The 144,179-nt window shown below is 42.0% G+C and overlaps 2 protein-coding genes and 1 long non-coding RNA gene across 7 annotated transcripts in view; 2 read left to right on the top strand and 1 right to left on the bottom strand.

Moving 5' to 3' along the window:
- Nucleotides 1-435: 435 nt before the first annotated feature.
- znf827 (zinc finger protein 827) lies at nucleotides 436-81,796 on the bottom strand. 5 transcript variants are annotated; one of them, XM_063218214.1, is made up of 15 exons: nucleotides 81,450-81,796; nucleotides 48,463-49,764; nucleotides 44,764-44,936; nucleotides 42,990-43,485; nucleotides 37,620-37,844; nucleotides 29,922-30,158; nucleotides 28,599-28,653; nucleotides 28,360-28,457; nucleotides 18,111-18,248; nucleotides 16,034-16,208; nucleotides 15,595-15,761; nucleotides 13,366-13,551; nucleotides 12,127-12,304; nucleotides 2,329-2,379; nucleotides 1,695-1,781 (listed from the first exon to the last, which is right to left on the bottom strand). In XM_063218214.1, exons 1-14 carry the CDS (start codon nucleotides 81,490-81,492, stop codon nucleotides 2,331-2,333), a joined length of 3,522 nt encoding a protein of 1,173 aa, XP_063074284.1. In that variant the 5' UTR covers nucleotides 81,493-81,796; the 3' UTR covers nucleotides 1,695-1,781; nucleotides 2,329-2,330. The 5 variants fall into 5 exon arrangements, with proteins under 5 accessions (XP_063074281.1, XP_063074280.1, XP_063074282.1 ...); XM_063218211.1 differs by lacking the exon at nucleotides 2,329-2,379 and having other exon boundaries at nucleotides 436-1,781; nucleotides 16,034-16,205; XM_063218210.1 differs by lacking the exon at nucleotides 2,329-2,379 and having other exon boundaries at nucleotides 436-1,781.
- A 26,154-nt stretch (nucleotides 81,797-107,950) lies between these two features.
- Nucleotides 107,951-112,691, top strand: lsm6 (LSM6 homolog, U6 small nuclear RNA and mRNA degradation associated). The gene is made up of 4 exons (XM_063218215.1): nucleotides 107,951-108,073; nucleotides 112,063-112,163; nucleotides 112,257-112,370; nucleotides 112,458-112,691. Exons 2-4 carry the CDS (start codon nucleotides 112,070-112,072, stop codon nucleotides 112,490-112,492), a joined length of 243 nt encoding a protein of 80 aa, XP_063074285.1. The 5' UTR covers nucleotides 107,951-108,073; nucleotides 112,063-112,069; the 3' UTR covers nucleotides 112,493-112,691.
- A 29,841-nt stretch (nucleotides 112,692-142,532) lies between these two features.
- LOC134466198 (uncharacterized) overlaps nucleotides 142,533-144,179 on the top strand; it is a 6,520-nt gene continuing 4,873 nt past the window's right edge. The window contains exons 1-2 of the long non-coding RNA XR_010038235.1: nucleotides 142,533-142,764; nucleotides 143,878-143,946. This is a non-coding gene — a long non-coding RNA (uncharacterized LOC134466198). The remainder of the gene's footprint in view (nucleotides 142,765-143,877; nucleotides 143,947-144,179) is intronic.

Consider the following 144,179-nt stretch of genomic DNA (forward strand, 5'->3'; position numbering starts at 1 on the left):
AAAGAAAAACTTTTCCACTGCACAGGGAAGGAAAGGAAGGGCAACTCCTTAGACAGTTGATTAACGTGTTTGGTTACACCAAACCTACCGATGAAATAATAATAATAATAATAATAATAATAATAATAATAATAATAATAATTATAATTATAATAATCAAACTACCAAAATGAAGCCAAGCCACTGAAAGGAATCCACCCAGCAAAAATGCAAAACTATATACAATCTGATAAATAATCAAGTGTGTGATTTGAGGTGTGGCTTTTGAGAAAAAGACTGATAGAAGGAAGTCTCTTTCGTGAACTGAAAGGGAAGACGGGCTACACCCTGGGAGATTATATTATAGAAAAAAGCATACATGAAGTCAAATAACATCCCATTTTAGCTCATAGACATGCTATCTGATGCGTGTCAATAGACATTAATGCGCAAAAATAGCATTACAGATTCTCTTTTTTTTCATTCCAGTCAAGAAGAAAAGCCATACTAAGGAGTTTTTTTTCCCTGGTGACTGAAAAAAGGAACAATAACTGCATTGATAGAAGCAAGAGGATAAAGCAGCGTTATATAAATGAATTCATGTACATGTAGCCTTTTTCCTTCTCTTTTTCATATATGGTTCATTGTCTCTGCTGTATCTAGCATTCTGGCCAACATTAGATGTGCTGCCCTTGATTGGAAAGAAACCACTTTGTTGGAGGAGCAGATGCCTGTTTTGACTAATAGCTGAGAGAATTGGAGGAAGCAGAAGAACATGACGGGTGGGGGGGAGAAGAGAAAGAATGACAAGAGATCAGACTGTTTTAGCACATTCTGTCAGTCCCAGATAGGCCAGGAAGGAGTGCTTGAGAGAAGTGGGAGAGTGAAGAGAAGAGCTGTGCCCTTGTTTGGCATGGCATGGAGAGGGGAGGGTAGAGAAGGAGGAGCCAGAGAGCGATTCGTGAGGCAAAAAGTGGCGCATGGTGTAGAGTGTAGTGAGTGGGATAAGGTGAGCAAGCTCACAGTTCCTGTACTGCTCATAATAGCTAGATACCAGTGAGACAACTCGTGGCGCCCACGGAGGCGCCAGCACCGGGAGCCTTGGAGTTGAGGATGTCGGTGCTGCCAAGCCGTTAGTGGAGAGGTAGTGCTGAAGAGGCGAACCACCCTGCCGCTGCTGCTGCTTACACCTGATGGACAACGCCACGGACTGGAGGGCATGCGAGGCAGAAAGGCTCATGAGGGGGCTACTACTATTGCTGCCGCCACTCACACTGCTGCTCCCGCCCAAGCCCGCCTCCTCCTCCAGGAGCAGTAGGGCGTCCTTCCCGCTGCCCAGCCCCAGATAAGAGCTGCCTTGCTGGGCGTCGCCTTCCTCTGGACTCCCTTCCCCTCCACCCTGGTGTTTCTTGACGTGTCGGCTGAAGACAAAGGGGTGCGTGGTGTTGAAGGGGCAGAGGCTGCAGCTGTAGCTCTGGCGCGGGGCGTGCTTCAGGCGCTTGTGCAGATTGAGGTTGTCTTTACGCTTGCAGCTGTAGCTGCAACGGTCACAGCGGAAGGGGCGTTCGCCTGTGTGCACACGCACATGCTCGATTAGCTTGTTGGCCGTCTTGGAGAGGTAACCACACTGCTCGCAGCGGTAGTGATTGCCCAGCCTGTGGGCACGTGCATGCCCCTCCAGCTCAGCCTGGTCTGCCCACACGGATTGGCAGATGCGGCAGCGGTACTCCAGCTTGCAGTGTGTCTTCAGATGGCACTCGAGGGCTGCCGGCCTGCTGGTGGAGTACACACAGAATGGGCACCTGAAAGAGACATACACAAAGACACAACCATAGAGTGTTTGTGTAACGGCATGTGTGACAAATTACAGGAATACAGCAGCATTTTGCATACTCTGTAAAGTGTAAAGACTAAATGAGTGGGGGGAGAAGTAGACAGGGAAACAGTCAGGACATCAGTGGTGAATTAGGGGAGACACTTAAAAAGAAACGGGACAGTAGCAGGGGGGGAATCTATTCCAATTCTGCAATCACGGACAAACCCACAAATTGAGTCACACAATTTAGCAGATAAGAGATGCAGATGAAAACAAGATGTTATTGTGTGTGTGTGTGTATGTGTGTGTGTGTGTGTGTGTGTGTGTGTGTGTGTGTGTGTGTGTGTGTGTGTGTGTGTGTGTGTGTGTGTGTGTGTGTGTGCACGCGCGCACGCACATGCTTGTGTGCTAGTGCGTGTTGGGTGTGTAAGTGTATATTTTATGAATGTGTGTATGCATGTTTATCAGACAGGAGAAGAGGGGGATTGCAGTTTACGTAAATGAAGGCAAATGAAGAAATGAGTGGCACTTACATTTAAATTGCCCCTTTCATCTGCTCTGGCCCCCAAATCGCCTCACACACCCTGCAGAACAGAATGACCTGAGAAACCAGCACTCAAAAGAGTTCTACACTAACACCCTCTTCCTACCACTACACTAGGTCACTATGAACACCCTCACCTCAGACTCACACTAGGCAACAAAAACAACAGTTCCGCCTTCACGTGTATTCAGTATTTGTACAATATACTGTGTGTGCGATAAGCATCCATCCAAGTGAATGTTGTCTCATGATAATTTGTTTGATCAGTCATAATATTTTTCAAAACCAATGGAAATAATAAAAAATAGCATATACAGCACACTATATTAGCACACTATAAACACCAAAATGGCGCGCTATATTTCTTGCAAGCAGCTGCCCTGTTAAAGCATACATATTTTGTAGTTCAGGCAATTAATTGATGAAAACTATTTTGGTTTCCTGTAGAATTGACCAGTACACTAAACTTAACTGTGAAGCACACATGATAACCTCCGCTGATACTATCTAAGAAATAAAACATTATTGTATCTCCTCCCCTTTCTCCTCAATGCTTCACTAGCTCTGTGACTCTCAATACCCTTTGTGGTGCTATCTGGTAATGTGGTGGGTATGACATCGAGCTGCAAATGACAGATGATGTAATGATATCAGAGACGCAGAACTTAGCATGATATTCTGTGTATACGGTACATGTATTTGAGATAAATTAACAACCTGGCACATGGACATGGATAACCTCACAAACATGTACAATGATTTTTGCTACATAGTACAGCCACAGGACACAAAAAGGGGCCAAAAAGTGCACTGTAAACGCATGAAAATTGTTACACATATCCATCCTGATATGCAGATTAGTGAAAGTGAAAGCTCAACTGGGAAACTCAAACTCCCATTGTCATTGCGACACAGCACTCCACAGCACACAAGTGAACACTGCACACAATTTATGTCTCACCCGTGCAAGGGGGCAGCTCCCAATGGCGCCCTAAGGGAGCAGTGTGGCGGGACGGTACCATGCTCAGGGTACCTCAGTCATGGAGGAGGATGGGGGAGAGCACTGGTTAATTACTGCCCCCACCAACCTGGCGGATTGGGAGTCGAACCAGCAACCTTTGGGCTACAAGTCTGACGCCCTAATCACTTACATATGACTGCCCCTATGGATGTGAAGGCGAAAAATGCAGAATGTTCAAGGTGGCCAACAAATCCAATATGGTCTACCCATAGGCTTTTAATGAAAGTACGGGCAGTTTGTAGTGAAAGCATGAAAATTGGTATACAGTTATTTATTTATATGCTGAATAATAAAAGACATGGAAGCGTTGCGTAAAATGCTTAATTTTTAAGATGGTCGCCAAATCAAATATGGCAAACCCATACACTGGGAGCAGAATATTTAGGCAAACAAGTTCTTTGTCTCATGGAATGCTATGCTAGTATGGTACAGGCAAGATTTTAAATAAACAGATTCGGGAATAACACTGTGTGCGATGTAGTAGTCGGGCTCTCAATATGTGTGCCAGTTGTGCAACCTTATCAAAAAGCAGTCAAAAAACACCTACCATTGTGGAGATTAATGTTTAATACTAAAGCAATTTATATATCTATAGGTAGACCGTATTTGATTTGGGGCCATCTTGAAATTGCTTTTCCCCTGATATGAATACATCAAAAAATGTGTTCACTGCAAAATGTGCAGTGGTTTCACTGAAATGGGCCAGCCATATTTGATTTGGTGGCCATCTTGAAAATAGAGAATTTTCTACAACACCTTGACATAAGGGATAATTGACGACACAGTGAGCGTATAAAAAATAATGGAAAAATAATGCACACCTAGGTGGTGATGATGCAGCCACCACACGAAGCCCCTAGTACAAAACGCATGGTGGTTTCACTAATACGGGTCAGACTTCTCACAATGCCTCCATTTCTAATATTAGTGTATAACTGTGTACCAATTGTCATGCTTTTACCACAAAGTGCCCGGTAGTTTCATTAATATGGGTTGTCCATATTGGATTTGGCAGCCATCTTGAAAATGCAATTTTTCGTGACGCCTTCACATTTATTAAACATAGCAAGAAGGATATGTGTTACAATGTTCATGCTTTACTACAAAAGTGCACAATGGATTCACTCATCTGCTGTATGAATATGGGCATCCCACATTTTCACAAGCTTCCTACAAAATGTTTGGTAAACATGAATAGAGCCAAAAGCTGCTGTTACACAAGATGGAGATTAGATTTGTATGAGTATGTGTTTACACTGTGTGTGTGTGTGTGTGTGTGTGTGTGTGTGTGTGTGTGTGTGTGTGTGTGTGTGTGTGTGTGTGTGTGTGTGTGTGTGTGTGTGTGTGTGTGTGTGTGTGTGTGTGTGTGTGTGTGTGTGTGTGTTGTGTGTGTGTGTGTGTGTGAGTGATCTCTCTGTGAATGAGTTGCTTGCAGGTGTCTGTTTCAACAGATGGGTTGTTGCTGCTGGACTAAGTGTTGACTACATACACATCAAAGAACCTACAACATGACCACCAGCCTTTCATTAGCAAACCAAGGAGAGGCAAGGAGAGTTTACAACCTTACAGCCCACTAATATCAAAAACATATGAAACATTTTTGAGCCATATCAGCCATGACACATGTCAACTTAGTCAAAATAAGTCATATGTCAATCATATGAAGCCGTCTTTTCTAAAATTATATGAAAACCCTTTTAAACAATAAATAAGGCCAGTAAATTAGACAACCATCAGACTGGTTCAGGCCTGGTTCAGGCCATGGCCATCTCCCGCCTGGATAAATGCAACTTCCTCCTGGCAGGTCTACCTGCTTGAGCAATAAAACCACTGCAGATGGTCCAGATCCAGAACACTGCTGCGCGTTTGGTATTTCCCCAACCCAAAAGCACCCATGTTACCCCAACCCAAAGCATCTAGCTATGCCCTCTATTTGCCCTAAGCGATCCCAGTCAAAACCTCTCTGTCACTGTTCCTCAGTGGTGGAACAAACTTCAAGAGGAGGCAAGACTACACTAGGGTCATCACTCTCAGCCTTCAAGAAGCAAGTAAAGACTCCTCTCTTTCTTGAATACAGTGAATCCAATATGTATTTGATCCCTTGCTGATTTTGCTGGTTTGCCCACTAATAAAGACATGATCAGTCTATAAATTTATGATAATACGTATTCAAACATGGAGACAGAACATCAAAAAGAAATTTCAGAAAATAAAATTAAAATAATATATTTTAATTTATTTGTATTTAATTTAGGCAAATAAGTATTTGATCCCTCTAGCTAAAGAAGATAAAGTGATTTGTGGCAAAGCCCTAGTTGTCTAGCACTGAGGTGAGATGCTTCTTTTAGTTGATGACAATGTTTGTGCATATAGTAGAAAAGATTTACGGCCATTTTTCTTTGCAGATTATATCTAAAACATTAATAGTTTGTGGCTGTAGCTTGACAAATGGGAGGTTCAGTTCCCTCCATAGAATTACAATAGGGTTAATATTTGGAGACTGTCTAGGCCACTTCACGACTTAAATATGATTCTTATTGAGCCACTCCTCCGTTGCTTTGACTGTATGTTGTGTATTATTGTCATGTTGGGAGATCCAAAAATGGCCCACCTTCAGTGTAGTGGTGGAGGGAAGGACGTTTGCACTCAGGTTTGCACATTGCATGTCTCCCTCCATCCATCCGTTGACGATGTGAAGTTGTCCTGTGCCTTGGCCAGACAAGCACCCTCAAACCATAATGATACCACTTTCATGCATGATGGTGAGGAGGGTGTTCTTGGGATCATAGACAGCAGTTCTCTTTCTCAAAACACATTGAATTGTGTTGATGCCAAACAGCTTTATTTTGGTTTCATCTGACTACAGCACCTCCTTATCATATCCTAAACCAGTCTGATGTCCGTTGGCAAACCTCAGGTGGGACTGCACAGGTTCCTTCTGAAGTAGAGGTACCATGTGTGCACTACAGGATTTTAAACCTCTGTGGCATTAAGTGAGTTGTTTTCTCAGTAGTTTTCTCAGTGATTTTGGTCGCAGTAGCTTTGATATCATTGCCTAGTTCATCCCGTACAGGTCTAGGGTGCTCCCTTTCTGTTCTCATGATTATCAAATCCCTGCAAAAGGTCAAATGTTGTATAGAACCCCATTGTTGTACAAAGCGGATTCCAAAAAAGTTGGGACACTTTGTTTGTTGTGAATAAAATAAAAATGCTGGCATTTTCAAAACATCCAATATGTTAATAAGGTAGAGCATTATGTACCGACAACATATCAGTTGTTAAAGTCAAGCAGAATTATTGTTTTGAGGTAATTATGTTATCATTTCAAATTTGACCCATGCAACAAATCTCAAAAAAGTTGGGACAGGGCCAACACATGTTGTAATAGTTGGATAATTCTAAAAATAACACAAGGAAGAATATTTTAAAAGGAACTATATTGACTGCCGACATGAATGCACAAATAAAATACCATCACAGAGAGGCTGTGGCACTCAGAAGCGAAGATTTTGAGGGGCTAATTACTTATCTATTACACAGAAAGATTGAATTATCAAAATTGCAGGCATATAAGGCCTATTTCCGTAATATAGAGTTCTGTGTAATCATTGCATGGGTTATGAGATCATGACATACTCATCGTCAATAAGCAAACTATGACACTCCAGCAATGACAGCTCTCGAAAAAATGACCATAAACACAACACTTGATTAATGCACATGATGCAGACATTAAACAGTGTTGCATGCGGAAAGCTCATTCTAGATGGACCTAGGAGACATGTGGAACTGTCCTCTGATTACAGAATGGAAAATATTTCATCCTTTTTTAAAATCTAGGAGTCATGCACCCTCCAGGTTATATAGAAAGTGAATACTTCAGCTTGATTTAGTTTTCAGTCTTAAAGAGGGCATATATGATGGTAAATGGGGGCAGAGGTGCCTTGGTTATGGTCTTCTTGCTCATGTAGAGCAAATTAATGAATGTTGAATAATAAATACAGACTTTAAACAGCATGCATAGCTACCAAGGCATTATATTTTGGAGCACCGCCTTTAGATATTGCCCCATAACGGTGGCAAATGTCAATCTCTTCTATGTTCCAACAGTGTGGTTCCATCATAAGAGTAAACGGGTCACAAAATTGTTTTCTTGCAGTCAGGATATGCCACATATTAAGCATAACAAAAAGGTAAACAAGTTGAAGAACACACCTATCAGTTGAGCTGCTGACATCAAAAGACTTAATTTTTGAATACAATTATGCCATCAGTCAAAGTATTTAACTGTTCAATCTCATCCCTTGCGTTGTCTTTAGTCTTATCCAATGTTAAAAGCATTTTATTGGTCCTGTCTCAACTTTTTTGGGATTTGTTGCAAGGGTGAAATTTTAAACGAGCTCATATTTTTCTCAAAACAATAATTCTGTTTGACTCTAACAACTGATATGTGGTCTGTATATGATGTTCTACCTTATTAACATATTGAAGTTTTTGAAAACGCCACAATTTTGATTTTATTCACAAAATACAAAGTGTCCCAACTTTTTTGGAATCCGCTTTGTATTACTCACATTTTGGAAGAAATGCATCAACAGTTGGGTCATTCATACCCAGTCTCTTTCTTGTGGCTTTGCAGCCCATGTAATCTTTGTTAAGGTCCAAAATCTTGTCCCTGATATGATTTGACCGCTCTTTAGTCTTTCCCATGCTGGTGAGGTTGGGGTGTGACTGATTCACTCATACTATGGACTGATTCTGCTGATTCAATGTGTCTTTTATGCATGTTAGTATGTACAGGTGTCTTTAATTCAGATTACAAGTTGATCGGAAGTGCCCATCTGGTCTGTGGGCCCGGAATTGTTATCAGTTGGCAGGGGATCAAATACTTATTTTGCTTGATGAAATGGAAATAAATTAATATATATTCTCTTAAGTTAATTTCTGGATTTTCTTATTGATATTAGAATACATATTATCATAAAATGTATTGACTGATCATGTCTTTGTTAGTGGGCAAACCAAAAAAAATCAGCAAGGGATCAAATAGTTATTGGACTCACTGTATGTATTGCACTAAAGCCTGAGCAGGCTCAGTCCCGTGGTAGACTATGGCATGTTGTACGTTTGGGTGTGTGAATGTATGTGGATGTGTCTACTTAACCCTGTGCTAATGTACTTAAAAAAAAACACTAACCCTGCTTGGCTTCTGCACTTATTGTTATATATATATATATATATATCTCATGTGCACTTTGTATCTGCAAGTGACATCTGCTATGATAATGTCAATTGTAAATTGCTTTGTTTTTTTTGGGTTTTTTTAAAGTGATTTTTGAACATTTTAAAAATGAATGTACTGTGTTTTGGAAACCCTCTTCAAACGTTTCCTGCTATTATAACTCATCATTGCCACAATAATACCACATACAGAATGGCGCCAGCAGTGTTCAAGTGTTGTTGGTCCAATTAACAGTAAACCATGTCTACTAGGTACCTTTAAACATCCAATGTGTCATTTTAGTGGTTAATTTCTTAATGTTATGCTGCCCATTCTCAAAATGTGATCTTTTTCATGAATGATATAGTCTGGTCTGATCAGAGTAGGTTTTACAGCCAAAGATGTATTTGATGTCTATGACAGGTAATTGCAGTCATAGACCTAGGATAAATATTAGAGAATGTACTTGAAAAAAATTAAAAAGTGGATAATGGGTGGATAAGGATATTATGCACGTTTGTTTGAGTTTTTGCACATTTATTTATAAATACGGAAGCAAACAAGTAAGTTTAGCATTCCTTTAATGACCAACTTTCAATATGAACCTAGAACGACCTTGTTTACACCTTTATATACTCTCTATTTACTACAAAATCTTAACAGATATTCAGTCCATCAAACCATTTCGATTTTTGTTTGTAGAACTGTCTGCATCAGAAATAACTTGCCGATTGTGAAGTCCCAACTCCTCCAAGTTACGTCTATATTGCTGTCTGTCTGAATAGAACCCCTTCCTCATCATCCCCACGAGCTTTCAATGCAGATAGGTTCAGGAGGCTGATATGGTCAATCCATTGATTGCCTCCCATCAAAGCTTTTTGGAGTGTAAGAAGGATGTGGCACATCTTGCAGTATGAGATGGCACAATATCTTGCAAAGGCTGATCCTTAAGGTCTTTTTCTTACAGTATTGAACTTAAGCATGAAATGTGAGTGAAATTTTCACACAATTTGCAGAATTCAACTTCACCCCTTTTTTTGCCGAAAAGGGGTCCCACTCAGATAATGCCAATTATTCCCTTCTAGATTATCGTCAGCAACTCCACCACGACCCTGCTGGCATATGAAGCAGCAAAGAGATGGTGAAAGTGAATTAAGCAAAATATGTGAACGTTTTAGACGTGGATTTAAGGCTATGATTCAACAGGAAATCAAACACCTTGAAGAACAACTTAATTTTCATGTTAGATAATGCTGCATCTCACTCTGAAAAGTTTACCCCACAAACGCTTCAGGAGGAAGTGATTCATGGAGTGCGTTTACATGCAGTTCAGTATCCCGAATATGAGGCTTATCCCGGTTATGATCATATTCGGGATAAGGTGTTTATATGCGCACAGAACGTTATATCCCAGTCTACATTCTTGGCCGTTATAGAATTCTCTTCAAATGCGTGTAGCCTGGATACCAGCAACAGCGTTCCATGGGAAGCCCCTGTATTCGGGATAAGGTGTATACATGCGTCAGTATCCCGGCTTCTTTCGGAAAACTCCACCTAGCATATCCCGATTTCTCAGTATCCCGAATAAGGGCTTATTCGGGATACTGAAGTGTTTATATGCGCAAACGCAATTTCGGGATACTTAATATCCCGATAATATTCGGGATACTGAACTGCATGTATACGCACTCATGGATTGACCATCTCAGTCATCTGACTGTATCCACACTAAAAACCTCTTGTAGGTGGTGAATCAGTAGCTCTATGCAGATAAAAAGCAATACAAAAGCAAGGGGGAGTTGGAACTTTGTACTCAGCAAGTTATGTCTGGGATTCAAGACCAGTAAAGGTTTTGGAGTCAATAGAGGGTACTTATAACATGTAAACAAGATGGCTATGAGTCACATTAAAGGGTAAACATTAAAGGAATGTTAGACTTACATTTATTGATAAATAGGTAAAAACTCCCTTAACAGCAAACCAGCATGATATCCTTGCCCACCTTCTTTTTTACACTTTCCCACTTAAAGTTGATCATATTAATCGTAAGGCTTCAAAATTTGGTAAGTAATTGTAGAATCATGCTTGGATTTCACCATAAAAATAAGACATATTTGTACAGTTATCTTTGTACAACATGGTTGCATAATAGCATTGACTGACTGTATTATTCAAAATGGTTGTTTTACATGGAAAGGATTCTGCACAATATGAAAAGTTAACATTTCTAGGGATGCACAATACTAGCCTAAGCAAAAGCCGACTGTTGACTCCGCTTACTGTCATTTAAATTCATTCATTGGAGTTCCAAATTCAAATTCAAGTTCTGCTTTATTAGCATGACTGTTACGATGTAGTGTTGCAAAAGCATACAAATAACAAGACAAACGTGTAAATAGTATATTACCCAATCAGTAATGGACTCCGCGGGTGAGTTCTGCGTCACCACTCTCAACTGTTTGCTGATTGGCTAAACAGTGAGGGGAACCGAGCTTGAAGGGTTTCGCCAGACTATGTGGAGTCTTTGGGTGGAAGTACATAGGATGCCATCGCAAGGCTAGCACGATGCCACTATTTTTGCAAACCGTTACGAGTATGAGTATATTAATGTCTGTACTTGCCGATACCGAGTACTAATACGAATACTTTACCCCTCAACATACAATGAAAATGAATGCACAGCCTTGTTTTTCCACCTGTGATATTTGTTTTATTGTCCATTTCCATGTAGATTTAAATGTTAGTTAATGTATGAGGCAGTGATTTTTCCCCATGCTGCTTTCAAGTCAATGGAAAGAGATGAGATGTTGTGTTGTTTCTTGCAATAGCAGTATCAGTGCATGGTATTGGCAAGTGTGTGTGTGAGCATAAAGAGCAAGTATTGGGGCCGACCTGTATCAGTGTATCTCTACACATTTCCAAGCCATAATGAAAATTTAGAAATAGATGATAAATATTCATAAAGAAGATTAAATTTGATTAAAATGGGCAGCATAGATTCAGGAAATAAATTGCAAACAATACACACTATACCTTCAAGGTATTTGAAAATGGTTTGTCATTACTGAATTGCAAATTGAGAAATCAATGTCATTATCTGAGATAGACTGACATCATTTTTGCTTTCTGCATTTTTTTTTCTTTCATTAAAGGCTAGAAAATATTAAAAGCATGACCATTGAATTGCTAAGTGGCTTGTTTAAAAATTAATAGTTTTGAATGACAATGGGAGCAGTATAATCTATATATCACCACCTTGTTTAAATAATTGAGGTATTTCGTTACTGAAATAAGACTTTTTTTGTTCTAAATCCATGATGCTGGCTACCTATGGTAGCCTGGTAGTCAAACTTGGCAAAAGGTGACTTACTTGTTTTGACAAAGGTGATGTAATGTTAGGGACACAGAGTCACCCAACATTTTTTTTTATTATATTGATATTACCATGTTTGTGTGTGTTTCTGTGAAGAGTGGTATATCTGTGGGCACTTTGTTTTGAATGAAAAAAAAAAAAGAGTGCTGCTGCTGGTACTTGCTTTCCTTACTTGAGTCCTCCTGTGGGCACCGTGTGGCACTTCTTGTGCTCCAGAAGCTGTTGAGGTGTCTTCATGAACTTGTGGCAGATGTCGCATTCGAACATGCGGGTGATCAAGTGGATCTGAAGGTGGCGCTCATACATAGCCCGTGTCTTACACACAAAGTTACAAAACACACATTCAAAGCCTGTAAGCACAAAAGAGAGAGAAAGGGTGTGTGAGAGAGACGGGAAAGACATTAGCTCCATTTGTGCGATTATCATCATGGCATCATAGCAGCTAACTGCTCCCATAATATTCAATGATCGTTTTTGTCAAGAAAAAAAACCCACTGCCGAGACAAATTCCATAGAAAGTGCCATTTCGTCACTACAGAAACAATCATGTCGTAAAAAAAACTCTCAACATTAAAACATTGGTAAATACTAAAATATCAGCAAAAAACAATCAGAGAAAACATATGGATGAAAGTCTGTGATCAGTAATGACATTCATGAATGTCACCTGCTGCTTTTCAAACTTACGATTGCATTTACTCTAAAAGGATAGGGCTAATGAACTCACCATGCCACCATAATGGGAGAGAGGCATGGGCAAAAAGTTTTTTGGTAATGACATGAAAATCCAGCATTTTTTTTGTTTTTCATAATTTGTAAAAACTATTCAAAAGTGATCAAAAGAATACATCTGAAAATTAGTTGGAAAAAACAAACAAAAAAAAATCTCTATGGGGAATGGTTATCTTGTGGTTTGGGACGACCACCTCTCTCAAAAGAAAGCATCGTATAAATGATATTTTCTATATTAAACTAGAAGCTACATCAAATCACTTTGGGACTTGATAGCTCTTTCCTTGAATTTTATACCATTTATCCATATGTACATTGTCCCTACACTACTGTTCTTTAAATTGTATTTTTTTGAGTGAGGGACTGCAACTTCAATGAAATCTATGGAATCACCCTGATATGAATACCATCATGGGTCTGTTTACACCAAGGATACACTGAAAGTGAACGTGTCAACCGTAGGGTCATAACTTACAGCAAATTGCTGGTATCACCCCGTGGTAAAATAACAGTGTATGGTGATATTGTCCCATTATATGTTGGACCAAACTTTTTCGTTTAAAATACATTAGCAGACCTTATTTTATATTTCAGTTATGCACTTAACACTCATTACCTGGCAATGAATGGCCAGCAAAAGTACAATGCTGTGTGTCCACAAAGGCTACGTTGTTCTCACCTTTCTCAGATTTCTCATCTGACCCTGAGCCAGAGCTTGATTGAGTGGAGGGTGGGGCAAGAAGACTCTTGAGCTCCTCACTGCTGGGGATTGCATCCCCACCCTCAGAGCTGTTCAGAGAGTCACTGAGGGCGGACAGAGAGGACGACGTGCTCTTGGTCTCACTAAGGGGACTACGAGGTAGACCTGTGAAAACAGATGACATTTAAGTTTGCAAAACGTTACCACTTAACTATGACACAGTAACATGTATCAGAAACTCGTCTGCTTTGTACAGTACACCCCTTTGATGCAGAGCCTGAATTTCCCCCTGGGGATCAATAAAGTTACAGTACTCTACTATAGAGCCAACAGAATGTACTTTACTTTGAATCTGTTGAATAATATCAGTCTTCTCACATTTAGGACATGGGGGAAAAATTGACACTTTGAACATTTATGTTTCATGGAAATTCCACTTTAAAATGTATCTCCCTGTCCCCTCCCATTCTGATTCCTTTCTATCCCTTTCACAGACTAGTCAGATGATGGAAAGCCAGAATCTGTGACTTTAGTTTGTGAAAACCTTTGATGCTCATAGGCCATACAAAGTTATCCTAGATTCCATTGTCTTTTTGCTCAACCTGTATGTTACCAGGAAAAGACAAACATCACAGCCGGTTAAGTTACATTCTTTTGAGTGGCAACAAAGGCAGCCAGAAGCTGCCAAGTGCTTGCATTTCATGGTAAGGTTGCCAGATATCACAAAAGGACACACGATATGTGCAAAATGATACAAGATCATCTGCCACAGCTTTTTGAAGGAAGTTTTTTTTGAATGAACCCAACCAAAATGTTGTGTCATGTCACAGAGCAAGTAACGCAAGTATAAATACCATGTTCCACCATTCTGGGACATCTAATATTCCAATAGACTGGTTCTCTTTCCCTGTAATCAAAATGTCTGACCGCTACTGCAAATGCTGCACTGTTGTGGAGCCTATAACTAATCAGCTCGACCAATCCTAGGACAAAGTGTAAGTATTCATCTGTGCATTGTGTGTGTGTGTGTGTGTGTGTGTGTGTGTGTGTGTGTGTGTGTGTGTGTGTGTGTGTGTGTGTGTGTGTGTGTGTGTGTGTGTGTGTGTGTGTGTGTGTGTGAGTGAGTGAGAGAGAGAGAGATAGAGATGGTTAACACAAGAGTGAAAGCATTTCAGCACACAATGCCCACATGCATATGCATTTTCTCTTTAAATGTTCTGTGTGTAATTGTAGTAATCTATTTTTAAAATGTATGCTGCCCATTCAGACATTTGACCTTTTTCATTATTCAGTCTGGTCTGACAAGACAAGAGTAGGTTTTGCAGCCAAATATGTCTACTATGAGTGGTAACATAACTGGTAATCCACCTATTCATGTATGAAAATAGAAAATTCCCAAAGTAAAATGAAAATTCAAAATTGGTGATGGTAGTACATATCCGTGGAAAAGATTACAGTTGTGAATTGGCAGCATCAATTCTGTGAATAAACTATTCAAGCTATTACATGCTGGGTCTTTAACAAGCAAGGTCATCATTTGATTCCATCCTCCCTCTATAAGCCGTCCCTAATCTTTGATGCACAATATTATTCTGTTTTTAGGAAAACCCCACGGTGACAGTAAACCAATCAAATCTCTACTTGGTGGAAAGGAAGGGAAGGCATATTTAGCCTTATAAAGCACTAGGACAAATGTTGGCAATAATGGGAATATTTCAACAATGCAAAGTTTCTGTCCTGAACACAGTAGAAGCATTAGTAAAAGTTGAACAATAAAGTTTGGATACTGTGTAGTATTTCTGAACCATTCCTCACAAAGGCAGACTTTGTCTCCACCTAGTGGTTTTATTTAAAATTCTTCATGCTGCCTTTAATATACAGTATGCGTTAATGTCATCTCCCAATTTGAGCATGGGCCACCAAATCAGAGTTTCCAAGTGTGTTTTTCTACTGATGGACACCAAGCAGCGGCTCAGATATTGTTAATTCACCCAGTAATGACTCATTACAAAAAAAAACTATTGGTTCTCTGTTAGTGCACCTTTAAACGTGTCATAAAGGCTGCACTTGCATATCTCCAAAACACTTGAAACAGGTATATTTTATTCTCAAAATACACGCCTGGAAAATGTTCCAGAGGTTTCCAGAGGTTGTGAAAAAAGACAAGTCATCATAGTCATGTCATTTTTTTTCACGTGGATCTCTTACCCGAGTGTTCCGCAGTTACATGTGATTTGATGTCAGTCTCATCGACAGAGACATAGTCACAGGAGCTGCAGCACAATGAGAACATCCACTGCTCCTTGTCTACATGCAGGGACATGTGGCTTACAAACTGGGCATTCAGCTCTGTTTGAAAACCACATACGTGGCAGCTACAGTGGACAGACATGAGAGAGAAACACACATATACCCACATAAGGAAGAGGTGTACCTTCAGACAGCTTGAGAGGAAAGAGGGGACGTGTGTGTGTGTGTGTGTGTGTGTGTATGTTAGAGAGTTAGTGTGAGAGAGAGAGAGAGAGAGAGAGAGAGAGAGAGAGAGAGAGAGAGAGAGAGAGAGAGAGAGAGAGAGAGAGAGAGAGAGAGAGAGAGAGAGAGAGAGAGAGAGAGAGAAAGAGAGAGAGAGAGAGAGAGCATAGTGTACCTGTAATAGAAAGAGCAGTTTTTGCGGTCATTGCTTTCCCCGGTCACTGAATCAACAAGATGTTCAGTGTCCGTGCTCACCAGCTTGACCGAGTGAATAGTCAGATGCTGGTTGAGGTTGGCACGACACTTTGCGGCGTACGGACACAAGTGGCACTTGTATTTCCTCTCATCTGCTATGCCACACAAATAGAAAGGCAGAGAGAATACAGAAAGATTATAAATATTCATATTCGTCAGACACGTCTTAATGTTGTTGCCACTAACTTAACATTCTGAACCTATGTTGATGATGAATTAGATGCATCATTAACACTTAAGGGCAGGCATGGGCAACTGATTAGGGAGCTTGTAGGAGTTTCCTGAGGGGAGGGAATAACCAGCATTATTCTCCTACTTGACTGAGCATAGTACTGCCCCTGCACTGCTCGCGTGAGGTGCTTGTTGGGCTGCTCCTTGCACAAGTGAGAAGTAAATGCCACTTAGTTGCGTGCACAGTATGCTGTGCCATAGTTACAAGTGGACTTTCACTTTATAAGAACTTGCCACCCTCACTGCTTTTGCTCATCACTTCAAACGAATAATCACTGTCTATTAATGTTTTGTATGCAGTAAATACCTACTCTGTGTTTAGCATGGATGAAGGGCATCTCCACCATGACCTGTGGAGGATTAAAAAAAAATAAAACAAAGCAACGGGGGCAGTGTGCGGACATTCATCTTTTTGTTCATGGTTTTAACCTTTTTTGTCCTGCACCTGCGTCTTGGATGTGCGCACCACAACTTTACTTGACTGTTGAGGATTAAAAAATTATCCAGAATTTTTTATGGTATAGAAATCAGATATCCATATGTATTTGCTGTTACTAATCATTTGAGCTATATGGCTTTTCGTAGCAACCGTTGCCATTGGTGAACAAAACATTAACTCAGGGGAGCAGATGGTCTAACCCATATTTAGCTGATGAAACAGTGTTTCAATGGCAGCACTGTGAATGGAACTATTAGAACATTCCATAATCTGTTGTATCTGTTGTTACATAATCTGTTGTTACATTCCATAAACTGTTGTATCTGTTGTTACATTCAATAATCTGTTGCTACATTCCATAAACTGTTGTGTCTGTTGCTACATTCCATAATCTGTTGTTACATTCCATAAACTGTTGAATCTGTTGTTACATTCTATAAAATGTTGTTACATTCCATAAACTATTGTATATGTTGTTACATTCCATAATTTAATCCATTGTTACATTCCATAAACTGATGTTACATTCCATAATCTGTTGTGCTGCAGCCGCTCCTGGTTGGCACTGGCCTTCAATTGAAATCTTTTGTTGGCATGAGCCAAGTTTAGTCTTACTGTATGTCACTGCCCTTTATGAATGTGATATTCGGTAGAGGTATTTCTACACTTTCCAAGACTGTTATGAAAGACTTTTGTCTGGTCACATTTTCATGACAATGAACAGTAATTTCTCACTGTCTGTTTTGCATGGTAACAGTTGCTAGCCAAACATACTTCTTCAATGCTAAACAAGGAGTAGGAATTCACCACACAAAATATCATAGGGGATGCTTATTAATGATAAAGTGATGAAAAAAATGGGGAAATGGCTAACAAAGGTTCAAGAAAGTGTTAACTAAGATTTCACCAAAGCTTAAGAAGTGTTTAACAGGGAGGAATTATAACTGTTAACCAAGTCTCTGATAGTGTTGTCTGTGGCCAGTCAATGCATGGAACAAACAGGTGCTTACTTTCTGCAATCATCTTGATAAGTGCTTTAGGCCGACTGCAATTACTGTGACTTGTCCCATAGACACTAATCAGAGGTCTAATCTCTTTAAAGGGATGGTAATCCAGTCTACTCAACCTTATTTATTTACAACCACAAACAAATCCATCCTGTGTGTGTGTGTGTGTGTGTGTGTGTGTGTGTGTGTGTGTGTGTGTGTGTGTGTGTGTGTGTGTGTGTGTGTGTGTGTGTGTGTGTGTGTGTGTGTGTGTGTGTGTGAGTGTGAGTGTGAGTGAGATATATCTTTTACTGTATCAATCTCGTTGTGAAACTGCTCACCTGTATGCAAAGACAGGTGTCTGGAAAGAGTTTGCTGGCGACCAAACACTTTTCCACACACTGGGCATGGGTAGAGTTGTTCGTTTAACCTCCATTGAGCCAAACCATTCTCTGGCTCTTCACTCCCTTTCTCAGAGTCTACAGTAGAGACAGACAAACAGTATTTTTTTTACTCAAACTCTGGTGTATCTCTTCTTTTCTCCTTCTCTAGACGATATGCTATCTGTATAGTTCTTTAAAAACATTACGACATTGTGGCTGGCCAGAGTAGGGTTTTTATGTAGTAGACTGGTGTCACTGCTGAGCACTTCAGAAAACGGAGAACGCAAAATGGAAAGAGGATGGATAAGGAGGTCACTGAGAGAGATGGATGATATTGTATTTTCCTACAAGGAGAGAGGGAGAGAAAGAGCAAGAGTTAAGGAACTTCAGCATGCAGCTATATTTGTCAAGCTACCATTGACGTACGTACAGTGGTAGTAGTATTTGATCCCTTGCTGATTTTGTTAATTTGCCCACTAATAAAGACATGATCAGTCTAGAATTTTAATGTAATATGGAGAGACAAAATAACAAAAAGAAAATTCTGAAAAAAATAAAACGATATATATTCATTTGTATTTCATGGAGGGAAATTGGTCCCCTGATAACCGTTCTGCTCCCATCCAGTTTGGCACTTGCAATCAACTTGTCATCTGAATTAAAAACGTCTGTAAACAAGTCACCTGCATAATATAAAAGACACTTAGAATCAGTAGAATCAGTCCATTGAATTAGTCAATCAATCAGATTCCAAATGTCAAAGACCAAAGAGTGTCAGGGACAAGATTTTTAACCTCAACAAGGCTGAAATGGGCTACAAAACCACAAGCATGAAACTAGGTATTAAGGTATTAAGAAGGAAACTGTTGGTGCAAGTCTGGGGTTCCATGCGAGATTTGACCTTGTGGGGATTCGATAATCATCACAGCAGTGAGAAATCATGCCAGAACTGCACTGGGGGGAGCTAAGCAAGGATCACAAGGCAGCGAAGACCTCGATCACTAAAGAAAAAAATGGTAACATTTCAGGTCACCATTGCTCACAGTTGCCAAGCTACAGCAAACCAACAAAATCAGCAAGGGATCAAATATTTATTACTACCACTCTACATACAGAAGACACATACATTTTGGTCCAACCAGGACTGGATCTGTGTAGGCAGAATTTAAACATCTTAACATATTCCAGATACCTGTAACTCTACTAAGTTTACAACTTTGGGCAGACAAATCAAGTCACATACATATAAAAATTTGTTCAATATCAACCTGGTCAGAAGACAGCACTGTAAACAAATCAGCATGTGCCTACTTGCACCAACACACTGATTTAACCACTTCACTCATACACGCTATGGTGCTGTGCTCAGGTTGTCTACTGGTGTCTGGTGTCTACTGATGTTGCATATCTTTGGGGTAATAGTTGGATGTTACAATGTTTAACACACAGTTAAAATCCCCCCCCCCCCATGGGTTAACTTTCCAGGTTATCTCAGCGCACTCAGGGTTGGACCAAAAAACATTTTCTATAATGACAAGTCAAGGATAGCTTGGGCAATACAGTTGCATGTTGAAAATGGCCGAAGCAGTCCTTTAACCTGCTGATAAATGTACAAGCAGCACAACGTGAATTAAAATGCAGGGCTAGTTCTTAATACAATGGTTTACCCTAGATGGTAACAAAGAGAGGGAGAGGGGGGGAGAGAGAGAGAGAGAGAGAGAGAGAGAGAGAGAGAGAGAGAGAGAGAGAGAGAGAGAGAGAGAGAGAGAGAGAGAGAGAGAGAGAGAGAGAGAGATGAAAGCATAAATGTTCAGTGAATGAGACTGTATAATGTGCCATGGTTGCCTCCCAATGGCATTTGTCAACCATATATTTTTGAAGATGTACCAGCAATGTACCACTGACCCTTCATGCAACACTGTGTTGGATACATGAAGACAACACAGTCAGAATAAGACACCTGGCTGGCTGACATTAATAATGACTAGCCCAATTACCCATGAGCATGATATCACGGATCAAGGTTTTACACTATCGGGGTGATGGTGAAAAAAAATCCTGAGCCTGAACTTTTTCCCCTGCTCTAACGACGACGACAAGATACTGCATAGTGACGTAACGTAGGCCTATTTTGACACATTATTCAAACATTTAATAGCCTGTGTGTATGACTATTATTCAAGCCTGATAGTAGAAGAAAACACTGAACCTGTAACACTTTCTGAGATAAGAATAACCTAATGGCTAAATATTATCCATGTTTTTCAATATCTTCCAGTTGTGTAGCACAAAATTCTTCAATTTCCCTTTATAGTTGTGGCCAGCTGTCAAACATCCTGATGAAGGGGTTCGATATGGCAGACAGAGCAATAGCAGGAGACTAGGAAGTACAAAGCAGGTACGGGAGCACAAGAGGAAGAGGGCGGGTGGGTTCAACACCGTTTTGGGATTTTGGAGAGGATTTCATAGAAGCTTAGTGTAGAAATGAAGGGCAACATGGTATTGCACTTTCTTGTCTGGAACAAGACCCAAACCTGAACAGGATCCTAACAACTCAGGTGCTCAGTGGTTGTTGTATGCTTGGGCATAAATAGAGGAGGGGAGTAAGAGCTGCTAACTGCTGTTAGGGATCTAGCATACTACATACACAGTATGGCTGCACGAGCACAAGACACACTTTTCCAGTCATATTGGTGCATATTGGGGTCCTTACCATCAGGGGTGCTGTAGAGAGGTGTGCAGTGTTTGGCTCACTGCTTCCAAAGAAAGCGTAGGCCATAGCTACAAACTGGAAACAGGGATAATATACAGGTTGATGCCAAAAGAGTGTTGCAGAAACGTTTTTTGTTCCTGTGGTAAGGCTCGGAAATCACTATTTGATACTATATACTAACTTTGGAAGACACTTGACTATGCTTGTTTCTTCTCTGTGTTATTAATGTCTGAGAATTTGGGATGGGATCCCTCAGAAGATCAAAAATTTTGAACTTGTATAAAGCTGGAAATATATACACATAAACACACAATGAGAGAAATTTGATCCCTTACTGATTTTGTTGGTTTGTCCACTAATAAAGATCAGTTTATATGGTTTCATGGTTCCAAAAAGACCATTAATAACACAACAACATTATCCACCAAGCTTCAGTCAGCATGAGGAGATAAAACAATAGCCACGAAACAACAATTTATTTTCCCTACCATGTCCATTTCTAATTGGCTACAACACTTAACCCATTCGCTACCTCTTCGGTAGGAGAAAAACATTCTCTCTGGGGTAGTAACCAAACGTCCCTAAAACAAACCAGTACGTGAAAATATGGCTTTCATTTTTAGCAACAGTAACAACAAACCAACCAAGAAAAATGTCACAAATATGTGTCAAGGTGAAATTACTGTAATTTTGTCCCATGAAAAGATATACTTAAAAATCAGCAGAAATGCTGTAATTGGTCAATCAAAGGCCAATAAACATTGTATACATTTAAAAAATGCTTATTGTTATGACATTTTTAAAATGTATTTATGTATGTCTGTGCGGGGTTGCTGGTCTTGTGCATGCTAGTCATAATATAGTTGTAGCATAATTGCATCCTCACAAAAAAACTGTGTATTTTAGTACGCTTGCCTTTCATGCATGTGTTGCAATGCCAACATACAGCAGCATCACACAGAGATGCACACAAACCCACACATTGCCTAACCAAAACGCACCATCAGAGAAAGGCCAAAAACATGTTTTGTTATTGTAGCTCCCCTAGATGCCTATTGCACACAGTATGGTGTGGCCCCTTTGGAGGTGGAGGAGGTACAAATAAAATGTGGCTGTGAGATGCATCAAAGAGCTGTATAGATAAAAGCTAACTTCTTGTTGAGCATATTTGATACTGAACAAAACACACATTTGCTTGTCGTAGCCCCTAGTGACCGGTTTGCACCAATTGTGTGCCTTCTTTGGGGATAGTGGAGATAATGTAAACCAAATTTGGTTGTGATTGGAGTAGGCGTCGCCGAGGTATATATGAGCTAACTTCGCGTTTGGCATCTTCGCTTCTATCACTTCTATCAATTGCTACAGGATTTGGTAGCATCTGCAGTCTGATTGCCCTCAAAAAAACTCTGTGACAATCGTATCGCAATTGTGTGTGGGTGGAGTAGCATTTTTATTGATTTTCACAAAAAAACTATACCAGCAGAAAATAGCGTCATGGGATGCGTTGCATTTCTCTTGGTGCAAGGATTCCAGGCATACAAGTTTTTGAAAATCTGACCTATGGTTTAAAAAGTATCAGGCAGAAATGTACCTGCAACTTTGACCTGCTGATGGCATTAGAGCAGTGTTTCTCAACTGGTGAGTCGCGACCCAAAAGTGGGTCGCGGAGAGGTCATGGGTGGGTCGCGGAGCCTTGGTGTAAAAAAAACCTTAAAGGGACACTGTGCAGGAAATGGTCAAAAAAGGTACTGCAACTATGCTGCTCATTGAAACTGGGCTGCCTATTGCCAAATTTGATCTTTGCATGAAAGTTTACTAAGTAATAAACAAATATTTTCTACTATGGTCCAAGTAGAGTCATTTTTGCAGCTAAAAATGGCTATTTTTGGAAATTCAAAATGGCGGACCATGGAGAAGATCCCCCTTTTCATGTATGGAAAGTGCAATTTTTCCAGTCATAATGAATACTTAGAATTTGATGCTGGTGGTAAGTATTCATGAAAAAGGCAACATTAGTGAATGGGCAGCATGAATTCTGGAAATAAACAACTAAAAATCTCACACAGTGTCCCTTTAATCCTAAAAAAAAAATCCAAAAATCCAACTTTTCCTGCAACAATTTACAACTTTTATGTTGATAGGCTAGTGAACTCCGTGTCATCTGTCGCCATAGATACAATCTGAATGTTTATGTGAGATAGATAGCGTGCCACCAGTCATTCGAGTCTTGGTTACATTTTGAGAATTGCATTGAATTGACTTGAACGCTAAAAAAATTGGGTCGCGACAGAATGAGAGTGGAAAATGGTGGGTCCCAAGACTGTTCCAGTTGAGAACCACTGCATTAGAGGGTTGAAGCTGCGGACCCTAGGTACGGTTCTATGAGCGGTCATAGGCACTGCATACGGAGAAGAAAGTTGAATGTTGAATAAGAAAAACTAGTAACACGTAAGGGGCCTACGCCAGCGTTGCTGTTTGGCCCCTAATAGTAAAATTCAATGATCGGATAACAATAGTATGCTTGCCCCTAGTATGGGATTGTACCTGAGACTGAAGCACGCAGGGAGCTGTAATTAAATCTGCAGTGGGAGTTTGACCACCACACTCAAGTCCAGGCTGCCTTTCTAGAATGCAATCCAAATACTGCTTGGCCACTCATAACACCCACTCTCCCAACCACAAACAGTCTAATGGTGAGTCATACGGCCATCACACAAAACATCTGCCTGTGACTCATATACTTAAACAAATAACCATTGCATTTGGCGTGCGGTGTGTGTGTGTGTGTGTGTGTGTGTGTGTGTGTGTGTGTGTGTGTGTGTGTGTGTGTGTGTGTGTGTGTGTAGGGGCCGGTTCTGCCCTAATCTGGGTCCGGGTGCAACATTGCACCCAGAACGGATGCCTCAAAAAAGTAATCATTGTCCTACCTTTAAACTGTATGCGTTGTGTTTGGGAAAACTTTGAGTAGACTAGCCATGGGCGAAGTAGCCTACACATAGGGCGACATTCCTGGTGTAGTCTGCTGGTGTGGAACGGCGGCCATCCGTTTTAGGGAAATTAAAATCGGTCACCTGCAGGGGTTTATTCCTTATTATACCACGACAGAGTGGAATTTCCCATTGTGATGCGTTAAATGGAGTGTTGATTAACTCCCTATATGCACTTCTATGAAGTAGTCCCACTTTCTCTGACCGAATAACCGCACCAATGCGGCAAGTCGCTCCATCCACATTGGTGTCCCTTCCCCACGAAAGGAGAGTGATTTGCTGTGGTGTATCATTTATCAGTTAGAGTAAGTTAACTTATAGCCTATGAAAGGTAAGGGATCAATAACAATAAGGTTAGACAGCGGAAATGGCGAGGCGGATGCTTAGAACTCTGACAAGATGTGCAGGGTATTTTTTACTCTATTGCTATCTGTAAATTTGTAAGAATCATGCCAACTGCAGCAGCTAGTGAGGAAGTCAGACACACGCCTCTCTATCGAACACAGATGTGCGTAAGGACGTGCGTAGAAGATTGGGCCGACTGACTTGACAACCAAATGCAATAGAACCAACGACTGGGTCTTAGACTTGACAACCAAATGCGATAGAACTAACGACTGGGTCTTGCCCATAGCAACCTCCAGTTTAGAATTAGTAACGGCAGTTAGCCAGAAAGTTATGAAAAGAAGCAGTTTTTGGCGGAAGAAAGCAGTTCTACACTAAACTTTTGTTTTAGCCATTAAAGCATGGAAATGATTCCCAAAACAACTTTCAGACAAATGTGAATAACAGAAAAAATAATGCACACCAAGTTGTAACGGCCACTCCGCTTCCTATCCGCACGCCGTGTCGCCAATTATCCCTTACCTATGCCTATGTCCTAGTGTCATCATGCATTATGTCTGGCCACTGTGCTGGATCAAAAAGGTCAACATCCAGCTCCTTCCTATGATTCTCTGATGGCGTGCCTTGAACATCACCATCAGCGACATGCACCGTGTCCGTGGGGCTGACACTGGATCACAGTTGTTAACTGTTTACTATGTGTCGTTGTCTGCTCCATTCTGTAGGCCTACAACTGTTGTGGAGATAGTGATTGTGTCCTCAATGTTTTCTGATCGTCTACTGGGCCAATTAGTATACACTCATTTTGCTTTTCTGCCTCCTTTTTTACTATTTTCTATTATAACCCAGCGTTTATTTTCTTTCCTTTTCTGAAAACCGATGTGTCCTGTTCCCACATTTTCTTCTGCTACCAACAAATTGTTAAAGTCGTTAGGTCTCGAGCCTGCTGTGATTACCGGACAACAATTGATACATTTTGGTAATGGAGAATGTAGTATGTCAAAGAGACATATTTTCCACAAATTTCGAATCAGCCAATTACATGGCAGCAGTTCAGTGCATTTGGGCATGTAGACATGGTCAAGACAATATGCAGCAGTTCAAATCGAGCATCAGAATGGGGGAGGACGGTGATTTGATTGATTTTGAAAGTAGCATGGCTGTTGGTTTGACCATTTCAGACACTGCTGATCTAATGGGATATTTGCGCACAACCATCTCTAGGGTTAATAGAGAATAGTCCAAAAAAGTGAAAATATCAAGTGAGCGGCAGCTCTGTGTTGATGATGCCAGAAGTCAGAGGAGACTGGTCAGGGCTACATTTCCCAAAAACTCTGTGGTAAGCCTACGCAGTAGTTAAGTATGAGGTGCCCCCTACGCAATATACCATATCACTTAAAGTTTATACATACAATCATTGTATAGAACCTACTTGTATACAATATTTGTTCTGGCACATGGAAATAAAATTCTTGTGCAAAGTAAAATAGTGAACGTATGAATAACTTTTAGTGATGATTTGAGACCTATTTCTGAACTATTGCCTAGGGGGCACCTCATACTTACATACTAAAGCGTTTTTGGGAAATGCAGCCCAGACTGGTTGGAGCTGATAGAAAGGCAACAGTAACCCAAAAAAACACGGTTTGTTGAAGAGCATCTCTGAACGCAGAGCCAGTCAAAAGCCACAGCCTACCTGAGTACTGTTGCAGACTGTTAAGGCAAGTTGCAAGCAGTCAGGGCATTACGCTAAGGCTGAAGGCAAAACAGTCTCCAACATGGTATAAGAGAGGTGTACCTAATAAAGTGACCAGTGAGTTAATATTGCACTACCTTTGTCTCATTTCGGTCCATGATTTCTCTGAACTGAACTGATTTTTTTTCTCCCATCCCTTATTTATTTCAATCCATTCATAAGGTTCAGCCTCTCATTCTCCTTACCAAGAGTCAGCTGATTTTGTATTGGTCTTGCAGTAGACAACAGACTTGACTTTTTGTACCAGCAGAGGTCAGTCAGGGTCACATAAACCAGAAGTCATGACTTCAGCTGTGGGAGTGAGGGTGGGTTTGGTAATTGAAGCCCTAGAGAGGGGACGGCTGAGCTTTTAAGTGGTTAATGGCTTAATTGGTGTTATTAGGGCCAACCGAGGAATCACTGACCGTGTGGTTGACCCAGGACAAGAGAAGATGATAAAGGCAGCAAAATGCAAGCGCACACACATTCACACAAGCTGAAGAAAACACTGAAAACTGGCACAAAACAAACTATACAGTACCAATGAACACAAGTGTGCGCGTGCGCACACACACACATGCTCGCGCACACACACAAACACACACGCACACACACAATGTACCAAAGGGCTCTTCTTTCACCACCTCCGTGTGTATACAGTCCCAGGAAAAAGTTTGTACACCCTTTGAAATTTCTTACATTTTTGTCAAAATTGATCATAAAACATGGTCGGATCTTCCCGGAAATCTCAAGAGGGAACAATCAGAGTCTGCTTTAATTAATTCCACCCAAACATTTACATGTTATCATATTTTTATTGGTCATAAGGCCATAATGTTCACAGGAGAGCAGGGCATAAGTAAGTACACCCTTGCATTAAGTAGGTTTTAACCCTCAGTTAGTTGCAATATCATCAACCAGACTTGTCCTGTAGTTGCAGATCAGATTAACAAAACAATCTGTTTGTATCTTGTCTCCCTCTTCTTTAGAGAACTGCCTCTCGTCAGCAAGGTTTGTGGGATGTCTGGAGTGCATAGCTTTCTTGACTTCATGCAATTTAATCTCAATTGTTTTTTGTCAGGGCTTTTTCAGAATGTGTATTTCATTATTATGAAGCCATTCTAAAGTCGATTTGCTTCTAAAGTATGGGTTGTTGTCACATTTCAGGACCCATACTCTTGTGTGCTTCAACTGTGTGACAGACTTCCTCACGTTTTTTTTCTGTAAGATATCACAATAAACTTGAGTTCATTGTTCCACTGATAATAGCAAACTGTCAAGGGCCTGAGGCAGCAAGGTAGCCGCATATAATGATGCTCCCGCCACCATACTCAGAAGAGGAGATGTAACCAAGAATAGCTAAAAATGGGATTCATTCTGCCAATCTAAAATGAATGGGGTTTCTGTCCAAAAAAATATTGCTGCACCTTTGAGGTTTGCGAAAAAGCATTTATATGCTTCATAGAATTACTGCAAAATATTCTGTAGACCAACGTTGAAACCAAAGTTGAATTGTTCAGGGGAACACACAATGTCATGTTTGGAGGAGAACTGGAGAACCACACCTTCACCAAAATATCATCTCCACCTTTGAATATGGTGGCGGGATCATCATTATATGCGGCTACCTTGCTGCCTCAGGCCCTTGTCAGTTTGCTATCAGCAGTGGAACAATGATCTCAGAAGTTTATTGAGATACTTCAGAGAAAAAAAGTGAGGTAGTCTGTCGCAGTTGAAGCACACAAGAGGATGGGTGCTGAAATGTGACAACAACCCATACTTTAGAAGCAAATCGACTTTAGAATGGCTTCATAATAATGAAATACACATTCTGGAATAGGCCAGTCAAAGCCCTGACAAAAAACAATTGAGATTATATGGCATGAAGTCAAGAAAGCTATGCACTGCAGACATCCTACAAACCATGCTGACGAGAGGCAGTTTTCTTAAGAAGAGGGAGACCAGATACATCCAGATTGTTTCTGGTCTTGTCATCTGATCTGCAACTACAGGAAACATCTGGTTGAGGTTGTTGCAACTAACTTAGGGTTAAAACCTATTGAATGCAAGGGTGTACTTACTTATGCCTTGCTGTCCTGTGAATGTTTACATCTTATGGCCAATGAAAATATGAAAACTTGTAAATGTTTGGGTTGAATTAATTAAAGCAGACTCTGGTTGTTCCTTCTTGCGATTTCCGGGAAGATCAGACCATGATTTATGACCAATTTTGACAGAAAGGTAAGAAATTTCAAAGGGTGTACAAACTTTTTCCTGGGACTGTATGTGATTTACAAAGAAAGTGTGAAAGGACCTGGAGAGGATGATAGAGCTATGACCCAATATTTGATCGCAACTAGCAAAGAAAATAAAATTGAATATCTATGTACTTCAAATGGCTGTTTGCACATGCCCGTGCATGCTTACCTATTTGGGCCTGTGCTGAACAGCTGGCCCCAGCAGGCGATGAGCTCTTCGAGCAAGTATTGTAGGGTGATTGTCTGAAGTGGTCATCCAGAAAGGGGCTACAAGGTCGGTATAAACCAACACAGCAAAATAAGCATACCAAAAAATACCAATAAATTCAGCAAAATAAGCATACCAAAAAAGCAAAAAGATACCAAAGGAATATTCCAATTGAACAATCGGAACAATCATTGCCTCACCTGTTGATAGTTGTTGTGGTACTGCTCTTGCTACTGTTGGCTTTGCTGACCTTTTCTGGTGAACAGAGCAAACAGATGAATGCCATCAATTAGAGTGATACCTGTGGGGTGAGTAGATAATCTCATACGAAACACAAAATAGCCTATGGAATCTTGATTGTTACTGTACATGTCTATGATTTGGACAAATAATCTGTGAAATGAGCAGAATTAGACCATACTAGATAATAGTTAATCCAGATGCAGGTATGGGTCTAATTTTGAGCAGTGTTACATACTATGCATTATGATGATCTCTAATCACGCTACACAGTACTCTGTGAAGCCACTGACATTGTGCCGAAGGCGGAAGATCTCTGTGTGTTTCCATGGCGATTTGGAACAGAGGAGCTGAAGAGATGGCATGTGCAGCCAAGGGTGCTTGAGCTAGAGCGACTCAGAGCAAGAAGGTGGAAATACACGCATACTGTACGCCCTTCAACAGGAAGTCGCATGAGTGAGATGTGCAGTCTCTCTCTCCCTCTCTCTCTCAGCTCTCTATTACTTAATGACTATTTGAAATACAGTGTTGTGTGTCTTGCATACTACTGTACTGTATGTTATGCATGTGTTGCAAAAGGGATAACGGCTGGCTCAACAGGGTGACTGACCAGTTCGATGAAGTTCAAAGCGAGGTGGAGGCTCTAGAATGGCAGCACAGAGACAGAGTTGCCTCCACCAAGACATTAACAGGCTGGCATATACACTGTTTGCAGAATTATTAGGCAAACAAGGTTTTTTAACCACGTCATCCATTTTATGCATATTTTCCAAGAACAACCTGCATCAACATGAAAACCTAGCATGGATTTATGCATTCCAGGTGATTGAAAAAAATAAAAAAGAGGGTGTGATCTAAGGAGCCCAATATATCAGGTGTGTATAATTAGATGTAGATCTAACAAACTCGGAAAAGTCTATAAACAATTTTGAAGTCTTCAAGAGGGGTGTGGCTGCCTTGAAATTGCCAAGATGTTGGTCACAGAAGTATCAAAAGCACCGTTACAAAGCCATCAGGGTCACAAGACGGGCTCTGCACTAGTAATTGGGAGCATAGAGTAGATGCTACATGTAAGCTATTTTGCCACTAATTCTAACAAATTCTCAAAATGCCCATATTTCCTGTGGAATGCTACTAATTTAGAAAAATAAATAAATAAATAAATAAATACATTCAACCTTACACAGGGAGACATAGGGTGGTCTTTTGGTGTGACAATGATGGAAAATACTGGCACATGTATGTTTCCTTTAACTTCTCATCAGGTGGATGGTTTGAGATACCTGACAATTTGAAGAGGAGCTCAGAAGCCATCTTGACAGATATGTCCTGGGAGAAAAGATCCTTCGGAGGGTGAGGCGATGTCTCTGGGAGAGTTGCCACCGCTTCACTTTTCTCACATGTTCCTAAAGTGCTGAACCCCAAGTGAGACGGGAGGGGCGCTGGATCACAGGGTGGATCTACTTCCATAGGTTCTACCTTGACGGACACCTTTTGGGAACATGCCTCCTTGTTGTTCTCTAAAAGACAAAATTGTTCACATACACAGAAATGGCACAGTATTATTTGTGTTGCATATAATTCACATTGCATACAAAAGGAAATACTATACATAGATTTGGTATCTCAAGGTCTACTGTTTCTGCTGAGCCCTGTGAACTGCATTGACGAGGCAATGTCAAATTCGACCATCTCTTCCATAATAACAAACCACAAAAGTACCCATACAAAACGGATATCAAAATAGTTGGGCCACTTGATAAAAACAAAATGCTGCCATTTTGAAAACATTCAATCCATACACAAGATGGAGAATAGCGCAAAGTCAACACAAGAAAACCTATTGTTTTGAGGGAAATATGTGTTCATTTAAAATTTGACCCATGTAACAAACCCATGTGACAAATTACCCATGTAACAAAGTTGGGGCAGGGCCAACAAAATTATGTAATAGTTGGATAATGCTAAAAAAATAAGAATCTAATCATAATCTAAACAGAAATAAGAACATTTTAAAATGAACTAGGCCTATATGGAATGGCAACATGAATACCCCAATAAAAGGCTGTGTCACTCAGAAACAAAGATTTTGAGGAACTAATTATTCATTACAAACAGGTACAGGTAGGAAGATTATCGGGATTAAGACAGGCACTCTAATCTACTGAAATTATCAGAATTGATCTGTTTCTTTAAAAGTTCTGTAAAATCATTGTATGAGTTTATGAGATCATGAAATATCCATTGTGAATGAGCTCACCATAGCTAAATCCCATATAAGGCTCTACAGCTATACATACTGCATGAGCAGTAATGGTTTTTCGTTTAGTCGAGGGCTTCTGGTGATGGACACTTCAATATTGTTCACTCCGTACAATCAGCATGGCGGACAGCAACATCTGATCCGCGTCAGTTAAATTATCTTTTTTACGCGTGAAATAATTGGTGGGTTTGTGGCTATTTTACAGATACTAATAAATTGCGCATCAGAACAGACCTAAAAGTGTGAAATGACAGAGCAGTTGATACCGTGCGAATAGACCGGACAGCTAAGCCCCTCACATTTGGACTTACAGTACATGCCCACGGGGACCCCTGTTCGAGTCCAACCCTACCCCATCTCTCCCTCACAATTTTTTTTTGACAGAATAAAACACTTGACATGTAGGCCATCGATAAGTAAAGAACTAAAGCAATTGACAAAATGTATTGCCTTGCCCCATGGCCATTTTTTTTGTCAAGTGAGGCATGAAAGCAAATACGCCATATGCTATTAGCCCATGACATAACTGATACTGTGACATTAAGCAAAGCAGACAAACGCAAATCCCAGACATACATTACATGTACCCCAATAAAATGACAGAAGCCGGCACAAAGTAAGCTAGCAGGAAGTGAAGCAAGAAAGGAAAAGAGGAAAAGAAAGAGATGCCCTCTGCATGGAAACATAACACCAAGGACACTGCTGAGGTCATGTTTGACTCATCTCGGTCCAGTTTTATAAAGTCAGTCTTCCATTCAACTCCTCATTTAGAGAAAAAAAAGTCTGCTTCGAGGGGTGGGAAAAGCCTTTTGTAAATTCTTCAGCAGTTGCAGTAAGTCGCTGCCCTGGTCGCTTCTCTGTCTGATTGCTTTAGGGGTTAGGAGAGGTGGAGAGCCTGTCAGCGGGGGGTGGCATCTGTCTGTCACAAGCAGGAGGAGGGGGGCAGTCACACTAGAGACCAAACCCACACAGTACTGCAGACATAATGTACAGTGTGTGTGTGTGTGTGTGTGTGTGTGTGTGTGTGTGTGTGTGTGTGTGTGTGTGTGTGTGTGTGTGTGTGTGTGTGTGTGTGTGTGTGTGTGTGTGTAGAGAGAGAGAGAGAGAGAAACACATAGGAGTGGTTAGCCTGATGATGACCCCAAACCCCTGAATTATGCCAGGCGTTACTGGGTGGAGTCTGCCACATTACTGCTGACTGGATCTGACCTACATTAAGACTGTGTGTGAGTGTACATGTGTGAGTGTACATGTGTGTGTGTGTGTGTGTGTGTGTGTGTGTGTGTGTGTGTGTGTTGTATCTGAAGAGTACATGTGTGTAAATCTGTGTGGTTTGTGTCCAGGTGTTGTAGGCTGGTGGAGTCGATACCAGGCGGGAACACGCTTACAGCTAGCAGTTCTGTAATCCCTTAATAAGGTGGCTGGAGCCTGAGAGTGGACTGAGGTCAGGAAGAGGACACACTAGTCTCTCTCTCTACATCTCAAAGCACACTTTTGTCTACACAGTAATTTAACATATATAGGCATAGCTAAATGCACAATCACTTTTTATTGCTCATCTCTGACAAATTTATACCAAGGGCTAAACAAATGCACACAAAGTGCTTTCCATTTCACGAGTCTTCCTTTGTTTGCGAGCATGTGTCACATGAGCTGTCAAATGCCATATCTGCCTGTGACTGGCCTCATTCCCATGTTCATAATCTATGGCTGACCCCTCCCGGCATACAGTTAGTATGCCCTCCCCACACACACGCGCACGCGCGCGCACACAAACGCACACAAATGCACGCACTTCTGGGAGTTACTAACCATATTAGACATGACCAAATTCATCAAATAGAGTATGCTTGTTCAATTTAAGTCTTTTCTATCGCATAAATACTTAAGACACATTCAGCCATGACCTCGTCACATCCAGGCTGGATTACTGTAAGTCCCTTTGTTTTGATATCTCCTGTTCCAATTTAAATAGAATCTTGCGGCAATGTTAAATCTGGCCAGGCAACTCTCTTCGCTCCAGATTAGTCAGTTTGAAATTTGGTGCCTTTTCAAAAGTTTTCTGTTTCTTCCCAACTCTGGCTGCTCGGCTCTTCGCAACCCACCGATGTACCACCTTCTTGTGTATGACATGACATAGCCTACCCGTTGTGTTGCTGCTTGCTCTGTTCATGGGGAAATGTTTGCTCTCCTAATCTTAAATTGGGTGAGCAGTCCCTATGCTGCTGTTGTCCCCGTTATCTCTGCTTTCATTTGTGCTCATGGAAATTCAGAGGACTCCTCTGAACCGAGCCATACCACCAAATCTAATTCATAACTACTTAATAAAGAAACTGCATTCAGAATCCGTGCGTTTCTTGACTAATGTACACAACAGTATTACAACTATTTCAAAATGCAGCTGCCAGACTGTTGGAACCAAGAAGAGAGAGCACTGGAATCCTTTGCTGTCTCAATTACAGTGGTTACCAGTTTTTTGGTCAAAGTTTTACTTTTTAAGTCCTGAATGGATAGGCCACAATGGATCACTGCAAACAAGGAGAATTTCCACGACAGGGACCTTTTCGTCGAGCGATATCCTTTACGTAAATCTGTACATTAGTGGCAAGTATTTTAACGCTTGCTGATTTTATTCTAATAAAGCCATAATCAGTCTGTAATTTTAATGGTAGATGTACGGTATTCTAACAGAGAGAGACACGTTATCAAAAAGAAAATCGGGAAATTAACTTTAAAATAATATACAGCTGCGGCAAACATTGAGACACCACTTCGAAATGTTACGTTTTTCTGAGTTTGCTATGGATAGGTATGTATTTGAGTAAAACAAACATTGTCATTTCATTCTATAAACTACCGACAACATTTCCTCCGAATTTCGAAAGTAAATATTGTCATTTAGATCATATATTTGCAGATCATATATCTGTCAAAATAACACATAAGATGCAATGTTTCCAAATCTCCAACAAGGCAAAGAAAACAAGTTGATATTAACTTTAAAACAACATAATAGTAATGTATTAACTTAGGAAGAGTTCAGAAATCAATATTTGGTGGAATAAGCCGGATTTGTAGTCACTGCTTTCATGCGTTTTGGTATGCGTTCCATTAGTCCTTCACATTGTTATTGAATGACTTTATTCCAGGCCTGGTGCAAGAATTTAAGCTGCTGAGCTTGGGTTGGTGGCTTGTGACCATCTAGCTTCCTCTTGATCACATTCCAGAGGTTTTCAAGGGGGTTCGGGCCTGGAGTTTGGGCTGACCATGTCAGGGTATTGATCTGGTGCCTGGTCCTCCATCCACAGCTTGATTGGCAAGCTGAGTGGCTGGAGTATTGTCCTTCTCTAAAAAAAAAGTTTCCTAATGTTCTGACAATGCTCCCAAACACTGAGGACCGTTTTTTTTAGAAGGGAAGGTAGTGTGTATTTGGCTCAGTGTTTTAGTTCAGTGTCATGCCCAGTTATGTCGGTGGGTTGTTGTTCTTTTCTTCTCCAGCCTTTAGGTGGAGCTTGGGCCAAGGTGACAGGGACATCTGAGGGATGCTGATTGGGTGGCCTATAAAAGGCCTCCCATCAGTATGCTCTCTCTCTGCTCTCCACATTCATTTGGGCTCCAGGCTGGCATGCTCATGCATGACCGTATGGTCATGGCCGGCAGCAGCAGGAGCCCTTGATTGCACCACACTTAAATATTTTACAACACTTACTGACACACTCTATGGTTAATTCACATTACTGATATGATATACATGTGTAAAAAACAGAGATATCAGTCTCTATACTGTTCACACACAGAGTGTGCTAGAGGCTCACTCTGTGGCCAGGCAGAGGACCCAAAATCTCATTGATTGGTTTGTTTTGGCAGCGGACCATGTAGGATGGAACAAGGTATTGACTTAGCAACATGTAAAGGAATGGGCCCTAAACTGCCTGCTGAAACCTTGTGGGAGACTGAAGGAGATAAAAGTGGAAAAGAACAACGTATAAGGGGAAGAGTGCAAAGGAATGGGAGAGTTGGGCGAAAATGAATAAAATAAACAGATAATCAATTTCCTCTGAATTTCTGTGAAAAAGTGATAGGTTGGAAAATCAGGTGTTGGTGTTAGCAGAAGCAGAGGTGGATTCCTATAACCTTAGCCTGGGGACATGCTTGATGCAGGATACACATGCACTTTCCATGCACAAATGCGTTGCCATACCACTTTCCGTGTACAAATGCGAATATTATGTCAATTTTGCCCATAGTAGAGCAGAGACACAAGGTACGCAAACACAGAGGGGCCATCTTCTGAACTTCCAACACTGTTGTGTTGACGGTAGAGTCGAACAATGATGTGGCCAGGGCGACCACCACAACCAACCCATCAGCATCGGAGGGGAGTCAGTGGAGATGGTGCAGAGTTTCAGACTCCTGGCAGTGCACATCAGCCAGGCCCTGTCATGGACGACCAACACCTCGGTAATGGCGAAAAGAGGGGGCCAAAGGCAATACTTCCTGCTGACATTAACGAAGGCCCAGTTACAACGAGATCTACTCACCAATTTCTACCGGTGTACCGTTGAATCAGTGATTACGTACAACATTACATTTTAGTACACCAGCTGTACGTACGACAACAAGATGATATTATAGCGAATAATTAAAACGGCACAGAGAATCACTGGTTGCCAACAACCTACACTTGAGGAGATCCACCATACACGTGGCACAAACAGAGCAATAAACATCCTTAGAGATCACTCACACCCTGGTCACAGGCTCTTCACCATGCAACCATCTGGCAGATACTTTAGGACTCTGCATACCCGCACTACAAGACTGAAGGACAGTTTCTATCCCACAAATCATCACTGATATGTGATATAAATATATTTTACATTTTATATCTCTATTGTCTATATTTTTATTACATTAGTTATACTGTTCAACTTATCTTTACTTTTGTGGGCATCTGTGGGTTGTTTCCAAACAACATCTCACTGTATCTGTACGTATAGTGACAAGAAAGCACTCTACTCTACTCTGATGGAAAATATTAATGAGAGCCCCGTTCAGAAAATCCCTCACCTTTCGGCGAAATTCGCCGTTTTGAAATCAAAATGGGTCATTTCTGTGAATCGTATAGATCCGAGGAGAAAATCTTTCACAGATAGTCTACACGTTTCCCAGAGAGGTAGCTATTTGAGATCATGATTCTTGTTATGAGAACATCAGGACGCAAGCATTTCGATGAGAAGTGAGTGGATGTTGTTAGCCACAGTGGTTAAGCTGATTTTCCTAATAATTTGAAACCGCATTTGCCCTGCCCACGTGAAAAAGTATTTATTCTCAAAAGAGCTCCGTTAATGAAAGCTTGGGTAGGCCTACGGCACGTTTTCCTGACGGCTATTTTAACGGGTCTGTGCGCTACGAAATGGCGAAAGCATCTAGTAGGCGCAATACGGGGTAGAAGTGCATACAGGCTACGCGAAGCATCCAACATCATGCTTCGAATCATATGCTGCGGCTTCTTATACGCACGAGAGAGAGGGAGAAAGAGCGAAGCCTAACTTAGTCAATCGTTTGACACGGGACAAATTGTTATAGGAATCATGCCAAGTTTTTGTAATCCCTTGGTAGCCTACATCTAAATTACATATTAAAAATCTACTGATTTATATTTGGTGGAACACGGTCAAACAGCTTTTTTTTCACGGTCAAAGTTGGAGCTTTCCTATTATTTTTTTCATAGGGAAACAGATATACTAGGTGAATGGACTAAAATGTGAGTAGTTTGGATACAATTTCAGTAGTTTATCCAAACTGTGACAAAGATTTTTTGTATTACAAGTTGTCTGAAATATGATGATTAACTGTTCAAACGAGATCACAACCAGGCAAGCGTTGAGGGGACATTGGATAGTGAGGAGGGGTGCTTATGCCATTGGGGGGCATTAGTCTATTTTTATTTATTTTTAAGGGGGGCATTGGCAGGGTTTTGCTGAGGTCAATGGGGTGTTAGGAAGCGTATGATGAGGTCAAGGGGGAATTCATTTTTTGAAAAGGCTGAGAACCAAAACCCTATCTATCTATCTATCTATCTATCTATCTATCTATCTATCTATCTATCTATCTATCTATCTATCTATCTATCTATCTATCTATCTAGTAACGAAGTAACGAAGATGTTTGGCAGTTCTTCTTATGTTCACTGTCCCTGGGTCGCTACAGTATGCTCAAAATTCATCATTTAAAGACGGTTTTAGCTACATTTTCTCCCATGGGAGACCATGCACCCCTAGTATGACTCTTATACAACACTGTCCCCCAAAAACGCCACTGCACACCACACCTGCGTGCGCACCGCTGCAGCACACGTGCCGCTCCGTGCCACCGCGCGTCGCCGCACCTTTCCTACCTTTTTCACCCCTGACCCGTTTTCGTGCCTGCCCGTTGACTATCTGTCCCCTACATGATGCCCAGTAGTGCTTTCCATAGCACAGCGCTCTGATGGCTCTTTTGCAAGTAGCTTATATGCACTCGGTCACATGCAGTTGTGAGCGTAATTTAAGTCACACAGCAAGCATGTCCACGGCCTTACACGTGAGCATGAAGCAAAAACGCTCACAGACACAATTGGCAACACTCATGGAAAGAATGGCTAGCTATTTTATAACGAACATACACAAGAGAACATGCAAGCGCACACACACAACTCAGCTAGTGGTGGTATTACCTGATAACTTCATGAGGAGCTCCGAGGCCACTTTGACACTGATGTCCTGACTCAGCAGACTGCTGCTCTTGGTCAGCATGGGGCTGCCCTCCTCCCTGGCGTTCCCCCCCACGGCACCTTCTGGGCAAAAAGGGAAGCCAGGGGCTCGAGGGCTCTGGGAGGGTTCCGGGCCTGGATCCTCCTTCACACAGTGCCCGCCCTTAAGACACTCCTTCTGGTTTGCCGCTATGGGGGACACAAACAGTTCTGAATGAGTACAAGAGATTTCATGTGCCAGCCTTGGTATAGTTAAAAGCAACAAACAGCAATTAAAAGACATCGGTCTGTTGTCACCCCTGTTTTCAAACTGATGTTGAAAGTCTATGCCATGAGACCTGCAACATTCACTGAAAGTGACTGCAGGCTTTAAAAGAGACCATCCAAAAATTCCAGAGATTGTGTGTGATTTGCATTGTCAGTAATGCCTTTAACCAGAATAAAGTTTAAGAACAGCTGGTGACAAAACAATACAATGATGTCTGTAAATTCTATTACACTTTGAGCATTACATACATTTGAATAAATAGATACACACTTGGGAAGTGAAACGAAATATATTTGATTTTATATTTGATCTTTAACTTGATCTGCAAGTAAAAGAATGGAAAGGAGGGAGAACAGAAGTATTAATCTCCCTGTCGTGTCAGTGTATCTAGTTGTCATCAGAACAGAAAACCAGCTATGATTAGCTTCCGGGAAAAAAAAGGTTGTGGTGTGTAGCCATCTCACTCTCCTGACTTCAACATCATTGAGCCAATTAGGGGAGACCTCAAACGTGAGCAAGACACCAAAAGATATTATAGTTTTTCCATCTGAGACAATGAGCCTTCTTCACAACTACAACACACAAGTTCAAGCGGTCACTGATGTTAAAGGGGGATTGTACAGTACCAGAAACTAGGGTATATAAACTTTTGATTAGGGTCATTTTGGGTAGTTTGTGTTATGATTGTGATTTTGAAAGAGTAAACACAGGTGATTGCTAAGAAATGTCTTCAAATATCACTAGAAATTAGTGAAAAAATATTTTGTAATATCATTAATAATCAATCAACCAATAATTGAAAAGCTTCATTGCAAAACGGTGTAAACAAGATTTTTTTTACTTTTGCGTTTTATTTTTGGAAATGACTGTTCAGACTAGGGGTCAACCGATACAGGTTTTTTAATGGCCGATGCGGTACCGATTTTTTTCACCCTTGGCCAATACCCGATTTCCGATACCCGATATTTGGGGCCGATATGGGTTTAAAAAAAGGTTAAAAAAATGACAAATATTCCAGGTCTCAAGTTAAAAATAAAAATTGCTTTAACATTATCAAATTGAGGTAGAACTTGTAACATTTAAACACCCACTCTAACAATCAAGTAATGTCTAACAATCAAGTAAAAAAAAAATGTCTTTGGTGCTTTTTAAAAAAAACAGAATGACATAAAATAATAAATATTGCGTATTGGCCAAAACCACACGCATATCGGCCAATACCGATACACTTAAAAAATGCAAATATCGGCCCGATACCGATCCCGATATATATATCGGTCTATCCTTAGTTCAGACATCCTTCCATCTATGTGCGAATTTTTGCCATCAAAATATTTTGAGAACATACTTTAAAAACCTATGTAAAATGTATTTTGATGGCGAAGAGACGTATAAGACATACCACTTTCCTTGCAAATCTACCTATATCCAACAGAACATTATATTTGCATTTGCGACATAAAGCGGCATGACTCAGGAAGCTGCGAAAACTGTCCAAAGCTACTATCGGACAGCTGAAGCAGAAATAGCCAAATAGTTTAGGAATAGTTTATGTAGCACATGTAGGACATTGCTCATTGTTCAGGTTAATGGTTGCTAATCTTTTCTAGAGTGTAGTTATATTGGCATTGCTTTTTTCAAAGATGTGTGGCAGCGAATATGCGGCTAAATGAAAAGCGCAGTGTTGTTTACACCTCTTTCTTTACACCTCTTAGCTCACATCTTTGACAGGTGGGCAGGTATTTTCGGCCCTCTGTGTTTGTTATGTTTGTTGACCTCCTGGCTGGAACGCTTTGAGGTGGGAAGTAGCAGACCCCTTGTTACATATTGGGAAATTCCTACAGCTCAGGAACACAAGGTTAAGAGAATAGCCCACCATGATAAGTCCAGGACACAGGTTTTAAACAGGCGAGAAACACGCAATTCGACTGCCATGCCGAAAATCGTGCCCACAACTAGGGACAAGCCGTCAATGACGGCCGTCATAATAGGCCTACATTGTTTTGTAATGGAAAGAGTATACTTTGTAGGCTCTGTAGAAAACTACCTCATGATCTTGCTGTTTAATGCATCTGGTTGAGTATTGTTAATCAGGTACTGTATGTAGGGTTCCATATGTTCACAGTAATTTATTTTTCTAACAAATTAAAGCCGCTTGGCAGTATTATGGCAGATATGCTGCATTTGGGTATCAGTTTCAACTAATTGTATTATTTTTTATGACCCAGCAGCAGCAAAAGAGGAGAAACATATGTATACTGTAGTTAACAGACATATTTGCCTGATGCTGAAATCTTTTTTATTTTGTCTTTGAGATATGTGGGGAATGGGACTGGAAGTTCACTGAAGTTCACTGAAATCATGTTATGTGACAGGAATGCAGGCTGCCCTGCATTCAATACCACCGACTGGGGGAGTGGACAGCCAGCACAACAGATGGAAACCACTTCCAGATCTGCAGGGCACCTTACTACAGAACAAAGCAACACATACTGTAAACTCACAAACATGCACATACAAATAGTATATAATATATACATGAATGCAGGCCAATTGAAAAGGCCACAGTATTTCTAGTCGAATTTCAATCAGAGTTGCCAGACATACAGTATAAGCTGTATGCATGATGCAAGACCGAGTATAAGCAAGAGCCCCATCAACCGACACCCAGCCCCACCCCCGGTGTAAGTGGGCCATATCTAATCAGGCTTCCCTGAATAATTAATAGCAAGACAAGCACACATACAAGTATTGCCAGGACAAGGCGAGAGCAGCACAAACTTATCTGTACCCCTTCAATATGCAATGCTCATCCATATGCCCCTGCCCTACAAACCCAACATACAGCCCCATACCTTTAGAACACTGTCCACACTGACTACAACTCTTCAGCCTGGCTATATCTCATTGGCCATCTACCCTGTTTAGCCATTACCCAGTTCTACTGCAACGTGTCATCAACCTGTGCTCAGTTCCTCAGCTCTGATTAATGATGATGGCAGCTTGGAGTAGGAGCAAAGGGAGCGCTGGAATGGCCACTGGCTGCTGCTCACCATGTGCCACAGGGCTAAGGGGGGAGGCCCATGAGCTGCTGCCTGCTGACCTTCAGGTGGGCACAGGCTGTAGAGTGTTGAACAAGGTGGCACTGTTGGAAATGTCATGCTGTCAGGTGCCACCGGCTATGCTAAGTAGACTTGCGGTCAACACCTGAGCTGGCCACTAATTAAGGACCGTGTCCAGACTGCTTCAGACGCAGACAGGGACATGCATACACACCACAGACACAAAGACACTGGAACGGACACAGACGGACACACAGACATAGGCACCAGCACAGACACACACACACACACACGCACAAACACACACACACGCACAATTCATCACCCCTCTTTATAGATATCCAAAAGAATATTTAGGTCATTATACACCAACTTAACAAATCTCCACACATTTGCAACTCAAAATATTCTGAAAATATTACTGGGTGCTCCTTAGACATTCAAGAGAAAGGAGTGGTATCTCATTTTAAGTGAAGTGGTGTCCTTTCCGAGTTACACACCCTTTGATGGGGAAGAGAGCTTGTACATGAATTAGCAGGGTGTAACCCATGATTCAAATAGCCATGCAAATAAATATACATTCTAGATATGATTTGCTACCTATGTCAATCATATGTAAATACACATGCATAACACATGAGAGGCAGTGTGGCGACTTTTGATCAGAAACATGGGGAGGACTGTTGGAGCTAGTAGATTGCTGAAGTAGATGTTTGGTAGGTGGTGAGATGTGTGAGGTTGGTGGATAGCTATTGTCCTTAGCACCCAAATGACCACAGCCTTCAGAGTAGGAGTCAACCAGCACACAGCTTGAATGCCAGGCGATGGTTGAGCAGATTAAGTGGATTCTCTAGAAGTGCTAGTCATGGCGGTAGAAGTAGGGCAGAAAAAAAGATATTTCAGGCTGCAGATTTTTCCTCCCAAAGTTCAACAACACCCGGATGATGGAATGATTCATCCCTAAAATGCAAATTTGGGTTGACTTCTCAAGACTTTATTTGACAAAAACGATTTAAGACTCAATTTGAGAGCTCCATTGTGGCACTGTGGTACCCATGTAACTGGAAGAAAGGATACACTAAGGTGGATAGCAAATCTTTACACTAGATCCATGTGTAGCATTGTGGATGAATTGAGAGGGGTGGCTTGCCATGCCCTCACACTTTACTGTAGGTGCAAGGCCCTGCCATCCCTGCTAATGCCTATATACAGTAATTCTTTGTTTCTTCTTCCATTGTATCTTTTGTGTTTTCTCAATACTTCCTATGCTTCCAAATGACAAGTGGCATACAGATTCTTCAAGCAGCCTTACAAACTCTACTGTGTCATCGACACCAAATTGACATTGTAGAGAATTCACTGCAGACTGCAGGGAGTGGGGTGACTTGATTGGAAGTCTGGAAGTGTGGCACTCAGCCCTAGAGGGCAGATGAGCAGCCACCCTCCTTCCCGTCACTGCATGGGGCCCAGCTGTGCCTAAAGGGAATTTGCCAGAGCAGGGACCTTCCCAGCGCTGCACACCCTGCCGAGGTCACAGGGCTGGAGCTGAGGGCGCTAATCATTCCCAATTAAAGATTCCTTTTTAATTATGAATTATGCATGAATTTTTAATTAATCCAATGTTCCCAGCTCATTTTAAGCGCTCTGAGATCTCAATCTAATTACTTTGCATTAACTGAAGGGGAGCAGGCGGCCCCAGCTAAGACCTTATGCATGGACCCCTCAGCTGACCTCATCACATCAATCTCCGTTTTGACTCTGCATTAAAGCAAAAGGAGGACACATGCTAAGAAAAGTTAAGGTTGAGAGATATCACTTTATAAAACCATGATAAATTAATGTGTGGTGAATATGCCAAATGTACGTACATGCCTGTTCAGTTTTACCTGGATCTGCATTACTGCTGGTCAAAGACTACTATTAAATACAATTACAGCAATACTTGTATTTCTGGCCTTTAGAGAGAGCATCACCAATGTTAAAGCCTCAGAGCAAGTACCCTACCTGAAAGCTTCATAAGCAAGTCGGTAGCCGTTTTAGTGGTGATGTCAGGGCTGAAGAGGGAGGCAGCTGTGGGGCCGCCTGGGCTGGCCTTCAGGGGAGGGAGTTCCAATGAACTGGTGCTGCTGGCTGCACGTTCCCGGCACAGGCTAAACGGAGACAGCACTGACACATCACGCTCCAGTGGCTCCTCTTTGATGTCAATGTGGTTGGAGCCCTCACTGGGAGATACCCGGAGATGGCTGTCCACCTGGAGTAGAGGCGAGGGGGACGGCTCAACATTTGCAGTCATTACAATATCACCAGAACCTCCAGCCTCTCCCAACAACGAGCCTTCGCCTTCCTCATTATCAGTCACTGACTCTTCTTTGACCTTGAGGTCCTGCCGTGGAAAGTGTTGGTGGCAGCGCATGTGAAGCTTCAGACTGAAATGACGGGAGGAGGTGAACGGACAGAGATCGCACTGAAAAGTCTCACCACGGTCTTGATGTTGGTGCACCTGTTGTTGGAAAATAATATATTAAACACCTGGCATTTCCTTTAGACCTTTGCGGCATTATAAAAAGTCCACAGGTTTTAACCAGTCAGGATAATTTGCTCTGTGACAAAGGGAGATTCTTTCGGGTTTATAGTTTAAATCCTGTATATGAGACAGTGTTTCCCACAGAAATTTTGGAAACTATGGGGGCAGCAGGGATTTTTTAGTTTGGGGGTGGGGGGGCATTTCACGCGGGCCATTTTCTTGGAAATTCACGTGGCGTAAATGCAAAACAATGACTAAAGCATGACATTGGCGCATGGAGAAACTATAGGCCAACATTTCAGTCATTTATGTTTTGAGAAATTACATTACAAGATTTTTCCTGTGACATGTTTCGTAGTACATTGTCATTTACCTATATAAAAAATGCAGTAGCCTACAGTGAATCATTTCTGTTTGCAACACACTTTTCATTCGTCCCTCATGCAGGGGTCTATGCAATAGAAAAAAAACAAAACAAAATAGGAGCACAGATAAGAATTTAGGAGCACTGTGAAATTGTTAACACAGAGACAATGAGTAAACTCATCCCAACTGTCCCTTCTCTGAGGGTTTTTAATTGCTCCCAAACCCAAGTTAACTACAACAACTTGACTAGGCTTTTGATCCCTCTGTCTTTCAAGCACTCACTCCAGGAGGAAAATGCGAAGGAAATCGTTTTTCAAATCGTTTATAAAAAAACGGAAATCGTTTTTTTTTTTTTTTTTAAGTTTTTTTTTTACATTTTCTGAAACTATGGCGGCCAAATTTAAACTATGCGCCATAGTTTCCTCAATGTATGGGAAACACTGGAGATTTCCAGTAAGAAATTGTTGTTTGGTACATCGCACTGTGTATTGACTGTCTGTAGTGTCTCTAGTTAAGTTAATTGTATATGAAAAATAAAAATAGTCACTTCGATTATAAACTGGTTTTGAAACAAAATTAGCATAGTTTGCTCCTTCACAAAAACTATACTCTACATTAATCTCTAGTGCATCATACAATCTGAGAGTCACGATTTCTACATGAAAGTATTTCAGAGCAGTGATCAATCATTTTCTCATCCCAAACACTGACTCAATTGTTATCTAATTTTAGGTTAATAGATGCTGTCACCAACATAACCAAGATATGACTACCTGTGTATTCACTACTTTGATGGTGAATGGGGTTATATATAAAATCACTGTAGGCACCTTGCTTGCTTCGGTTATGCAATATCATAGGCATCTCGCTCAAGCCTCATCTGCTCACCTTCATGTGGGACTTGAGATTGTCTTTGCGAGCACAGCGGAAAGGACAAAGGGGGCATTGGTGGCTTTTTAAGCCAGTATGGATCACCATGTGTCTCTTCCAGTAGCTCTTGCGTTTGATGACCAAGCCACACACAGGACACTGAAATGGCTTTCCTCCCTCCTCTGGGGAACCTGGGAAAAAGTAGAAAGGTTGTTTAGGTACAACCAGTGGACTAGAAAACTACTCATGCCTAAAACCAAGACTACAGTACATTCTATACTTCTAGTTTCTCCATATCACTATCTCTTGGCTTCAGAAATGGAGCTGTTGTCAAAACACTTAATTACCCCAACCAATACCAAAGGAGCTCAAACTGAAGGATGTTTTAATGAACCCATTATTGTTGTTGGCTCCATACTCTATGCCCATTAGGGCATAATTGGTCTGATTAGAAACTGGCATGATTGGACTACAGATTCCTCATGGGGGACTATTAGAGATGTCTTTATAAGTATTCCAGTCTTGTCTGCTGAAAAACATCTGGTAATCAGTGTTTGGTGAAATTACTGTGCGCAGGCATTGATTGACCTGGGGTGTAAAACTTCGAGACTGCCTATTTGCGACAATAAAACCACCATCTGTGGCCCAACCTCTCCTCCATGAGATGACTGGTGGAATTGGGGATGGGGGGAAGGGCTAGGAGGGTCTTTGGCTGGTGGGCAGGAAAAGGACGTATGGAGCAGGTTACACTGGCATGCATTTCATTACATTCCAGCAGAAGCCCACCGAGTACTATAAAAGAGCATTTGTTCGCTGCCTAATAGCATAATTCAAATGAATCAATATTGAAGATAACAGTGGTCCTTTTCGATAAGGCCACTGGATGAAAAGGCAAGATATCACATATTCATATTATATAAGATTAAGTATTATTACTCAAAGGACATTACAATAATATATTAAACTCCATCTTCCTTTTCAAATGATATGGCCATAATCCTGTATATAATGGCTATAAAATACTGTATGATGTACAATGGTTAAAATACTCTCGATGTTAAGTACTCATCTACTACTCATCTACTCATCAGCACTTCCATATGTACAGTATGCTAATTAGTAGAGATGTACAGGATCCAAGATCCGGTTCCGGATCCGGCAGAATAATAGGGTTTTTCAGACTATCCGGATCCGGCAGGATCTTAAGCAGTGGATCCGGTATCCGGCAGTTACCTAAAAATCAGGATCTGGCGCATCTCTACTTTTTACGTAGCCTAGGCTTTTCAGTCAGTCTACGGGGGCGGTACAGCCCCCCAGGGGGCGTTGGGGAGCTCTAGATCAAGATTCAAGAATGTATTGTCATTGTCAAAAAGGCAACGAAATTGTGTTTTGGGTACAATACTTAGTAGCGGCAGGTTTTCAAGCTATTAAAAAGTTTAGTACTCCGGGCCGCTGCGACTCTGCGCGCCGCCATCTTGGTCAAGTGTTAAACAACATTGGGTAAGGATGAGGAGAAAAAAGATTCCATAGCTCCACATTGCAAACATTACAACATCAAGACATAGAACAAAAAAAACTCATATATAGCTCTAGGGGGGCGTTGAGAAGGATACAGCTGAGAGGGGGGCAGTGCTTAGTTGCCACTGAGGGGCATTAGTGCATTTCATTTTTGTAATAGTATGGGGGGCGTTGTCAGGCTTATGATGAGGTCAAGGGGACGTTGGGAGGCTTGTGATAAGAAGGGTCAACTGAGGCGTCAACGCCTTTCCAAAGCCTGTATCTGCCTTTAAACTAAAGCTAGGTGTCCAAACCTGATTGTACATTTTGTATGCAATTCCTGGGACGTAGGATGCTTACGTATAGACTACTTGGGATTCTTTCAGTTGGCATGAAAAGGTAAGTTACACGTTTATGAAAAATCAAGCAAAATCAGTCAAATCTGGGGAGGGCCTGTGAATTGACATGGAATGACCCGTTTAGGAAAAAGCACAGCCTTGTAAGTCTGTAGAGCAAGTTGATCCTGGGACCCCACCTTGCTGAACTCTTTCTCAGACTACCAGGCAAAAACGGAGTTGTGCTGCAAGTCTGTTGCAGCAGCAGGTTAAAGCCATGCAGAAAGGCAAAGCACATACCTCACTCTCCGCTAGCGTTTTACAGTGGCTCAGTGGGCCTGGGGCAAAGTACAGCATACTAAGCCACTTAATTATAAAAGACTGACTGTTTCTCAAAGTGTGAAAACTGTACAACTACTAATTTAATACAACTTAGTGTGAAAATTGTCTATTGATGCTAAAGTACCTCTATTGCTCCAGCTGTGTGGTATACGACCTTTAGTAAAGGTCAGCCAATTCCCTGTCAATGCAATTAAGAGTAACTGTATTTTATCCCAGATGCTTTTGTAGCATAACCACCACAATTGACGGATGTTGATCACTATTCGATTTGATTCATATTTGATTTTTTTTATTGTGATTGAGGTTAGTGAAGCTGCAAAACAGTTCAATGCTGTTAGGGCTGCCTGTCACACTACACTGTGACATTCACATTTCTGTTGACAAATGCAGAAGAACACCCTCTGGCAATTGCTCGTCATGTTGAGGTTAAATAACAGACCTGAACATTGCTGGAGTAAGGAAGCAACTACAGGACACCTTTAGCATCATAACATAAAACCACCCCATGTAGCCCTGCAGAAGACATGTAGCTGTTTTTCAATTGGGTAATTTATTAAATGGTTGATTGTAAATGGTATCGAAAAAAGGCTGCCCGTCTGCAAGGCTTTCATCCTATACAAACACAAAAGGTCTGTGACTTTAAAGCAGTGTTCCAGTTAACTTTTTTTTTTATGTTTGTTGGCTCCACGCTGAAGACCTTGTTTCCAGGGTTGAGTAAGCAAAGGACATTTTGAGGTTGTAGGTTTTCTTACAAAAAGACAGAGAAAATCTAAAATGCATATTAAACCAACCATTTAACATATGGCCGATGTTGTATAGGTTAACAACTAATTGCCATCATAAAAAAAGAAATGCAGTTTAAAAAAGATGGATTAAAAAATGGATCTTCGGAGAGAAACTCAATCCGTAGTATGTTATGTTTTGCAATGCTCCCTTTACTAAAGGTCGTATACCACACAGCTGGAGCAATAGAGGTACTTTAGCATCAATAGACAATTTTCACACTAAGTTGTATTAAATTAATAGTTGTACAGTGAATTGGCTGACACTTGTCAGACAGACAGGACATTTTCAGTTTTTTATTCCTTCTTCTGCATAAAATACTGGCTAATGAAATCAGTTCATTCTTTTTGAACAGCGCTGTACAGTATGTCACAGAAGTGAGTACACCCCTCACATTTCTGCCGATTTGTAAGTATATCTTTTCATGGGAAAACCTTTTTTCACTTTGACACAATGAACTGTAGGCAGCGTACAACTTGTATAGCCGCTTCAATTTATTGTTCACTAATAATTTGAAATACAGCCATTAATGTCTCAAAATGTACCCCACAAAAGTATGAGTTGTATGCTGACTACTGTTCATTGTGTCAAAGGTGAAATTTCTTCATGTTGTCCCATGAAAAGATATACTTACAAATCTACAGAAATGTGAGGGGTGTATTCGCTTCTCTGACAAACTGTATATCTACAGTAGATTTCATTGGAGCATATAATAGAACAGCATGGCCCCTGTCTGCTTTAAAAAATGTACTACTGTTACCTGCTTGACTGCCAGACTTGATTCTGCCTTTTGGAGTGGGGGGAAGCAGCAGGTCCATGCTCTGAGTAGATGTGGGGGTTTTCTGGTTTCTGTCGATTAAAGGCTTCACATCATCAGAAGAGTCTGGATCCGGAGTGTCCTTCTTGTCAGCCAGTAGATTACCTGCTGCTCGTGCTGCCACCTCCTTCAGCAAAGCAGCAGATGAGGTCATGGAGACCAGAGAGAGAAAGGAGCTGGCAGGACTCTGGTGCTCCACTGCTGTACTGCTCGGTTGCTGCTGCTGTTGCTGTTGGCTGCGCTCTGACACCTTCTTGGACAGCGCAGCCAGTGTGGAGCTGGCTGACTGTGAGCTAAATGGTGAGGTGAAGGCATCAAAGCGGACCACATCATCGGAGCCACGAGGCCCCAGTGCTGGCATCGAGGTCGACGAGGTCACTGATGAGGAGGACGAAGACGATGAAGATGAGGAGGAGGAAGAGGACAAGGAGGACACAGAGGCCACAGCAGCACTTTTGTCTTGCAATACTGCATTGGCCGCTGCCTTTAGCTTTTGGATAGCAGAATCAGGAGATAAACTGCTTCCACTAGCTCCTGAGCAACTGGAGGGAGGCGGCCATTTGTCCGCCACTCCAACCCAGACAAAGCCACTATTTGTTGTCACGGAGCTGCCACTGGTACCATTGCTGGGGATGAAGGGATCACTGCTGGACTCCTGTTTGATGGTGACAGGCACAGGTGAGGCAGAGGCAGATGCTGAGTTTGCGCTGTTACCACTGCTGTTTGCCAGGCGACGTGCGAGGGCACTAAGCTGTTGGGCATGGTGGGATGACGGAGACAGAGCGAGGCCAACAGGAGGGGAGTCTGTGGCTCCTCTCACTGCTCCTCCCCCTCCTGTAGGTCCTAACAGCCCTCCTTCTTCCAGCTTCAGAGAGCCCGACTCCAGGAGGCGTCGCAAGTTGCTGCTAAGGGGTTTTCCCAATGTATGGGTAGCGGAGTCCCCATAGAGTGAGGTCACCATGGAGGATAGAGTGTCCTGGGCATTTAGTACCATCCCATCTAGCCCTAGTAGTTCCAAAGAGGCACGCTGAATAGGTGTGGGGCAACCCAGTGAACCATCAGAGGCTGGCGTGTCTGTCACCTCAGGCTGTCCTGGACCACTACCTGCATCAGGGGAGGCATGCAGCTCTTCCGGCCTTGCGTCACCATAGGACGAGTCTGAAGGTGTATTTGAGGCATTCCCAAACCAGCCATCATCTTCAGTTGCACCACCCTCAGGCACCCCCTCTGAGACAGAGTCCGCATCTGTTTAAAAATGAAAATGATAAGGATTAGTTTCCACCACACAGATAACTGAATTAACAACAATATTATCAACATGAAATGACACACAGTGCTATAACCAGACATTACAAAGGGTAAGGGTATTGATGTTCCTTTCTGTATACGGCAATTTAGAATGCAGTGTGTCAAATACACTGGCTTCCAATAACTCAAAGGATTAACTACAGAATTATTACAGAGTTACACCACCATCACGCTCTGCAGTAATCAAATGCAGAATTATTGGTTGAACTAAAGATGTCCACGATTGCCACAATGGGAGCCAGGTCTTTTTCATATGTTGCTCCTAAGTTATACCTGCCCCTGCCACCTGAGGTACGATCATACGACGGTATTTCAAGATTCAAAAGTACACAGACGACCCACCTGTTAAAAGAAGCTTAATGACTCATTCTTCTCACCCATACCCAACACCCTGGGGTTGAAAACGAAGCACTTTGAAAGTGAACACATACAGTATTTTTAATTTCTAAAACATAAATTCATTGGGCAACTCATTTTGGTGGCTGCGGTGGTCAAATGCATTCATTCTTATGGTGGCAGGCACTTGCAGCTTCACCCAAAAAGGGGCGTGTGCATTCTGAAAGCTCATTGCCATACACTTGTGACATTGTACTGAACTGATGGATAGGCCATGAGTTCTAAAGTGTTCAGAGTTCTGAACATAGTTGGTCCGGCTGCAGCTTTCACTTTTGGTGCTGGATTTTTTTTATTTTTTACACTTCTGTCATTCAAAAAATAAACTGAGTTGTCAGATAAAATTTACACCAGTCAGAGTCAGTCTAACAAAGTTTCAAGCATGTTTGTAGGATTTTATCAATGAAACGTTTCCCCCACTCCAGCTGCTAGAGTGGGTCAGTGTTCTGTGGCATCATCGGTGTCTCTATCTCAAAATCTCTTAGAGTAGCGGAGAAAAAATCTGAGTGAACGTAGAAAATTAAGAACAAGAATAAGAATAAACGAGGGGGTTACAGTATGTGGGCGTTGCAGATCGAGCCCACATAATGATAATAAATGGAGGCTTCCCTTCAGCAAGTCACTAGTTTCTCATTCTTTTAAAACCATTTTCCCCCTCAAAGGGTCTGAAGCAGCCTGGTAAAGAGGTTACCATGGCAACGGCGCCTTCTGGGAGGCTAGACAGCAAAGATTAGGGTAATAGAGGTTACAGAACGAGATTAATATTCATGAGTGGACAGATAACACTAGGGAGCCAATAAGGATAGGGTTAAGGTCACCAAGGGTCATTAATATACACTTCATGTTTCAATATTCATAAGGAAAAAAAACATTACAGCTTGCCAGACAAGGGCGAACAAAAGAAAAAGTGCATCTTCCTGATACATATTAAGTACAGAACATTCAACGATTGAAAAAGCTGTGCCGTAACATGTTGCCATGGTCGAAAATTGTTCTTGATTGAAGGCTTTAATAATATGTGTGGTGTTTGAGAAATTGATATCCTTTTCAGATATAGTTTGAAAGGCAAGACAGTAACAAGACTGCAGACTCTAGAGCTTTAAGTGATCCCTCTCACTTCAACTCACCTACAGCACCAATAGTATAATGCATCTATATAATGTTTGGGACATGGTGTGTGTACCTTCTACAGTATGTGCCCTTCTAAATATTTGTAACGGCAGCAATAGCCGTCCTAATGCTTACACGTCTTCAAAATAATTTTGGTAAGCTCCTCCTGTTTTGAACATATCTAGGCTGGCCTTACCCTGATGACCCCAGCACAAGCCTGGTGTGCACTCTGTTTACTGGGAATAGAAAAGCCGTTGCCCAGCAACACCACCCCTGTGACCCACTGAGATCGTTACAGTCAGTGCACATCTGGCTAGCACCACTGACTGTGTGTGTGTGTGTGTGTGTGTGTGTGTGTGTGTGTGTGTGTGTGTGTGTGTGTGTGTGTGTGTGTGTGTGTGTGTGTGTGTGTGTGTGTGTGTGTGTGTGTGTGTGTGTGTGATGGGTGGTGGTGCTATAACCGATGTGACCCCCATCCAGCAGTACTCTCCTCATACTGACACACACATACTTCATCAACAACTCCCTTGGGTGTCTTGCTGCCTTACAAGTGTGTGTGTCAGTCTGCACAAACACAGTGAGGAACTAACGGTATTACAACCTATGTAACGAAGAACAGAAGAAAAGCATTAGGAAATTTGACCGTACCCAACAATTCACTCCAACAAAACCTTTAACAGTACAGATGTGAACCTTACATTCACATCAGTAGACACTCACTCACTACAGCCATCATGGCAGCATGCAGACAACAGACAGACAGACTGGTATGCAAACACAAGTCTGGCCATTGTGAGGCTGGGCTAGGTAAGGCTTTGCAGTGCTGAGCTCCCTGACCAATGGCGGTGAGGCTTGACTGTATACTAGAAGCTCTGTGGGCGGGCTGACATTTCCCAAGGTCATGGCTCGACCACATTTCCGCCAGGCGTTGTCTGAGATGGACTACCCCCTGTCTCTTGACACAACATAACACACACACACACTCTCACACATAGAAACACACAGGTCTTTTCTCGGTCACTATAAGAACATTGAGGATGTGCTATTGTTGACACATTCACAACTCAATTCCTTGTGACGTGAACTGAAAAAATATACCATCAGACTAAAAGCTAAGGTTGATGCAGTAAATAAGGGATTAGACACAGTAGAATGTTATTCAGTGAAAGGCATGTGTGAATGTGTGTGTGTGTGTGTGTGTGTGTGTGTGTGTGTGTGTGTGTGTGTGTGTGTGTGTGTGTGTGTGTGTGTGTGTGTGTGTGTGTGTGTGTGTGTGTGTGTGTGTGTGTGTGTGTGTGTGTGTGGCTAAAGCACTGGTAAAATGCAGTCATAAAGGACAGGAGCGAACTTGTGTAAGAATTGCATGATTCTTATGCAGTCGTGCCTACTAAGAGGTTACAGCTTTGAGTCTAAACACAATGTAACCAAACATGGCTCCCTATCTACAGGGTCAATGATTAAGGGGGAATTTCAGCCATTTACAAATGTATCTCATCTGTTTGAGGCCAATGAAAGTTGACAGTATGGGACATCTCCAGAAATTTCCATACGGCAGGGCTATTCAAATGCAGGCCCTGGGGGCAGATGCGGCCCTTGGATGGCAAGGTTCTGGCCCCCATAAGGTCAGAACAAAATGAAAACAAATACCTTGCTATCTGTGGCCGTGCATTATTTGTGATCACTAACACATCAGGTTGGGGATATCTCTATCTGCTTATTTCGCACCTTAACCTCAGACACTGTGCTGCTCACAGTTATACAGGTCATAGAACTGTGTTCGGCCCCTTCACTGGAGGGAATTTGAAAAACTGGCCCTCGGTGACTTTTAATTGAATACCACCCTGCCATACCGCTCATGCACCGTTTTTCGCCATTGCAGATGATACGGGGCAATCTTCTCTCTAACCTGCTTTCAATTTCCTAACTACTTTCAAAATGTTTCTGGGAGTCCTTAACATTGATCCCAGTGCATAATTTATAACATTATGTTGTTATTTCCATGCCATCACCACACTATAGCAATAACATCTTTTTTATCAGCAGTTCAAACCTTTTTTGGCTGCGACGCCATAACGGATGAAAAAGTGACATTGCATTGCATTGTGGGTGCCAACGACTGAGAGTTCCGGCTCCGGTCGAAAGAGGATGTCCAGTTGTAAATGTTGACTACGGCTGCCTGTCAGCATCGATTGTGGGGGATAATTAATGACAGCTGTCAACAATTCACCGTGTGCTGTGACCTGTTCCACACTGCCGCCCTGGCGTTGGGGGCATTGCACTTTACCACACCGCCAGTACTGGGAGCATTCCTCAAAATGGGTGCCTTTTCCATGTCAAGTAAGGGACTCCAAGGGATGCCGTGCCATCCTACACACTTATCACATCACTGATTCGTCTTGTTCTGTACGCCTTAGCTCCAAAACTACCAGTGCTTGGCTGCAGACAAAGGGGTAGAACATTCTGGTCATCATTATCACCTGACTTAAATCAAATTGAAAATATGTGGTGTTAGAAGAAGGCACGATGCTACACACAGGCCCAAAAGTGAATGAACTGGAGGCTTTTGCTCATGAGGAATGAGCCAAGATGCCTGTGGATCACTGTAAGATACTTGCGTCAAGATGTGTTTCACATGTGAAGGGTGATATAACTGCCAAAGGGTGTTGTAGTACTACTACAGCTGTATTATGTGACTAAGGGGTTGAATAATCACTGTGTGAGATTTTTAGTTGTTTATTTCCAGAATTCATGCTGCCCATTCACTAATGTTACCTTTTTCATGAATATTTACCACCACCATCAAATTCCAAGTATTCATTATGACTGGAAAAATTGCACTTTTCATACATGAAAAGGGGGATCTTCTCCATGGTCCGCCATTTTGAATTTCCAAAAATACCCATTTTTAGCTGCAAAAATGACTGTACTTGGGCCATACTAGAAAATACTAGTTTATTACTCAGTAAACTTTCATGAAAAGATCAAATTTGGCAATAGGCAGCCCAGTTTCAATTCACAGCATAGTTGCAGTACCCCTTTTGACCATTTCCTGCACAGTGTCCCTTTAAGATCCTGTCGGATCCAGAACCGGATGTCGGATCCGGAACCGGATACCGGATCCTACGAAAGGGTTGAAATACATAGCCTAATCGCACACGTGGGCCCTTTTTATTACGTCGCCTGAAACTATTTTTTGGACTCATTGGCTTACTGCCAAACTGCCTGCAATGGCCGCTTCCAAAGGGCTTTCCCTCCATACAGCGATTGGGCTTGTGAAAACTAGAGATGCACCAGATCCTGATTTTTAGGATCCTACCGGATACCGGATCCACTGCTTCAGATCCTGCTGGACCCGGATCCTGTGAAAAACCCTATTATCCTGCCGGATCCGGAACCAGATCTTGCGCATCTCTAGTTAAAATGCATAATATTTCAGCCATAGGACCGCTTACAAACATTTTGACTTTAAAGTGAAAAATTCTTCCACAACTACCCGCAAACACTGTTTTTTTTCCCCCATGAAAGGGGTTCAATCTTTTAGAATAACTGATTCAACACTAAACAAGATAGATACTCAATACAATTGAATGATTACAGTATTTTATTATTTCATTTTCTGTAAAATGTAATAATTGTTAAGAGAAAGGTTGGGGTCTGTAATATAGCTAGGATGCCGGCATACCCACATTAATGTTCTGCAGCTTTCAGTCCACTATCATTGAACACAATGAGCATGGCTTAGAGGGAGGATGAGAAGTAGCTGAGTTCTTTTGATAGGTCAGCAGCCACATGACTTGCGTGAGGTTTCCTACCAACACACTGCAGTTATTCTGCAAATTAGTCAGGCATAAAAAAATCAGCCCAGCTGACCCCAGGGTCACACAGAGGGCACTGGAGAGAAGAGATGGACAGGGAGGGAGGGAGGGGAGAACAAGGTTGGTTAGTTGGCTGCTTCATCAGAGTGCTGTAGAGAGCAGCCAGGCCATTAGTCGATTACACTGGGGTGCGGCCATCAATATTCCCTTGATGCTGCTCGAGACAGCCATTCCAGTGGCAGCAGCTACAGATGTAGGCAGGAGTGCACCTCAAATGTGGCTTTAACCCCATTTATACAGACAAAGAAGCTCTGTGTACAATACTACAGCATGATTACAAAATCACATTCTCAGGTGTGAGCAAAAAGTACAAGAGGGCAAACCGAGTCATTTACTGTACCTAAGTAGCCATCATCTCACCCTCCCTTGCCGACGGGCTTGAGCAAAGCAGTAGTTCTAGATAGAGGTGGCCAATGGCCCAGTTGGGGGGAGGGGCATGTTTAAAGGCACCACAGTAGATAAGGAGCGGTGGCAGTAATTAAGTGTCCGGCTGGGCCCTGCTGGGGGGTTACCATGGCCGCGGGTGATGCTAATGAGCCAGCCTGCCGGTCATTGAGCGCCTTATTAGTAGTGCGGACGGCAATATGGTCAGATGCAACGTTCAGGTCCCTGTGTAGGCTCTGGCATAACTGTTGACTAACGAAGCGCTAGAGGGGGAGGTGGTTTGTTAATTAGGACACTCTCGGTATCAGCCTGCCCATTCCACTGATGTTTATGAAGGGAAAATTAAATGGGAAAGGACTGTAGAGTTCACAAAGCTACTATCATGAAGTGACCTGCATGTTGAGGACTAAACAGACAGCAATATCAATGGTAACACACAATTATAATAATGTCTGCTTACAAAAACTTTGTGAATAATTAACTGATGATTAAGAAAACATGAATGCATGTATTTATGTACACATTTGTTTATTTAATTAAGCTTTCTTAATGCTTTATAAAATATCTACAAATGTTCAAGATTTTACCAACCTTTTAACAGAGCATTTCTATTCATTTCCGAACAATTTGTAACCTTTCCCAGTCATTTCAAACATTTGTTAATGTTTTGTTCAATATGTAATTATTATTAATGCTTTCTAAGCAGACGTTATTATAAAAGTGTTACCATATCAATTCATCTCCTATAAGCAAAGTGTGAATTTTCTGCATTTAGCTGTACAAAATTCTTCTCTTTACAATCTTCATCAAACCTAGCAATTATATTTATCTCTGAAATCTACTGGATCATCAATCCCAAGCTTTTAAACTCTCTGGCACCATCGCACAGCAAAGACAGGGGCCTTGGATATGCCATATTTCTCCCACTGCGAGACTACCCTCTCAGCATGCCCTTTTGCTATATATAATGGTGGGAGATGTCGTGGTGAAGTGTACTACATATTACCATCTGTGTATTTTGGGCTTGGCCTCGGTAGACTGAGGGCACTTTGGGCAGTGAGCCAGAGGTGAAACAGGAAGGAGAAGTGTTCTTGGAAGAGAATGAGACAGCTTCGGCCCCCAGACCTCTGAAATTCCTCTCTGCAGATGGAGCGACCTTTTTCTGCTCTCGCATTAATTTTTCCCCTTCCATTTTTAGACTCACAAAAAAGCAGGACCAAGAACACTCATAATCTCAGATGTGTCATCAAAGAGCACTGTGACTACAGCATGAGTGAGATATGTGGTTTGCATACACTGTAATAAGACTTCTTAAGCCTGGTTTAGACTCCTCTGCAAGTCGCTGAACTGATTCCTTTCCATTTCACCAGGCTGTCCTGAGAGTATTTTTCCCCACATACATCTCCAGATGTGTGTTGAAAGTTGCAAAGTGTTTCACCAACACCGCAATAGAGGGTATAGTTCTAGCCTTTTCTTTTTCTCAAAGACACACCTCAGAGATCCAAGGATAGTATTAGCTAGAGATGCTCCAATCAGCCTTTTTGGGCTGATCACTGATTCCCGATCTGGGGGATGCTGTGGTTGGTCACAAAACGATATGAAATAGTTAACACTCCGTTAGTGCATTAACATTGCCCAGCCCTAGCTATGATACAAAAAAATATCATGTTATGGTATGCACGCCGCTGTGCACAAATGAGAGTTTTGGTCCATTGAGTAACGCATAAGTTTACTGTACCTCCGTTCAGTACAGTGTACTCTGTTACTGTGAGGTGCGTTCACATGGCATAAGAAAAGTCTGCTACAACACAGTACAAGCACGTTGGCAGTGTTGACATATTAGTGTTCGTTAATAAATTAGGCTAAAAGCAGTTGGCATAATAATAGCAGTTTATCCACCAGTGTTAATTTCGTCAACCACGACGATGACGAAAATATTTCGTCAACGCCCCTTTTTCCCTTGACGATGACGAGACGATGACGCACTAAAAATTGCCTCAAGCAAATCAAAATATGACGAAAATAAAAAAATGTTTTCGTCAAGGAGACTAAGACGAGACGAAATTTACAAGCCATGGACGAATGGACATTAAAAATATATTAATATGTATAATTAATTTGTAATTTGTAATTGTAATATAGGCCGCCCAAGTGTCTTGAACTTCATAGGTGATTGCGCGCTCACGCTGTGTTGCCTCGCTTGTATCTGCTGGCAGCCAATGCATGGCGCGGCTCAGTCAGTATTTCTGTAGCCTAGTAGTTCAGTGAGTCCATTTAAGTTGAGTTTAGGTCCTAAAACATTCCCAGAGAAAGAGAAAAAATAGCCGACGTTGAGGGAAGTGTTCATTTTGAAACATGTTCAACAACCCTGTTATCCATGACGAAGACATGTGTTTCTGCAGTAGGTAATGACAGTCGCGCCAATCCTCCTCTGATACTGTCATTCTAAACCTCCTCGAGCTTCCACTATTCTCCTTTTCACTTAGGCTGTCTTAGCCCGGCGTTCGTTGTCTGTTATTTTTTTGTAATGTTTGCTATATTTGTTGTTTAACCATATGAGTAGGCAGCAAGCAAATCATGAAGGTCGGATTTGTGAATTTATTTAAATCAGTCACCGCGGGAGCGCGCGCCAGCAGGGGGAAAGTGGGCCTGTCTAAAGTAACAGAGGCACGGCTACTGTATCCTAGTTTTGAAAAGAATCAATGGATGGGCGATCGCTAAGGAGTTTTAAACTGTTGAGATTTGAAACTTGTTCTCGTCGAGAGCAACGCTAAAAGACCCAAGGAAGTCGACAGCATTTCCGTGCGTCTTCAGCGTCTTCCTAAGTTCCAAAAACTCTTTCCAGGTCATGCTTATCGAGCCTCGACACCCCCGACAAACAAAACAGCATTAGTGTTTAAATATTTGTATGTGCGTGTCCTTTCTATCGTCCAGTCTGCATACCCCTGCCTAACTATTTTTCCTGGGACTTTTGCAGGGCATACGAAGTGTGCTCGCGCAATCTATTTAAGCCTATTCCACACATGCCGCACGAGTCATTATGGTTCTCTGCTCGCATTGCCAATTGAAAACAAAAAACGCTAACTTGCATAGTCTAACATCAGCAGTATTTTATCTGACTCGTGGTCATCGGGAAGCCACTATCAGGGAGACTTCTTGAACTTCATGCAGACTTGGGATGTCTGGTCTTCCCACTGCCGGCAATCTGCAGGCTTTAAGTCCCGCGGTCAGGTGAAGAAGAGCATGTAGCTTCCTCCGTGATCAAACTCAAAATGAAATATAATATGCAGCAGCTTCTAATGCACGAGAGAGAGAGAGAGAGCGCGAGAGAGAGAGAGAGAGAGCGCAGCCTGCACCTGGATGTGTGTGTGTGTGTGTGTGTGTGTGTGTGATGCTCTTTTGCTGTATGATGTTGAAATTACTGATTTGGGTTTTGGTGGAAAATGACCAAGTAACAAGGTGAATATTTGCTGCAATAGGCAACATTAGTAATACTTTGTGAAATAACAATAGCCATTGTAGATTATTTATTTTACACAATATTGACTAAAATGACTAAAAATTGAAATGTTGACTAAAATTTGAAATGTTGACTAAAATGACTAAAATCACTAAAATTTGACTATGACTAAAATTGATTTTCGTCATTTTGACTAAGACTAAGACTAAATTGGGAAGGCAATGACTAAAATATGACTAAGACTAAAATTGATTTTCGTCATTGTGACTAAGACTAAGACTAAATAAAAAAAAGCTGACGAAATTAACACTGTTATCCACTTTATCAAGAAATGTGAACCATACCATGATGGGCACAAAAGTCATGGACCACATCAGATCACTATATTGCTATATCCATAGAGACAGTGGTCCACAGGTAATACTAATCCCGAGCAAATAGGGCCTAAATGTGCAGCCCTTATTATATCAGTGATAATATCAGACGTGGGGGGGTGACGATAAACTGCCCTAAGGGGGGTCCTGCCGTGGACTAACGGTAAGACACTGGGTTACTACGCCGGCAACCCGGGTTCAATTCCAGCCCGGGTCATTTGCCAATCCTTCCCCGTCTCTCTCCCCCCTCTCATTTCCTGTCTCTCCTCCACTGCCCTCTCAAAAATAAAGGCAAAAAAGCCCTAAAAAATGATTTGAGGGGTGCACATTGTTAAAAAGTTTGGGAACCACTGAATTAGAGGAAAAATGTCCTGAGGAGCTTCTATCCTTGGCCAGTGACATGAAATCTTCAGAATACAGCAAGACAATAGGACGCAGATATAAAGTATAATAGGAGGCATATAAAGCAAAAGGGACAGGATGCAGAGCTAGGTTACGGTGGGTGCTATGACGCTAATGCTATCGCACATTCACACCACTGCTGCCCACTCAGTCAGACATGGTACATGGTGTGCCATAACACAAGGCAACCAGGGAGCTCTTTCCCTTTTCCTCACTTTGCTTCTTTCACATTATCCCTAACACACACACACACACTCTTCTTTCTCCATTTTCCCTCTCTCTCTCCAACAACTGTAAATCACACCCGTTCCACTAACACACCCCAAGATGCAGCCAAGCTTGACTACCCAGCCACCCAGATAGAGACAGACAGGCAGGGATAGAAAGGACAGAGTAGGGGTACACGGGGGCTGTTGCTTAGCATGAGAGGAGGGACAAAAAGATAGTTTTTTTATACCAGTATTGGTGTGACAGCAGCTTGGCTGGAGAGCCTGCGGCAGTGCCTGCTTGGATTCGAGCCTGTCACTCAAGACACAGACACTAATCAGGATTGGTCCTGGTTTCTTCCCCAGGAACAGAAGGGGAGTGGGGGCCAGCTAGCAGCCATTAAAAAAGGTTGGTGGGGGATAGAGAATTGTAAGCCCAGCGGGGAAGGCTGCCCTCATTTACATGCAGGGCCATGAGAGGCCAAGAGCTGATTCCTTTTCCAATCTCCATGTTAAACGTTGGCCATGGTGGCCCAAGCTCAGCCAGCTTTTGTTCAGCCACACTGCTCTATGTCACCATGATATCCATTTTAGCTTTCAAAACGTGAAAGACAAGACCTACAGATAATGACAGCTTTATCTCCACACATTCTTTTCAAAACATGTTTTTTCAAGTAGTACTGTGGTGTTCACTTGATGGTGTTTGCATTCAAAACCACAAATATATATTTTCTGGGTGTCAGTCTGTCATCTTCATTTAGGTCAGTCTAATTCAAATTCCCAAAAGACTTCACCATCCTGTGAGTGGAGGGATCACTATGACTGTGACTTGAGTAAGGGGAGGCAGTTTGAAACAGACAGTTTTTGATTACCATAGAAAGGTTTTGAGGGGTCAGAAAAGCTTGCCCCTAACAGAGCAACTATTGAGTTAAGATAGCCAGAGCCCACTCACTGAACCAAAAAGTCCAAAATGACTTATCGTACAAATACACCTAGCGCGACAAGAGCGAGGCAAGCGACGGAAGTAATTGACTTTGTAATGAGTCGCGCAACAAAAGCGATTGTTGAGACAAGAGGCGATTTGCGCGACGAGAGCGACAGTTTGAAGTTGAAATCCTTTCAACTTTCTATGACGCGGTCCGGCGACCAGCCGCAACAGCCAATGACTGTATAGAGGTTAGTGACCACAGCCAATGGGAATGTTTGAATGCTTTGCCTTCTGCTTGTAACGGACATACTGTAGTCGCTTCAATTGCTCGTATCGCTCTGTCACTTCAATCGCGTCGCGCTACGTGTATTTGTGCGGTTATGAGGGCTGAGGCAGCAGACTCCTAAAACAATATGGGCTGGTTTGAAAGCCAAATTGAGTTTTTAAAGGGTTTCAAAGAGGACTTGGACTAAATAAGATATCTGCCATTGGGGTCATTCCATGTCAATTCACATGATTCCCCAGGTGACCCTCTCAGATTACCCGATAACTCACATACAGGTACCTTTTGATGTCAATTGAAAGAATACCAAGTATTAGCACCCTACGTCTTGGGTTGCGGAGATGAAGCACTCCAAAGTTGGTGTGCCATGCCCACTTTTCAAGCCTGTGAATTGCATACAAAATTTACAAGCAGATTTTGACACCTCTGGTTTTAGTTTGAAGGAAGATACGGGCCTAAAATTCACCATGGCCCCTCAATATGACCCTGTCTACCAGATGATGTACTTACAAATGGCATGCCTTGATTATTTTTGGCTATATTAAGCCTTAAAAACTGAATTTGTGAAACGTGTGTTGAAGAGTCTTGCCATTTAGGGGTTACAGATCTTGGAAACTGTGTATGCTTTGGGAGTTCTAATTGATTTTCCATCATATTTGGGAACTGTACAGGGTATTCCAAAAAATGTAGGGCGCTCAGACTTTAAAAGATAAAATTGGAGGGACTCAAAAACAGCTTTTGGACAAAATGACCTTACGGTACCCTCTACTTCAGGCCTCAAATTAACCATGTGGGCTCTTGATGACTGGAACACCCTTTTAACCCCATGTACAGTAGCACTGTATCAAACATTCAAGCTCTTCATATTAATCTTGGCCTTCGAAGTATATGGTTTTCTCTATATCTTATCACAGTGTCTGTTTTGTCTGCTGCCATCCGCTGGTCTAAAAAAGTAACAACAGCGTAATGCAAGAAAACAAAAGGGGATGGAAAATTTTGCCCATAATTTACCAATAAAGCACTGTAATTATTATACAGTATATTGCTATATACTAATTATGATTTTAACAAGCATGATGAATATTTATAGTTTAAATAATTTCCTAAGTGTGACTGCTTAATGCTCAATCATGATGCCAGTCCCAAGATGGCCTCACCCTGCACTACATTTCTACCAGACATGGGGGTGGGGGTGTCCTGGTAGAAACGTAATCATGATTGAACATTCTGCAAAATGCTCGTTAAAATCATAATTAATACATAGCAATATACCATAGAATTAAAGTGCTTTATTGGTAGCCTAGCGAGCATAACCCCTAGGGGCGTCTAGATTTCTAGGCTACTTTATTGGTAAATTATGGGCAAGATTGTCCAGCCCCTTTTGTTTTCTTACATTACACTGTTGTTGCGGTTTCTTTTACCAGCAGATGGCAGCAGACAAAACAGACACTGTGATAACACCTAGGCAAAAACATATACTTTTAAGGCCAAGAGAGGGTGTATGTGGAGAGGGTGTATGTAAACCTGCTGTGGCGAAGCCTGTAATAATTACCCTGCATCTAAACTAACTGTGCACTATCAAAGTTCTCTATGCCTCGGTTTACTCTACGGAATGAAGTATTGAATAACTTGCAGCCTCGTAAATGGATGGAAAATAGAGATAACAATGGCTACTTCAGTGCCGACCCACTCACGGCAGGAGCCCAATTTTAGCATCAATTAACTAGTGCTGGAATTCTGAATGCAGGGCTCAGCATCATGTTTTAATACTGTTTAAGCCATTTCACACCGGATTTCTCCTTTAAAGGCCAACTTCCGATAAAACACAGTTTTACTCACTCCTTTTGAAAATCAGACAGTCACCCCAAGTTAAACTCGCATACATAACATAACAAACATAAACATAAACAATGCAGAGAAACGAGCGAATCATGAAAGCCTTTCTGTGTTGCGTCACATCAAAAGAAGGCGTTGCCCATTAAGTTTTATGTCGACCCATTTTTCTAAAAACATGTCGAGTAATTTTTTTCTGCTTGTTTTCAAGACCAGCAACTCCTGGTGTCCCGAAACCTAGCTTAGCTTAGCTATCAGCTGGTTGCTACTCTCAGATACAGACAGAGCACAAAGCGTCATACATACAGCCGTCCCACTCTGGTGGCTCCGTGCAGTTCGCCTGTCGAAAGAGCACAGCCCTGAATGGAGCCTGCACGCCTCCGTTGGCGCCCCTATAGTGCAGAACCACCCGGGGAAGTGGCGACTCTAAATCTTAGACGATCTCTCTGCGGAGCAGGAGGAGGGAGCCAATCAGAGACGGAAATACACAAGAAACCCGGAAGACCCTCTCGTTTCTCCACAAGCCACCTCGCTAGCTTGCAAAAACAGCTTGAAACAAAGCAACCAGAATGTTTTTTAAAACAGGACCAACGCGTAACACATTCAATACAAATGGGGAACACAGACGCAGTCTGGAATACATGATCAGCGAAACCTACAATTGGTTTGCACATTCTGCAAAGCGCCAGGGTGAATACAACAACGTTTACCAGGCTATTAATGATGGTGGCTGTCCGCTTAAATTAATATCACCCAGCTCAACCCGATGGTTAGTGATTGCAGACTGCATTGAGAGGATTTTAGATCAGGAAGATGCCCTCAAGCTACACTTCAGTTTGGCTTCCGGCAAAGAGCACTGCTATACGGCCAGGATTCTGAACGAAATGTACAGCGACAAATCGAACAGCATGTACATGCACTTTCTGCGGCCTGTCTTGATGGAGATCAAGAATGTGAACAAATGTTTTCAGCTGGAAACGGGAGATTCAATGCGTGTGTTCAGAGGAGAATTGTGAAGCCGAGCGTACTACGCATGAACAATGACAGTCATCTCAGGGAGCTTGACCTGAAATCATCCAGCCTCTACCTGTCACACCAGGACGCAGACCTGGGCTACTCGTTCCAGCAGCAATTGGAGGCCAGCACATTAGCACCCGAAGCGAAGGAGACGATTTAATCCCGGTGCCTTGACTTCCTAAAAGAAGTGCTGGGGCAATATCAGATGCACCTTCCTGCATCATTGGAGATGCTGCGCAAGCTGGAGCTGTTTTGCCCAGCCACTGTGGTGTCTGCGACAAGGCCAGCAGTTAAAGATCTAAGCTTACCCGAGTTTTTCTCGTGCTCAAACGAAACTTTTGAGTGCCAGTGGAGAGACATCGCTTCAGCCGGATTCGCAGGTGATCAGCCCATTGACGCATTTTGGCTGCAAATTGAAAAATTCAAAGATGCTGAAGGAAACCAGTGTTTCCAAGAATTTGCCCTCGGTGTGATCAGACTGCTCACTCTGCCATTATCAAATGCTCACCTTGAGAGAGCATTCTCCCAAGTGGCACTACTGAAGTATGACACAAGAAACCGCATGGGATTACGGCTCCTTTCCAGCCTCATGGATGTGCGCTCTGGCCTGAGCAGAAATGGATGGATGTCCGCCACTTTCAAACCTCCCCGGCAGTTGTTGGGGAGATTTGATTCATCCATGTATTAGCCAGCTGACCTGGCTTCAAGTGACTGTACATAGTTCTAAAAGTTCTTCAAGTTCTTCAAGTCAAGATAATGAACGACACTGATTCTGCGTAAAGGTAAGGTGACTTTTATGTTATTACGCCATGACAACTTTGATTAGTCCATCCACTGTTGTAATGCATTTACGGACGGGCTTAAAATGTCTTTTCACGCGTTTTATGCTCTTGATCTGTGATCAGCTGTCATACTGCACAGTTGTAGTGCTGTGCGTCTTTCAGCACCACTGGTGTGGAGAGTGATTGTTGGTGTTTCTTTGGTCTCCATGTCTGTAATCTGTTTACGTGTAAATAGCAGGTGGTTGATGTTACTGCTGTTTAGGGGTGTAAATCACAGCCTCCATGACGATACGATTCAATATCGATATCTTATTATTCAATGCGATACAATTTGATTATTTTCGATGCTTAAGAATGCCCCACGATACAATAAGATTTTTTCCCCAATTACTTTTCCACTTCTATTAAGCTATTGGGCAGGGGCCAGAGATTCGATTCTTTTTTATACTTAAGAATGCCCCACGATACGATGCGATTCAATTCAATCATCAGAATATATCGCGATATATCATTTCATTTCGATATTATTTACATCCCTACTGCTGTTGTGTTAATTCTTGGGCCTGGCACTGGGATACATGAAGTGCATTTTTCCACATTTTCTGTGACATGCAAGGTCTGTGATAAAAAAAAAACCTAGAACTTGCCATTTGGGTTAATTGTGTAATAATAGCGTTATCGGGTGGGTAATCCTCACGGGTGTTTATTATTACTCCTCAACCGGCCGTAGCCTAAAACATTGCAGCCAGAAGCACAAGTCTTGATGCATACACCGGTAACACTAGTCTATAACCACAACATTCTAACCCCCAACCTCTCTAAATGCGTTTAAATTCATGTTTATTAAAAAAAACCCAGCTTGGTCCAACATTGCTGCAGCTATATTCAGTCCCTCCAAGAATTTGCAATGTTGCAATTTGCAACTTTGTTCTGATAGACAAACTAAATTTATGAATTTTAAAACTGTAAAAGTATTCCTTATGTGTGTATTTCTCCATAAATTAATCGTTGTACTTGGGATTTTTTTTTACCCTTCTTGTTTGTCAACAAATCGTGAGTTTTAACTTTGTAGGGGTTTTCATGATCTGTAAGGTAGAGAATGCGTGCACATCAGTGGTACAGGAGCTGGACAAAATAAAGTAACTGAAGTAAATAATAGAAGTCCGCTACACTGTTAATGCTCCCAGTGATTTATTTGCACGACGTTTCGGACCTTCGTCCTTTTTCAAGTGCAAATCACTGGGAGCATTAACTTATATTATTTACTTCAGTTTTCATGATCTATGTCAGTTCTGTTCATCACAGAGTTACCAAATTCACACAGAAGGCACATAAGTGTCTAGTTTCAAAATTTAGGGCAAAAACTTCAGGTTGGTTCTAAAGGTGCACCGAAATTAAAATTTGTGGCCGAAACCGAAACCGAATAATAATTAATCACTTGGCCGAATACCGAAACCGAATATTACAATTCCGTTAAAAGTTATCAAAAGTTTTTTTTTTGAAGTATTGCTTAAATCTATGGCTTACAATAAATGTTTACACATGCTTTTGAAAGACAATAAGTGTGTATTTGAAGTGTGTCTTTAAATGTTACAGTAGAACTGAAGTTAGTTTAATTAATGCCCATTTTCAATTCATTTTCTATTCGGCCTCCGATTCGGCCACTCAATTGGCTTTCGGCCGAAAACCGAAAGTGTCTTTTTTTGCGTTTTCGGCTGAATATTTTCTGCGGCCGAATTTTCGGTGCACCTCTAGTTGGTTGACAACACATTGGGGGTAATAGTGCAGCAATTACCTCAAACAATCTTTCACTTGGTGATACAAGCATCAAATTTGGTTCAGAGGTGCTTCAGACCCTACCCTTTTAGAAAAGGTCGCTATCCAGGTAAAAAAAACAAAATGGCGGCCATTTGCCAAGATGGCCGCCAATTGAACTGCTTTTAAATGGCTTTTATGTATATTTTGATTGACTGATCATATTTTGAATGTCTATGTATGGAAATATATTATGTTGAGCATGGAAAATTCAATGATACACAAAAAAAATATTGACAATTATAGTATTTTCATAATTACATGTCAATAAACTAACACTCACTGAATGATTCTAAATATTACAAAAACAGAAGTAGGCTTATAATGATTACATGTGTGCTGTTTGGGTAGGAAAACTCTCTGATACACATGATGTTGGATTAGTTATTTTTAGTCCTCACATTTGCAGGAACATAACTGTGTACAGTTAAGGCTAAAGCAATAGCATTTGCATCTTCCTCGGCAGTCAGTCTTGCATCCACATTTTGTCAGTTGCTGGCAACTCTCCGCAATTGTAGGAAGCTTTGACCAGAGAACTTTCCAGGCCTCGCCATCTTTTTGCCACCCTCAGTTGGCAGGGCTTTCAATTTGCATTTTGCACACAGTATCCCGGTCCCATATACAGGCAGTTTGGCAGCAGACCGTTTAACATGATGGACAAGGGATGCACTTGTCGGTGGAATGGCATCATAGGATCTTTGTTTCCGAGCAAACAAGGTCTTAACCTCATCAACCTTGTCTGTTGTGCTGTTCTTGTCATAAATATTGATGACAAACCTCTCAAGAAGGTTCAGGTCAGTATCTTCAGTATACTTCTGGGTATGAACTGAGGTTTTTGAAGACATGAGTCACTTCAGGGCAGACGTCCCATGTTTGCCATGCTGTTTTCTTGCCTTTGCTATGGAAAGCTGATACAACATCACAGCCAGTGAAAGAATGGAAGGAGGACATCATGCTTTTGGATTTCTCTGGCCCAAGATTCAACATCATGTCATGAATTGGCAGCCACCTGATGGAATGACCATGGCCAAATTCGATCCACATCATCTCTAATCCTGCATCCTGGAGAATTGCAAAATTGCTGACTGCAACACTGCAATACCACCTCCTTCACCCAATCTTTATATATCTAACCTGATAGGCAGCAGGTTGAGCTCTTGAAATTGTGGTATGTTTGTGGCTAGCATGGAATAGCCATCAGAACTACAGCTGTAATGGGTAGGGGGAGACTTCAACTCCTCTTTTGTATCTATCTGACAGAGGCAGCACTTCTTCCAGTCTGTTTTAGTAGTCAAGTCAAGTCGGTTTTATTGTCAATTTCTTTACATGCACTGGCCATACAAAGAATTGAAATTACGTTTCTTACTTTCCCATGCAGACATAGACATAGACTTTAGGTGTGGACTTAGGCAATTAGACATAGACAGTATACATGCATTACACCTAGAGTACCTATACAATATCCTTACAGACACATAAAGTGGAAAACTGGGCAACAACAGACATACATAGAACATGTATTAAGAAGAGGTATTGTTGTGCATTTTCAGTTATGTCCTATTGTGACGATTCTGATATAGTGATAGTAGCATTGTGAAATAATAATGCATATAAAGTAAGCAATTGTAATGTGCAATATTTACAACTATAGTTGGTAGCCAGTTTTCCAGTACAGTCATTAAGTAACAGGCATGAAGCAGCAGCAACATGTGTGTGCATGTTTGTGTGTGCCTTTGAGTTAGTTCAGTGCTGTGTGTGTGTGTGTGTGTGTGTGTGTGTGTGTGTGTGTGTGTGTGTGTGTGTGTGTGTGTGTGTGTGTGTGTGTGTGTGTGTGTTCGAGTTAGTGCAAGTAGAATGTGCAATCACAATTCAGTGTTGAGGGCGGGTTAAGAGTTCAGCATCCTGATTGCTTGGTGTATGAAGGTCTTTGCCAGCCTGGTGGTATCTGAGCGGAGGCACCTGTACCTCTTTCCAGAGGGCAGGAGACTGAACAGTTTGTGTGCAGGGTGACTTATGTCCTTGGTGATCATCAGTGCTTTTCGGGTGGGGCGGGTGGTGTAAATGTCCTGCAGAGAGGGAGTGGCGCTCCAATGATCTTCTACGCTGTGTTCACAATGCGCTGGAGTGTCTTCCTGTTTTGCTCTGTGCAACCTCCTCCCCACACTGTGTCACACAGCTGATCAGGATGCTCTTGATGGTTCCTCTGTGGAATGCTGTCATGATGGAGGGTGTAGCACTTGCCTTCTTCAGTTTGCACAAAAAGTAGAAGCGCTGTTGGGCCTTCTTCGCCAGTGATGATGTGTTTGTGGTCAAAGAGAGGTCGTCGCTGATGTGCACTCCAAGGAATTTTGTGCTGCTCACTCTCTCCACAACATCATTGTCGATGGTCAGTGGTAGCAGTTGATTTTGGCCCCTCTCCTTGGTCTTGTTGACATTCAGCAGGAGGTTGTTCTCCTTGCACCATCTGGCCAGCAAGTCTACTTCTTCTCTGTAGTGAGTCTCGTCACCCTTAGTGATGAGGCCCAACAGTGTTGTATCGTACGCAAACTTCATCAGATGGTTAGTGCTGTGGGTCGTTGTGCAGTCATGTGTCAGCAGCGTGAACAGCAGGGGGATGAGCACACAACCTTGCGGGGCCACCGTGCTCAGGGTCAGGGTGATTGAGGTATTGTTCCCGACACGTACTGCAGCTCAATGGATTTTTAGCAGACATCTTGTGTAATACGGTTAAAGGCCGAGGGTCTATCCTTTTACCACCCAACCGTTCAAATTATCAAAGCACATTGAGATATGGGACACAACAAGGTTAAGTCATCTTCTGCCCTAGCCGGGCTCCGCCCTACTGGTGACGCAACGCCTTCGGCTCAGCTACACACATTAGGACCAGGAGCTTGCTCTTTCTCGCTACAGCGGGATCTCTACCCACTTTGTCTGGAACCAATCAACTGTGCATTTCCAACAGTCCTGGGTAGAGATGTGTTCAAGGCAGTGACGTGGTTTAAGCAGAGACTTTCTATTGGGCTAAGAAATGTTTGGTTTAAACTTCGGCACAGCCCTCAACCAGTAGCAAGCCGAGAGAGGCGGGTTAACCAGGCCATGGAAACAAAGTTCGTCCTGTATGGAAACGCTAATCGTTATAGTCCTGGTCAGACCAGAATTGCGGTATGTGATCTGAAGTCTATGAAAATCAGACAACTTCTGCCCTACACCCACCGATCGTGGATCCAGTGTCATTTAAGTCCTGTGCAATCTGTACACTATCCGGGTAACTGAAGCCCCGTTACCCTTGGCTCGGCTCTCCCGCGCTGGCACATCCTGTCAATTCAGGTGCGTCTATCTAACTAAATTTCTAACTACACTAACTACATTTCTAATTAAGCTATATACAGGGTCTTATTGGATAGCATATGGGAGACTATAAATACTAACAATACAACTAAACTGAGTATACTAAAGAGTTAGTAAACTGCAACTACAAGCCGACACTGAACCCCATGCTGAGTCTCACAGTAGTGATGTCACCACTGTGCCCTGGTTGTGCTATAACATCACTCTAATACAGAATGTAAACAAAATTGTTTTTACAACATTGTATTCCAACAGTGATGGCAAGGTTAGTATGCATTATTGAATACCTGCTATCGGACAGCTGTATGTCATAAATGTGCATTTTCAGTCACGTAAGGGCTGCCATTTTGAAAAGTGGTGGCCATTTTGTGATGAAATAATATTATGAATTTGTTCTGGTCAGAATGCATACATTTTAATATTTCCATCACTCAGATATCTATATTACTTGCCATTCTAAGACGAAAACAGCTTTTTTCACCTTTAATGAGGCGGCCTTGAAAAATGGCCGCCATCTTGTTTTTTCACCTGGATAGCGACCTTTTCTGGGAGAGTAGGCCCTGGAGCACCTGTGTACCTGATTTGGTGCTTGTATCACCAAGTGAAAGATTCTAATGAAATATTGACTTAAGAAGCCCCACTATAATGTTACATGTTACACACACACACACACACACACACACACACACACACACACACACACACACACACACACACACACACACACACACACACACACACACACACACACACACACACACACACAAAGTCCTCCCCGCAATACCCGCTCCTCCCTCCGAGACAGCAAATACAAGTCTACGTTAACACAAGACCGGCCCATCATATTCTATCCAATTTAAATTAACTACGCATCACACTGCCAAAAACGGATGAGGCAGCAAAATAATATCAACCAATTCATGAATTCATCCACGTGCAACTGGATGAGCACTTCCCATGGAAATTCCACAGCTTCGCATAGAAAATATTCCAAAAAGAGGCCTTAACAATGTTGACCTGTGCCCACTATGCTTTCCCTTCTCATTTTAGTTGGTTTTAAACTCTTCAGAGGGACACTTCTTTGTGATGGGCCTATTCGATCTTCTTTTTACTTCCTCAGTCCCCAAATCTTGCGCAAAGAACACAACTGCACTGCTATGTGATTTGGAGCACAAGCAGACTGACATTTCCTGCACAGGAGCAATGCTTGATTAGCACAATATGTTCCAGTTGGACTATGCTCTTGTCACAAAAATACAAAATGTAGGCCTATTCAAATTAATCAGCACACCCACACGTTCACTCCACACAGGTATGCATACTAACCCCTGAGTCTCTGGGCCTTGACGGGTCAAAGGTTCGGGGCTCAATGGGAGAGACACTTGGGGAAGAGTCACCTGTGAACTTGGACACGCTAGCTGCCAACATGCTGGTCCATGGCTAGTGGCGTCAGCTAACAGAGAGCAGTCCAGTGTTAAAGCCCTGTTTGGACTGTGAACTTACATGGCCACTTAGCGCATTCAGGCCGACTGAGAACCGTGCTGGAGCCTGTTCCAGCACCTAATCGCGAACCGACCGTCGTGTTCACGCCACAGATATTTGCGTTCGCGAACCGGAAAATTGGTTCGCAATGCGTACCGCAAAATACTAGGTTTTTCTCTGCGAACCGTGACGACAGCGTGGTCGTCAGCAGGTTCATCCGGGTAACACAGTCACGTGCGGGAAAAGTTCAGAGCCTGGTATGAACACTGGCGGTTCGCAGACAAACACTTCAGTGCCGAACGTAACTGGTGCGAGCACCGACACCGGCTCCGTTCTGGTCAGCCTGAAAGCCATATCAGTGGATGTACTTTGGGGAACCGAGGGCTGGCCCGCAAAGTGACCCCAGCTCAGCAAGGCCTAGGAAGGCAAAAGAAATCTTGAATGATCCTAGTCATCCCAACCATGAACTGTTTGAAATATTACCATCTGGTAAATGGTATAGGTCCCCGAAAGCTCACACAAGTAGTTTCTTTCACCAAGCAGTTAGATTGCTGAACTCATGCTGAAGACAACAAGGCACTTTCTTTGCACTTTTTCCACCCGCAACCCCCCCGCCACCACTCTCTTTTAAAAATATATATTTTTGAGAAGACAAAAAACACAACAATTTTCACTCTTTATAGGCTTCAAACCTATAATAAGACGTAATAAACAAATCTTGAATCTTGGACTGAGGTAAGCGGCTGCCCAACATTAAACATCCAACATTAGCAGTTGCACACTCAAACTGTCACACTAATACACATACACTTAGAGTTAGGGGTTACAGGGGGGGTGTCTACCTTATTAATAAAATGATAGGGGACACGTGTATCAAGCTCAAAGTAAAGTTTGCAAGTAACCTCTTCGGTGAACAAACATGACCAGGGGCCTCAAGTACTAAGAACTGCGTGGATTTCCCACTAAAAAAGGGAGGAATTGAAAATCCTGAAAGTTGCTTACGAAAAAAAAAATCTGGATGTACCAATAAGTGTGGAACCAGGCTTTGCGTGAAATTTTGCGCACATGCACAAGCCCAGGGTTGCCAACTGTGAATGGAAAAAATACAGGACATTTCATCGTGGCGGGGGTCTGGGAGTCCTCCCCCAGAAATTTTTGCATTTTAACGTCCCATTTCAGCTCAATGTGGAACCCGTACTTTTATCTCTAAATACGGGACGATTCCTTATTTCTAGGGACGGTTGGCAACCCTACACAAGCCCAACTCTACGCATTGCCTCCTCTCTTAAATATTCTACATGAATATTTTAATTAGGATAAGCATGCCCATTCATATGCCCTCATTGGTTGAAAGAATGGTGAAAGGAAAGGGGGAAAGCAGGAAACGTTTTTTATGAATGCGAGATAACAGCACTGCTTCAGAGGTGGCCATATTTTTTTTGTTTAAACTGCATACAATAACAAAATTACTTTAATGTGAATAAGGTCTGGTATTTGGCAATACTTAAGTGTGTACTGCATTTGATTATTTTCATTCTTTTCAAATCACGCGCCTCAATATTCACATCCACGTTTCACTGGCTGAATTTTTGGCAATATGGGGCACCTAAGTCACGCCCTTCTACTTCCGATCCATGGGGCTGGAGCTCTCAAAAAGTTGAATACGAGTTAATGGAGCGAGTCAAGCTAAATCCTCATCCCGTTTGGCATGTGCTCCGGATTTCACATATGATGACAGTGAATATGAAAGGTTTGGATTTGCGTCGTAAGACCACTCATTTTCGGCACGCAAGAAACGTTATTTTAGCTTTTGTGCAAAACTGTGTTGGAGACTACACGTGCACCTCGCATATCTGACGTGAACTGAGGCACAGCCAACCCTACCGCTGCACCGTGGCTTAAGTGGCTGCACGTTGGACATGCGACGTCTGTTGTGTAGTCCAAATAATTACATATTTTTGCACACACACAACTCAAAAATCGCTTGCCAAGTGAAGTCAACAAGCACACCATTGGTTGTTATTAATTCTGAGGCACAGCATATGTGTGATCGACGGGGAAATGCGAGATGGGTCGGAAAATAGCTTTGATCAGTCCATTATAGCCCAGTCAAAAGTTATTGCGTTGCCAGCCCCACAAGCTGCCCGGAAGGGGTGGAGACTTAGGTGCCCCATTATGCCATGCTCTGTGAGTGCGTAAACCATATGTAGTTGCGCTGCATGCCTCTGTGTGCCGCCAAATGACGAAATGCACCAGAAACGTACTTACGACAGCTCTGAAATTTGCGTGGAGATCCACACTTTTCCACTTCAACCCAGTCTTAGTACATCTGAATGTGTCTGTGGAAAACAACTTAAGTAGTAATTTGTCTGTAAGTGAGCTTCGTACATGAGCCTCCTGACTGAAGAAGAATCATCGTAGACAAACTCCCGAATGGATCTGCATGATCAGTTCATCCGTCAACATGAAAGTCAACCTCAGGATTGCGGCACAGTTAGTAGGCTATTCGCAGACGCATGGCTACATTAATCAATCAATCAATCAATCAATATTATGTATATAGCACATTATCAAACAAAACTGCAATGCAATGTGCTAGAGAGTAGAGAAAAGAAACAAAGAAAAAAAATGATATTGGATTATAAATAGTAGAGAACTATCACCAAAGGCAGATGAAAATAAACCTGATTTCAATTTCTTTTTCAAAACAAGACACTTTTTGGGGCAGTTCTAATTTGAACAGGAAGCTGGTTCCAGCATTTAGCAGCATAATGACTAAATGTCATTTCATCCCGTCAAGATTTGACCCTAGGCACAACCAGAGGAAACTCTGAAGATCTAAGATATCTATTGGGATATTGCTCTATCATATACTATACAGTATATTTAGGGCCTAAGCCATATTGTGACTTACAAACTGGTGGCCAATGTAATGATCTAAGTACTGGAGTGATGTGGTCTCTTTACATTCAGAGTGCATGTATGGGTGCATTCACAACCAACCAAACCTGCCTGCAGTTCTACATTCAAGCCCCCCCCCCTCAGTGTTAGCCTACAGAGGACTAGTAGAGAGCATCACTGTCTGGTATGGCAACACCACACAGGCTGAAGGGAAGACTCTGCAAAGAATAAGCAAGACTGCAGAGAGGATAATAGGCACAACACTTCCCTCTATGGACTCTATGTATTGCAGCAACAGCCAGAAGAGGGCAGAGAGAATAATTAAGGACCCACTCCATCCAGCTAACTCTCTGCTCAGACACAAGAACTGCACATATAACTTGAGGCACAGCAAAGTGAACAGTGTCTCCACTAAAAAGCAAGATCTTTTAACAGCTTCTTCCCAGAACTGTTCCCCCTTATTCCAGGATCATCCACCTTTTATTGTCTTTTTTTCCTATTCTCTATTTATTGACTCAGAGGGCCTGCAAAAGAGTACATATTTGCTTGAACTACTAATTTTAGCAGAAATGGCAAGTAAAGAACTTTGACCCCGAGAAGTATTACTAGTACTAGGTATTCCCGGTCATATCAACCAGACTAGTGATGACGTTTCTTTGATGATGAATGTCTTGTCTATCAGGCTCAAGAAGTCTATTGGCCTACAATTTAAGTCTTTGGATAAAATTACCTGGATGAATGACAATCTTTACGGTAAGATAGAAATACACTGCACAAATCAATCACCATCCTTATTATACTTGCATTTGGACAGCCACAAGTAAAACATTTTCAAAGAGGGAATTCCTCTTAAAGGAACAGTCTAGCTTTTCTATTTTCACACATGTGCAGTATTAATAAGTATTACACATGAATGTGCATATAATTTCCTTCTCAGTATTTTCAGTACTTACATTGAAATTAGACTGCATTCTCGCAGAAAATACTAAAAGTGGGCTTGCCTATGAGTCCAGAGGTTAGCAGTTTTAAGAAAAAACAGCATAGCCTACTACATTGTATTCTAATAGCATGCTATTCTAACAATCAGGAACACTGTATGATAAAATATGAAATGCACGCTAGGTCAAAGTGAGATTCGAACTTGCAATCTTCTGATCTTCTAACGCTAACCAACACCCTAGCCACTAGGCCAACTGACTGTAATATATTTCCAAGCAAGTTGTGTAATTGCCTAGAAGTGTTCTACAGCAGAGTTCTAGAATCCTATTCAAAATATGGCAGGTAAGAATTTGCGACACTTGTTCTGATTCTGGCAACTGACAGTTAATGCTGAACACTAGGCCAAATAACTAACTGATAATTAGTCCTCACAGCAAGCAGTGGTTGCCATAGAGTGCTCTACAGCAGAGTTCTAAATTAAAAAAAAAACGTTCAGTTATTCTTCAGTGTTCCATGCTTGATGATGTTTTATTTTGCATCCTAAGCTTCCATTGCTTCCATATATGGCTACACTGTCAAACTAGGCATTGCAAACACAGAGAATTTACCAGGGCTTAACTATAACTTAGATGAGCAGTTTCCTGCAATAAGGTGGACTGTTCCTTTAAGTCATTTGCACTGAATTTCTGCATACACATTTTGTCAACTCAATCACAGCTTTAGGAGCCGTGAGTGCAAGACATTCCATAAGAGCATTAAGTCCTTGTAAAGTCCGACTTTTTTATTTTAGGAATAACTGAGCAGTTTGAAATATAGGATTTTATCTAACAGCAAGGCAGTTCATTCAAGAGGCAATGTAGCATTTCTCCCTATGAGTTCCTCCTCACCTCAATTTTGTGTGACCTATTCTGCACACTACACTACAAACAGCTACAGATAAGACCATTGACTTTTTGTGGAAGTTTACATTAATGAGGTTAGAGATTACAATGCAAGCTTCTTAAAGCAACAACTGACAAAAAGCATCATCAGTTTTCATGTACGCACCAACCCAGGTCTTCATGTAAGTGAAAGCCCTATTGCAATTGTGTGAAATTGCATCTATGCTTCACCCGTGTTAGGGGACAACCTAACAAGTGCCTAAAGGTAGCAATGCAGGAAGTTGGTAAGTGACATGATCCATGTAGGACCAGTGGTTCTCAACCTCTTTGAACAAACACCCCCTTGACCTCATCGTAGGCATAACAACACCACCCTTGGTATTAACTTACACGTTACTTTCTGTGTTCTATGTACACTTACTTGAACAAGTGGAACTATGTCAATGGCGAGCTAAGGGTCAAAGACTCCATGAGCCGCCATTGCTGTGTAAAAAAATGGAAAATCTAAGGCCAATGGGATTAGTTAAACTCTTATTTCCATGGCATGGCTCTGTGTGTACCATGCCACCCCTAATAATGGGGCAGTCATGGGTGAGCGGGTAGGGCGTCAGACTTGCATCCCAGAGGTTGCCGGTTCGACTCCCGACCCGCCAGGTTGGTGGGGGGAGTAATCAACCAGTGCTCTCCCCCATCCTCCTCCATGACTGAGGTACCCTGAGCATGGTACCGTCCCACCGCACTGCTCCCCATGGGGCGCCACTGAGGGCTGCCCCCTTGCACGGGTGAGGCATAAATGCAATTCCGTTGTGTGCAGTGTTCACTTGTGTGCTGTGGAGTGCTGTGTCACAATGACAATGGGAGTTGGAGTTTCCCAATGGGCTTTCACTTCACTTTCATAATGGCCTATACATTGAATTGTATTTAACTCAGTTGCTGTTTAATAATACATCTAATGCTGGACTACATAACAGATTTTAAAGTTAAATTAATCCATTGGATCAAGGTTTGAAATATGGTCATCTTTAGAAGAGTACTATAGATAGACACTTTGCGCAATACTCGTGATGAACAAGTGTAGTTTACTCTGATGTGGCTGCCTCAAAGGCTACAGTTTTCAATAGTGATTGCGCAACGTGATAATACCCCTGCAAAAGTAGTATGGGGTTATTTCAGATGAATAGAATAATAGTTTAGACGAACAGTCTATAACAGTTAGGCCTAGATTTCAAGTTCAATAGGTAGCTGCATATTCAGAATCAGACATGCAGGCTATGAGTTGCACCTCTCATCAGTTGGCAGCATGCACGGTCTTAGCTCCTTGGGATGAGCATTTTACCAGCCTGCACTTGATGAACGCCATGTATTGTCCACCACAACAGACTTCTGACAAGCATCAGGTCACAGATTCTGGTCTTGCGATGTACAACAACAAAAATGTATTTATATAGCACAATATCACAAGTTGACTCAAAGTGCTTTCAAAATACACATTCACACACCCGCTCTGCAGCTGGTGCATTAGCATTTTGTGTCATGTCACGTCAGGTGGGGTAGTCACATGTCTTTGATACCAGCAAATCCTCCACCACCTTGACTAATCCAAATTGGAAATGTCTGTGGAAATGTTCTTTAAGACTGAACTGAAAATGAAACATATGATACCCAAATTAGGATAGCCAACATACAATAAAGGTCATGAACTAATCACTTGAAATGAAAGGCAAGAAGCACAACACTCTGTGAAAACCCCGCCCCCTCTCTCTGTCACTGTCCACACCAGAGACCCAGGTCTCCATGGGCACTCTCCCTTACAGTATGTCACATAAGTGAGTACACAACTCACATTTTTGCAGATTTGTAAGTATATATTTTCATAGGACAACATTAAAGATATTTCACTTTGACACAATGATTAGTGACCTGTAATAAATAACTGCTTAAATTTGTTGTTCACTCAAAAAAAAAATACAGTGTTTGAACATGTAGGCTACCCACAAAAGTGAGTACACCCTTGATTAAAATCCGGTAGAGAAGGGGCCGTATTGGCCCAAATCATCTCGAAATGAAAGGGGATTAAAAGGGAGGTCATGGGTGTGCGTTTCAACCTTTCTTTACATTGAACTTTTACATTTCGAGTCTGCACCTGGCTTCAATAGATTGGTGTGAGATTTGAATGAAGTCCTATGGAGAGTGTCATGAACTGCTTCAGTAGTCACAGTGCATGTTGACATGCATGTTCTTTTAGGTGTAACTCAGATTTCCAATGTTGACTGCATTCATGCATCCCCAACCCATGTCAGTCCCACTACCATGCTTGACTAGCCAGAAGAGACCAGGGTCACCAAAACAGTCATTTCCATGAATGCAGAGTGTCACTCCAGTGAGTGCTAGATTTCGAAAGTGTTTTTTGTTTCGGAATTTAACAGATTAAAATTAGTATTTATAGTATTCTCTCTTCAGGATTCCCGCGTCAGACTAGATATTGCACCACACATCCACTCAGAAAAAACTGGAATAAAAGCCAAACAAACAATGTGGATGTCCCAATATCTTGCTAATATCTGACAAGCTTTCACACCTCTCACAGGGCAGTCCTGGGCAAGCGGTATTTGGTTTGTAACCCGAGGGTTACCAGTTCAATTCCTGATACTCAACCTCCTCCATGACTAAGGTACCCCAGATTGCTCCCTCAGTAAGGCTGCCACTTTGCATGGGTGAGCAATAAATGCAGTTTTGTTGTTTGCACAGTGTGCTGTGTCAATGACAATGGAAGTTCCTTTCACCCAAACTAACGGTCCATTCATTGCCCAACACAGCTTCCATGGTGTACTTCACATAGTAGAATGAGGTCGAACATCATTACCTGTTTGACCTTCAGCTGACAAACAATGTATAAGAACCTGATCAAGCCAGTTGAGGCATGGAAGGGGTGCTCATAAAAGAGGTTAGCTTTAGCCACACTCATAACAAAATGGTCAAGGGTGAAATGGAAACCTCCCCTCATCTTTCCACTTAATCCAATGTCTTCAAGATCTGGTCAAGCCAAGGTTGTTGTGTGGAAGAATGCCAGCAACCTACCATGAGAGAAAGGGAGTCTAGCGTTTACAAATGTAGTGTGGGGGGCAGATGCAGTATCCATACAACCTGAAAATCCCTCCCACCCCACACACATTTCAAATGTGGATAACCTTGCGTCCATCAGAGAGAACATGTCTTCTTTCCCAGAGACGGGCACTTTAGCTGATGTCAAAGGTCAGAGCTTAACCTTCACTGTAATAAGAGTCTGTGGTTCTTCAAAATGGCGACTGCCCACAAAAAAAAAAAAAATCAATGGATGTTTGCTCATGGCCAGGCCACTGTAGAAAAAAATGGTGAGACCATGACCTTAAAAAAGAGACACTCAGTGTAGAATTTCCAGCTTAAAAAAAAAAACATGTATAAAAATATTGTGGTTCGGTGGAAACTGTCATTTTCATTTTTAATATTTGATTCTTTTGCCTGAAAGACGTGTCCAAATTACTCTAAAAATATATACCTATACACCTCAGTTGTGAGACAGTAAGAAAAGAAGTCACCAACTTTCTTCATTCATAACAAAGTTGTTTTTTCAACACAATTTCTTGAAGAAAGCAGAATATTTGTTAAAAATGCACAATAGGCCTACGCAAAATACACAACACAGATAATGACTACTTTTATGATTTTTTGTTACCCACTCAAAGGGTCAATGCCAAACTAGACAGATTAGGCCCATGGTTTCTGTGTGCTCTGGAGCCACTGGGAAATCCCTAAATGTACACAGCCCCAGCTATACTTATTTATCCCTGATAAACATTACATGAGTCCTGCATCAAAGAAAGCAGTGAGAAAGTAGACTGGGTGTAATGTCACACGTAACCAGTGTGATCTAGAGACTAAACAATTGAGAGGGCTCGACCCTTCAAGAATGCAATGCTGCCAAGAGGTCAATTTGAACCTAATTCATTTATAGCGGCTAAGATCTTCTGGACCTACCATAATTAGATAGGGGCAATAATAATAATAAAAAAAACTGACGCTGTTTTTCAACAGACAACTAGACCTACAGCAACAAAAGGGAAAATAAACAATAACTGAAAACTCAAAAATAACCATTTACATTAAACATTTCGTCTGTTATTATTAATATTGTTGTTATATTATTATTATTTGTTGACAAAGCTTCAATAAACAGGAAATTGATATTTTGCGCCACATTATTTTACGACATTACATTTTCATTCTGGTCAATCTCTTGAGTTGAATCCTACCTAAGGGGTCCTCTAGTGGACATCATCGGCAAGTGCGCCTTCTTGCTGCTGAACTGATAAAAGCACAATCTTCATCCTAGCCACACTGGGTCAATTGAAACACAAATGGTGATTTCTCGTTCCAATGGCTATACTTTCAAGCGATGAACGATGAGATGCATACATCATTTCATGATCACTACGAAAAGAAGTGCGTGTTTGTCTACGTGCATGTGTTATTGATCGCAGTCTGTCTGCGATTAATGGCTGCAATGGGAAGGAAAAACCATGAACTTCAGGTGACCGACCGTGGCTTTGACACAGGCAGCCTGCAGACATGAACCCCAATGAACTGGGAGGGGTAGGAGAAAAGATCTCGGTTTAAAATCGTTTTACTCGCAAATTCAGTTGGAATGCTAAAGAAATCTGTGGGTGAGCGATTTAAACTAGACCACTGACCACCACTGTAAAAGTTGTGCAGAAGGATTTAATACAGAATTAACTTGACAAGCTAATAGCGCTGTAGCTAACAAGGCAGGGGCATGGAAGCCCGAGTCTGCCTTGTCTGATCCGCCTGACCCTTCATTTTATTGCGGCCAGAATCTCAGATCCTCCCCCTTCTCTTTCGCGGGCGAGAGACTCTGTCAGTCCGACAGATATACGAAAACCCTCCGCTATAAAGGCGTATACAACCACCACACAAGAAAACTGTCCGCAACCTTTTGGCGAAATGGGACCTTTATCGATTATCTACTATTAAAGCCGACGCTACTGCACTCGCTGACTAGCCTCTCATCGCCAACATGGCTGCCTAGCACAGACCTAAAAAAGGAGAAATAACCTACGCCGTGTCTTTGTCTGCTTCACCTCTTTAACCCTAAACTACTGCGCAAAACACACGGAGAACCATCGAAATCGCACGAATCAAGAAATAGACTTACGTGAAGGCAGGCGCTTGGGTTGCTCCTGCTTCCTCCTTGGCATTTTCCCCCGTTTTATCACATTCTCCTTCTTTTTAGGGGTGAGAAGAAAAAAAATCTTTTTCCATTGATTTTATTTCTCGAGAGATTGGTGGCAGGGACTTATCGTGCACCTGGCTGTCTTCGTTTTAAAAGTATTGTCGGGAATAGGGAACAGTGGAGGAGGTGCTGTTGTTGTTGCCGTGTCTTGGCTATGGCTGCTCTCTGTGTAAGTGTGTCTCTGAGCCCCTAACTAACACTAATGCAGGGATCAAAGGGCAGCAACAGCAGAGCACACACACACACTCCCTCTCGCTCCCTCTCGCGCGCGCTCGCTCTCTCTCTCTCTCTGTCTCTGTCTCTCTCGCTCACACACACACACACACACACACACACACACACACACACACACACACACACACACACACACACACACACACACACACACACACACATTATATTGGAACTCAGTGCTACATTTAGGTTAGCGTGAAAGAAAAAAGGAACACTATTATTTAACCTGGTGTGTGTGCGTGTGCCTGTGTGTAATTTCATCAGGTTAAATTTGCTTCCCCCGCCCCATAATTTGACGACCCAATGAACATCTTCAGGATTTTCCCCCGAAGTTAGCCAAAGTAGTGATGGATACCATTAAAAAATATTGTATTAATATAGGCCTAATATGTTTCAGGCATATTGGTAGAGTGTAACATTCACTTGTTATCATATGAGCAGTTTCGTTTTATTCAATTAGGCTATATCAGAGATTCTAGGAGAATTATCCTTGTTCAGTCTCTCTGATTATACATCAAGGGTAGCCTTAGAATGTACAAGGGTGGTTCTATAAAGCTTTCCATGTACAGGTAATGGGGAAAAGAGTTAAAGCATGCATTAGGCGTCAGACACACCAAAGCCGAATGGAACGGACGCGAGACGAACAAGGTCTTTCTGTCGGTCGGTGTGTTCTACTCTGCCTTTCATACTGACAGCGTCGGCGTGCGTGGCCAGTCCTGTTCAAACTACCGCGCTGACGCCTGACTACCGCCGGTTGGTGTGTTACGACAGATATGTTTCCATGTATTTTCACCGACGCCAGTAAAAATCGCGTCCGTCACGCGAAGCTTTACCGCCCTAGTATGTAAATGGCTACATAGGCCTATAGGGCGGTAAAGCATCACGTGACGGACACGATTTTTACCGCCATCGGTGAAAATACATGGAAACATATCTGTCCTTACACACCAACTGGTGGTAGTCGGGCGTCAGCGGCGCGGGGCCACGCTGCATTTAGAAAATAGAATTCGAGTGTGTTTTTCACGCCGGCGACCAGCGGTGTCTCATTCAAATGAATGGCAAAGTAACACGCTAGCTTTGGCTGTGGGGGAGTTTTGAACAGGACTGGCTGCGCACACCGACGCTGTCAGTGTGAAAGGCAGAGTAGAACACACAGGCTGAAACTAAGCAGAAAGACCGCGTTTGTCTCGCGTCCGTTCCGTTCGGCTTTGGTATGTTTGACGCCTTAAGCCGAACCACAGACATTTGGCTGGAGGGCTCTGTTGCGCCCTGGAGCTTACAGAAAGACAATTTGGATATAGGGCCTAGTTTGTTTATAGTTATGTACGTAGATATGAATAGTAGTTCATGCTTGGACTAATAGTTGCATGGATGACACTTCAAAATGACACACACAGGATGTGCCTCATGTTTCATGTTTGTTGAAATAATCAAGCTTATCAAGCTAGACTAGTCTTTCTCAACGGGGGCGGTACAGCCCCCAGGGAGCGTTGGAGAGTTCTAGATAAGAATACAGCTCTAGAGAAGGATACAGCTGAGAGGGGGCGGTGCTTGCCATTGGGGGGCATTAGTCCATTTAATTCTTTAATACTAAGGGAGGGCATGGGCAGTCTTATCAGGATGTCAAGGGGGCATTGCAAGGCTTGTGATGTGAGGCTAAGGGGGTGTCTCTTCAAAAAAGGTTGAGAACAACTGAGCTAGACAAACAGTGGCTCTTCATGAATCACAAAAACTTGCTGTCTCTGACAAAGATGCAACAGTTACACGCGCACAAAGAATTTCTCCTCTTGGTTGGAGAATGGAAAAAAAAATTGAATGGATGCATAGGTGGAGGTCCAAGGTTTGGATTGGTGTAAAAAAAAAACAAGCACAGTAATTATTTTTTGACTCCCTCTGCCCCATGAACCAGGAAGTAGAGGGCGTGACTTAGGTACCCCATATGATCGGTTTTGCCGAAGGATGGTGGCAACGCGCTAATTCTTTTTATCTATGGCTCTGCTGTCACAAGCTGTCAGATTGCTGTCATTCGGACATACATGTATATATGGTTCTGCCACTTTATAGTCGTTTCCCTGGATTCACGAAGCAGGCAGTGGACTTTGAATGAAGGTTCTACCAACGATTGCAAGTCCAAAAAAGCAGAGTTGTACCCTTTAGTAAGCTGGCATTTACTGCCATTCATTTTGAGACATTCACATTCGCGTTTTCCCCTCCGAGTGCTCCCCCAGCTCATTTTGGGTAGGGGGAGCATACCAGCCGACTGCCTCAATGCACTTAATAATGACTAAGGTACCCTGAGCATGGTACTGCCCCGCCGCACTGCTCTCTTGGGGCGCCATTGAGGGCTGCCCCCTTGCATGAGTGAGACATAAATGCAATTCCGCTTTGTGCAGTGTGGAGTGCTGTGTCACAATGACAACGAGAGTTGGAGTTTCCGAGTTGGGCTTTCAGCTTTTTCAGTTCAGAAATCACTCAGGTATATGACAGTGTCCTTAACTTATTTTGAGTAGTGTAAACTGGATAAACTATTTGACAAAGTACATTTTTATAACAGTGTTTGTAGCAGGGTGGAATATGTTTTAGTGAATTTCTCCTCTACAGTAAAAATGATGGGCTTCTAGCTAGTCAGCTATCGGCCTAGAGCTCACTTGTTTCATACCTGCATTCCCCATGCCAAAGGCTTGCTGTCATAGGTGTGCACAGATAGGGACGCGGTGGTGCCAAAGCACCTGCCCCTTAGCCCTATGGGACAAGGCCCTTTTTGAAAGTTCTCTTTTGGATTTTTTTTCACAATGTATGTGATCTACTAGCCTGATAAACCAGACTAAATGTGAGATTGTATGTTTAATTTAGTCTGGCCCCGATGAACGATACAGCCGAAGATTGTTGAGGAGAACAACCCGTTGTCTTTCAAACCATGTCTGTGCCTATAGGCCAACGCTCTGACCAATCAGCGCAACTGACAATTACTACCATCAAAGAATGTGGATCCACGTTTTATAGCCTGACGGTAAAACAGCAAAAAAGTCCCTCTAATTCTTCCAAAACTGATTCCAAAGCTGATTCAAACTGCTGTTCAATCCTTCTTATTATTGTGTCCCCAGCGTCGCAAGCTTCGTTGTGACTCTCAAAACCCTGCCCACTTTGATTCAAAACAAATCTCTGCGTTGTGATTGGTTTGCCAGATTCAGGGCAATCTGGCAGACCACCTCAACGATTCAAGGCTAAACCAGTCGCAGGCAAAAACTAGACTGCCTGTGCAGTCGCCTTCGACTGCTTAAGGTATATCCCCGAAACGCGACGCTTCCAGTCCCCAATCATTCCTACCACTCCCGTCCACCTTTTCATGAACGTTTATGATAAATACAAAATATAAAATAAATATATTTAATATCTATACATAGATCAATGACGTGCATAGGCTTAAAACCAAATGACTATTGTGAAAATGAAGGAAAAAATGGGGCAAATGGTAACACTGTTTTAATGGTTCACTATTACAGTGGATATACCACACTAGGTACAGTGTAATAACCAGTGTAACAATATTTAATACCACGTCATACCAGTGTGACACCATGTACCAATTTTGTACTTATATCATGTAGGCTATTTGTGTGTAAGTGGTATTACATGGTATTGCATATTTTCACACAGGTATTACACTAGTATTACATGGTATTACATATTGTTACACTGGTTATTACACTGTACACTGGCAAATCAATCCACCCAGTCAGAAGTTATGGGCCAAATAAATAAAAATTCCACCATTTTGAAAGTGTTGACCTCCAAACTCGAATCAGTTCATGAACCTACCCTGCAGCATTAACACACCAAATCTGGGACAAATTCAGCCAACTGGTCAGAAGTTATGGGCCAAACAAAAGTTCGGCCATCTTGAATTCAGCCATCTTGAAAGTGTTGACCTCCAAACTTGAATCAGTTCATGAACCTACCCTAGAACATTCACACACCAAATCTGGGACAAATCCATCCACCCGGTCAGAAGTTATGGACCAAACAAAAATTTGGCCATCTTGAATTCGGCCATCTTGAAAGTGTTAACCTCCAAACTCTAATCAGTTCAGGAACCCACCCTAGAGCATTCACACACCAAATCTGGGACAAATCCATCCACCCGGTCAGAAGTAATGGGCCAAACAAAAATTCGGCCATCTTGAATTCGGCCATCTTGAAATTGTTGACCTCCAAACTCGAATCAGATCATGAACCTACCCTAGAACATTCACACACCAAATCTGGGACAAATCCATCCACCCGGTCAGAAGTTATGGACCAAACAAAAATTCGGCCATCTTGAAAGTGTTAACCTCCAAACTCGAATCAGTTCATGAACCTACCCTAGAGCATTCACACACCAAATCTGGGACAAATCCATCCACCCGGTCAGAAGTTATGGACCAAACAAAAATTCGGCCATCTTGAATTCGGCCATCTTGAAAGTGTTAACCTCCAAACTCGAATCAGTTCATGAACCTACCCTAGAACATTCACACACCAAATCTGGGACAAATCCATCCACCCGGTCAGAAGTTATGGACCAAACAAAAATTCGGCCATCTTGAATTCGGCCATCTTGAAAGTGTTAACCTCCAAACTCTAATCAGTTCATGAACCCACCCTAGAGCATTCACACACCAAATCTGGGACAAATCCATCCACCCGGTCAGAAGTAATGGACCAAACAAAAATTCGGCCATCTTGAATTTGGCCATCTTGAAAGTGTTAACCTCCAAACTCGAATCAGTTCATGAACCTACCCTAGAACATTCACACACCAAATCTGGGACAAATCCATCCACCCGGTCAGAAGTTATGGACCAAACAAAAATTCGGCCATCTTGAATTCGGCCATCTTGAAAGTGTTAACCTCCAAACTCTAATCAGTTCATGAACCCACCCTAGAGCATTCACACACCAAATCTGGGACAAATCCATCCACCCGGTCAGAAGTAATGGACCAAACAAAAATTCGGCCATCTTGAATTCGGCCATCTTGAAAGTGTTAACCTCCAAACTCTAATCAGTTCATGAACCCACCCTAGAGCATTCACACACCAAATCTGGGACAAATCCATCCACCCGGTCAGAAGTAATGGGCCAAACAAAAATTCGGCCATCTTGAATTCGGCCATCTTGAAATTGTTGACCTCCAAACTCGAATCAGTTCATGAACCTACCCTAGAGCATTCACACACCAAATCTGGGACAAATCCAAACATCCGTTCAAAAGTTATCGCGTTAACACGAAAGACCTTACGCGGCGGCGGCGGCGGCGGACGCGGCGGCGGCGGACGCGGACGCGGCGGCGGCGGCGGTGCACGCAAAACCATTACATCCCCGACGCTCCGCGTTTCGGGGATATAAATAGCTACCAGCAGGTGGCGCTAATTTACTAGGCTAGTGATCTAGTAGGTATGTTGACATGATCATCTACAAATGCTAGACGATCAAAAGCATGTGCTAATTCCTAGATATAATACTACTGTATATACTGTAGCCCAGTAAGTCAGCTGGAAGTTCCACATGTCCCCCACCTAGAGCACTTGCCACCCAAAATGTCTGTGCATGCCCCTGCTTGCAGTGACTGTGAGGTTTTGAGTTTGAGCCCCATGTGGCAGTCTGCACGACATGACCTCAGTCACACTTTAGGAGGGAGGTTTACTAATGGGCTCGTTCGTGACGAAGCAGTAAGAGTTGGCAAAGTGCGCATGCCCACTGCCTAGCAAAAATCTTACTGCTTCGTCACGAACAAGCCTATTGTTCCACGCCTATCTCTGCTACACTTCATTACTCTCTATCCACTACACCTCTCCCTTCCGGGTCACAGCACAACTGTAACCAACGCATACCTGTCAACTTTGAGCTCCCAAAATCCGGGAAAATTCCCATATTTTAAGCCAAAATCCGGGAAATTGTCTAAAGGCCAAATTCTGACAGTCAACGGGATGACAGAGACGTATCAGACGGTGCGTTCTATCTGCTTTTCACAACAGCGCGCATGCAAAGACAGTCCTGTCTAAAATCCCTCAGAACACGTTTTACTGCTTGGAAAAACAATGTAATGAAAACAAAACAATGAAATGAGCGCAATGAGTTTCTTCTTATTGTTTTGTCGCATAAGTTGTCTGTTTGTGATGCAAAACTTCGTGTTGATAGCCTACAGGTTGTGATTAGGTTATCGCATGGTTCGCTGTTCCGAGGCTGTTTTATGCGTTGCATGAACTGACGGTTTCTGAGGAAAAGAGTGGGCGCACAAGCGCTAGAAAACTACGGAGCTCGAGGGTGATAGACAGCTCGTATTTTCAAGGAACTTCAATTCTTGGTGGTATCTGGCATACAATCTTCTGGCAGGTAGCTTGATAAGCAAGACCCTCTGCCTCTCTCTTCAAGAGGGGGTGTGGCTCGTCGGACAAGGCCGTGGGTATAATTACTGGACCAACAGTGTTTTTTGATAATGTGAAAAATCCGGGATATTTCCGGGGAAAATGTCAAATCGGGAAGAAATCGGGAAATGAGTCAAAATTAGGGAGTTTCCCGGGAAATTAGGGATGGTTGACAGGTATGAACCAACGTAATCCTGCAGTCCAGACTTAGTCTCCAACCCGCAATCTCACAACACACGCTGTATGGGAGGTAGTGATTTCAAGAAAATTCAAGTCAGTACCGTATCTGCGTGAGGCTTCTGGAAAGAGGTTTAGAGTTTCCACACAATTCCTGGTACACTTCACACACAATTCTGGAAACAGATCACCCATTTCCTCACTTCCGTAACCAATGTCACTGAACTATAAGCACAATTAATTCTTTACACCCAGATTTCAGTTTTAAAACACACGCTTTTCAAAACACTAGGCCTACACACAATTCTCTGGATTAGACACAATTTTCATGAAGAAAATCCCTGGTTCGCATGGAACACACTGCCATTCAAACTACTAAAATCAACTGCCATACTATGTTCACTTACTCATCACATGGGCAAAATCTCTTCATAGCTGTTTACAATCGAAATCATCACCCCATAAGGACACACATTGCATGATATTGATGAAAACATGAGTGGATGCATTGAGAACACACATGTGTTTAGTTTTTGATCTCCTAAATGTAATACAAGAGATCATTTTCATGTGGTTACACAATATTTTACAGTAAATTAGTGCAGTTTTATTCAATGTCAAAAAAAATGTAAAATATATTATTTCCACTTTTCTGGGTACTCTGAGTCTGAAAACAATATTTCAGTATTTTACAATAGAAAGATACCCTCTTCAGTTAGGGGAACACTGAACAAAATAAGGTCTACTGTTCGTCAAGCTGAGTATGGCGTTCTAACATGCACATTAGTGTTCAATGGTTCATATGAGTGTGAATTAAAATGCTGCTTGTGTTTGTATTTTGAGGGAAAAAAATGCCTTTTTTGAGGAGAGAAGGCTATATGCCGCTACATCATTTTGAGACAAGACGTCCATTTTTCAGGGGTAGTGAGGAGTTTTGCCGGTTGTGTGTGAGTTCTTGGATTTGTGTGTAGAGTTTTGAGAATTCGAGACATGATTTCAGAAATTGTGTGTAAGCAATCGAGAAAAACTGTAAAAATGTTCTACACCAAGTTCTGCTAGCTGGCATCCCACTGTTACTGCAGGCCGATTAGAACATCACCTGTTCCTGCAACAGTTACGTTCCGAACAGAAGTGTTTATCTGCGAACCACCCTCAGTTCATACTGGGTTTGTTTCTTTGATGTGACTGTGTTACCTGGGTGAGCCTGCTAATGCCTAAGTTGTTGCCAAGAATTTTTAGTTCAATGGAAACCAACCTTACGGTAGGCCTACCTAAACACTCAGATTTTCAGTGTGAACATGTCAGTTGGTTCAAGATAGGTGCAGGGATGGGCACCTGAATGCGCCTGGATGACGTTTTTTTTTTTGGCTCAGACGTCAGGTGGTACAACGACAGCTAATGCTTAAATGCCTAAGCTAAATGCCCAGACCGATAGATCAGCACGACAATATCTTTATGAGCCACACAAAAGCTATGTATTGGATTTTTTACCGACTTCATTGTTTGACCGTGACAGCCAATAAAACTTACTAGACCTTCTCTGGTCAGAATCTTTTACAAATTTTTCCATACAGTATGCAATGATAATTACCCCCAAAAACATTGCGATACAGTTCATAATTATTTTTTCAAAGTAGAACACCTTTAGTGGTCAGCAGTCAGTAAATAATTTTGGAAATGGGAGATAAGCCCCTGGTTACAACTTGGGTAGCATGCATATTCTGAATAAAAAGTCCCTCCAGGAAATCGCGATGTTGCGATCGCGGCGTTTTTCGCAACTTCAATGAATTCCCACGAATTCTGCGGGAGAGCGCAACTTTAACCAATCACCGCGATTTCCCTTTGAACCAATCCATGTCCGTAACGTGTTGCGCTAAACATGTTGCCGTAACGTGTTGCCATAAACATGTAACGTGTTGCCATGAACATGTTACTATCTGGGAATGGTCCTTGTGAAAGAACATGGTTTGCTGAAACAAATAGGCCTAAGGCATTAAGGGTGGCTGTGAGACTAGTGGTGGGGTCGCCACCTGTTAGGAAGCGCATGGACAGCGCTGTTTTCCCTCCCCTTGCTTGAGCTTGTGGATTGTCAATGGAAGGAGAGAAATAAGCGTGCGTGTTGGACTTTGCTATTCCCATGGAAAGATGACTACTTTCACAGAATTGTAGGCCTAGGCCTATAGCCAATAGTTATTAGATAAATACTTGGAGTTAAATTGCATTTTAGTATGCAAAAGTGACAACGATAGCGAAAGAAAATACCTCAACAATCAAGACCTCAACAATCAAGACCTACGGACACCCTTGCAACCTCTACCTCGCATAACATTTAAACTTCACAATAGGCTGCTTTAAAGATTGCGTTTGAACTGATATGATGTAGCCGACATGAGTGTGTCAAGGGAAGGCTGAGTTTTAAAACGTTAAATGAAGACAGGAATGGCGTTATCTTACCATTTGACACATGGGACACTGCTACTCTGCTTTCAGCTGGCTGAGGCGGTATTCCAGGAATCAATAAGATACCGGTAGCCCTGATGTCCTTATAAATGTTTCGATTCAAGTCATCGAACAACAAGCAGTGATGCTCGGGCGCATAGCTTGTTTATAGCCTGCGCAAGCGACGCGGGTAGCGCTTGCGCTTTAGTTTATTCATTTTTTTCCAATAGCCCTGAAGTATTCCTCATCTCGCGCCTTGACCAAGTATTCGACATAGTCGGTTGTCTCTTTGCAAGACTGTCCTGAACAGACATGAACATTAATGATTTTCCTTTCGAACCATTCACCAGCATGAAGTAGGCAGCCGCTCAGTAGAGCTCCTTTGATTAATGCAAGACCAACAGTTCTCCGCTAATGGCCTAACTAAGGTTTGGGGATGAAGTAGCCACTCGCCTATTTTCGATTGCATGCTGGATGACAAAACCATGTAGGCTATAAACGTGTCTTTTTTGTATTGATTGTAAAACTCAACTGATGGTGGTCAATGCAAAGAATGTCACCGATAGACTACTCTTTCTAGACTGAGAAGCGCGAGCTTCACATGCATTTTAAGCGCGTTGAGTTGAGGTGCATATCAGCCCTGCATATCAGGCCATAGCCTATGGAAACATCCTTGGTTGGGGCAAACTTAAAAGCAGGGCATATTACCTCGCCAGATATGCATCATAACGTTAAGCCCGCGATGGGGAAAATGCACGTTACTCGCAAGGCTGGAACACTTCACCTTGGGAAAGTGACCGTCTCGCAAGCATAGGAGCGGAACATAACAGCCTTCGGGGGCTGAACGCAAGCGCGTTCATAAAGGACAGGGAAAGCAAAACGGATTAAATAGGCATAGTCTTTGGAGAATGCCATGATATAAAATAATAGATTAAGTCCTGTGGTTCGGTTGTTGTCAGCAGTGTGTGCTTTTTTATTTCAACTGCTTAAATAGCTTAATGTCCAACAATCAATGTCCATCACCATTAAGCTAAAATATTTAGACAGCTTATTTACGCAGCTTGAGGTTACTACCTAGGCAACCAAGCCTACCTCAAATATAGCCTACCAAAATGACCACTGAAAAGAATATAAAAACACCAGAGGACTGGAATGTGGCAGTGTTCTTTACTTTCAAGCGTGGGGAAACACATTAAAAATCGCAACAAAAATCGCACCTTTCACTTCATGCCGCAACAACATCGCAACAACACAGTAAGAAGCTCCGCAACTTTTATCGCGATTTTCTGGAAATCCTCGTGCACCATCTGGCAATTCCGACTGCGATTTTTTGAGAAAATGCCCGCGATTTCCTGGTGGGACTGAATAAACCATTTTAATTAGGAGCCAATTAGCGAAGGCAGCCCATTGAACCGTAGGAAAATTGTATACATTGGCACACACACTCCTGATTAGTCACAAAAAATGTAGGTTCCCACCCCTAAAACTCTAGCGCCACCAGCAGGTCAAAGTTGCAGGTACATTTAACTTTTGAACCTTTGGTCTGATTTTCAAAAACTGTCTCCCTTCTCGGAATCATTGAGTCAAGAATCCAGCCTATGACACCAGTTTCTGCCAGGATAGTTTTCCCGCTATTTTGAATTTTGTGGAAAGCAATAAAAATCCTCCCTCAATTTTTTTAGGATTTTTTTTCAAAAAGTGGTACACATTATCTTTGGATCAATCTGCAATAATAATAAATGAAATAAGAACCACTAAACGTATTTCACAAGCAGACTACGTACAGTTTTAAGACGACTCAGGTGACCATGATGCCACGCGTATGACGTGTACTGACGTCCCTAAAAAAAGCTCAGAAAACACGGAAGATGATCATCATGTTTCATTATGGAGAAACGCAGACAACATCAAGAGTATACGAATTGGCGAGCCATAAAACAATAGAACATGAATGTCCCCGGTCCTTTGAGTGAGATGAGGGAGAAATCTCTATGGGAGACGATCATTGGCTGTCGACCTGGACGAAGCTATGTAAAATCACTCCTGAAAGGGCCAGCTGCGATTTGGGCGGGGACGTCCACTTGCCTAGTCAGAGTTCCGAAGGCGCGAAGCCCACTTTTTGAGTCACGCTCTCTTCGGATGGCGCGAGAAGGGTGTTCTTGAGAGATGGCTTCTCATCTCACTCAAAACTACAAAAAACATTTGTTTTAGTCAATATAAGAATATCCCTAGTAGAATATCCCTTGGGGTAGATACATTGACACATGTCATACAAGAAAAACATGTATTAAGGTGTATTCAACACTGTTTTTGAACATTTTCCCATGTTTTTGAATTCAATTGTTTTCAATTAGGCAATGAATTCCGCTACTCTCTGGGAGTCATTGCAGTCATATGCACCCCATATGCACCCCCCCATAACTTAAGATGGGCGTACACTGTGCGACTTTTGCCCCGATTTTGCCCCGATTTGGCACTCGCGCGACTTTTTGAGAGTCGGGCCGATTTCTTGCTCAATCGCTGGTCAATCGTGAGTCTCGCATCGTGCAGTGTACATGGGGTAACGACAAGCAATTTTGCCTCACGATCGTGCAATCGCAGGGTCGCAAGAAAATCAAAACGGTTTGAAATTCTGGTCGTGGCTCGTGCGTAAATCGCACAGTTAAAGCAGTGATACGACCCGATTTGACACTTCACATGCACAAATTAATAGGGCCGTGCGATTCGCTGTTGAGCGCGACCTCATCTCCACCTCAGGTGCGCATGTTCCCTCCTCTGCAGACCGGGGAAACATGCCTGTCGCGTCGTACGGTGGAAGCATTTCACTCGCATCCGACTGTCGGCTCGTGTAGTGTGAGGACGTGAGTCGTGAGTTGTGAACTTTTAAACAGTGAAATTCCATCGTGTAGTGTGAGACCCACGAGTGAAAATATCGCACAGTGTATGCCCGGCTTTAGGAACCGAATGGCGTGGCCACCAAACTTGGAGGAGATGATCTTCAGCCCATCATGTGTGAAAAATATGAAAAATTACGTGACAAAATCACGTCGTAGATATGGCAAAGCGGCTTAAGTTTCTTATAACATTGCCGCAAGCAGTCAGCGCTCAACATAAATGATTACCAAATTTGCAGGGCATGATCTACATAAGACACACAAGCAATAAGAAATAAAAAATTGGGGTGAAATTTGCATTGGTAAGATGAAGGTAGCTGTTTGATTTTAAATGCGATGACGTCATCAAATGAGCATAAATTAGTATAAATTAATGGTAGGCCTAATTAATTAAGCTAATAATATATTAGGTGAAGTTATGCTAATGCAATGGAATAACTATACCATAAGTAGCATGCAATAAGGAGGGTACACTGATGAGACTTAGATCAGTGATTTTTGGTCAGACGTTCCTGATCAAATATAGCCACTTGCCCTTTAAAGGGTTACACACCTCTGAGATGCGGCACCTCCAAGAGGGCCCAGGATGTGGAAACCGTGCACATCGAGTGCGCCCTGACCTGAGCAGGGGGTTGAAAGCCCTCAAACTCACAAGCCAGTATAATGGCTGGACAAGCCATTTAGACAGTTTCGGTATGGACAACGTAAACCCTCTGGAGGACATAGTGAAGCACACCAACAGCAGCTCAGTCTTCCTGGAAGAGTGAACCCTGTCCATGTAATGCATAATGCGCGCATAGGGCACAAGGTGTGCTGGCTGCCGCTGCTGCTCCGCATAACCGGAGGTGGAGCCCAAGAAGCATGGAATACTTTTGGTTCACAGCGTAAGTATACTGAACATGAAGGAAGAACACTGGGTTCATCTTCAGAGAAGCATGTGCAAAGCCCTCCACATACTGCACACAGGCAGAATTGAATGAAAGGCACATAGCTGAACTGTGCACTTCGCCAATCGCCACGCGAGGAGAAGGGCTGAATTGGTGAAGAGGATGCGAAACCCACCCCATAGAGAGACTTGGAGGGGGATGCACACAAGGCCTCAAGAACCAGAGCAATATCCCCGGGGAGCATCGCCTGGCTGGCCACAAGGTGTAGGCGCCCAGCGCCTCTCTTGAATAGGCACACCAGTGGGTGGCTACCCAAGGTGTCAGAGCCTAATCCCATATGGCACGCTGGCAAGACTAAACTGCCACGTTGGTGACGCCAGCGTTCGAGAGCAGACCACTGGAGACCATATAAGGATCTAGTGAAATCCACCTTAGCTCCCTTGATAGTCTGATGACATTACCCGTGGGACCAGACACACTCAAGCGTGCCCTTGTCAAGCCCATGGAAGCACCGGCTTCCAGGGCTGGAGGAGTCACCTTCCATTGGCCCAGAATCACCTCTGGCTTGGACAGAGAGAGGGCTGAGAGTAAAATAATTTCATCGCATTGTAGACGGGGAGAAATGAAGGAAACTGGCGCATGCATACGCAGCACATTACACAGAACTGTAGGTAACACTTCATCACCTTGTAAAGGGGAGGAAACGAGGAGGACCAGTGAAAAAGCACCCAGTGCATTACGCGGCACATTAGACAACTTTTCATCCCGTTGAAAAAAGGGGGAGAAATGAAGGAAACCGGCATGGGGCACCTAAGTCACGCCCTCTACTTCCTGGTTCATGGGGCAGGGGGAGTCAAAAAATATATACTGGGCTTGAAAATTTGTGTTTTTTTGACGCCAATCCAAACCTTGGACCTCCACCTATGCACCACAAATCCAAAAATCACTCATTTTCAAGCCCAGTAATCATTTTTTGACTCCCTCTGCCCCATGAACCAGGAAGTAGAGGGTGTGACTTAGGTGCCCCATTGCGCGGCACACTAGGCAACTGCAACTCCACGTATGCCCGAGGCACTTCACGCACAGCCGTTAGGGACTCCAAAGTAACCGTGGGGCATGGCTGGACACTCCGAGCGCGTTGTGTTTGGGGACAGTGTACGTTTTAAGCCAAGCGCAGGGACCTGCGATAGGAGAGGGTGCAGCATCACCATGAGCTCGCATCAATGTAGCCAGCATACCCGAGTGGGGGGGGGCAAATTGGCGGTATTAGAAAACATGTTAGTATTAGTAAGCGTGTTAGAAGCATTCGAACACCCAAAGCCCAGTATACTAAATGCACTCACAGTGCAGGGTACCGGATTCAGCAAAAACGCAGAGAGTGCCACTATGGGCCTGCGCCTGCATGGTGTGTTGAATTACATGACACGCATAGTGTTCGGTACTAGAGACATTCGAGGCAGCGCTGCAGCTGGAACATGACAGTAGAGTGCTATAAGTGAGGACCAGAGTCTGGGCCACTATTTAGCAGCATAACACATAAATATCCTTATATTTAGACATTAGCATACTGAGAGCGAAGGGCCAGTGTCTGGGCCATCGCATAACTCAAAAGCTTGTCCGGAGAATCCAGTGGCGACTTGTGTGCAACGAGAGTCCGGATGCTGGGGCCCTCTGGGGCCTAGAAATGCTTCCCTTCGGTTAGCTTCCTCTTCAAAGATTCCCTGTTTGCGTCAGCCAGCTCTGAGGGCAGGACGAACCAGCGACTGGGTGAGGCGCTGGCGGTCAAGGTTTCAGAGATATCTCCAGCGATTCAGTCGGGGTCCGTTCGAGGACGGGACTCAGAAGAATCAACTGAACGTCTAGTGCGGTATGGGGGGGACGGGGACGGATGTCGGCCTCAGTCTTCCATTGTTGGTTCGCCCACGGGCACATGGTCAGTCGTGTCGTCCTGGACGACTGACATGTTAGCCGTGCGTGCTACTGAAACATTCGACACTCTGTAGGCCTGGGCGACCAACGTCTCCTCCTCGAGCGTAGACCGGTCCCTCAAGTCCGGGAGCCTCTGTGCAATGGAGGGCAGACTCGGATTGCCATGCCAGGGTTGTAGCTGGTGGGTGAAGCTGACCTCCATGGCCAGTATCCTGGCACATCCTCGATCCGTGTTGATGCTATCCAGCGAGGCAGCTCCCGTTGCAGATGACCACGTGATCCACCACCTCTTGATGATGCGGCTAGCTGTGGGAAAACCGGCGGCGGTTCCAGCAATGGAAATCCCAATCTAACTGCAGCCCTCCCGCAGACCTTGTGAAGAATGTCGGAATAGGGGTCTAAACCCTCGTGGACAGTGGAAGTCTTGGGAAGCGTGGGGTCCTTGTCGCTGGTATCCATAGGGTTCACCTCCTCCTTTTCCTCCTCCACATGCACGAACCCCCAGTCTGGCATGATGGGGGTTTTGACCTTCGTCCGTGGGGGTTCACCGAGGGGGGTAGGCACTGAGGTGTCCCACCCACTGTTCCTCCTCTCCGCCGAATCCTCCGGATCCACTGGTACATTACCAGGGAGCGAACCTATGTTCCCCGGGTCCTATGTTCCCCTGTCTTTGTATGGGAGCGGGGAACATAGGACCCTTTTTCTAAAAAAGGGTCCTATGTTCCCCGCATTGTATGTTTCCAAGTCTTCAAATTGTGCCCTTCCCAAACCCATCCCTAAACCTAACCTGTCAGAAATGCAATGTTTCTGATTTGTAAATTTGTGCCCTGGCCAAAACTATCCCTAAACCTAACCTGCCACAGTTGCAACAGCAACCTGCACTTTGCCATGTGGCAGCAGTCTACTTTGAAGCAGTGGGGAACATAGAACCCTTTTTTGAAAAGAAGGCTGCCGACATTGCTGTTTCTGAGTGACAGGGTCATCCCTATGTTCCCCGGGTCCTATGTTCCCCTGTTCCCATGTTCCCCGCAACTCAACAAACTACAGTGGTGCTCATATGTTTACATACCCCAGCAGAATATACGCTTTCTTGGCGATTTCTCACAAAATATGAAGGATTACACAAAACCTTTTTTTTTCACTCATTGCTAGTGACTGTCTTAAGATATTTATTAGCAATCTTCTGTGTTTACTCTTTCAAAAGCATGATCACAACCCAAACTACCCAAATGACCCTGTTCAAAAGTTTACATACCCTAGTTTCTGATGCTGAATATGGCCCTGTTTAACATCAGGGACCGCTCTAAATTGTTTGTGGTAGTTGTGGATAAGGCTCTTAATGTTCTCAGATGACAAAACAGCACATTCCTGGCAGAATGGTTGTTTCCTATAATATTTTTGGGTGTCTTGCTGGAACATCACATTTGAGGTTTCCCCTGAATGGCTCAATGATGTTGAGATCAGGAGAGTGAGACGGTCGCTCAAAAACTTCGTTTTATTCTTTCTGAAGCTAATGACGGGTTGATTTGGCTTTCTGTGTTGAAATATTGTCATGTTGGCATGTCCAAACAATGGACCATGTGCAGTTTCAAGGCTGATGTGTGTCAAGTTCCCTCCAGTATTTTTCACAGGGCAATGTATTCATCATTCTGCAAGTATGGATCAAAAGTATAGTGCATTTGTAACTCAAATGTCCCCATGACATCAGTGGTCCATGACCATGTTTCACAGAAGGGATGGTGTAACTTTCATCATAGGCTCCGTTGACTGTGCTCACAACTACCACAAACAATTTAGAGCGGTCCTTGATGTTAAACAGGGCCATATTCAGCATCAGAAACTAGGGTATGTAAACTTTTGAACAGGGTAATTTGGGTAGTTTGGGTTGTGATCATGCTTTTGAAAAAGTAAACACAGAAGATTGCTAATAAATGTCTTAAGCCAGTCACTAGCAATGAGTGAAAAAAAAGGTTTTGTGTAATCCTTCATATTTTGTGAGAAATCGCCAAGAAAGCGTATATTCTGCTGGGGTATGTAAACATATGAGCACCACTGTATTCATGGTCAGTAACATCAAGCAGAGCACAAAAAAATAGGAAGGCACGAGACGTTTGCAGATACCGTGCACTGTGTTCAGTTGGTACAGGCAGCGTCACCGTTCAAAAGAAAAAGCCACAGAAGAAAACAACAGCCCGAACATCGGCAATCCCCTGATTTTTTGACAATGCTGTGAGAAGTGCATGCAAGATGGCAACTCGCGCATTGAGTGTGGAGTTGGCTACTTCGATACGACTTAATAAGGCTTTGACATGCTTGTTCATGCTATTCCTCCCTATTGTCGGGTGGTCATGGCCAGTTCAGTGACGCCAGGGTGCTGAGGTAATGCTACAACAGTGACAGTTCATTGATAGTTGCTATGGTGATGGTAGCACAGCCTCACACTTAGTGGCACCTAAAGGTCATCATACAGGCAGTGATACTAACTGGATAATCTTGCTCTTCTCTGTCAATCTACCTGTATTAGTAGTATTAGTATTGAATGAGTCTATAGTCCATGTTCAAACACCTGTCGTAATAATAATACCTAGAATAGTATTTCTCAAGCTTCAAAGGTGAATTATACCCAGGGGCCATAGGGGGTTTACTGACATGTAAAAGACTGCAAAGATTGCTTTACGACAATCTTCATCGACAGCTCAGCTTTCAATAGCATAATTCAGACATCTTAATCCCCAAGTTACATAACCTGGATCTCCCACCATCCACCATCCTGGATCAAAGATTTTACTGTCAGTCGACCACAACAGGTAAAACTAAGTCACTACCTCACCCACCCGAACACTCAGCATAGTGCTGTAAAAAAATGTTTGTGCTATTAAGGCTTTTGAGTCATTTAAATACTCAAATACTCATTAATTCATTTTTCTGACCTGTGACGTCACGCAGTCCCCCTCCACGTCCAAATTTCTCTAAAGTAGTCTCAATTGAAGGCAATTTGTGTGTGCTCATGTGTGCTGTGAAAATGTACGCTTCAAACGCTTGTGTTGTAAAGTTACAGCCGTTTTATTTATTATTATGCTATTGTTTTATTAATAGCACAAACTACATTTTTTTACAGCACTATCCGGCACAAACATAGCACATACAATCAAACATAGCACATACATTTTGGGGGGGGGGGGGGGGGGGGGGCTTCATGCAGGTAACACCTCACCTCTGGTAAAAAATTTAAAAAAAGGCCCAGCAGCGAGTACACTTTCTGATGGTGCTAAAGAAGGAACACAAGCTTGCTGGTGACCTTTAACCTTTTCACCATTGAGAGCCCTGTGACCTCTCTCTCTCTCTCTCTCTCTCTCTCTCTCTCTCTCTCTCTCTCTCTCTCTCTCTCTCTCTCTCTCTCTCTCTCTCTCACACACACACACACACACACACACTTGTTACTCTGTTGTGAGCCTGACAGTGACTAACAGGTGCTGCTTTCTCTGCCCTCTGGCCTTTAATTCAAGAGCTGCATTCAGAGTGGGGTGTCATAGCCTCTTATCTGGAGTATGAACTGGCCTGTGCATCAAAGACAAAATATTATTTCATACAAATATTATACCTTAAATCTTAAATTTTGTTTCAATATTTAAGGTTTTGATGGCCTCACACGAGTCAGGGAAACACAAACCTTAAATGGATTATGCAGATGTAAGCACATGTAGAGTAATCTCTGCCATATACTAAGCTCTAGCCCATACGGAAATGATATATTAAATTCATACACATTCCTTATGCTAGGGTATGTGATTTTTGGTCATAGTGTCAGAAAACTGTAAAAATTATAATCAGTGTTGCCAGATGTACAATAATGATCATATTTGTACCATAATTTTGTACAATTAAAAAAAATGTCATTGTCATCCATGCCATCCCGCATAGCATTGATCCTGTGATAGTTTGGCCTCATGTCACATGTCACGTCGTCATCGCAACATGACTGAAACTGAAGATTTCTAACCAGCATGCAACATGTTCATCCAAAATGCACCTATTCCCAAAGTCCCAGCATGGAAAAGTCCTGCCAGCGTTGGTGTCCTTCCATGTGACAGTGCGACAAAGTAATGAGGAACGTTATTGAAGTAGTCCAATGTTTGTGAGCTGGCTGGAATATTCAAACATTTGGGAGGCACTGTGTTTGAGGGTCTGCGTGCCTGTGTGTGAGCATATGTGTGTATGCGCGTGCACTTCCTGTCAGTTTCTTGTCTCCTGGTGCGCAATAAGTACTTTATATAAACAGCGCAACTCTCATTCGCATTGTCTTTAAAAACGCTTAACAGTGTGAAGGGAAGTTTACCTTCTCACAGCATCATCGCTCCTGTCATTCTCATTAAACAATGACAAAAAGACATTAGACAATATAATATACTATAGGGGCATGTGTATGTTGGTTCCTGTATAGCTGGAAATCAGACCCGTCACTAGGTTTAAGAGACAGGGGGGGCTAACCCAGAGGAAGAAAATGCGCGCCGAAATTTTTTCAGCTCACCTGCTAAGGTTTTGTCTAAGAATTCATTATTTTAAGAGCAAAGAAATCCTGCACACTGTCCATTCCACCAACAAACTTTAATACATTGTTTCGGTCATCCGACCTTCTTCATGTTGTATTAAAGTTTGTTAGTGGAATGGACAGTGTGTGTTCTTTACATTTGAATGACAACCCCACTGGGATAATATCCTACGCACCTGCCCACCTACAGAGGTGTGCAAAAGCGTCTTCTTGAACAATTATTTTAAGAGCACCATACTGATTTTTAAACACTAGTTACAGTGATTTTTTTTTATTCACATTTTAATGAACATTCCTTATATGTAAGCTAACCAAAACATTTCAAAATGTTTCAATTGATGAATAATATATACGTTAAAATGATTAGATAAGATAGATGCAGAGAGCATAATTTACACAAGGACTAGGAACTTTAAGGAGTTACTAACTGCGCGTCTCCAGGAGAAGCAGTGGTCAGGAAGCGATTCATTCAAACAGGTTCCTTACTTGGAAAACTATGCATCCCCGGCAGATACTAGGTCATTTTTACTCCATTAGTAGCTATTTTAATCAGTTCATGTGTGTTTTCAAACTGTTAAGACAAATACTAAAGCTCAACTATAATTTCAAGACAATGTCAAATGGATTTATTACACGGGTATTGTGAGTGAAAAATGGTACTTTGGGTCGGAAGATTTCGGCCGTGTAAGTGATTACACTTTTCTCGAGGTGTTAGTCACAAAGCACAATCCTCTACCTGTTTCCCCCCCGCATAACATAGGCCTATTGCTGTGCACCCTGCTTTTATTGCTGTGCAATAGGATAGCCTATAAGTGGCATTAAACAATAAATAAGCAAACAGGAACTTGTATTCAGATTAATTGGCCTTCTTGGTGGTTCGTAGTCAGTGTTTTACTGCATTTGTTTTTGAAAAAAATGTAAAAAATTAAAAAAAATTTTTTTTTTTTTTTTTTGGCAAAATCGTTAAAGGGGGGGCTAATACTAAAGCCCCCCTAAAATAGGCCTAACGACGGCCCTGCTGGAAATGTTCATCTTGTGTTGATTAGGGCTACAGCTGCAGAGGATGTAAGATTTCTTGTATCTGTTTTTGTGTGCTCGTGGTACATCCTGTACGAAAATCGACCATGGTTTTATTGTAGTAACCATGGTTCTACCATGGTAGGTCATGGTTACTCTAAGTACTCTGAACCAACCATATTACTATGGCTTATCCGTGTTTTTTGGGTAACCATGAAAACCATGGTTCCTGACTATGGTTTAACGATCATTTTACTATGAAAACTAAGCGTGGATCATGGTTATGCATGGTTTTCATTGGTTTTGAGCATGATTTGTGAGCATGAGTCGTCACAAATCATGCTAAAAAAAACATGGTTAATTGTGGGTTTCATGATTACCCCCCAAAAAACATGAAAACCTGTGGGTAGCCGTGGTGTAATGGTTAGGAAGTTGCCTGAAGATCGCAGGTTGGAATTCCACCCTTCTTGATCTTGTGCTCCACTACTAATGTAATTTACATGTTGATTTGCCCCTGCAGGCTTTCTTATGTGGGCAAGACCACAAGGGCACTTAACCCATTGATGCCTGATGTTGCGTTGCGCAACATTGGCCCTGGCGCCTGGAGTTGCCATATGCAACATTCAGGCTCATGAGATTTGAGACAACTTTATTAAAAATCTCTGTTTGTTTGAGATGAATGAACACATTGTAATGAAAGATGAGGGTCTTAGCATTTAATGCAACTTAGTGCATGTTTTTATGTGCTTCCGAAGCTGAGATGTTTAGATTTTTATAGGCTGAGGGCAGCTTTTCTTAAAAAGGGCTCAGGCATTCAGCACCCTTTTATGCAGGTGCCTTAGGCGTCAATGGGTTAAAAACCAGAATCCCTGAACATCGAAGTGCGATCAGAAACTGTGTTGCCACCAGCCCAGTGGTGACATAAATAACTTGCTTTTAAAAAGAGAACTTTTTTGGATCTACACCTTGGATACACTGTCCCCTAGAGGGTTGAACGAAGATTTTGATATTAGACCCTTCTTGGGTTAATAAAACCAGGTATCCATGATGTGTACAAATTTTGATGTATTTGTCTGTCCTGTTTTGATGTTGGGTCTTGACTCAGGTCAAATTGGTCTATGTACTCTTCATGGCTTTGTATATAACTTTCGGATACGACTGTCCTCAATCCAAATTCACCACTTAACTGGACTCTTAAATTCAATGAAATAAGAAATAAATACGAAAATAATGAAATAAACATAAGAATATAAAATGAAAATAATCTGAGTAATATGTATAAAATGTTGTTATTGATCTTTGTGAACCACTGACAATACATGTTTGTAATATAAGATGTCTTAATATTTATTTATTCATATTTATTTATACTTTTTAAATTGTTATCCTCACTGTACATATTACATGGAGAAAAGGTACTGATATAACACTCGTTTGTTATATGTGATGGAAAATATTTGTGATATCTGTACTTTGTCATGCCCACGTGATGTGGAAATTGTAATTTAATGGTCAGCTGCACAATCAACTTGTTTAGTCTGAGGAAGGGCCAGGGTGGCCCGAAACGTCACGCATTAAAAATGGTTTAAATGGGAGTTCGTCAGTGTGCGGTTTTCTTCATTACTTATGGAATTCCACCCTTACCTCACCCTACACCTCCATCCATGGCTGAGGTGCCCTTGAGCAAGGCACCTAACCCCAAGCACTGTCACCAATACGCTTAAGATAAAAAAAGCGTCAGCTAAGTGTAATTTAATGAATAATAAACCAATAAACCATGGTAAAATCATGGTTAGTTTTCGTATGGGTATAGTTAAACCATAGTCGATTGAGCCATAGTCACCATAGCCATAATGAACCATGCTCAAATGAAACCCATGATTTACCATGGTTCATTTTCGCAAGGGATTGTATCGCCAACCAGATGTAATCAGTTGTAAGGAGTGATGGAGGGGGTGAGAGGGGTCCTCTGTCTGTGATCAGGTTGGCTTTCCTAATCACTGCACTGTTGTACAGCTCAGGGAGGGTTGAGGAGAATCTGTCATTTTTTTGATAAACGAATGAATAAAAGGACCCATACGCTGTTTTTATGCATTCGTTTATAAATTGTGGCATGAGCTGTTTATTTTATGTTCTTTTTCATTATTTTCAGCTTTCTTTCTGTTGTTGGTCTCTTTTGTTTTGACGTTTGAGTAAGTCTGTACAGATATTTGTAAACTATGTATATGCAAATAAAACTCTAAAAACTCTGTAAGCTGTAGGCCTGTTTACAACAACACAACAATAACTACAAATAAAAAGACAACAATGAAAGTATGGTGATGAGTGATGATTACAAGCATATACTGTAGGCTATATTTCCTAAATGCCACCCTGCTGCATTTCATTTCAGTCCCTTATAGTTGAGAAATTCTGGGGGTCAGAACATTTTAACATCTCCAGTACCACAGGTTGACAATAGCCTACGTTTGTTCTTTGATGGGATTTCTCTCTCTCTCTCTCTCTCTCTCTCTCTCTCTCTCTCTCTCTCTCTCTCTCTCTCTCTCTCTCTCTCTCTCTCTCTCTCTCTCTCTCTGTGCACTCTTCTCCCCCCCTGAAAACTCTGCAATGGGAGAGTCTTCAGGTGTTGACCTGATCAGGTGGAGTTCAATGTCAGGTCTGTTGCTAGGTTACCATCAGATAAGTGGTGGGAAGCCTGGCTGCTCGGTTGTTCTGTCATTCAGTGGTTGTCATGTACCGTGATCTCATTCATTTGCAGACTATTGCCTGCATCACAGGTTATTACCCTCAAGCTCTTGTAATAAAATATATGAAAATATTAAAGCTGAGACAAATGTATGGCAAAAGCTATGCACCAGCATTTCAGAGATATGCCCATATTTTGCTAAATGAACATTCTTCAGTGAGACAATGCCTATGTTCACATTATTGTTGCACAAAATAACAAAGCCTCAAATAAAATACATGGCCATGAGTCTTGTTAATGTGGTAGGGCCTGTGCACAGAGATGATACAAAAACATGATTAATTGTTGAGTATTCTCATTTGTTGCTACTCAAAGTAGACTACTATCACATAGACCTACAGGCAAAGCGACAAACTACTATGTCAGTCTAACCGAGTATTTCTTAACGGGGGCTCTACAACCCCCCAGTGGGTGCCCAAGGGGGGCATTGAAAAGGATACAATTGGGGACGTGAGTTGCCATTGAGTTGCCATTGGGGGGCATTTGTCTTTTTTTAATGTTTCTTCATGTTGAAAATGTTTTTGTTGTTAATATGTTTTCTTGTTTTCCATGTTTTTGTTTTCTTTTTTACATAGTTGTATGTACTTGATACTTTTTTTTACAGTGCCCGCACTGTGTGTTCATCAGTGTACTCTCTGAAAATTGAATTAAGCATGTATGCATACATCTTTGTTCCGCACGGTTTGAAAAAACAACAGGTTGTTCTCATCAACAATCTTCGGATGTATCGTTCATCGGGGCCAGACTAAATTACACATCCAGTCTCACATTTAGGCTGGTTTATCAGGCTAGTTGGAAGGTCCGACTGCAGTCACATTCATCCCACGATAGTTTGACATGTCACCTGGTCAGACTCAGCGCAACATGACTGAAATTAAGTGCGATCGAGATACTGCAACGGCTGTATGCGCATTTAGAAAGCAATGCATTCTGACTCAAAAATGCATGACGGTTAGATTTCCTGTCAAACTTCAAAATTTCGGTGATGTTGCATTGACGAGGTGACATGTCACATGGTGTCAAACTATCGCGGGATGAATGTGACTGCAGTCAGATCTTGCAACCTCTGCAGTTGCTTATCCCCTTCAACGCTCATCTGCAGACCGCCTCCGAGGTCACGCGCCCATGAACTGGTTGGTCAACAACTCACTCACGTGTGTATATGAGTCTACACAAGTTTGCGCAGGTCCCCACTTCAGCTCCTCCTCACTGCCTGATCCCCACTCCTCACACGTGGTGTGTTAGAGCAAACTGGTGTGAGCTCATCATCTCGTTCATTTGTGGCCGACTTTAAATGCGCTGTATTTAATAACACCCACATCGTGACAACAAGGATACAAGGATACAAGGATACAAGGATATTTATTTGTCATGTAACAAGTTCTCGCTCACGTGCTTTGTCAATGTTGGTCGACAGCAACAAAGTCGTATGAGGCTATTGGTAAGTTGGACAGAAAATCTAACCATCATGCAGCATTTTCAGTCAGAATGCATTGCTGTTTATCTGCGCATTTTAGACCCCGAAGCCGTTTGTATTTAGGATAATGGCTGGCTGGTGAAATTATTGGCTGGCTAGCTGGCTCAGCCAAAACCTTAATGGCTGCTGCAGCCACCAAAATGTCCATGGCTGTAAATGGCTCATGGTCTGCATTCTAGGCTACTGATTAATTAATAAGGTTCCCGCATGCAGTGTAGGTCTACACTGGTTACACACATAAGTTATTTCCACAACACAGGTGGTTAATTAGAAAGAAGAAGAAACTCATTGTAGCCTACTAAAACATATAGTGTAGGCTATTTATTTCAGCACATCACTGCTTGCTATAGAATTTTCCACCCTCATACAAAAACTTTTTGAATCCTGTCACTGTCATTGACAAAAAAAATATTTTTATTTTGTGCTGTGAAATCCGGTGAAAAATGTCATCATGCATTGCGTATAGGCCTAGATGACACAGAGGTTTGGTTTAGGGATGGTTTAGGTTTGGGCACAATTTAGTTGTTCTTGGCAAAAGTAAAGTAGCAGAAACATGCTTTACTGACAGGTTAGGTTGAGGGATGCTTTTGGTTAGGACACAGCAAAGCATATTTGCGTTTAGCAACAGAAGTGCGCTGTGGCAAAAGAAAATCACCGACACGGCGCGAAACCTGCGCAAACCTCGTCACTTGTCAAAATTGCATGAAAGCGCTTATAGGCTACCTTGGAGCACATAACTTCACATAACTTCAAACGCACCAACATGCAGAATGCACTAGCATGCTATACATACGCTAAAACATGATGACAGCCTCCGGTATTTGATGCACATAAATGGCTGCTCAGCCGAATTTTAATAGATGGCGGCTCATTTTGGCTTACAAAATTATTGGCTGGCGGCGGCTGAAATTCTTTAGGCCTATGGCGGTTTTGGCGGCTCGTGGCGGCGGCTTCGGGGTCTAGCGCATTTAGCCGTTGCCCTATCTCGATCGAGCCTATTGTTGTTCCCGTGATGACTTAACACCATGTGACATGACTGCGGCGCAGAGGTCACTCCCATATGCCACGTCGTGGACAGAAATTCTAACCAGGATGCTTCACGCGGGACACAGTGGGCATGCTCGCTGCCTCACAAACTTGCTGCCTCGCAGCACTGCTCCATCATGAACGACCTTATTGAAGCTGTAGCCTAGGCCTAATGCCTATAGAAATGGTTTTCTTGCTACATATGTCTTTGCTGAAATTAGAGTAGTAAAAAAAAATGTGACAACCTCAGTCTCCCCTAATAATCTGGCGCCGAAAATATGCTCCAATGAGTTATACAATTTTATATACAATTTTAGGTAGGCTAGTACTGTAGCCTGTTGGCGATCTTGGGCATCTTCATGAATGAGCCTTCTCATTAGTTCTCATTCTGTCTCTGGTGGTTGGACAGTGGATTGTCTGTCCACTGTCTGACAGGTTCCTGAAGTGCTCACTGCTTACACAATGAATGATGATAACTTAGTAGCCTAGGCTATCAAACTTCTTCCCGCAAACTTGTTAGGTTTTTGGTACAAAATTATATTAACACTTCAGAAACAGCATATGACACAATTTCAACTGGCTTAATAGTAATAATATCGCCATTGAAATTAAAATCAACTTGGGCATGGACGCGGACATATCACGTGACAAGAGAGTAGGAAGTAGTGTAGTTTTTTAGTAGCGCGAAACAAAGCCGTGAAAGCACCCCGTTATAGCGACTCTCTGAATCAACCATACTGTGTGGACGAACGTCGTTAAAGGTGAGACAGCAAAAGCAACATTACATTTTCTGTTTCACGGCCATATTTCCCATTTGACATATTCCAGGCATGCAAAATGTAACTATAGCACGTGTATCGACGCCAACACCAGTTAATTTTGTGTGCTCTTGCGAGTCCGCTGAGCCACTAAAATCCTGTTGATGATAGAACTACGGCATACGAGTGTCAAACTGTAAATTCTCCACTGACCTAATTGACAACTATGCTTGTAAAACTGACTGTTTTACACGATACATAGTGGCGGGTTAAAATATGTATTGGGGTTGAATTGGCCTGTCGCTAGCCCTGTGCTAACCAACAGCTAGCTACCCAGAATGCCAGAAATGTACTCGTTTGCGTTACTATCAAAGAGTAGAGAGAACTATATTTTTGTTACTCTGTCAGGCTGTCTGCCCTCTGTGATGTTGTAGTGAGTCATGGATCGAGTCCTTCAGAATATTTTGTTAGTTCCGACTCCGTAATGCAAAGTGCCTCTCCGTTTGGTGAAGCAGTTCCAGGCCTTTTGGCGGAGAGTGAGTGTATTTGCCACTCACAGCCTGCGTTTTCAAACATGCTTGTCTAAATAAAATGCTACAATGAATCACTGCCAGGTCAATTCGGTGTTGTGTCTACTTAGCGCGCCCAGACTCCCTGCAAGCGATAGAGCTTCAGCGTTCGATCCGCTTGCTTTGCTTTTGGCCAGGGGTGGGGAAACTTTTTTCATTCAAGGGGCCACTTCAAAATTCCGAGGGCCGTAAAAGTCCTCCGAGGGCCGTGTTATGAACAGAAGCTAGGATTTCCCCCTGTACGTAAGGCCTATTGAAGGCAGCCACCTTTTAAAATGGACCCCATCTTCTCTTGGTCCCCTGAATATAACTTAATTTGTATTGCAAATTTTCAAAGCTTCCTTTACAAAATATGTCACATCTCATGTGAAGCTGCATAACTTTAAAGTTATATGGGTGATTCCGCCAAAAGAGTGCCATTTGCTGGTTGAAAAACCTTAAAAATAAACTTCAAATTTCGTTCAATTTCAACATAGAATTTGTTAATGTACACATTTAAGCTTTCAAAAAGAGCACTGGGCAATCTCAGGATAATTAATTTAATTTACAGTTTTTACCATAACACATTGTTATTTTGAGTAACAGCAATTAGGGTAGGCCTAACAGCAATGAGGAATTAGCAAGAAATTAGCAATTGTGTGAAATCTGGAGCGTGTTCCATTCTCCACACTCTGCACTGTGTACTGTGATACAGTGCACTTTCCACCCTCAACTTAAATTTGAGGGTGAACTGCAGGTCCAATTCAAGTTCTGACTGATACACTTCACGGAAATGACGGTTGTCGCGTGTCATCAGAGTTTACCAACCGCCAATATACAATTCATCACTGAAGACACTGTTCCTTATGTTGACAGTTTTAAAAAGTTACCTCTTTCTCTTATACACATGGCTATTGTCTCTGGAATCAAAGCTATGCTCCTGTCATCACTGAGATTCGGCAGTTTGACCAATCTGACACTCAACCAGAGAGGAAACTACGTAACAAACATGGCGGCCGTTGAGTGCGAAAAGTGTACATAACTCCACACTTCAAAAAATGGCCGGTTTGAGGGCGTTATCCGGGTAGTAACAGTACACTTCACCGCAGCGATTAGAAATGGAACCGCCCTGCGTACCCAAACACAGTGCGGGAAGGGCGGAAAGTACGAAGATTGGAACAGCCTCCTTACCACATGGCATCCATGCTAATACTTTTTTTGCACAGAGCACATTCTTCACATTTAAGTGAACATTTTACTTTTGTTGTCATCAAACACTATCTAAAGATAATTAAGGTAACATGAAAGAGTTTTTAGATTGCCCCCCCCCCCCTGACTCAACTGCAATATCATCAAATATGAAGAAAAATACACGAGAGAACATACTTTTGATCCTCCCATTGGATTCTGGAGATCTAAATGATGTCACTTCCAGGTGAAAATGTCACTAGTGGGAGGGTCCCAAATTTTTAGGGGGCGGGATATACATGGGCACTGAGTCAAAACCTGGGGACACGACTAAAATGTGATTTTTAACCAAAATAGAATTAATTTATTCTTTTAAAAATACAATTAAAAGTATAGATGGATTATATAGTCACATATAAAGCAAAAAAAAACAGGTTTCGGAAGGATTTCTTTATCAATATTTTGTGGTAAAGTGTTGCACTTCACTCTGGGGACACACGAGAAAGAGTATAAAATAGGGTTTTGGATACATTTTTATCATATTTAAAAATAATATATTTACAAACTTTTGAATGGATCATGTGTAGAAAAGTTTGCTTAATAATGGAATGTAATTTATTTTACTTTATTCATTGATTTTAGACATTTTATTTGCTGGGGACACAAATGGCACTCTTTTGGCGGATCGGGGGCGGATAAAATGGCTTCAAGGGCGATAACTTAGGTTCCCCGCCCCGCTTTAGGCAAAGATGTTATGCTTTTCCATGGATGAAGAGATGTTTAAAGTGGTCAGGCGTTCAGACTTTTCAAACGAGACCTCCGTCCGTGGGCCGTATTATAGTTTAGGCCTAAAAATACCAAACACCAAATTGACGCATGGATGACGTTTCAAATGATTGAAGGACTATCTAAAAATAAAATGGCACTGTCACCGCAATAACAGCTCATGAATTGGGCTAAGCTTAATTGCAATGCAAGTAGCCTAATTCACATTAACCTATCCAGTTCACTTCTAGTCATGCCGTAAAATACACTAGACCCCAGGAAAACATAAAAGGATAAAGTGAACAGTACTTTGATCATATTAAATATATAATTAATAATAATAAAAGAAATTGAAGGCTGTACACATAACATCATGACAATGCATAGCCCTACTTCACCTTTGACTACATAAGCCCTCCTCCCGTTAGCCTACTGTAGGCCTAGTTGTGTTAACAGACTTTTACGTTCTGTGGTATTAAAGCAGCGTTGAAGACTTTTAAGAGAATCTGGCAACTTTGAAAAAACGGCATACTCTTTTAAAGCTATGATTTGGGTATGTAAACACAGCGCCGTGTAAACAAACTCAATAGCAGCCTCTAGTGGTTCCTCTAAAAAAATGTCCCATGATAAAAATGACCCAATGAACTAAAAGATATTGACATTGGCTTTGAGATAATGCACGAATCTGTTCTGTAATTGTGCCTTTCCTCGAATTCAGCTCTCTTTATTAAGCAATTCGTTTTTGTCCGGATCAAATTGAAAGGTGCAGTTTTGATTTCTGTAGCTTCCTAAATATGGCGGACTAACTGGTGCTCATGTAAATATGGTGTATATAATAGCTACAAGGGCACTGGACAGTTTTGATTGAGGTAATGCAGTAGTTACTATGTGGCTAGTTAAATTTCACAACAGTATGCAATGGATTAACAATGAGTGTTGCTTCTAAACTGGACTGGCTGGTATTACAGAAGTATGATTGACTTGGGTATGATTGACTTGCATTGTGTGTTTTTTTTTTTTTTTTTGGTGGTCCCTTTATTTTTTGGAGCAGTGTATTAAACTCTTTTTGGATTCACTGGTTTCCTCCTTCTGTGTCCTGTCTTTGAGTTTCTTTTGGATAGAGCCGGGTCATGCTGGGTTGGTTGATTGTGACGGACACCTTGTGTGTATGCATGTTTCACTAAAGATACAAATGGATTTGATTGCACGCATAATAACTTGGATTAATATATTTGCATAGTAGGCCTGTGAAAAATGTGCATTGTGTGTGTGTTGGTTGTGAAGGTTATGCTTTGGCCTTATACTCATCATATGCGGTGTTGCCAATTTCAGCATAGCAACTTTTGTCCGTCTCTGACAACTACAAAGGTCACCTATCAACTGCAACCAGAAGCTGTCTTTCATGGCTAAACAGCACTGCTGAAATGAACACTCACCCCTCTGTGCTGTAATAAGCTAATATGCTAATTTCATGTTTTTAAATTGTTACAGAACAATCATGAGCCTACGGAAGCAAACTCCTAGCGACTTTCTGAAACAGATAATTGGAAGACCAGTTGTGGTTAAACTGAATTCAGGCGTGGATTACAGAGGTAAGGAGAATATAATGAAAATAATTACAATCAAAAGTCATTGTCATCGTGGCTTTTATTTATTTGATCATTAATATTTCCTCCCCTTTGAAGGTGTTCTTGCATGCCTTGATGGTTACATGAACATCGCTGTTGAACAAACAGAAGAGTATGTGAATGGACAGTTAAAGAACAAATATGGAGATGCATTTCTGAGGGGGAATAATGGTAAGTTTTAGTTGTAGATCCTTGTTTAATGCACATAGTATACATTGCATTTCGATAACACTAACCTGTCTCTTTGTATGTCTACAGTCTTGTACATCAGCACCCAGAAGAGAAAGCTGTGAAGATTTGCAGTTCCTTTGAAGTTGTTTATATTTTCTGAAGATTTTAGGTTTTTCAGTTGTACATTGCGCCAACAACTTACGTTAATTGAGGTCTAATTGCAGTAATAGTTTTCAGTTGTAGTTTGTCCCAACGACTTCTGTTTATTGATGTGCAATTGCAGTAGTAGTTGCATTATGTTACAATAAATGGTTTAAAGTATCTTGAGGCTGATCCTTCCTGTGTTATGTATACATGTGTTTTCTTTTTTTCTTTTCCCCTGGCTTTGCAATCCTGGCTGTGCACACCTCAACCTCTTATTGTTGGAAACCACAGTTGGTCTAAAAATTGGCTCACATGGTTGGCTGCCAGTATCTTGCCCCTCCTCACAGCATGTTTATAAACAAAACAAAAACACCCATGTATAATGTAAATGAAATTGAAGACTGTAGCCTTACCTTTTTATATCACATTTATGTCCCTGTTGACTTAAACAACTCAAAGCGATACAGCACCATTTTTTAAAATGGGATGATTTTATACCACACCATTTCTGGTGATAAGATTAAGTGATTGAGTTTATATTATCTCCTGTCCGTCCAGCTATTTTCTCATTCGGGCAGCAGAAATTCTACCTCCAAGCTAAAATGGTAGGAGCTAACTGGTACCCTAGGATTCAATGATGAACTTGGACCTAGAAGTAACATCAGACTTGGGAAACTGTCTGGAAGTACAGAAGAAGGTTACAAGGGGTGGGTGTGTAAAATAAGACTATTTCCAGTAATTGTGCAGTATAGCTTTAAGTCTAGCTAGTGAGGATTTTTTTTTTGACAATTGGAATTAAAAGCTGCCTGTGCTGTTGTGGTCCATATTTGTGTACAACTCACCAGTGTAGGCCTACTGCCATTATGAAGATTAGAATGAAAGTTCATCTAGTTGAGTGTTGATTTCATGGATTATTTAAGACATACACTGTTGGAATGTGTTGCGCAAACGTATACATTCTGTTTCAGTACATCACTAGTCAGTGTCAGGTTTGGTGGAATACGTTAATTTCATATAATTTGAGTTAAGGTTACTCATAGTAGTTTTTGCAATTACGTAATTTTCCTCTTGGGAATTCATTGGATCTTCTTCTTGTCCTCCATGATGTCTATCTCTGGTTTGGCACCAGTCATAAAATTTTGGTTCCAAGATGGCTAGGTCATGTAAAGCGTTGGAATGCTCTGCGCAAGCCAGCACAATTTCCTTTCAGATATTTCCACAATTTCATTTTTTTTTTTCATCAATCTTATTTGTGACTTGCTCTCAGACATGTGTCTCTGGGAAGATATTTTATTTTATTTGCAGAATGTGCAAGGTGAGTTATTGAAGAACTTATCCAGTGCTTCTGAAAAGAGTTGGTTTATTGAAAACTTTAGGTTTTCTCTTTAAAAAGGCTAACTTGATGCGCTTTGCAATGGACAAGAAAAACTTTCAGCGTTGATTTCTATTTTTTCTACTTAAAGAAGTGAATACAGTCAAAAGGCCACAAATTCATAAGGCATTACTAGATAACCATGTGTAAGGTATCGCAAAGCTTAGAAAGCCATGAAGTGAAAGCCTATATGGGAAATCCAACTGCCATTATCATTGTGACACTGCACTCCACAGCACAGTGCAGACCAAAATTGCACTTATGCCTCTCCTGTGCAAGGGGGCTGCCCCTAATGGCTGGCCCCCGAAAGGGAGCAGTGCAGCGGGACGGTACCATGGTCAGGGTACCTCAGTGGTGGAGGAAGATGGGGGAGAGCCCTGATTAATTACCCCCCACCACCCTGGCAGGTTGGGAGTCGAACCGGCAACCTTTTGGCGCTACAAGTCTGACGCCCCCCCCCCTACCCATGATGACTGCCCACTACATATAGAAGCTCAACTATTAGAATCTATGATTAACTCAATATGCCCGCAGGCCCACTTGGGGCCTGTTTTCTTGTGGCCAGTCACATCTTGGTCTTTGCAGGTTACAAATTAATCATGAAAGTCACAAATTACTCATAAAAAGGATTCAATCACTGTAACCCACTTCACAGACACACTGTGTTATCCTACAGTGTTGCGCAAAATAGCCTACTAACAGTCGTCCCACGCACCGTGGTCACACAGAAGTATGTGAAATAAACATGGACCATTGTGACACCAAATCTGTTGCAGTTTCACAGATTTTGCCAAAAAGAAATGTGATGGCCCCATTCAAGGGGTTTCTCTATATTCCCACAGCTCTATTATATGTTCACACGGTTTTATGTTCCTACTTGTGTTCTCACAGTATATTTCTAATTTCTAAGGTTTTTTTTCTCAAGAAACATTTCTTACTGACAGGTTAGCTTAGGGATTGTTTTGGTCTGGACACAGCTCATACTGCAAGCAGTCTTTCACTTAAGTAATAGAATTTGGTATGGACTGAATGGAAAAGGTTGGCTATTCTAATTGTCTTGTATACTGTATTGTACAATTGTACTTTTAGATGATTTCTATGTTTTATTAGAGTAGGTAGCCTGATCAGGGACTGAGGTTGCAAATTAGCTATGTAGCTATAAACCTTCCATGTATTCACATCTGCAAGTTGCGTCATGGCTCTGCCATGTCATGTTTGTAACAATGTGCACTGCATTGTCCCTGCCAAATAAACTACAAATAAGGCAAGTAAGTTTATTTAAATATAACCCATACACAAGGCAACCTTATGTGCTTCACAAATAATTCACATAAAAAGAAATTACACAAATAAATATGCATTGAAATAAATATATATATTTTTTAGAAAGCTTAAGTTTTTGTTTTCTATTTATTATGGTAGGGCTTATGAGTTATGCATTGTGGTCTGATTGTTATTTATTTTTAGGTTCCTAAATGGTTTTGTACTATCGTTTTATTTTATTTTTAAGCTCACTTAATTTAATGTAGCCTGCTGACAGTTCATAGGCCGGACTTTTATTACATGAAAATATGCTCCCTCATCTGGCAATCTGTGGTAATGCAAGCACACAGCCTTCACTGAAAACGCTGAGCCGTGTTGGGATCTCTTACAATATTTATTTGACATATTCAGTGTTCCATTACGCAGTGAAATGTTTTTACTAATAGATTCCGAAGCATTGTGTAATTATAGGAGCATGAGGGGAAGAAAAAGTATAATAATAAATTGTGTGGATAGGGGCTTTATGTTGCGAGTATTTTGAGAAGTCACTACCACTTTAAACTGCCTAGCACCATTTCAAGAAATATTTTGTGTGTACCCCGCCCAAAAGGGGCTCTACACATTTTGCTTTTTCAGATCTGCTGTTCAAAAATCTTTGAAATTCAGGATTATTATTTTTTTTACAAAGGTGCTTGTGAATTTAGAAAATATGGGGTGCCAAAGAACCATAAGTTGATCACATAAAGGCTATAATCAAATCTAACATTCGTTCCACTTTCCATATGCTTATCTTCAATTCAGTCCAACAAAAAGGTAAGCACTCAGAAGTTAATGCTAACCTCTCTTTCTTTTTCTCATGATCATGAGTGCCAGATTCAAAATGTATGCAGACAGAAATCCATTCTACACTCCCTAACCACTAGTCAAGCCAAGACGAGGTCTCAAGACAAATTCAATCTTGAGTAACATTAGATAAAATCTTGACACATGATTCATTAATTCATTCATTATGGATTCTCATGACTCATTCTTGTTACATGATGTATTGTAATTGAAGTATTTCATGTTGATATGCTGTGTTTTTTATTACAAGGTAGTAGGCCTATTGTGTAAAGGATAATTGCCACCTGTTCCATGATAGTAATGGCATGCAAGGTAGAGATTTAGACAAAGAGGTGCACTGCACTTAATTGGAAAACATGAAAACCGCTGTAGACTGTTCACTGTTAAACTATTGTTGCACATTTGGAAGGTTCACTTAATTTCCACCAGAGGTCAGCCTTGGCCAGCGAGTTCTAAAATGCATAGGCCTAGTTGTAAAGATAACTTGTACAATTGTGCCATTCTTCTCATGTTTCAATTTGTCATTTTTCATTTCCTATAAATAATTAGGTTTCAAAAGAGAACTATCTCAGGTTATAAATCATTCGAAACATTATAGATAAAGAAGTACCACATAGACCTAATAATAGTATCCCGTGTTTTTTAGCAACTTTCTTGGAGCTTTGGTTCAGTAGGCCCTATGGCTAACCATTTCCCAACCATTTCCTCCCCTAGACAAAGAGGTCTGAAGAATTGTTATGGTGACCCAAGATAAAAACAGCTACTCCTGATGGCCATGAACAGCTAAACATGTCAAGGACTGGGGGTCATCTGGTCAGCCGTAAGGGATGACTGATGTGGTGTTGATATACAGTTAAACATACGGTACGATTGGATCTAATCAGAATGTCTTTATACAGCAGAGGGAGAGTCAGGTAGCCCCAGTCGTTGACAGATGGTTTAAGTCAGAAGGCCAGCCCAAGCCATTTCAACATTTCAACAGTGTCCTTCACATCCTATCAACCAGAGTATAATGCGCCTCCACTCCAGAATAAATAGCCTACATTAATACAAGGAATAGCAGTTGAACTACATGAAGAAACGCGTCTCTCACACGCACACACACAGACAACAACAACAACAACGAATGTCCCATAAATGTACCAAAAGGATACAGGGCCTATAGCCTGAGGAAAAGGCAGAGAATAGTCCAATTGTGTCATTAGTTTGGGGTTATTTTTGTTTTTGTGCTGTTTTAAGTTATTTTGGCTTTCAAAGGTTGTGTTGATATAAGCTTCAGATTTGGTGCTTTAATCTTGAGATAGATGAATTTTCTGTTATGGTAGGCTACCTGCACCACTCAGAGAGACCATATTCTCTTTGGCAGCCCAACACATCCTCCATCATCTTCGCCACCCTCAGATTCAGCCTTACAACTTTTTTTTCTTACAAGTGGAATTCCTCCTCATATCCACTGAATAATTTAAAGTCAGTGCAGAATTATTTATCTAATATGTATTTATTATTTATACTTAAACAAGAATGATGCCCTCAGAGAGCAGATCTCATTTTCAACAGTCTTATTTAGTAAACACACAGCCTGGAAGTGACAGTTCCTCTGATTCAAACAGACAAGGGGCTGTGTGTGGAGACCGAGAGGTCTGCAGTCGGATTATGGAGAAATCAATTTTTGATCATCAAAAACCATCACCTACACAAACACACCCTATCAGTAAAGAATGCATTTTATTCCTTTAGACATAAACATATCATATATGAATCCAACTCTTCTGTTTATCTTCCCCCTGGTATAAAATGGAATTATTAGAGGCTCATGGAAGCTGTCATATCCCAATCCTTAAAGTCAGAGAAACCAAAGGAAATATCTCAAGAGGCCCTGAATGAAGTTGTACACTACAGTGCATTCGTAAGTTACCCTGGCTAGAAAATGGTGCCAGAAAAACAACAGTAAACGTATGTCTTTGTGTGAATACATTTGTATTAATTTCATTATTTGGATATAATATAATACCCTCACTCATCCAAAGGATCATAGTCAGATGTCCTAATCGCTTGGCCTGGCCAAAAGTGAATAAAATAAAGACTGTGGGTCTTTTTTTAGTTTTTTTTAACAAACATTTCTGAAAGAATGGGCTTGAGGAGCTCAGAGGAACTGTGGAACTGTCATAGGATGCCATGTGCAACAAATCCAGTCATGAAATGTCCTTGTTCCAAAGTGTTCCACATTCAACTGTAAGCTTTATTATAAGAAATAGGATAAGTTTAGGAACAACAGCAACTCAGGCACGACATGATAGGCCACGTAAAGTGATGGAGAGCGGTCAGCGGATACTGAGGTGCAAAGTGCAAAGAGGTCACAGACTTGCAGTCAATTGCCACAGAGCTCCAAACGTGACCTTCAGATTATCTCAGAGAGCTTCATGGAATGGGTTTCCATGGCCAAGCAGCTGCACCCAAGTCACACATCGCCATGTGACTTAATGGTTGAAATGAGTTGTAATATTAGTGTAAAGTAGTGTTAGAGGAGACTTATCCTCCTGACATTCTATTACTACAACTCATTTCAAGCTTTAAGTTACATTATTTCTGAAATGGCTCAAGAACCAAACACCAAAATTGCAGGTGTTGTTGACATTGCTAGGTTCGGGCAAGATATTGGCCATTTTAATTTTTGTTGTATTTCAATCTCATAATTAATACTTGGATAACTGTTGTGTTACATGCAACTGTTGTGTTACAAGAGCTCTCTCCCATTTTCACACCTAGTCCCCTTTAATTGAACCAAACTCAGTCCTCTTCAAATGGACCAAAAAGGGAACAGCAACTTATGCACTGTAGGAGCTATTACGAAAAGAACCGGCTGCTTTTTCCGGTCCTGTTTGGCTTTTATGGTGTGTCAGTTCTCTTTTTGATCACACCTAGACTAGTCCTCTAGAGCTGTCCTCAAGTGATTACACCTAATAGTCACAAGTGTATCTTGTCAGTACTCATCAGCAAACCATGCAGCAAACCATGCAGGTCTCAGTATGGTTCACTTCTGAGGGGTATTAGGTACACCTCTGACTGTTCACATATGCACAGAATAGGCAGAGTCACAGGCCTGAGTTCACTTAAATGCAGGCACGTGCACTCCAATACGGCAGGGGAGGCACGGCCTCACCAGCTCCAGATGAGAATGATGAGATGCAGTAAATGTGAATAATAGTAACAATAACAGCTATTGTTTTCGAGCATCTGCACCATAACTACCATTTGAGCAGTATTTAAACAGTTTCACTCATTTTCAATCATTTCCGTGGCCAAAATCATAATATTTGCCCATTTCATGTCAAATTGCTCCGAATACGGTGAATTTGGGGCAACTCTGAACTGGCCTCACCCCGGATTGCGCAATCCCTCGTTAACAAGCTTCAGCGCATGCGCCATTTTGCTCGTTCTGTGAATGCAACCTGGTAATATTGTATTAAACGTTTTTATACACTTAATAGAAGTATGTATGGTGTGCCCTCAATTCCTGATAATGTTCTACTATTTTCTACGTGTGATTATCATTTCTTTACTCTGAACGCTTTGGCATAACGCCCACTGAAATATACAGTGGTGAGGCCAGCAGTAGCCTGGCCGCAGACTCCTTCTGGCATTGAGAGTATTGCTGGCCAGTTACGTCATAGCGAATCTGAAGTTCACAAGTCAGTCGGTGTTGTTGGCTAGCTTGTTCACTTCGACTGCTACAAGTGGATTTCATAACGAAACTAAGAGCATCCTCAAAGTTGGATTTCCAAGGGGAAAATATGTGATTGCCTACATAATGGAGGACCGGCAGAGCTGAAGGGTTTACTGCAGGTGACCGGTCAGAGGATTATAACTACCCGATCATTTCAAAGTGAGTGGTACAACAGAAAATATTTGTTGTTTCCCCTGTGTCTTGTTTGCAACCGGCGAGAATGTGTGGAAGACCATTCGCATGGGATTTTACGACTTAACAATTTACTAAGGACTAAGGAGCCTCGCGAAACACAAATCCTCGCGGCTACTCATATTCAATGCCAGATTGCTTTGGACGTTTGGGGCGACGTTTGGGGCTTTGGATGAACAGCACCGGCTAAAGTAACATTAGCATGCACAACGCCCCTCAACGCTTTCACAAAGTGAAGGAAAAGAGCGGCGCATGGACCTGATGTAGGCAGGTAAGACCAATTTCCTGTGTGTGAAGCCTGTGTTTGTGAGACCCGTGGGGAGAGAGAGAATCCTCCGTGATTCTGTTAGCTTTTGTGACGGGCACCGGATTCTCATGTGCCCGGTAACTGTTTGTAAAGTTGAGTACAGGGTACCGTTGAGGTAAATCAAATATACCCGTGTAACTACAAGACTCTGATTTAATTCCAAGGTGTAGGCATAACAGAAATGACAGTCCCAAAATATTTGGTGACCATATCGAAGCTTGTGTAATATCTGTTTACGTTGACATTCGCTTCCTGCCACACCTTTGTCCCACATCGCTTGCCGTAGCCTCGTACAAGTAGATGTAGGCCTACATTTGCACGATAATTCAGTGCATATCACAAAAGCCATCACACCGGTTTGTTCGCCGTGGTGCTCAGCGGTCTATATGACACCATGTTACAGGCTACTGGTTAACCAGGATACTCTTTTCCCATCTCCTCTCCTCTCCTCTCTTCTCCTCTCCTCTCCTTGAGCTCCTCTCCACTCCTCCTTTCTCCTCTCATCTCCTCTCTCTTCTCCTCCCCTCTCCTCCTCTCTCATCTCCTCTCTCCTCTTCTCTCCTCCTCTCCTCCCCCTCTCTCCTCTCCTCTTCTCTCCTCTCCTCTCCTCTCCTCTGCTCTGCTGTCCACATTGGTGCTGAGTGGTTTATGTGAGACCACTGTTTGAATCCTGTGTGTGTGTGTGTGTGTGTGTGTGTGTGTGTGTGTGTGTGTGTGTGTGTGTGAGAGAGAGAGAGAGGGAGAGGGAGAGGGAGAGAGAGAGATCTAATAGCATTTTCTCTGCGGAAATGCAGTATGTCAAAATATGTAGGCCTACCTTATGTTAAGAAAGCTGCTACGACTATGGAACTTGTCGGTAGGCCTATTTGGCAATTATTTATTTGAAAATCTGATATCGAAAAAGTTGCCTCACCAGCCATAAATCCCAGCGCACGTTACTGCTTAAATGGCTAAAAGGGACCAGGTGAGAAAACTGACTGACATAATCAATAGTGAATGTATGTGCCCTACCCTCTAAAACTTTCTTAGTCTGGTTCTCCCTGAATAGTAGTGTCAGATTCATGCAAATGCAGTTCTTCCATGCACTAAAAAGGCACACTATTTTTTATTAGAGTAGAGTAGAGTAACTTTATTGATCCCCAGGGGGAAATTCAGGAAATATAGTTTGTCTGTATTTGTTTGTCTGTCTGTTTGTCAGCAGAATAACTCAAAAACTTGTCAATAGATTTTGCAGAAACTTTGTGGGGTTGTTGGAAATGAGCAGAGGAACAAGTGATTAAATTTTGGTTGTGATGCGGATCATGAACTGGAACCAGGACCAGGGCGAATGTTGACATTCCAGTTACTCCAGTTACAGGCAGAAAGACTTAAAATAAAAATCGGGTGTAACATAATAGTCAAATGTTCTAACAAAACAGCTTCCTTGATGGAGGTCTACACTCTCTGAAGTGCATTTCTAGTTATTTATACAATCATAATAAGCCCTTGATTTTTCTCATCACTTCTTATAAGTCACATATACAGACAGTAATTTGGTATGCATTACTGCCCAACATGTGAACCATATTATTAAGTGTTGCCATTTTGCTATAAAGAGATGTATTATTCCATTTTCCTTACAATGTTTTTATGATCCATATGTGAAACCTCTGGGTTTAAAGATCCAGTTTCAGAACAGTGATTTTACAGTAGTGTAGTGTAAAATCCTGGTACATTTACGTTGTAATATTACCAACTAAAACCACCCAAAGTTGCTGGTGTGGCTATAGACACTTGACTTAACTAAGGCCTACATGTGTTTCAAAGCCTGGGCCACCCCATCTTGTCCGTTATTTTTGTATGCCTTTTAAGTATGACTACAATGGTATTTCAAAGGGAATGACATACAACAACATCATGTCATCTGATATATTTATATATTTGTTTTGCTCACATTAATTTTAAAGGGGTATTTTAAAGAGATGGAGGACGTCAAAGAAAGGAAAACTGTGTTCAAACTCAACGAGAGAGCACAGACAAGAAGTAGATAGGCAGAGGAAAGTTATGCAAATGAAAGAAATGACACCAACATGGTGAAGAATTGATGAGGACATGAAGTTGACTCTCAATTGGAAGGGGAAAAAATGGCTTCATAGATGTCGCCATGCCTTTGATAAGAGACATGTGCGAATGTGTGGAGTGTGTGTGTGTGTGTTTCTTGGTGTGGTTGTGTGTCTATGAAATGTGAATGAATTTTAATGCACTACTCTGTGGGTTCCGTGACACTTTCCCATATACTCCAAGACCCATTGAGGTGACATCTCCGAGATCCAGGCTTCGAAAATGTGCATACAAGAGAATATGAAGGAGAGTGGCAGCAATGGCAGGAAGCTTAAAAAAGTGTCCATGAAAGATTAATCTGAGATGTCGCTCTAATCTGCCATGCATTGTCAAGCCTCTGCTCAAAAGCACACATTGTAAATGGATCCTCCATTCAACTTGAGTAACTCTTGGTTTAAAGATGCAAAGAGAGATAGAGATGGGGTAGAGAGATGAAGGTGAAATGAGTACATGATGTTATCGGATAAGGAGGAACACTTTATGCACTGCATTACTGGATGTCCAAAGAGACTATCCAAAGAGTAGACCACTATCTTTAGCTTCCTTTTCCTCACCACTCAATCACTTACTCTGTTTTCTGTGTTATGCAGGACAAGTGGCCCGACTGGAATGCTATGCATGAATCCAGAGCTTTGAAGGTGGCAAAAATGTGGAAGCACAAGGATTTAAGAGATTTTGTAAAGATATTAATGTGTGAATAGTCACAGATAAGAGCTTGGTTAAAGAAATGTTAATAGCTTAAAGATCCTTGTTTGCATCCTCACAAGACAGGCATATTGATATATTGTGCACTGTCAATGCTTATTTACAGCTCATGCAACTCTCTCTGGGGTATATTACAGCAGTTGTTAGCCTTCACTCTGGCTATGGTGGTCATCTCCCATGAATCACAACAAGTGTTTTTTGGAAGATCCTAGATCTAATGAATATCCATCAAAAGCTCCTTCTCACCAGGGCTTTTATGGATGACCATACTGTCATTCACTCCAAGTAGCATGTTTTATTGCAACAGTTGGATTTCTTCCTTAGCACCTCACTTTTGCCCATGCAGCAGCATCACTCAAAAAATGATGTAGCCATATAATAGGATTCCCGGCAGCTTGAAATGCAGTCTCTTCTGAAATTGTAAAGTGTGATAACAACAGCAGCAAACAAAACACAACTATTTCCAAAGTTGTCAATTTTGCGGTCCTGATACCATGTAGTTTCCAGGAAATTATTTAAATGTTAGCAATTTAGTTACTGGCATATAATGTCAATTTACCATCAGTGTTTCAGCACAGTGTCTTGGTGTCCCAGGACGGTTTTCTGGAAAGCAACTAGGGGTCCCAGGACAGGGCTTAGTGTCAGGACAGTTTACATCACCCCAGCAACAGTCAAGTACAGTTATCGCTTTCACTTCTACTGCATACTGCTGAATGTACATTTTGAAAGCTTTGTTGTTATCTTGTCACTCAATTCAGTGCAGAAATTGAGGGGATATAGGCCTACTGTGTTGTACACATTGTCATGAGGTTAGAGACTCTCCTTCTACATCCTAGCACTATGTGTGCAATAGTCAGTGTAGTGCAGCATCAACAATGCATCACATATGGGTGTATGACATCATATCGAACCCACCCCCAAAGTCCACTTCAATACTGCACATTTATGTCCATATTTAAGTCCATAAGAAAAAGAGAAAAGATCTCGAAAATGCAAAAAGGCCTTCAGACAATAAAAAGTCCAAAAGATGCAAAGAGCAGGTCATCCAACTAAAATATACACGAAGTGCACTTGTCCTTATAATTTCAAGCATTAACCATAAACATAATTGAACATAACTGATTCCACATATGTTATTTGTTATGCATCACTTCTTTCAGCAACTATATGCTTCAATGACCATGTCATAACACATTACACTATTCACTATTCAAGTATACTCACAAGCTGTTTTCATTCTATTTCCATATTAAGTTAATAACTATTTCAGGAAAACAAGAAAATAAACTTGTTGTTTCAAGTCTTCCCAATTCTTTGCTTTGTGTTCTAACACATACTTTGCACACAAAGCCTTTGGCATCCTTTATTGATTCCTTGATGCTCCCAAGATAAGTGCTGTTTCTTTTGGGATTCTCTCATCCCAACTCAGCTTCAGTTTGCATAAGCTTGGCAGGATCTGCTTTGTGACGAGTGTAACAGGAAAGCAAGGGGGTCAAAGGTGACAGAAAGGATTCCCCTTCTGGTCAGCTGATCAGGACTGTGTTTCCCAGTTCACACATAACACCATCATAGAGCTCACAGACCGTTTCCCAAAGCCATCTTAGCAAAGCACCATTGTAGGATCACACGTAACTGTAAGAGAACTCTTAGAGTGGTCTTGAGTAGTCGTAACGTGTCAAGACTGATCGCAACGACATGGCGCAGTGGAGACACCCACAGGATATGAAGGGAAAAGAGGAAACCTGCGCTTGAAATTGTTAAGACGCAAGTGTAAATATCATCACACACTTTATATGGGTCTCGTAGCCTATGGTTATTAAGGTGCCCTGCGGTCACTTGTCAGTTTGCTCCGTTGTAAAGTCTGGCAGAATTTCATTGTTTGTGTGCAATGTAGCCTATTTAATTCACCAACAATAACTTCTGCCAATAGTTTCAAATTGCTACAACAACCATTACACACATTATCACATATTTTGCATTTTGTACTTAAGTGGTTTTGGAGATAATGACGGCTTTCTGCACTCCGAGGGCAAACATCGGTACTTCAGCACCACAAATGTGAACAGCGGCCCTTAAGAGCAACTTTAAGAATGATCTTGGAGGCTTGTGCACGCACGTTTATGTATGGTGATCTTTGGGAAACAGACATAGAAAATCTAAGAACGTTCCTAGTATCCATCGTTGAGTTGCACGTAAGACTACGACGCATCATTATTGGGAAACGAGCCCCTGATTAGATGGCTATGCTGAATGTAAAATTGATTGCTTTCCACATTCCAAAGTGCTCTTTCCATGGGAAGTTGTTCCTTGCGGCTCAGATCCAAAGTTTGTGGTTCATTCTATAATACTTATAGATACATTTCAGTTTTTTTTCCAATATTTTTTCAATAAATAACCTAGATGTTTTCATGGTATACACCCTTAAGTGTTCAAACAAACTAATTGTCAAGCTTAATCTTAAATTACCTTAAACATATCTTTTTATTATATTATATTATTATTATATATATTATATCTTATTAAAAGTAATTTGCGTGTTTATTTTGTATGTAAACCATGCCATGGACAAAATATGTCATTTTAAACATAGGCCTATTATTACACATTTGAAACATACTTGTTTGAAAGTGCTTAAGTCCATTAACCACCGACAAAACGTTACATGACAAAAGTGACAAAACCATACTCTGTCATAACAACTCTGCCATATAACAACTCTGTCATAACAACTGATGAGTGACACAGTTGACAGTAACACAGCTGGACATTTCTGCCATTTTTCTGTGTTGTGCTGACTATAGACTGCAGAGCTTTCACCAGAATACCTTAATCAATTCATGTTTTTATAAGCTTTCAATAGTTCGCTCACTGAAATTTGGATTAAGCATGTATGCATACATCTTCGTTCTTGCTGGAGAACAGACTTCTCGTGATCATGCTGTCCACGCGGTGGACTGATCATCAAAGTGCTTCACAGGGTCCGCAGGGACCACTGCACTCGAGAAGCTGAGAGATCACGTGGCGTATTGGGCAAGATCGCTGACCGTGGTGCTGAAGTACTGCCACGGCCGAGAAATGTCTATGCAGCAAACATTCTCGAGCTCTGGAGTATGGGGCCCCACTGAGAGCTCAAGAAGTATCTGATTCTGCACCCGCAGATGGGTCAAAGACGTCCAACATGACACTGTTCTTCAGTGCTAACAGATGCTTTTGCTTACTGTAACTGTGAAAAACATGACATTTCAAAACATTTTTTTGAAAAGTGAATGCATGAAAGCCAAGCCAAAAAAAATATTTAAAAAAATCTCTTTTTTTGCATTTACAATAAGCAAAAGTATCCGTTGCACTGTTGGACGTCTTTGACCCAGATATGTATGTGTGAACTCTGAGCGGACAGCCCCCCTCTGAGCAATGGAGCAAGGTGAACTGGTAGCAAGCTAGGGCAAAACACCGGTATCTTCGTTCTCGCTGGAGAACGGACTTCTTGTGATCGTGTCACTCTCGCAGGAGAGTTGCTGTCCACGCGATGGACTGATCATCAAAGTGCTTCACGGGGTCCGCAAGGACCACTGCACTCGATAAGCTGAGATAGATTATGTGGTGTATTGCAAGACACCTGACGATTTGATCAAACCGCGGCGGAAGGGAGGCGAAAGGGGAGCGGGTGCGAGCGAGAAAGAACATTTCTGACTGGAGACAGCAGACAGGTGAGTGGAGAATAAATGCTGGATAGTTAATTAAGGGGCGTTCCAAATTTTCTGTGCGCTGAAATTCCACTGAATGACTGCAGAGCGGAGAATGAGATGCAGCTGGTTAAATAGGCGTGCCTATCTTTTCAAGCTGAATTCAGGCAAATGACAGTTGAGTGGAGAACAGAATGCAGGTGGTAAATTAGGTATGCCAAATGTCATTAAGCTTCTCTCAAACTTTCGTTTTTAACAAAACATGCATTTATCTGTATGCTTGTAAATATAGTCTCTAAATTAGGTTCTTATGAATACATTGGATGGACAATTAACCCTCTCTAAGACCATACAAAAGTATTGATATAAAATATTGAAGGGGTGAACTCAAAACTTACCAAATGTACCCCGTTTTATCTAGAATTGAATAAAGTAATATCAAATACAGCCTATGTGAGAGAGAGGTCTGAGTGAGGGATGGAGAGTGTGTGTGAGAAATAGTAGGTTTGAGTTCATTAGAGATAGAGAAGCAGAGACAGATGATGTAGCATATGTGTTTGAGAGGGGAAATGTGTGGGTGCAAAAGAGAGAGAAAAAGGGTGTGTGACTGAATGAGGAGAGATTGGGGAGTGTGTGTGTGTGTGTAGCACTGGCCTTCATGCATCAGGTCCACCATCTGTAGATATAACAGAGAAAAAAATCCCCTGCTTCCATTGACACATTATATAAAATACACACACACACACACACACACACACACACACACACACACACACACACACACACACACACACACACACACACACACACACACACACACACACACACACACACACACACACACACACACACAAGGGCTGATATCTCACTGATAGTTTTCTTTTAATGTGATTTCTAACTCACTTCTCTCTAAACTACATTGGTGGTGACAATATTACATATGATTTATTTATTGGCTGTGATAGGACAGCCTCCAATGATAAAAGAAAACAGAGTGACAGGGAGATGATTCGGACCCATCCCCATACCTGGAGTCAACACTCGGCACACTTTGTAATTCTTTGATCTCCGGATCCTTATTTCATCTCACTGTCTCCCTCCTCTGTTTTTATTCCTCTCCTATTTCTGACGTCGCTTCATTTCCACTTAACAAATTTTAAAGTTTCATTTTTCTTCAAGTTCAGCTTCCCTATCTGTGGGCCAAGAAGACCCTGTTGGTAGCAGTTTTGCAATCCTATTAGTTACAGTAGTAGTGCTCACCATGACTTACAAGGACCACCACATTGTCAGAAACTGATAAAGGAAAAAAGGAGGGTGTTACATGTGTAATATTTTGACTTATCGACGGTATTAATGTTTTGCTGTGTTGTTGATTTTATATACATGGGTTCTCAGTTTTTATCAACACGATGTTATGAGGAGGGGCAAGACACTAGCAGTCAACCATGTGAGCGAATTTTTTGACCGACAGCGGTTTTCAACAATCAGAGGTTGAGTTGTGCGCAGCTAGGTTCGCGCAGTCAGGTTATGTACAAAATTTAGAACCCATGTATTGGGTTGCTTTGTGGTGTGTGGGGAGCCTGTCTTTCTATTTATCTCCCAACAGACGATGCACAAGGAGAACCAAGCCGGTCAGATGAGAGCAGCGCCTTGACAGCAGCAGATGAAAACTCTGATAGCGCGTTCAGGCCGACTGAGAACCGTGCTGGAGCTAGGGTGACCACCTGCTAATAGGTTCAAGGTGGGACAAGGTATGCTTCGGAGGGACAATGTGGGACAGACCCTGACGTGCGCGCGCACTTAACGACACGCAAGTATAAATATATATTATTATTTTATTATTATTATTTTTTCATAGTGATGTATCCCCCTAAATCTTGGGCCTTATATGCCACAAGGCCTGAACATTGCAGATATGGCCATTATAATATCATGCAACCAATGTTTAGTTTTTCCTTTCTAAATAGGCCTACTGCAAATATAAAGTAGACTATAGATCAATGTCAGTGTCAATGTCAGTGCTTAACCCCCACAGCCCTAATAAATATTTGAATCAATAAATAAATGGGCAACATTTACACAGTTTAGACATTGTCAGCAGAAGTCTCCTTTAAAACAATAAGTGAACATAATTTCAATCTTTTGAAAATACCAGCTACACCTTGTCCATCTGTGCAGTTTTGCCAAATTGGTAGCTCATGAGGACCCATAGGGTACTTTGTAGGCCTACACCTTTTATAATAATAGCCTAATTTAGCAAGCTACATCACAGCATTTGGGGAAACACTTCAACAATTGGATAGAGTAGAGAGTAGTAGAGTAGAGTGTTTTATTGTTACTATAAAAATACAGTGAGATTATGTATTCTTAGCTGACAATTCCTGCTCTTATCTACTGTATATTCTTTTACAAATGCCAGGAGGGTTCGTAATGGATGCAGGGTGGCACCTAGTTGTAGTCCTCTACCGTGAATCACAGCATGTGAAGGGAAACTACTTGCATTTAGCAATAAACCAACCTAGGTAACTGAATTCCTGCTTCACTGATGCATTCTGTTGCAAAAGTCACGGACTAGTGTCTGTTTTCACATTGATCTAAGGTGGCACACTGTTGTTGGATTCTCCTAACTGGACAGAAAGTCAGCCTGCACTCGCGTTGCGATGTGCGCGTCGCATCGGTATTGAGAACTGCCGCTACCCGCGGTTAGCTTTCATAATATAGAACGCAAGGAAGAATCGGTCGGTTTGCTGCTGGGACAAGATGTTAAAAAGTAGCATGGAACGAAGTTATATCCCACCTCTGACTTGCTTTGATGCAGGTGGATCTTGGAACCACTGTGTGACTGCCTATGTCTCAGGAATAGATAGACTTGTTTTTTCTTCGAGCACAGATTATGTGGGACAAACTGTCAATTTGCGGGACGCATGATTTTGGCTTCAAACGCTGTACGCGCTACGCGGGACGGGTGGTCACCCTAGCTGGAGCCCGTTCCCGCACCTAATCGCGAGGCCGTCGTGTTCACGCCACAGATATTTGCGTTCGCGAATCGGAAAGTTGGTTCGCAATGCGAACCGCAAAATAGGCTACTAGGTTTTTCTCTGCGAACCGTAACGACAGCATGGCCGTCAGCAGGTTCATCCGGGTAACCCAGTCACGTGCGGAAAAACTTCAGAGCCCAGCATGAACACGGGCGGTTCACAGACAAGTCCTTTAGTGCCGAACGTAACTGGTGCGAGCCCCGGCACCGGCTCCGTTCTGGTCGGCCTGAAAGCCGTATCTGTGGATCCTCAGCTGACGTTGTCCGCATCCAAGAGATTACTACGCAAAGCCCATCCAGGTCCCCGGCCGCTGTAGTGGAGATTCAGTGCGCACCAAATCCCCGGGCTACAGTGCCCGGTGAAAGTAAGGCTTTATCAACTCGACTCCTTCTTGGCTTCTCCTTGCACCATTTTGCTGCCGTGTGTTTCTGTGTGTACACATAGCAAGACATTTGGTCCAACAATTACACACTAAAATGATTCCACAGTTACTGTGCCGTTCTCCTGAAGGAATACAACAAAACCTCAGGCCTTTTCAAAGTACAATGTAGGCCCTCCTTGTGCAACATTCAAAATGCTAACACATTTTTCAAAATTACAACTGTTGTGTGTAAAGATATCTCACACCTGTTATAGCGCTCCCTTATACGTAGTGTCCATGAGTAAAGTATTTTACCCAACATGGAGGCACTTTTACTCACTTCTTTATTGTCTCACAGAACTAGTGTGTGCTTAAGTTAGGTTAGGTTAGGTAAGGTTCTTTATTAGTCTCCACGAAGGAGAAATTTGTCTTGGAGACAGGGAGGTTGCAGCACCATAAAACGCATAGGACACATGACACCAACACAGGAAAACAAACAAGAGTAAAACAATAGAATTCACGCACAAGAACAACAGTGTACATGCTCAGAAGCACTGGATGTCCTAACCCACTGCCCCTCACCCATCCAGTCCATCCAGCAGGTTGATGTTATGGATTAAAATGATGTCTACGCCAGTTTCAATTAAGGGAGATATGGCCCTTCCAATATATGGTATTCCAGTTCCAATAAGGTGTGTGTGTGTGTGTGTGTGTGTGTGTGTGTGTGTGTGTGTGTGTGTGTGTGTGTGTGTGTGTGTGTGTGTGTGTGTGTGTGTGTGTGTGTGTGTGTGTGTGTGTGTGTGTGTGTGTGTGTGTGTGTGTGTGATGTTGTGAGGTGTTTGTGTAATGACCAGTCTAGTAGAGGTGGCAGATGATACATTCAGCTCTGTGGAAGTGGTACAGTGATGTCATACTGTAGATGTGGAAATCTTGAAACACAGGCACGAGATGTCCTAAAGACGTCATTATTGAAACATTCCAAAAAAGCGTTATGCTGCTGGTGCATTGTCAGAGCCAGTGACACAAGCAAGAATCACTGCTATCCGGCGTTGACACTCAGAGGGAAGACAGGGGACAAGACGAAACAAACATTATCTCATTGCGCCATGCTCAAGGTCACTTCAGGTGTTGTAAGGAGAGGTAACTGTGGGATTCTTACTCACAACCATATACTATAGTTCATCATCTCTATGAGTCTCAAAACTTCATCATATACTTCCCTGTTGCACTTTAATAAAGGGGCGTGCAAATGTAGGAGCAGTAGCAGTATTGTCCTTTTTGTTTTGTTTTCCTAACAGCATGTGTTTCCAATTTCTGCATAGCAATGCGGCACTCTCTCTCTCTGCCCCCTGGATGATACTGCCAGTATACATGTTGGTCTACTGCTCTTAAAGCAAGCATGTGCGATCGGTTGTTCGCGGTGACGTGCGTAATTTAAGACTCACGGCAAGCAAGGCCCATAGAAAGCTGCAGTGCTGCTCCGGGTCACCACCAGTCCATTACGGAAGGGAGGGCAAACCACAACTGTGAGTGTGCACCCCCAGATGCACGGTTCCAAATTTAAGGTGCATTAAACAACTAACCCCATAACTTCCCAATCACTTCCAAGCCATTACTGGTATCTAGGATGCAGTCTCCCTTAAAGTGGTACTCCGAGCCCTACCATGGCTCTAACCGTGGCACTGGGCTGCTACGCTGGCAACCCGGGTTCGATTCCAGCCCATGTCATTTGCCAACCCTTCCCCATTTCCCTCCCCATTTGCTTCCTGCCTACCTCTGCTACTGCTCTATCTTCAATAAAGTAAAAAAAAGTGTTTCTGCACATCTACAGTACTCTGACTAACTAGGAAATAATGGTCTTATGTCAAAATTAACTTTAAAGTTGAATTGAGACAGAATGAAGCAACATTACACACCGGCACGCCATACCAGTGTCCTCCAATACCTGTGGCATTGCAAGACCACTTCCCCCCTAGGACTACAGGCTGGGATTGCTGGCACTGTTTACCAACCCAATCTGATACAGAAAGGAGATAATAAAGCCTGTGGTTCTGTCAAGGACTCCGAAACTGACTCAGAACGAGATAGCCACAGAGCACGCCCTCACGTCCTGTCCCCTCCCAGGTGTCTCGCTTCCTCACGCCTTTCGTAAAGTCTTCACGAAAAAAATAGAGTAATTTTCGTGGTGCATTCACGTTATTGCCCGCCTTTCGTAAAGTCTTCACGAAAATAATAGATTAATTTTCACGCTGCCTATTCACTTGAATTGCCCCACTGCTGCTATGGTTATCCAAACGTCTGCAGGGGCGGGGAGGGGGTGCTGACAGAACACTGCTGATACACTCGGGACTCACTAATTCGACGCCCTTTCGGTACTTACGCCTTATGTCCCCTAAACCTAAACCTAAACCTAACCCTAACCCTAACCTTAACCCTAACCTTGACCCTAAACCTAACCCTAAATTGCTTGTTTGAAATGTTTGATTACCATATGACGGTAGGCTACCGAAAGGGCATCAAACTAGTGGGTCGCTAGGCAACAGTCGGGCAATTCAAGTGAATAGGCAGCGTGAAAATTAATCTATTATTTTCGTGAAGACTTTACGAAAGGCGGGCAATAACGTGAATGCACCACGAAAATTAGCCTACTCTATTTTTTTCGTGAAGACTTTACGAAAGGCGTGAGATACGGTTGTCCTCAGAGATGACACATGACAGTTTATACTAGAATTGCCGCAGCTACATGTCCAAATAAAAGTGAAATGCTCCACTTTGCTACATAAGCACTGGAGTTATACTCTCATTTCTTTGTTGTGGTTAGAATCGTAAGTTTTCACAAAACATCCGGTTAAAGATATCCTATTTCAGTGCTCAATCTAATGCTCTCTCTCAAGTCTCAGTTGACTTGTTGTGTATTACATAGACATAACCCAACAGAGTGCTGAGTTGCGTTTCTTTTTTTAATATATAAAAAGATATGTAATGGTTTGAAACAACAGTAACCCTAAGGGTACTTTAAAGTCACAGAAGTACACACACACACACACACACACACACACACACACACACACACGGTCACTTTCAAATGCAAATCAGCAGCCTCTAAAAAGGCGCGCCCTAATTCATTAACACATGGGTTGTTAGTGAGTATTGATTTTTCCTACTTGCCCAAATCTAATGTACCCTTTGGGTGTAAGATGCTACAAAGATTTATCTAAATGCTTATTTAAATCTAGGTAGCTTAGGGCTTGCTAGCGTGTTGGCTGTGGGCACCAGCATCTGGAGTGGTAACATTTACATAAGCTTTCTTGTATGGAGCATCATTAGTACTAAGGCAATAATACTTGAGCTTCATTGAAGTGCAGTGGAAAACACACCCCTTCAGCAATAAGAAGGAGCGGGTGTTTTACAGGTTTCACATCAGTATTGTTCTGATTTCGCACTGTGTCTGTGTACCGGTAGGTATGAAAGGTACAGGTAACGTATGCACTGCCACACGACACACACACACACACACACACACACACACACACACACACACACACACACACACACACACACACACACACACACACACACACACACACACACACACACACACACACACACACACACACACCTCTTCGAATCTAATATGTAGAGCATTGCTAAAACTACACAATTGCTGAAAACTATCCAAAGGCTGAGCTCACAAGCATTTCAGAGAAGTGTGTGTTAGTTGTCTTAGACCATGAGCCAGGGTCTTTATTGAGTCCATTACCAAAAATAAGCTACCATACCTTTTTTGAAAGCTTGTGTAGCATATTGCATTTCTGTGCCTTTAAGATTTCATGTGACTGATGGGCACCACCAATTGCCTGTATTTGGGTTATTTTAAAAGCATGACATAGGCTTTAATTGTTTGTGGTGTTTTCATCTGTTTGGGTCCAACCCTTGCCATTTGAAAAAGCCCAAGAATGTAGGATGATTCATGGAAAAGTGGCAGTGGCATGGAGTGGAGTTGTTTCTGTTACTGCCGATGTGGCTTCTCTACAGCAGGACCAAGTTTATTTTGACCACTGACCGTGCTACTTCACTGATTGGCTGTACGCATTTCAGTCTATATATAGCTCTTTGTTGGATTGTACCTTAACTGTGTATGAATCTCTCTTACTGCCATTTCATCGCTGGAAATTGGGCTGATGTCATTTTTCGTCCTATTTGAGTTTGGCTGTGCTTCTCTGGTCGTGGTCGGTTGTTATTTGTTCTCTTTGTTATGATTTCTAAAGCAACATTTTTGTTTGTAACTTATGGTGTACACCTGGTGATAGGGTTTCTGCTTTCACTTTCACAATCAGTACCCTTTAGGTTTTTTTCCACATGCAACCTGGCTGTGCCGTGCCATGTCGTGTCGAGCTGAATGGTGTTTGTGTTTCCATTACAAACCGTGTTACACGGAGTATGGTTGGAGTTACGTTTTTGGCCTTGTCATAGCGTATAGGCTAATTGACTTGACGAAACGCTGACATATACTGTAGCTCATCTATCAAAGTAGGCTAGAAATAGTTTCAGTGTTTTAAATGTAAACATGACAAAGGGTCTTTATTTCATTGTATGTGGGAGTGCCCACTTTCCTTATCATTTTGGAAGAAAGTGCTAGAGGTTGCTAGTCAAATCATTGACGAAGAAGTGCACATTAAGCCAAAGCTATGCCTGCTGCACATTTACCCGGAGGACTTTGCCCTCTCTGGAGATGGTGCAACGGCTTCTAAATATCTGTTTTTTGGAGGCCAAGCGTTGCTTGGCCAGAGAGTGGAAGTCGGAAACAGCATGTGTGTTGGCGCAATGGTTAAAGAGAATTTGTTATACTTTATTTTATTTATTTTTTTTACCCTGTGAGACCAAAGACAATTTTCATGCTTACATGACAATAAAGTATAATCTAATCTAATCTAATCTAATCTTTAAAGGGGAAATTAAACAAGTTTTGGAATATTTGGTACATGTTTTATGATTTTCTTAGGGGTAATGATATTGAAGTAGAGGGCTGGGATACTGTGGGAGTTTAAATGGGAATTTGTTTTGTTGTACTCTAGTAGGTTTTTGATTGTTGGGATGATGATGGTTATTGTGTTTTTTTGTTTTGTTTTTGTTTTTGCTTTTTATTATTATGCATATTGTTGTTTTTGTGTGTGTGCCTTGGGTTTGGGGTGGGTGTGGTTTGTGATGTTGTGTTGGATATAATAAAATATTTATAATACTTATGTAGCAGGGCGCACTAAAATGTAGCAGGTAGAAATGACAGTGTTCAAGGAAGTTTGTCCCTTGTCAGCCTCGATACCTGAATGACGCCACGGGATCTCCTCCAGCTAGCCTGTTAATTAATTGGCTTTTCAGTACTCATTTCAACAAGCTTGCATTCCTCTTAGAGTAAACTATAGGTACCTACCTTGCTTGGCACCATCAGCAAGAGCAAAGCCCAAAGGCAACGAATACCCGGATACAGAGGGACCTCCAGCAAGCATTCCCATTTAATTTGTTTTTATAGAAACAATGGCCTAGCTGCCACTTACTGGTTAGCCAATCACAGGCTAGCTGAGTCCCGTGACGTCATTCAGGTATCGAGGCTGACAAGGGACAAACTTCATTGAACACTGGCAGTTCTACCTGGTATATTTTGGTGCGCCCTGCTACACTTAAGAAATGTCTGAAAAAAAGAAATAGTTTCAGTGACATCATATTTGGATACTAACATGTTGATTTCTGCCTTCAATTTAAATTTCATAATAATACAGTGTAAAACCAAAGAGCATTCCAAGGGAGTTGATCTGGTGGCCACCATGATTATTTTTTGATTCACCGGTGAGAGCGAGCTGACACACGGCATTCTGGATAGTAGGTAGTAAAAGACCCGCTCAGCTCGGTTCAGCCGGCCATAAAGTAGTGAAAAAACCCACAAAGCCACGAGTCAGATTTTTTTTCAATTCACTATCTGTTATCTGTTATCAGTCTGAAACATGTCACAGAATACTTTATAATATGAAATGTTATCTTTTTAAAGTAAAAGATAAACAATTCCCAGAATGAAACGAATGTCCAATAGTTTGTTGATTTAAGGACTGTGGTATCGTAGAACTCCTTAACTATGCAGTAGATTCTGGCTTTATTCCTGGTAGGTCTTGTGTGTGCGTGTGTGTGTGACAGAGAGATAGGGAGAGAGAGATAGAGCAACCCCTCACTTCTCATTACAGCTTATGATGAAATGAATTGTAACGTGTGAACGTGTGTTTGTGTGTGTCGTGGCAGCCTACGCTAAACTCACCCGACGGCCTGTCTCCTGAATCATAGATTGATGCCGTCTGCTGTGGTCCCACATGAACATGGAGGAACAGACCGCTCACTGAGGACATCAAACTTAAATATTATCCACATTACTTCCCTGCCCCTGTTCCCTTCCCTCCCTTTATTGAATTTGACCCACACATTCGAAGGTCATCTCTTTTTAGCCTAGCTAATGAAGCCCTTCTTGCAAAGGTTCTTCTCCATTTATTTTGCTGTATACCTTACATTCAGCACAATCACAACTAGCTGTTATGAGGTTTTTGTATGAAGTGAAAGAATGAGAGAATATGAAAACTACAGAGTAAAAGGTTGAGCAAAGCAGCTCTTGAGATTACAGAGGTGTTACAGCATGGTGCCATTAACATTTTAAAGCAAACCATTTCATGCCCTGTCTGCTTTGGGCGTCTACATACCACTGAGACTGAAAGAAGAGGAGACATGCTCCCATCTCCTCAGTCCAACATGTGCTCTGTGACAGATATACATTTGGGGAACACAAATGAGACCCATCCAATTCATTGCCGTTTGTTCTAATCCACTAAGTATGTCTTGGCAAGCTTATTGTAGTTCTGGTTCTCACTGCATGCATGCAACAGCCATGGCTCTCATTTGACTTTTGGAAAACAATATTTTCTCTTTTTCACACATTCACTTTGTTTGTAATAAAATAAAGGAAGTCAATGTAATTCCTCCCTCCTGCCAGTAGTCGTTTTCAACGACATGAACAAATTAAAGCAATTGGATAAAATTGGACATGTCTAAATTGGACATTTCAACGCCGTTCACTCCTCCCTCCACTAAATATTTCTCACTTTGGCAGTTCCAGACTCTCTGTAATGGAATTAATACAAGGGGATAGTAAAACCCAGACAGTCAAGGAAGAAAACATTAGCTTCACCCAATTAGTATCTGCCATTGCCATTATGGCGCTGCACAGAGCAGAATTTCCAACCATTTCGTGCATGAATGTGAGTTTGGCACAGGCCATCATGCGCGCTTATTTTGTTGGATGACCAATGATGTCGCGTTTTAGGGCTTCTCCACGCACATCCATGAGACCCATTTGTGTTGCATGTGGCAAGCAAGTTACATAGGCTGTCAACCTCCGTCCTTCGCCACACCTGTAATCCATAGTCAATCACTGTGCATTAAAAACTCCTGTTGTCACCCAAAAAAACAATCCTGGTCCGTCACCCAAAAATGGAAACACAACGTTTTTTTTGTCCCCTTCCCCCACAGATTCATGTCACCCCTGTAACTTGCTTGCCACTTTCTGGACAATGTGGGAGGCATGTGGCCAAAGCTAACCAAGTGCCAAAGCTGAAGTGAGACCTGGCTCAGAGCCCCAGCGTTCAATATGATGTTATGAATTGATTAGCCTAGTCCTGGCCATTTACCTCAATGCACTGGCATCCTGGTATGACCCCGTAAAGTGGGGGTGGGTGTGACACCATAGGGGGGCAGAAAAGTAAAGTAAACCATGCAGTTTCTAGCTGACAGACACAAAGGGTGGATCCCAATATGCGGACTCCCGTCCTCTGTCTCTGCTTGTGGCCACTCGTTTCGCTGATGCTCTGTCTCCGTGGAGAAAACAACAGCCTAGCCACACAACAACTTTTGGGGGACTAGTCTTCATTTACTGTCTCTTTTGCAAATGAGAAAATGACAAGTTGAGCTTTTGCGAGATATTGAAATACAATTCTGTTGTCGATGACATCATCGCGAGGCCACAAGGAGGCAAGTGAGCAAAGGAGGACAAGAGTCAGCATATTGGAATGCACCCAGTGTCACATAAACACTACTTTTCTTCTTTTAGGAAATTACATTTCACTATATGTTGTTGTATATTGACACCTACTGAACTGAACTGGTTAGGCCAAGTCATGACACAGCAGAGAGAGAGAGAGAGAGAGGATGTAATGAAAGTCTTCTTCTCCATCGTGCTCTAACCACTTTCCCCTATGATCGTTAAAATTCCTACATTTAAAAATAATGTGTTCTACGTCTTCCTTAAAGGGTTTATGAAACGAAAACAAAGTAAAGGGGCCTTATTTATAACGGGTGCGTACGCACAAAAGACTGCGCACTCCAAGTTCACCGCAAGGTTTGGTATTTATAGAAAAAGAACTTAGCAGTAAACATGCGCAGCTCCACGCAAAGTTTTACCCATGCGTAGGCTACGCCCTAAACAAAAGACCAAACGCGGAAAGCGCGACCTCGGGAGGTAGCTGGAAGAACGACCCGAAATTGATTGAAGAAAAAAATCGAAGGTCACGTGTCACGATAGCCACTTTAACATGAGTTAATCCAGTTCGCAACGAAAACGCGGTTGTTTGTTGTTTGGTAATGGTGGAAAATAATAGGCTAAGTAGGCCTACCTGGCCTATCCATAGCCACATGCATGTTTTGTAAGGAAGTAATAGACGCTTCAAATTTTACGTTTAGGGTAGGCCTACATTACATTTGGAAATACCCTACATTTTATTAACAATAACCAAGGACCTTTCCAGTATCAGGCTATAATCGTATCAGGCTATAAAGTGTTCAGTCTGCAAGGAATTACGTCAACATTTAAGCCAGTTGCAGAATCATCTGTTCGAGTCCCAAGTGCATCTGCAATGGTTGATTTTCTCAGCCATACAGGCAAGAATACAGCCAAGTGCCATACTAATGGACAGCTTCGTTTCTCTTGTCGCATGTCATTTCTTTTCCATGCGGTTATTCGTCATCAAAGAAGCAGAGGTGTGCATTTGACAGCTAGCCTTATACACTGATAATGCACGTTTATAATACACACATTTAATAAATACAGACTAGAAAATGCCCCATGCTGTCTGTGGATATGTCGATCGACAGTTGGGGCGTCGCTTTGAACTGAAAGCAGACAGCTGCGCGCAGTGACCAACGGCAATTGTTGAACAAAGTTTAAACCCGGTGCATATGAGGTGCGATGAGACAGCGAATAGATTTTCTACCGGTCAATTTCACATGGCGACATGCCATGTGAGATGTTTCCTTGACGCAGCTATTTTTCCCCTTGTTCACAACTCAATTAGGCCTAATACTAGGCTACATGTCCATGACTTGGCAGGTTCATGTCCATGTCATCCTTATCAGTGGTGTAGTCTACCTTTTTATGGTGGGTATACTGTATATTTGAGATTTTTTTGAAGTGGGTATACTGTATATATTTATGCCATTCAAAACAATAGATCAATCAATTTTAAGTGGGTATACTGAAATCCCTGAAATTTAGAAGTGGGTATACTCCGTATATCCGCCTTCTACGTAGACTACACCACTGATCCTTATTTTATTTATTTTTTACTTCTGGTATAGCGTGACTTTTGCGAACATAACCATCCACATGCTGCAATTTCCCAAACGTAACCGCTCCACTTTGCCCAACGTTCTCTAGGCCTACCTAATAAAACTGTTTGCTCCACATGTGGTAAATAGGCTATCGCGTTTGCTTTCCGCACGCCGTCCACAGATATAAATATTCATTTTGGGCGTTTCAATGAATATTCATAGATAATTATGGGTGTGTCCACAGGTGCGCACATTTGCCGCAACTTCAGAGTCAGTTGGGATTTATAAAGGGAAATCGACGTGGAACGTGCGTGCGCCATGCTTTATAAATCTGAATATTTTCTTGCGCACGCACATCCTGAGTTTCGTGCGTGCGCCATCTTTTGGCGCATTTCTTCCGCAAAGTTTTATAAATGAGGCCCAAGGAATTTGACCATTTCCAGGACAGATTCTGAAAGTTCTAAGCCTTGTGAATAAAATGGGATATTGTCTGGGTGATATTTTGTCCTAAAAGTCATGTTAAAACGTTCCCAAAATGTGTTATGTTTACTTTTTTTGGTGACATGCAAATTTTATGCAAATGATATGCGTGACATAGAAGGGGAGAGTTCACCTCATTCCACCTTGTTCAGATCAATGGCGGCTAGTACCAAAACAAAGCGCAGTGTCAAGCAGTGTTTTGCTGGAGGGCCGAACGGTGCCAGCTGCAAAAATGGCTACTTGACAGAAGGAATATCTTTGCACAAGTTCCCTTCTGTGAAGAATGATGGAACTGTGGCCGACAAGGAGAAGGCTAAAACAAGCTAGGGCTCTGTGGATCCAATGCGTGGTTTTGAAGCAAGCTTCACCACAAATGTGGAGATCGTGGGCATGGTTGGACTGAAGGGAATGCTATTGTCTCAAGCAGTTCCAACAATTGACATCGCCGGCGTGCAGACTGAAACTGCCCCTGTAACTGCTCGGGCACGAAGACAGGTGAGTGCACTGCTTTGCTTTAGGCTACTCGTTTTACCTTGTCCATCTGCTTTGTATGTTGTTTTCAGGAAAGGGTAATGCACATTACATGCCAAACCGATGCGAATGCTCTCGGAATATGCACTTTTTGTTGATTGCCATTCAACTGGTCAATAAATTGGTTTTGGGAGGATATCCCCCATTTGTCAACAAACACACACGCCATGTCATCTTTGGGTCATGGCAAAGCGCCCTTAGCAACCGCAACCATAAACAAAACGAACTGTCAGGCTATGTCAACAATCGTCACTTCGCCTGTCAGACATGTCACTTTCTGCAGATGTATCAGTGCCTCTGAAATAGATTTGTGCTGCTGTTTTTTTTCTCATGAGGTTGGATGTGTGGTTTTTCGACACGCTGATGTTTGTATCAGAATTTTGGTTCCTTTATAAGATGTGGGTCCATCAAATGTGTGTTGTTTTCTCAGATCGCCATACTAGCAAACCAGGGACTCTCCTCTTTGATGTCACAGCCCAGCTCATTAGTCACACCAAATTTCACAGAATTAAAGGGTAACATTTAGGTTAAATTTATAACTAAATATATACTGGATGTTGTCAGGAGAGGTGTTTTGAAACATATATGTGAAATTCACAGTCTATAACAAAGCCAAACTGCAATATTTTTATGAAAATGTATCATTTTACAGCTACTTCTGAAGTATTGGGCTCCTCACTGGCAGAGCCTCTATGACGTAGATAGAGGGAGTCCAACTAAAGTTCTGGCTCAGCTCTCGCTTGTGGATGTAGGCTTACCAACCATTTTGGTTCTAGTAGAGAGGCTGGGAAAAGTGGACAGTTATATTGTATGTGGGCTATTGAAAATGGTCTATTACTGTGTTTGTGCATTGTGTATTAAAAAAAGACAGATCAGCGGGTCTCTCGATTTATCTAGAATATGAAACTGCTGCAGCGCATTGACATGGAGGAAACCTACAAAAAATATTATTATTTTAAATAATAAAATGGTTCAAACGGTATCTGGTGGATACTGCCACTGTTTAAGGCCATTTAACTTGTTGAAATTTAGCCTATAGGTCTGGAAAGGTGTTACAATATTATAATCTGGCCTATTCTCTGCGGTGCTTAGTATGTCTGTAGAACGCGGCGACTCCCTCTATCTACGTCGGATTCTAAATGTTTGTTTAAAAGAAGCCGCCGTTATTTTTGACAAAGTTTTCTGAAAATGTTGTTTATGCAATAATTCGGTATTTTGACATATATCACATCTAAATTTATGTATTGAGGTTCTTAAAATGAGATTTAGTGGTGTTTAACCTGCAAGTTACACTTTAACACTTTGAGTTGCCATTTTCACAAGTTCCTCCGGGATGATTGGGTTCAAAGTCTCATCGATGCTATCAGAAAAAACAAGGCTTTAATGGGAATGACCGTTTGTTTTCGTTTCATAAACCCTTTAAACTGACACAAAGCCCATCAGTTTTCCCCAAGACACGTAGTGTGGCGTTGAGGCCAGTGTGCCCCCTGTCAGCCTTGTGCATGTGACTTTTTCCTTCCTTCCAAACCCTCCAACCTGCTGTTGCACATTAAAGTAATACCTACCTTTTATGTTGGTCTTCCATTCATCCTGCCATCAACTCATCGGTTCTGGTATAATAAGAGATTTAGCTTCCCCTTTTCCTAGCGGAATGTGAATAGCAATACGGTGATGACCTCAGGCTTCCTTGGCAGCTTTTTACGCAGATTCATCACCCTTGATGCCCACACACAAAAAAATACTGGGTTATTTTTTTACCCAAATACTGGTTTATGACGATTTTACTACTTATTGGGTTTTTTATACCCACACTGGGTAATTTGATAGAAACATGCTGGGTTATATGTTTACCCAATTATTGGTGTGTGGTCGTTTGACCATATACTGGGTTATGCTAACCATTGATGAGTTATTATACCCAATCACTGGGTTTATCATAACATTTGAAATCAGAGCCAGCCAACGGACTTTTTCCTGGAAGTCAACTGAACTGAGGAAACCTTCAACAACAAGGAAAGGTTTGTAATGAATTAAACTAATATGTGTGCTGTCTAAGTAGTAAACTTGATATAAGGGTAAAAATGGACAATGCGCCACCATTTAGACAGTGTTTCTCATTATCACAATATTTTAACCACCACGGTCTCGAAGTGATTAGCACGTTCAAACACGCTACGTTGACCTAATAGGTAGCGTCAGATATTATTCGATTACTTCCTATCCTAGTTACATATAGCCTAATTGCAGTAAACATCTGACTTCTCTTTTTCATTTATAAAACACGGTGGAAACGGTGGCCGAGCTGTGGGCGAGGCTAGCAGCAGCTTTCAAGCTTACAAAAAACTAGCTACAGTATCAGCAAGCTAGCTCTAGTTAGATATGAGTCTAGCTAGCATCATAGCCTTTCTAACCGTAGTAATTGAAGCAGAAAGTGAAGTATTTTATTCTTAACATCCCCTAACGTTGTGCTGTACTTGTTAGATTTGTTTGCAGCCCGTGTCTGAATGAGAGACAACTAGGGGTGTCGGGTGATGGGACATTAACTAAACCGAAGCCTTTCATTTTGACGTTCGTAATTACATTCTGCTGCAACTTGACATTGTTTAGCGATTACGTGCAGCTGGCTGTCAGTTAGTTGATAGATTGGTTTAGTGCTGGTAGGAAACGCCAGTGAGCTCACGGGGAGAGTGCCTCCGCAGTAAATTCTACAACTTGTCAAGGCACTTTGTAAAATGATTTCCCCTCGCGGCTTGTCTGCTCCTCTAGTCCGGCGACGTCTAGTGGGCTACCTCTAGCCGGTGAGTGGCACTGGCTAATCGTTTGTGGCTAGAGCGTAGGCAATTATTTTATCAAGGGCATCCTGATGTATGCTCTGCTCACTGGAGCTTTACGGGTGTTTACTTGTTGTTGCGCTGCTCTGTCACCCGGCCGCCTGTGCGTCTGGGGTCGAGTTTGGGATGGGATAGAACTATGTGACGTCGGTCTGGACCATCCCAGCATAGCCTACTGAGGCTATCCCTCTGAATATGTGTGTCTCGTTATTGCTTGTGCATGTGTTAAGATCCTTTACTATGCTGTATGCTTCACCCGAACAGTTTTGAGTATGCACTAACTGTATTATTAATCACCAGGTTAACCAGAGACCGCACTGGCGTCCGGATCCTTTGTAAGCTGATCACGTTATGTCCGTCTGTGCTAAGGTATGTGCAAACATTGTATATTGTAGCATTATTCACCAGACGCTTCAGAGGATGCCATAAATGCAATTGTTTTGAATTAGGCCTCTTTTAAAGCCACGTCAGTCACTCACTAACAGTTCCAGCACGATACTTTCTGCATTATGTTTAATAGGGGAATAACTGTCCACATTGTCAGAAGCCCGAACAAATTAACTGCAGATAACTAGTTCTAATGCAGATATGCAATGGTCACC

The sequence above is a fragment of the Engraulis encrasicolus genome, chromosome 16 (genome assembly GCF_034702125.1).
Source record: "Engraulis encrasicolus isolate BLACKSEA-1 chromosome 16, IST_EnEncr_1.0, whole genome shotgun sequence".
Lineage (NCBI taxonomy): Eukaryota > Metazoa > Chordata > Actinopteri > Clupeiformes > Engraulidae > Engraulis > Engraulis encrasicolus.

What these genes read in the sequence shown, in the direction of transcription:
- lsm6 (XM_063218215.1), top strand. Translation starts at nt 112,070, where the DNA reads ATGAGCCTACGGAAGCAAACTCCTAGCGACTTTCTGAAACAGATAATT. An exon ending in TTCAGGCGTGGATTACAGAG is followed by an intron (nt 112,164 to 112,256) that starts GTAAGGAGAATA and finishes TCCCCTTTGAAG; the next exon opens with GTGTTCTTGCATGCCTTGAT. An exon ending in ATTTCTGAGGGGGAATAATG is followed by an intron (nt 112,371 to 112,457) that starts GTAAGTTTTAGT and finishes GTATGTCTACAG; the next exon opens with TCTTGTACATCAGCACCCAG.
- znf827 (XM_063218210.1), bottom strand. Translation starts at nt 81,492, where the DNA reads ATGCCAAGGAGGAAGCAGGAGCAACCCAAGCGCCTGCCTTCAC. An exon ending in ACACCTGTCTTTGCATACAG is followed by an intron (nt 16,209 to 18,110) that starts GTGAGCAGTTTC and finishes TGTGTGGCATAG; the next exon opens with CAGATGAGAGGAAATACAAG. An exon ending in GTGCCCACAGGAGGACTCAA is followed by an intron (nt 1,782 to 12,126) that starts GTAAGGAAAGCA and finishes TGTCTCTTTCAG; the next exon opens with GTGCCCATTCTGTGTGTACT.